The sequence below is a fragment of the Panthera uncia genome, chromosome A2 (genome assembly GCF_023721935.1).
Source record: "Panthera uncia isolate 11264 chromosome A2, Puncia_PCG_1.0, whole genome shotgun sequence".
Classification (NCBI taxonomy): domain Eukaryota; kingdom Metazoa; phylum Chordata; class Mammalia; order Carnivora; family Felidae; genus Panthera; species Panthera uncia.
In genome coordinates, this window is record NC_064816.1 from 32,560,111 (window position 1) to 32,704,289 (window position 144,179).

General features: G+C 43.7%; 1 long non-coding RNA gene across 1 annotated transcript; it reads right to left on the reverse strand.

Annotated features, from left to right (window-relative positions):
• Positions 1 to 34,656: 34,656 nt before the first annotated feature.
• On the reverse strand, positions 34,657 to 115,263 carry LOC125929548 (uncharacterized). Its single transcript, XR_007459902.1, has 3 exons — positions 115,104 to 115,263; positions 72,646 to 72,760; positions 34,657 to 34,965 (listed from the first exon to the last, which is right to left on the reverse strand). It is a non-coding gene; the product is annotated as an uncharacterized LOC125929548 (long non-coding RNA).
• Positions 115,264 to 144,179: the final 28,916 nt, after the last annotated feature.

Sequence of the window (144,179 nt, forward strand, 5' to 3'; positions counted from 1 at the left end):
TGGGAGAACTAGAAGAATGTGTCCAGAACGGGATCCACTCTAGAGGAGTTTACTCCCTCACAATATTCGTAGAAATCTGCTCTTTTCTGTGACTGGTCTGTCAGCCTTAAAACACGAGGTGTGGGTGGGAAGCTGGTATTTGACCTGACTGCCCTTCCTGACAGCCCCGGGGCAGGGGGGGGTGGTGGGGGGGGTGGGGGGGGGTGGGATGGCTGAGGTGGTAATTCACATGGCTGAGGTGGTAATTCACAGTTCTTATTCTCTTAAGGGGCCTTGCAAATCACCTGCCATTTAAACGTGGCTTTGGGGTGTCTCAGTCTTGAATTTGTGATGCACCGAGGCTTGCTCTCAGGTTTGGAAGCCAAAAAAGCAAGAACTAGGACTCGGTGATCTCCATTCTTGGAATTCCGCCTGTATGTTTGTAATCCATGTGACATGCTGTCCAGAGGGGTTAATCTCTGCGATAGCAGAAGGTAGAAACAGCCGAAATGTTCATCGATAACGATATACTGTGCACTTAATAGGAAGGATAAGGAGGGGGGAAATAAACTGTGGCAATGCTGTGGGATATATTCTGTTATGTATATCGTGAGTATGGATTATATGCTGAGTGTATTGATACTCAGCGATAAGAAAGAACGGATTGCTGATTCGTGCAATGACATGCATGAAGCTAAAAAACAAGAGTACCTACTGTATGATTGCATTTATAGGAAACTCTAGACAGGCAAGGCTATTTTATGGTCGGAAAAGAATAGTAGCTGCATCTGAGAATAAAAGAGTGGGAACTGTCTGATTAAGAACGTGAGGATAGTTTCTGGGGGCGATGCTCATGTTCCACATCTTGATAGGAGTTTATAGGGTATGCAAACGTATTCATTTTCATAAGTCAGTGCGGTGGACCCAAGAGTTATCGGAATTCAGAATATTCACTAAAGATGTGCACGTTTTCTCATATGTATATCTTACATACAAAGAAAAAACCGTAGGGGCGCCTGGGTGGCTCAGTCGGTTAAGCAGCCGACTTCGGCTCAGGTCATGATCTCACGGTCCGTGAGTTCGAGCCCCGTGTCGGGCTCTGTGCTGACAGCTCAGAGCCTGGAGCCTGTTTCAGATTCTGTGTCTCCCTCTCTCTGACTCTCCCCCGTTCATGCTCTGTCTCTCTCTGTCTCAAAAATAAACAAACGTTAAAAAAAAAAGAAAAAACCGTAAACAAATGTTAAACTGTAGCTAATGATACTGTAGGCTGAAGTACAATGTGAACGTGTATGGAAGTCTGTGATTTAGTTTGAAGTGAATCAAGAAAGAGTATGGGCTGATGGATGGACAGATAGATGGCACAATGGGTGGATATTTGATAGGACAAGCACAGGAAATTAATTGATGCTAAAACCTAGTTCCACGTATTTACAGTCAAACTACTTACTCCTTGCTTTATTTTAAAATGTTCCTGGGGCGCCGGGGTGGGTCAGTTGGTTAAGCGTCCCACTTCGGCTCAGGTCATGATCTCGTGGTTGTGGGCTCGAGCCCCGCGTTGGGCTCTGCACTGACTGCTCGGAGACTGGAGCCTGCTTCGGATTCTGTGTCTCCCCCTCTCTCCCTGCCCTTCCCCCGCTCTCTCTCAAATACATAAACATTAAAAATAAAAAAATAAATAAAAAAATAAAATGTTCATAAAGCCTCAGGAAAAGAAGATTGAGCAAGCTTTTATGCCCCGATAAAGACTTATCTCTGGTTTTATTAAGTGAAAAAAGGAATAGCATTTGTGGAATGCTACCGGCTGTAGAAAAAAAAAAGAATGGATGCGTACAGACCCTAGAAATGAATTGTCACAGAGACGAGTTCCATCAGAGGAGGGGAGGTGGAGATGAGAGGGCACATTTTATACCGCATAAGGTAAATAATTTCATTCCTTTGGTTTTTGTATATGTGACTACAGTACCTGTTTAAAGAAAAAAAAACAGAACAAAAGGATATATGTCTGAGCCATCACAAGTATCTGCAACTGACTTTCTTTGCGTGGCTGACACTTGGAATTTTTTTTTTAATACCCATTTATTTACCCAATATTAGCTAATCTCTGTGCCAGGCATTGTACCAGACCCCGGGGAGGCAGGGTAAGGAACCAAAGCCAGAGGCGGTCCTTGCCCTCATGGAGCCTCCTGACTGGTGGACCTAATTAAAGTCCAGGTAGGCATCCTATGGTGACCGAGCCTAGTCTGGGGGTGGGGATGCACTGTGGGGATTCTGCAGTGGTGTGGGGGTGGGGGGAGAGCACAGTGGTTTAAGTCTCTGAAAGAAGCCCAGGACTGAGGATCCCAGAGGACACAGAGGGCTGAGGTAGGAGACGACAGGATAGCAGTGGGGACCAAATACACAGGATGTGAATCTTGGTCCTGGTTTTTAACATCGTAACTTACTTTCTGACAACCCATCTCTGTTTTTGCACGTTAAAAACAATAATACGTCCTGGGGCACCTGGGTGGTTGGTGTCGTCGGTTAAGCATCTGACGTCGACTCAGGTCACGATGTCGCGGTTTGTGGGCTCGAGCCCCACAGAGGGCTACGCACTGATAGCTGGGAGCCTGGAGCCTGCTTCAGATTCTGTGTCTCCCTCTCTCTCTCTGCCCCCTACACCCCCACCCCGCCCGTGCTCTCTTTCTGTCAAAAATAAATAAACTTAAAAAAAAATCTAAGTTCTAAGAGGACATCAGAGCAGAACTTGTTACAGCCCTTTCCCGGAGAAAGGAAGCACCTCATTAAACCTTCTGCACGTTGGCTTGTCCTTTCCAACTCAGGACACAGTGCCCTGAGCGCCAAGAGCCAGGGCCTGCCCATCTTTGCCTGAGGGCTTTCTCTGGCTGCCAGAGGGTCCTCCTTGCCCATGAGGCAGAGGGTGTCTCCTGGGAAGTCAAACCCCTGACGAGTTGGTATATTCCGGTTCCGGCTTATCCACATTTCACGGGCCTCTCTCCCCTTCCTCAATGGGAACTGTGAACAGAGGGGGTTTTGATGATTTCAGCTGCAGAATCTAGACTTGGTGAAGATCCCAGATCTTTTGACCTCTAAGCCCTGGTGTGATCAGAGGACCATGTATTTATTGCTTGTCATATTTTCTTCTCCAGAACACAACTTGCATTTCTTTGATTTTTTTTTTTTTGTCTTCACTAAAAATAATCAGAGAAGATACATTCATTTGAAAACTGTACTGGATTCCATTTTCTATTAAAATAAATGTCTGACTAACTTTTACTTCTGGTATACCTGTCCATGATTCTCCTAAAGGCACCAAAACCAATATTCTTGAAATTATCAAGAACCAAATAAACAGATGCCGAGTGGTCTGGTTGGAACAAAGATATTACTTTATTTGAGTATTTCTGAGGGGCTTTAACCTTTAAACCTTTCAACTAACATACATGCTTGGGACAGCTAATTCTCTACATCCTGTCTTCTGCATTCTTGACCTGTTAGTTCTGAAAAAGGAGTGGAATATTTTGCAGAGATCAGATGTGAAGAAATTGATGGCAAGGTGAAATTTTCTGCTCCGGATGCTGCCTTTCTATTAAGGTGTCACTTCCCCTCCTTCAGAAGAATGAGGCTGTTTTAGGGTGGGTCTCTATGAATGACTCAAACCAAAACCCTTTTAATTTGGGAAGTCCAAGTACCCAGATAATTTTCACGCTGGGATTAGTTGTCCAGATGGTTTGAGTGCGATTTTCTTGGCACGCTTGCAAGAACACAGGAATTTTCAGGGGGAAACCAGAGAACATAGTAGGGGGAGTGCAAGCTGTGCCTGAGAAGTCAGAGAAAAGTTTTGGATTCCACAAAATGGCACTGGCCAGCTGAACTGGAGTCAGTCCTGGTTACACTTGGCAACGGTCTCTTTCTCCCTTCTCCAAAAGCACAGACTTCCCCTCTTCACAGTGGGAATTACCTGGCTGTCCAAACAGAGACCGGAGGAAGGAAGGACCAAATGGGAATTCACAGAGCTGATGGAGACAGTAACAGAGACGCAGCACGAGGCATCCACACCAGGAAACGCGTGGTCAAGTCCTGTATGCCTGCATGGGGTGCAGAGCTGGGGGACGCGGGGGTAGGAGGCCTACATGTCATGGCAAAGAGCTGTGTTAGACCTGGGAGCACAGCATGGGCAGGGAGCTCTCTCGGACAGCCTCAGCAGCCACCGTTTAAAAACGGGAATAGGTGTGGAAGAATGCTGAGACAGCCCCCAAGACTCCCTTGGTGTCCGTATAACTTTTTCCAGTTATTCAATCAATCCTTGAACTTCCCTGATAAAATCCTGGCTCCATCGCTTACTAGCTGCGTGATTTTTTTTTTTTTTTAAATTTTAATGTTTATTTAGTTCTGACAGAGACAGAGTGTGGACCGGGGGAGGGGCAGAGAGAGAGGAAGACACAGAATCCGAAGCAGGCTCAGCTCAGAGCCTCACGCGGGGCTCAAACTCGCGAGCTGCGAGATCACGACCTGAGCGGGAGTCAGACGCTCAACCGACTGAGCCACCCAGGCGCCCCAGGAGCTGTGTGATTTTGAACAGATTCCCTAATCTCTCACAGTCTCAGTTTCCTCAGGTGTAAAACAAGATGGCAATATTGGATAAGGTGAGAAGAAGCTCATGAAGATTAAGTGGACGAATGTGTATCAAGTTCTAGGCGTGATGCCTCGCGGTCAAAGACTAAGAGCCGCTGCAGCAGCCACGATTCGTGTAACACAGAGCACAAGTTAGTTGCTGTGCAAGCAGCTTTACAGAACTCATCTTCACTGAAACCGTGTGAGGGTGGAATCATGACACCCATTTTACAGATGGGGAAACTGACGCTCGGAGAGGTCCAATAACTTGCTAAGGTTATGCAACCGGTAAGTGGAAGGGGCAGGACTAAATTAACAGCTCTCTGTGACCCTGGATCCCATCGGCCAATCCTCTCAAACTTAAGCTCTCTTCGTGGGGAAGAAGTCCCAACTCTTGATCCTTCCTTGGAGGAGAACCAGGGTGACAGGTCGAGATTCTGGCCTAACAATTCTCTCAAAATGGAGCCCAAATGATCCGCAGTGCTCCAGCCATTGGTTTTTGATCTCTGGATGCTCTCCCCGAGGTCCCCCTTGTTTATAGACCTCGGCTGCAATATCACTTCTGTAAGAAGGCCTTCCCTGACCCCACAGACTGGACCAGACGTACTCAACACATTCTCACAAAGTCCTCTCCTTTGTAATCGCTCTCCCGTTTTACCATTATGTACAGTGGTTCTCATCTGGGGGCAATTTGTCTCCCAGGGAAAATATGTCTGTATCTGGGGACATTCGCGGTTGGTGCAGCTGGACACGGGTGCTAATACCAGGAATCTATCACGGAGGCTGCTGAACATCCTACAACACACAGGGCGGCCCCCACAGCAAAAATTATCTGCCCCTAAATGTCAATTGTACCAAGGTTGAGAAACCCCATCCTGTAACTACTTACGTTTTTAGGATAAAAATGAGATCACATGTGTACGTATGCTTCGTATCACTTGTGTCTTCAAGTCAAGAAATAATTCTGCACTTTATCTAATATTACTAGTTACCTTCTGGTGTGTTGGTACATACAGGGGAGAAAGAATAATTTCATGCCAGCATGTAATTTTCTACAGCAGCATTTTTTATGACTACATGTCATTAATGTCAAATGGCTGCACAAAAATTCGTTCAAACAATACTCTATTGTGGGACATTTACACTGCTCCTTATCCCCTTTTTCCTCCCTTTCCTTTTTGTTCTTTTTCTTTCCTTTCTTTTCCTCCCCTCCCCCCTTCCTCCTTCCTTTCCTTCCTTCCCTCCTTTCCTTCTTCTTCTCTCTCCTTCTCCCTTCCTCCTTCCCTTCCTCCCTCCCTCCCTCCTTCCACTTCCTTCCTTCCTTCCTTCTCTCCTCCCTTCCTCCCTCCTTCCCTTTCTCTCTCTCTCTCTCTTCCTTTCCTTCCATAGACATCACTATCATGAACATCTCTGTGGCTTACTCTTTACACACCTCCCTGATGACTTCTTCAAAATCAATTTGGCCCCAACTGCTTTGGAAATCACTTTGTGTCACTGAATGTAACTGAGATTACATGGCCAATAGCAAACCACAAACACTTCAAGCAAAAAAATGCAAGTGTCTGCTCTCTCCTAATAACCCTGACAGGAGAGCCAAGGTTGTAAGAGAAGCGAGGCAGTACAGCCAATTCTCACTAGAGACATGGTTTTCACATTGTCTAAACCTGCTGGGGCAGGCCAGCCTTTGGCAGGGAGTAACTTTATAATCTCTTTGGCCAGAGACTTCCGAAAATCCTAAACTTCTTTTTGAGTTTCCAGTGAAGATTCTTGACATTCACAGAGAGTTAAAGAAGAAAAAGACGTGCTCGGGGACAAATTAAAAGAGCAAATGCCAACTGTCTGGAAGTCATCTTTTCTGTGTGTGTGGAAGGTGGGGAGCCAGTCAAAGCCCTAAGTAAACAGCCTACAGAGACAAAAGACAAGGTGTTTTCTTTTCGGAGCACTGGAAATTCAGGAACAACTTGCGTCAGATTTTGCAACCTTCGCAAGAGTTTGGGTATCGTAACATAATAACCTTACTCCTGGAACGGATGCAAAACCAATTACCAGGTTTCTTGGACTGAACGCCAAAAATGGCCATGGAATCAGCTCATACCAGGTTAGGTTTGGGGGACTAGAAGGGAGAGAACTAGGGTTGGAATGAACGTTTTGGAGACAACGGGGTATATTTGTAAAGATACCAAAATCATTCCCACTGTCGACTCAGACAAAAGCTTGGCTCTCTGGTGACACGTTGAACTTGAATTATTCTCCAGGTGAGCACAGGACAAAGGCAAAAAGGGAGGAAGGATGTGTTCCGGTGAAATAAGGAATATACCTTGTAAATGTGCAAGGTGATTGCTCGCATCAGGCTTTCAGGACATAAAGGGGAAGAAGCCACCCAACCCAAAGGTAATTAAAGTCGTGTGGTTTTCCTGGCATAAAGCACAGGAAAGAGTCCAGGGGAAGGGAAGAATGTTTTGTTCCTAAAATATAAAGCTAAGCAAACAGTGCAGGTTGGAAAGGAATTGTAGTTTTTTCATATTAGGCAAAAGAATAGATGATAAATCCATTTAGAATTGACAGGAGCGGAGTGTGAATGATCCAAAAAGCATCGCTCCAAGTCCTGGGAAGGAGTAATGTGATGTCTTGTCCCAGCATACTTCTTTCTAAGTGAGTTTTCTGCAAGTGGCCGCTAACATGAATGAGCATCCCGCGAGTGGCTGGGGAAAGGTGAGCTGTGTATCGGGCAGCACGTAGAGAACCTTCCTGGGGTCAAAACGTTCCTGTGGAGAACTCAGGCGAGCCTCAGGGAGCACTGCCTGCGTGCGCTATTGTCTGGGACGTTTTTCGAGTTAAAAAACCCCATGAATCCCGTACTGTCCATCGATGCTTTTGCTGTGGTTATTCTATGCCGTGTGCTGTGCTAACTACTGGGGTGACATTCTCTGACCTACAGTACCTGCACTGTCCCTTGTCACCTGGTTTATTTTCTTATTTTATTCCCTTTAGCTGGAATTGTATTATTTAATTTTAATTTGTAAACACTTAAAGCGGCACATAAGCTGTGAGGCTCAGGGCTCCTGTGTTCTGTTCACTGGAGAATTCTCTAGGCCTATGCAGGCGTATCTCCTTTTACTGTGGCTGGCTTTATTGCACCCTGCGGATACTGCATTTTTTTGTTTTGTCTCACAAATTAAAGGTGGGTGGCAACCCCGCGTGGGGCAAATCTACCAGCACCATTTTTTTTTTTTTTTTCTTCCCCAGTTTCCTTGGACGGAAAGCCAAAACCGGCCATGGCCAACATCATTTGCTCACTTCGTGCCTCTGTGTCTCGGAGTATTTCAGACCTTTTCATTATCATCACCTTTGTTATGAAGATCCATGCTCAGTGATGAGTACTCCCCGAAAACTCAGATGATGGCTGGCAACTTTCAGCCATGAACTAGTTTGGAATCAAGGCCTTTACAGTGGTGTTTCAGACCGAATGCTACTGCACGCTTAACAGACCGGTACTGTCAACACAACTTTTATAGGCACCGGGACACCAAATAACTCCTCGGACTCTCCTTACTGCAATATCCACTCCAGCGTCATAGCTAGTCACTTGCCTCTGGTGGTGGGAACCAAGCCCTGCAATCTCTGTGAGGTAGGTCTACGGTATTGGGCACGTCGTAGGAGCTCAGAAAAACCTCTGCTGACTCGACATCGGCTGCATGTGACACTTTCTAAGGAAGAGTTCAGGCTTCTCTGAAGACTCAAGGCTAGCTGAGGTCCTCCGACTGATCTGCCTGCCTCCCTCCCCTCCTCTTTCTTTTTTGCCTTGTTAAAAAATGAAGATATCGGTTACAAGCAGTCAAATCCACCTAAGTATACAGCTGTGCAAGTTTTGACAAACGCCTACGGTCGTGGAACCACCACGATCAAGGTATGGAAAAGTTCCACCACCCCCCAAATGCCCTGGGCTACTGAGTAATTAACCCCTCCCTGCCACCAGGCCTCAAGCAACTATGGATCTGATTTTTGCCCCTAGAGTCGCAAGCCTTTGACTCCGGCCTCTTTGACTTAGCATCATGCATTTGAGAGTCATACTGTTGGATCATTAATTCCTTCCTTCCAAGTGCTGAGTAGTGCTCCGCTGTATGGACGTACCACAGTCCGTTACTCAATCCCTCCTCGGGGGACATTCCCTCACCTCTTCTCACACAGGACAGTCGTGCTCTCATAGTGGCTAAGAGCACAGGCTTTGGGGCAGCTGGACATGGGAGTGAATTCTAGCCGTGACGCTCCTAGTGGTGTGACCTTTGAGCAAGTTAGTGAAATACTATGACTCGTTTTCCTTAGGAAGAGTAGCGGACATCATTTAGATAACCTATGTAGCACAAGGGCTGGCAAATAATAAATGCACAATAAACGATAGCTCTAGTCTCCAGGGGAGTGGGGAGGGGTCCCGCTCATATTTCCCTTCCTCTGATACCTCACCAATTTTGACTCTGTCAATCAGTATTGAACTGGTCTGAACCTCAGTTTCTTGAACTGAAAAATGGGGGTAATAACACTAACTTCCTAGAGGTGCTCTGCGGACTAAGCGGGATAATCTATGTTACTCTCCCTGCAGGCCGGTGCCTGGCCCAGAGGAGGTACTCGAGAAATGGCGGTTAGGGCACAAATCTGAGAGGACTAGGCTAATGTGAATCTCTCACCATCTTCAGGGCCGGCACGAATCAGAAGGAAGCGCCCAGCGCTCTTCAGGGGGGAGGGGAGCGGAGGGCATGCTCTGGAGTCAGACTGCCTGCGTTTGATTCACTGCTCTGCTCCCTCCTGGCTGAGTGACCCTGGACAAGTTACTTAACCTCTCTGTGTCAGTTTCCTAATATGAAGCAAGGGGCTAGTAATACCTACCTGTAGGGTTGTTTGGGGGATTACATGAGATAACCGTGTCTAAAGCTTAGAACAGAGCCCAGGGCATAGAGTTCAAGAAACGTCAGCTGTGAAAATGCACGTTTCTGACTCTGCGAGATCACCTGAGCTCTAGGCATCTCTCTGCTACCATGGAACAGCCCGGCTCGAGGCACCGTGTGGGAGTTGAGTGCATGCTTGTTGACCTGAATTAACGTGGATCTCCCTTTGGGTCACACTGCGATCTCAAATATTATTATATATTGAGATGCAATGCAAAGTTATCTCTCAAAGGACATGTTCTGCAAAAGTCATCGGAGAGAAAATTCGGAAAAGCAGTTAAGGATACATACTTCCCTTATAAGAGGCCTTTCGTTATGATGATCACGTAAAAAATTTTACGTGGGCATTTCTTTCGAAGAATTTCATCTTTGATTCTTCTGAAAGAGCCTTCGACCGTACACTTGTATTTTCCTCCACAGAAGAACACATTGAGTTTTTGCAAAGGCTGGGTAGGCTTTGCAGATCAGATGTTCTCCGTTTTCTGATTCCCGGACTAGCCTGCTGTGTGACTCCAGGTAAAGTGATTGCCTTCTCTGGGTCATAGGTGCTGCCTCAGCCACCCCTGTGTGTTGCAGAGTTAAATCTATAGTTCTTGCAGAGTTGCTTGATATCTGTAAACGTGGTAGGTGTGTGTTGGGGGTAGGGGTAAGCACTGTAAAAGTCACTGCCATTTATTACAAAGAAGTAAGGAGTTTCAGACATTATGTGGTAAGAAGATAGCCTTGTATTGACAATACCCCTCATGTACACCGAGTTACTAAGCCCTATTGAATTCTGTTTATTCGTTTATTTTATACTCATCAGGCACCTACTCCATTGCTTAGTTATCAGTCGGACAGTCTGCCTCCTGGGTGGGGTGTAAGACAGGTTTCACATCACGTTCTGCTGGCCCCTGTGAATAGTCAGGGGATGCTTAGCATCAAAACTGGTCCAGTCGGAGCGAATTTCTAGCCTCTGGTGGAAACTACCAGAAAAGGGGCTCCATGTTTCCTCCTGGGCCCGAAATTGGAAGCAGTTGCTTCTGGCCATCCTGCCACCCCAAGAGAGACTGTCCAAGGATGGGACCGATACAGAGGAAGATCCCTTAGGAACAGGGAGAGAGAAAGGAGAGCCAGTGACAGAGCCCCAGGGCCTCACTCCAAGCATATCTGAAAGCCACACTTTCTGTCAATGTGTCTTTCTACTGATGTGTCTGTTGATGATCTTTTCAATTTTGTAAGCCATTTAGTCTCCCTCTCCTACCTTTTCTTGGTGTGGCGAGGTTTGGGTTTTAATTTAATTTAATTTAATTTAATTTAATTTAATTTAATTTAATTTTTGTCTTACATATTAGAGAGAGAGCATGAGAGCAGGGGAGAGGGCCAGAGGGAGAGAGAGAGAGAAAGAAGCCCAAGCAGGCTCCACACTCAGTGTGGTGGAGCCCGACATAGGGCTCGATCCCATGACCCTGGGATCACGAGCTGAGCCGAAATCAAGAGTTGGACACTCACCCGACTGAGCCACCCAGGCGCCCTTGGGGTGGATTTTCTAAGGCTTGTAATAGGAAAAGCCCTATTGAATATTATAACCATTTGCTTGTCATGAGACCTTGGAGTTACTTGACCACTTGGAGCTTCAATTTCTCCATTTGTAAAATGGGGATTATAATTTATAATGTGTGGTTTGTTGTGAGAATTAGAAATAATATGAGTATATAGCTCTACCTGAAGAGACAAGTCTTTCGGTCCAATGTTATCCTCCCTGGGAAGACTGCTGGATCCTCCTGTGAGAAACGCCCAGGCCTTAGCACTCCCCATCTCGCTAGGCCTGCCTCATTTCTGTAGTTGTCTTTTCTGTCAATGACAAAATGATTTATGCAATTGTCCCACCCAATGGCCTCTTTGTATCTGCATCTTTTGTTCTGCAGTTTTGTAGCTCCCTGTCACTCTGAGTTTAGACTCTGTCTTATAACTTTCTTTATCAATGGGATGTTAATAGCTATGATGTAAACAGACCCTTGAATCGCAGGTGCACATTGCCATTTTCCCTCCTGCGGGACGGGGCTGTTCACTTTTGCATGTCTGCCTGGCCAGGAGAACATGCCTGTGCCAGCCTGTTGGACGGATGTGAAAGCCACATGAGCCAGAACGGCCTGGTTTGCTCCAGCTGACCTTGGATGACCAAGTTCTCAGCTGCGAGCCAGCCAGCTGCCTCCCAGAACTGTGAGTGGCCCCGGCTGAGATGAGAAGAGCCACTTGGCCTGAATAGCTGATCCACAGAATCAGGAGATAAAGATATGGTTATAGTTTTAAGCCGTTGAGATTGGGGGTGGTTTGTTATGCAGCAAAAGCTACCTGATACATTGACATGACTTACTTAATTGCTATGTGTACTCTCCCTCTTCCCCGACTAGTCTTTTTTTTTTTTTTTTTTTTTTTTTGAGGGCCATGTCCTATGTCTAGAACAGAGCCTGGTGGACAGTAGGTACTTGACAAATGTTTGTCGAAATGAAATAACATACTAAGTACTCTGTGTAGTGGCACTTGAATTGATGTTTAACAAATGGTAGCTATTACAGTGATAACGTTAAATATTTTTAGGCTAGAGTCAACATGGTTTTCTCCCTCAAGGTCTTCTGTTATTTTTCCCACAGATGTTGTTCAAAATCTAGAAGAGCAGAGATGAGTCCCCTTTGGGGATATGACGGGGGAGGAGGGCTGGCAATAATGCAATAATGACACGTAACAAGCTTAATTTCTTTTCTTTCCAAAATGACTCGGGGTCGTGGGTGTGATGGAGACATGGCCTCAGGCATTTCATGTGTTAGCTTTGTGTGCCCCACGCTAGCAGCCCTTGGGAGGGGTTGGTGTTATGTGTGTAAGTGGAGCAAAAGAGGGTTTTGCGGCCAGAAGTCCAGAAAGTAGACCTACGGCATAGATCATTTTCTTTCAAAGTCATCACCACATCTGAAGTAATTCAGTAGCTACCGGACCGTCTGTTTAATTGATCTCTTCTCTCCCAGGCTGTGAGCTCTGTGAAAGAAGGGGCCCCTTTCTACTTTGTTCACCATTATACCTGCACCCACAATCCGGGCGCAGGAGTTCAAGTCTATCCGCTGAGGGAACGAATCATGGACCTTGTTCATTGGAAGAGCATCGGCTTCTCGAACCAAAGGACTTCATCCTTCCACAAATACGGGGCGAGCATGATACTAGGGTAGCTCTTTGGAAGGCTGCGGTCACTTTCATCATGGGGCAAATAGTAACAAGTACATTTTATTGAGACATTACTATGTGCCAGGCACTGTCGTAAGCGTGTGATACGTGGATTCACCGTGGAAGGAGGTGCTAGGATAAGCCCCATTTTCCTGACGAGGAATGAGAACCACGGGGAGCATCTTTGGGAATACTGAGACCCACCTTGAGCAGGTCACAGTTCCTCCGAATCTCTGCCCCTCACTGGTAACTTCTGGCATTCAGTTTAGAGCAAAGTTTCCTATGCCCTCCATGGAGAGCTATAAATCAGATGTTCTAGGAGAAAAAGACAGACTTTTGTGGTAAGCAAACTTGTGTGCCACACCACATCCCCCTGGCCCACCTCACTCCAGTGTAGCTGTGTGGAAACTTCCACGCGCGTTGCCAAGGTTCGTGTCAAGTGTTTCCCTCCGCGTCTCTTCCCTTTGCTGCCTCGGAGCATTGCCGAGAGCCATGGGGGGCTGCTCTGCCAGCTTGCAGGTGCAACCCCGGGATGTGCGGGAGACCTAACCCCCCAGGCGCAACCTTCAACCAGGGGGAAACGGAGCTCAGGTAGCTTTGACCTTTAGGGGGATGATTTTGAGGCATGTTTTTTACGGTTCCTCAGAGGTTCTCCGGCAACACCGAGTTCCAGTCGATCACGCTTCTAATCGGCTTGTTAACACAGCTTTATTGCTTTTGGTTCTTTCTCTGGCTTATGTGACTCACTACTTCATTATGACCGCTGGCATCAACGCCTAATCAAGCTGTACTTGAACCCAAGCCTTCATCTCTGCTTTTGGGAGAATTCAAACTAAGACACACGGCCCAATAATTTGAGAAAACACTGTATGCTATGTTCCTCACTCAGACACTTAAAATGCACATTAGCATATTCAAGGTTCTGACAAGTCCTGCTGCAAAGAGAGCCATGCAAATTTCTCTGCCTCAAGGTTTCCCAACTCAGTGCTACAGAACTTTTTACTCTTAAGATCTTTTAAGGCTCCCCAGAATAAGTGTTCCATGGAATATGCTTTTGAGAAATGCTGGTCTGTAGAATCTCCAGGATGTTCTTCCTCACTGGTATTTGTTAAGTTCATGGGTGTATCTAGTGGCCTCAGCTGCCATTCCCGGGCACGGGGCCAACAGCCAAATAGAACTCCCAGGACGGGAGATTTCTCTCGATGCCAGGGAGCAGAACCTTCAGACAGGCCTCCCCAGAAACTGCCTCTTCCCTCTTTTTCCTTATAAATGAGAGAGTCAGCCTGCGGGTGAGGCCAGGAATGTTTGGCTGACGGGGCTGGGAATGCAGCTGTGGGCACCCTGAGAAAAAGCTTCACTTGCTGATGAAGCAGGAGCCCAGATGAGATGAACAGGAAATGGATGCCAACAAGCCCGCCTCCCCACACTCTTCCCTAACAAGCAGCCATGGGAGAATGTAATTGGCACGACGCCAGAGGGGATAATTATTTCCTATGGGGGTGCACAGAAGGGCACTCAGGAGACCCAGCGATTGCGGGGTCAGGAGGACGTGAGCAGCCTCCCGGGGGGGGCTGGGTGGTGGGAGTCGAGGGGGTGACCAACAGCACATCCATGTTCCTTCACCCCTCAAAGGCTGGCATTCAAGGAGCAACGTGTGGGTTCGCGGATGAGGTCAGATGCCGCGGATCAGGTTATGGCTATTTGAGAGAAAAGTCTGAAAGTGTGTATCATTCTCTTGTCTCATAAAAATGAAACCAGTGAAAATAATAACAACAGTAACAATTTCGGAATTCTCTGTTGAAGGATGTATACATCCAGCCTTTTAGCAGATCCTTTTATGCTCAATGACTAGTCGTTGAGCCTTTCAGCCTCAGACTATTGGCATCTGGGGCTGGGCGTTCTCTGCTGGGGAGGCTGTCCTGTGCACTGCAGGATGTTCACCGGCATCCCTGGTCTCTACTCACGAGAGGCCAGCAGCACCTTCCTTCCCCCAAACTGTGACAACCACACATATTTCCAGACATCGCCAAAGGTTCCCGCAGGGGCAAAATCAGTCACAGGTTTCCAGCCACGATGTCTTGGTCCCAATTCTAGATCTATCATTTATTAGTTTTCTGACTTCGGGCACATTATTTAACCTCTCGGCGCCTCGGTTTCCTCTTCTGTACAATGGGGATAATAATAACACCTACCTGATACGGTTATTGTAAAGATTAAATAGTAAGTATATATACACGTATGTAAGTATTTATAAAGTGTTCAGGATACACTGGCACAAAGAATCTCTCAATAAATGCAAGCTGTTATTACTACAATCATTATTATTATTATTATTTTTTGCCTTTCCTCCCTAGACTGTAAACCTTTTGAGCACAGAGACAAGCTTTTTTATTTTTAAATTCATGATGTCTACCACAGGTGCACAATAAGGACAGAGGAAGAAAGGAGGGAAGGAGGGGAGGAAGGAAAGGAGAAACCGAGCGGTGGAACATCCAACCTGAAGCCAGGAGAGGGGAAGATCTAGAACCTTCCCCACATAGCTGTCCTGTCCCCCGGAGCCTGGGGCTGGAGCTCTTGGTCTCAGAACAGACCCTCTGGTGGGAGAGGGGGCAAATGAGAGAGTCCACACAGAGCACCAGGAAGTGTGTAAGAGGATCTAAATGTACAGCTTAAGTGGCTAAACAGATGTATGCGGGCTGGCTTGAAACTTCCTGGGGCTCTGCGCTAAGTAGAAGCGATCACTACAGCCCGGAAGAAGAAAAGTAGGATGTATGTTGTCTGCGTCTGCCTCAAGAAGGACTGAAGTATGGCTAACCACGTAGTATTTACTTGTCTATCCACAAGCCTCGTGAAGTTCATTCCTGGTAGACATCTGACACGGAGGGTTGAAACACTACAACAGAAAGGGACAAGGCTTCCACTGGCCGCCCAGAACACTGTCCACATCTAAGCGCCAGGATGAGGTTGGGCAAGAGAACCACAATGTACAGCTGAACTTTCTGTAGTCACAGAAGCGTTCGGTGTCTGTTGTCCAATATGGTAGCCACTAGCCACATGTAGCTATGGAGCCTTGAATTATGGCTAGCGTGACTGAGGAACTGAAATTTAAGTTAAATATAATTTAGATTTAAATAGCCACAAGTGGCTAGGCCTACCATATTGGAGAGTACATGTCTGGAAGAAACCACACGTCTCCGGGCACCTGGGTGGCTCAGTCAGTTAAGAGTCAGACTTTGGCTCAGGTCATGATTTCCTAGTTCGTGGGTTCGAGTCCCACATCAGGCTCTGTGCTGACAGTGTGGAGCCTGCTTGGGATGTTCTCCTCTGTCTCTGTCTCTGTCTCCATCCCTGCCCTACTCGTGCTTTCTCTCTCTCAACAAACAAACAAACAAACAAACTTAAAAAAAAAAAAGAGAAACCACATGTCTCTGGATATTCCAAGCTCTCCGAGGACACACTCAAAGAGGGCGGGCTCACTGATTTCAAAGGAGAAGGATGAGGCATAAATCCCTATGACTCCCCATCCGTATCCACCTGCTAGACACGAGAAATACTGTCCTGTTCTGGACCATTCTACATTCCTGGGCCACAAGTAACCTGGTGTGTGTGAGGGAAGAGAAAGAGAGACAGAGGCCACAGCAACAATAAAGACAACTACCATACTCCTATTACTGCTACGACCATGAACAACACTCATGGAGTACTCAGTATGTTCTGAACACCTTCCTAGCATCTCACATGGACCATCTCTCATTGGGTAGATCTACTCCGTACCCCGGTTTTACAGACACAGAAACTGGGGTACCAAGAGGTTACCCATCAGTAGACGGTGGTTAGACTTTGGGGCTAGGCAAAGTTAATCCGAAACTAACTCAGATTCTTTTTGGGGGCAGGATCTATAAGAGGGTTAATGTTGGCTACTTTTGCAAAGAAGGTCTGGGGTTGAGGAGGTTTTTTTTTTTTCCTTTTTCTGTATTTATGCCTTTACGGATCACATGAAAAAAATTTACTTGTACATGCATGGCTTTCCGTTAAGTAAAAATATGTCCGCAGGGCTGATATTGGCATTATGGATATTTTGATTTTTGTATTTTCTGCCCTAAAGCAGTCAAATTATTTTAAGATGGAGAGAAATCGTTTTGCACATGAGGGCAATGGTGGGTAAAGCCCAGGGCTCCTCATTGCTTTGTGGGTTTGCGTTTCTCTCTCTGAAGATGGGGCTTGACGGGGAACCTATGGCTGACAATCCCAGTGATGCCACAGCAGGTGCCTGGGTTGTTGACTTTGGAAGTGGGGTGGCAAAGTCTCCTAGTCTGCACAGGACTGAGGGCTTCCTGAGATGTGGGACGTTCAGGGCTCACTGGAGAAGTCCCAGGCAAACCAGGACAGGTTGATGACTATACTTGCAAGAGGGAGAAAGATGAGCCTCCTAGGAGACTTTGATCCACACAGCTCCTGCAGGGAGAAAACAGCTTCCCAGCAGGCCACTATTCAGTGGAAGAAGGGATTGCCAAACCAAAGATATGACTTATGTCCCTGGCATTGCTTGTTTTACACTTAGAAGTTCAAAGACACAGCCTCTTGAGGAAGCCATCGATTCCAGGAAGGTCTGCATTTTGATTCCCATGGGCACTGGGTATTTTTGCCTTTCTGGGTCCCTTCCACCTCGAACAGACGTTAACAATTATATTTAAGATTGCATTTGTATAAGGATAAATATAATCTGGGTGGAATTCATTATTATATATCTATTATTATTACATTCTTTGTTTTCTACGGATTTTATTTTTATTTATTAAGAAATTTGTTTTAATGTTTATTTATATTTGAGACAGAGTTGGGGGGGTGGTAGTAGAATGCAAGCAGGGGAGGGGGAGAGAGAGACACACACACAGAATCCTAAGCAGGCTCCAGGCTCTGAGCTGTCAGCATAGAGCCCGATGAGGGGCTCAAACTCATGGACCGTGAGATCATGACCTGAGCCAAAGTCAGACGCTTAACCAACTGGGCCACCCAGGTGCCCCTGTTTTCCACTAATTTTAAAAGAAATTAAAATTAAAAACATTTTAATGAACCCTTGTAAGTATCGTGGGCCCTCGGCTTTGTGTCTACTGTGCCTAATGGGCAAGGTGGCCCTGGTTCTAGAGCTTGAAAGAGAAGATGGGGAAAGAGGGAGGTTTGGAGGCATCTTGGCCAGGGCTTCCCAACTTAGATAAACCTGGATGGGAAAAAACCGCATGTCAGTTTTCAACCACCTCTAGCTGAAATTTAACATTTCCTTGTGTTAAGACATAGACAATAAACCATACCCTCAGCATGGCAGTACATGGTTCTCTCCTACCTGTAAAAATCACAGGAATTTCCAGATCATATTCCAGTTGTGGTGAGTGCACTGAAATAGCATTTTCTCTCATTTCTTCTTCAAAATCCTGGAGGTTATGAGACTGGCTTCTAGATCACGTGATTTAATGTGTTGCTAAAGAAGCTCATGGGGGCGCCTGGGTGGCTCAGTCGGTTAAGCGGCCGACTTCAGCTCAGGTCACCATCTCGCGGTCCGTGAGTTCGAGCCCCGCGTCAGGCTCTGAGCTGTCAGCACAGAGCCCGACGTGGGGCTCGAACTCATGGACTGGGAGATCATGACCTGAGCGGAAATCAAGAGGAGGACACTCAACTGTCCAAGCCACCCAGGTGCCCCCGAGTGTGAAAACCTTATTCTGAGAAGGCGTCCTTGGGCTTCACCAGGTTGCCAAAAGGTCCATGTCAAAGAGCAGATGAAGAGCTCTACGCTAAGTGTACCGTAGTTCACGAATTTAGCCCTTTCCGTGGCTTTCTCTCTCTGGGGAAGACACTCTTACTCAGCTGTGCCTTCTCATAGAAAAATCCAGGACAGGGTTAAAGACTGGCTGGCAGAAGATAAAGTCACACCCCAGGTGTGCAGCCTAATAAGGTGTTAATTGGGAACCAACCGAGCTGGAAGAGGAAGCCCGGACAGGTTGCATGGGGTGTTTTGTTCTTGTGGTTTGCTTGTTGACAGAAGTCACCAGCCCCTCCTGGGTGGAAACAGGTTGAATGCCTCCCTTTGGAAGGCTTCCTTTGCCGAAAATTCTACTGTTGTGGTCTTGGGGTAGGCCCCGAATTTTCTTCACTTAAGATGCCTCATTGATTTATTTGTTTTAAACCTCCATCGAGCACTTCCTGTGTGCCATGCAATTTGCTAAGAGCTTTACATGCATTATCTCATCCGGGTCTCACAACAGCTCCATGGGGAAGGCACTCTTATTATTTCTATTTTTACATATGAGGCAATAGGGGAAGGCTCAAAGGAGCGGGGCAACTTGCCTGAATCCACACAGGCCACACGTGGTAGGCTGGGGTCTGAACTCAGACAAGCTCCTCTGAAAGTCTCTTCCCTTTGAAGTTTTGGATTATTTGCTTTTTTGTTTTGACTCCATGGAACTTTCCGAGAGAGACAGAGAGACACAGAGAGCGAGCGAGCTGGGAAGAGGCGCAGACAGAGAGAGAGTCCCAAGCAGCACAGAGACCGATGATGCGTAGCTCAATCCCACCACCCCGGGATCATGCCTTGAGCCCAAATCAAGAGTTGGAGGCTCAGCCGACCGAGACACCCAGGTGTCCCAGCGCTTCCCTTAATTTTAAGGACACAGCACACCTCAGACGTATCAGTGGATAGGCAGTGAGCCCAGAAGCAGTGGGAGAGGCCAACAATAAGGTAGGATGTGGTCACCTTCACTGGGGACCTTCTTGGAGCTCCGAGCCCCCTGGAGTGAAGCACAATTTGTGTCACACCCACACCTTACTGCTCTGTGATAATCACAGAGGCTGAAAGCAGACGGGTCTTGTGCGTGCATGTGTGTGCTGAGGCTCAGAGAAAGCTATCCTCTTTTTTCTCTGAAACTTTTTTTTTCATGTTTATTTATTTTTGAGAGAGAGGGAGAGAGAGAGGGAGAGAGCAAGCAAGGGAGGGGCACAGAGGGAGACACAGAATCTGAAGCAGGCTCCATGCTGTCCGCATAGAACCCGACGTGCGGCTGGAACTCACGAACCTCAAGCTCGTGACCTGAGCTGAAGTCGGACACTTAACGGGCTGAGTCACCCAGGCGCCCCATAAAAAGCTATCCTCTTATGTTGACATAAAGGTCATACGACGCTTTGATTTTTTTTTTTTTTTAAATTTTTAAAGTAGGCCTCAGGCCTAGAGTGGAGCCCCACAAGGGGCTTGAACTCGTGATCCTGAGATCAAGACCTGAGCCGAGATTGAGAGCCGGACGCTCACCTGACTGAGCCAGCCAGGTGCCCCCATATCCTTGATTTTTCATTAAAAAGTCAAGGGGAGTCAAAAGGTACAAACCTCCAGATATAAGATAGATAGGTCACAGGCGTGTCATGTACAGCCTGGTGACGATAGTTAATAATACCGTTTGCATTTCTGGAAGCTGCCAAGAGAGTGGATCTTCAAAGTTCTCATCCAAGCAAAGACCTTCTGTAACTATGTATAATGACAGATTGCAAGCAGACTTGCTGTGGTGATCACTTTGCGGTACGTACGAACATTGAATCCCTGTGTTGTACCCCTAAAATGAATAGAATGTGGTGTGTCCGTTACACCTCAAGGAAAAAAAAAACAAACCTTAACGAAAAAAAAGCCACCTCGCTGTTCCTCCGTTCCCTTTACCCAGTCAGGTTCAAGTCTTCCACTGCTGGGACTTTGAGAGAGGTGGTCGGTTTTCTCTGGCCGCGGTAGGATGGGTGGGTTTGCCATCGGAGTTGCTTTATCCTGGCTCTGGGGGCAGCTTTTGTCGGCCTTCAAGTGCCCAGCAATGCTGGTACTCAGATGCAATGACTCCACAAGTCACCTATCCTTTGTCACTGTCTGTTTACATCCCAAAGAAAGATGTGATGTTGCAAAACACTAAAACTTGGAGTTAAGCGGAGTGGGGAACAATCCATTCCTTTTTAATCAAGTTGCCATAATCCAAAGGCAAGCTCCAACTTTAATAACAAACACCCAGTGTTATGACATTTTACCTTTTCCAAATATTTACGTAGGCACAAATATTGTGTTTAAATTTTAAACTACACGGTTAACATAAAACAGTCCACTTACTTAAATACAGTAAAAATAAAACGAGTTAGGCCAATTTTGCCTCTCATTTAGCCCTCATTCTTTGCAGCTGTCCACTGGGCGCCCAGTGTCAGAGACCGTGCTTGGCACAACATTTCCTATAACGAACCAGAAACAGTCCTCGCAATCTGCGCAGGGAAGCAGTAAGAACGGGATGGGGTTCCTTTTACACAGATGTGTGCTTTTCCATCTCTAACATCTCGAAAAAGAGATACCAGAAATGATTTGCTTTCCCTTTTCATTCTCTACCAAGCTCTGTCCCCTGAAACCAAGCTGTATGGGGGTTCAAACGCTTGGGGTGCAGGTTTTCAGTGGTTTCACGAAGTTCATCGGTGAAACACGGGCGTAAAAGTGATGGAGAAAGCAGTATTTCACGGTCGCCCAAAGAAAGATAAAATGTGTGATGCTTAGGAATTGACATCCTGACTCTTCATCCCACACTCAGATGGCAATTGGATTTTAACAAGGAGTGGGGTTTGTGGTTTGGGAAATACGGCATTTTTACTGCCTTGGGTCATATTTGAAATATTTGCAGGCGTTTAAAATAGCGTAATGTTATTTTTTCCCTTGTCTTCAAAACAAACCCAGAAAGCTTTTATAAGTCATAACAACAAGCATAAAATTGGGACATTGGAAAACCCACGGGCAGGGCTTTGGAAAATCCGTTCTCCCTCAGGAGAAGTATTTGGATTGGGGTGCAGAGGACCATGAGCTTCCTGGGGACCCATGTGACCTTGAATGACCTTGAGATCCTGAAGGAAGGGGGAAGGGCTCCAGGGGCAATACAGCTGGGAGGTCCCACCCATTCTTCAGTGCAACGATAGAAGTATGCAACGGGGGCTTTGGGACTTTCCTTCCAGCCAACATGTCCTGTTTTTTACTCTGGAAATTTCTTTGAAAGAAAAAATAAAAATAATCCAGAGACTCCTATTTATTTAAGCGACCAATTCCCCAAACCCTACAGTTCTGTCCTGGGAGCCACACCGTCTGGGGCCTTAGGTGGGCGGTAAATGTTAAAACCAAGAAGCGACTTGGCCTCGAATGCAAGGGCACCCAGCTTTCTGTTTTAGAACAATGAAGGGTAACCAGTTTTTGCCCAGAAGGAAATATGTACGTTAATACATACATACATATACATATATATATATATATTTTTTTTTTTTTTAATTTTTATTTTTGAGACAGAGAGAAACAGAGCATGAACGGGGGAGGGGCAGAGAGAGAGGGAGACACAGAACCGGAAGCAGGCTCCAGGCTCTGAGCCATCAGCCCAGGGCCCGACGCGGGGCTCGAACTCACGGACCGCGAGATGGTGACCTGAGCCGAAGTCGGACGCTCAACCGACTGAGCCACCCAGGCGCCCCAATACATACTTATATATTAATGTAGACTAAATGCATAGTTATATAGTAAACATGTAAGTTAACGTGTTCCAATTAATCATCATAACAATTCTATAAAAACGTGTGCTATTTTGGGGGGCAGGCACCTGGGTGGCTGAGTTAATCCTCCAACCCTTGATTTCAGCTCCGGTCCCCATCTCACCAAGTGAGTTTGAGCCCCACATCGGGCTCTGTGCGGACAGTGTGGAGCCTGCTTGGAATTCTCTTTTTCTCCCTCTCTGTCTCCCTCTCTCTCTGTCCCTCCCACTCTCTCACAGCCTCTCTCTCTCTCTCAAAATAAATAAAACTTAAAAAAAAATGTGTGCTATTCTTACCTTAATTTTATTCATACAGAAAGCTGATGTACAGTGAGTACATCAAGTAACCTGCTCAAGGTCACACAGTTAGGAGGCGGTAGAATTGGGACTTGGGTCTAGGCATCTGGCTGCAGGGACCAGACTGAGCACTACTCAATCCATGTTGCCATTACTCCCCCGGGGCTTGTCTGTCGAGGCCAAATTTAAACAAATCCCTATCAGGGCACCCGGGTGGCTCAGTCGGTTAAGTGTCCAACCCTTGGTTTCTGCTCCTGTCATGATCTCACAGTTCATGAGTTCGAGCCCCGCACTGGGCTCTGGGCTGACAGGGCAGAGCCTGCCTGGGATTCTCTCTTTTCCTCTCTCTCTCAAAATAAAGAAATAAACTTAAATAAATAAACAAACATCAATCAATCAATCAATCAATCCCCACCTCAGGTGTCTGACACTTTGAAAACCTGGTGGCAAAGGAAAGCGTTTGGTGGTTTTCCTTTTGATTTTAAGTATTTAAAAAAGATAAGCACGATTCTCAGGTTATGTGGAAGATGTAAGGCGAGCAAACAAATCAAGAGTGAATTCAAACAGGGTTCCCCCCTCTCAACCCTAACCATTATCCTCTCCCAAAGAGCAATCGCTACTTTTGGGGATTATCTTTTCAAAGTGTTGAATTCCTGGTCTTGGGAATGGAAGAGGAGGAGGAGGAGGAGGAAGACGAGGAAGACGAGGAGGACGAGGACACAGCATAAAACCGCTTTCGAAGCTGAGTAGGTAGCAGCAGCCTGCAGCCAGCAGTGAAAGGCTGGGGCCGGCTGCTGGAGGCCTCGGGGCTGTGGGAGAGTCCTCTCTGGAAGGAGGACACGGGAATGCTTTCAGCATCCTGGGATAAAAGCCTTGAGAAGAAAGGCAACCCTCAATGAATGGTGCTCAAAACAGGGGAATGGCTGGACAACAGGAGAAACGGCCCCCGCAATAAAAAGCCGCAAAAGTGCCCTTTTTGTTGATCCCCTCACTGTGAAGTGCGGCTCCCCCTTCCTCCTTGACCCCTTCCCCAGCTCATCTCTTTGGGCGCAGAGAAAAGGCTTCTTGTTGTAATCCCATCTGCCTGCTGCTCATCGACATTCTTTTATCTCTGCCCAGGGCCTGGCAGACGGGCCGGGGTTTCAGCTGCCAGAAATTTTGGGTTTCACATTGATTATTCCCAAGATGGGCATCTGAGAAATGTCAGTTTACATCAAAATTGCCTTCACTAACGAACAGCCAGAAAGTTTTCTTTCCCGAGCAAGGTCAGGAAATAATTCTCTTTTCAAGACCATGCCAATACAAACTCCAATCCACATTTGGGATATTTGACTTAAAGGGACAGGGACCACTTTGGTTTTACGCTAAAAAAAAGAAAAAAGAAGTTAATTTGAAAATGGAATTAGAGATGGAAAATCGGCAATGTTTCCTCAACAGTGTTTGCGGGGACACAATGAAGAGTGCGTTGTAACAAATTCTTAAGAACAGGGTTGGTGTCTACGGTTAGAGAGAGGAATTTGCAGGGATGTTAAAAAATCACCAATAGATAACAGCTTGCGTGGTTGGCACATAAAAGATCAGGGGAGTAAGGGTGGAGCTAAGAGGATAAAGGAGAGAGAGAAGAGCCTCGTACAGAAATTACAGTGACCTAACTTCGTGGTAGAACGCGCAAAAGAAATTGGGAGAGACCTTGATTTGTTAACCCTGCAGGACATCTCTGTTCGAAACGGTGATGAAGCACGGGTGCGTTTATCCCAAAGATACCACAGGATTCGTGCTTTCTTGCAGGGGAAAATTCAGGCATAGGGCTGGGGCCGAACCTTCTGGACTCTGCAGTAAGGGTGTCCACAATGAACGCTGCTGCTCATTAGTTCCGGGCCGGAATCCCGAGCGAGGCATGGAAGGCAATAAAGGACCCGGCCCTGCCCCCTTCCATGGTGTCCTTTGTTAGCGGCATTTTTATCTAGGGGTGGGTCTGGGAGGCAGAGGGGGAAAGGGGGAGGAGGACGGTTGAGAGGGCTGGGGGTTGGAGGGTGTGTGTGTGTGTGTGTGTGTGTGTGTGTGTGTGTAAACAACGGAATGAGGGCTGGCTGTGGCTGGGTGCGGCCATCCCAAGTGTGATGGGAGGGTGATGGCTTGGAGTTTACCACAAAGACTCTGTTCGGTTTTGAAGTCCTTGGCAGCCTTCTCTCCACTCCCATTTTTTTTCCTCCCTTTTGTGGAGAATAAGCAAATACCTTCAGGTCAGCTTATTTTCCCTTTCAACAAGAGCTCTAATCTAGAATAAACATGAGACGCTAAGGGTCCAGCTAAAAACCCTGCAAAGGATCACCCGTTGTCCTCAGGAGAAGGTGCTGTCCTCTCCACGGCTCAGATGTAGGGGGACTATTTAAGGGATCATCCGAACAAGGACATTTCTGGACGTGACGGTGAGTGCCTTGAAAATGCCAGGACACAGGCTCTATGCAGACGCCGTCCCAGACACAGAAGGACATGTCGTCGCTCACTCGGTCCGGCCCCTGCCTGCCTCCTCAGCCTTCTCTCTCCCCCGCTGTGACACCGTGCTGGATTCCTGGATGTTCCAGGTGCCCTGTGTCACTCCAGGGCCTCGCTGCCTCCTGCCTGGCACATCCTTTCGTGTCCATTTCACTGCCTGGTGTCTGTTCATCTCTCCCTCAGAGCCTATCTCTGCCCAGGGAGGCTCTCTGAGGCTACCCTGACCATACTGAGGCTCGCTCACGGATCCTCAAAGACCAAGGGGTACAACCAAAATGTGTAATCACTGCTGGGTACCATGAACGGATGGATAAATTAATAATAATCTCTTTGCCTTTTCTAAGGCTGCCGTACCAAAATAGCATACTAGGTGGCTTGGGCAACAGAAATTTATTTTCTCACAGTTCTGGAGGCTGGACATCCGAGAGGTCAGGGTGTCAGAATGGGTTCTGGTGAAAAGGTCCTCTTCCTGGCTTATAGATCACTGCCTTCTCGCTGTGTCCCCATATGCTGAGAAAGTTCTCAAGTGTCTCCTCATAAAGGCACTAATCCTGTCATGGAGGCCCATTCTCATGACCGCACCTAAACCTTAATCCCTTCCAAAGGTCCCATTTCCAAAGACCTTACACTGGGGGTAGGGCTTCAACATGTGAATTTTGAGGGGGACACAATTCATTCCATAGCTTTTTTTTTTTTTTTTTTTTTGAGAGAGAAAAAGAGAGAGAGTGTGAGCAAGGCAGGGGGAGAGAGAGAGGGAGACAGAATCTGAGGGAGGCTCCAGGTTCCGAGCTGTCGGCACAGAACCCGACGCGGGGCTCAAACCCACAAATGGTGAGATCATGACCTTGGCAAAAGTCAGACGCTTAACTGACTGAGCCACCCAGGCACCTGTTGTTTTTTTTTTTTTTAAGTTTTGAGAAAGACAGAGACAGTGCAAGTGGGGGAGAGGCAGAGAGAGAGGGAGACAGAATCCCAAGCAGGATCCAGACTCTGAGCTGTCAGTGCAGAGCCTGATGTGGGGCTCGAACCCACAAACCGTGAGATCACGATCCGAGCCGACTGAGCCAACCAGGCGTCCCAAGTGAGAATCTTTTTTTTTTTGTGGATAGCTTATTAAATCCAAACTGACTTCTCTTAGGAAATTATTCATTTATTTCCCAAAAGAGGCTTTCCTCTCCAATTCTGCTAGAATTTTTTTTTTAAATCAAGAAAGAAGGGAACGTGTCAGCACTCACTAGTCTGAATGGCTCAGTTACGGTGTCCACAGTATCTCCTCTTTACTATTTAGAAATAAGCACGGGATGCAGCTACGTGGATGGAACTGGAGGGTATCATGCTAAGCAAAACTAGTCCGTCAGAGAAAGACAAATATCATATGACTTCACTCATATGAGGACTTTGAGACACAGAACAGATGAACATAAGGGAAGGGAAGCAAAAATAATATAAAAACAGGGAGGGGGACAAAACAGAAGAGACTCATAAATATGGAGAACAAACAGAGGGTTGCTGGAGGGGTTGCGGGAGGGGGAATGGGCTAAATGGGTAAGGGGCAGGAAGGAATCTACTCCTGAAATAATTGTTGCACTAAATGCTAACTAACTTGGATATAAACTAAAAAAAAAAAAAAATTAATAAAAAATTAAAAGAAAAAAAGGAAGAAGCCCAGGAAATTACGTAAATTGGCAGTAGGAGTCCAATAGTTGGGACCGGGAGGTATGCCTATCTGTTCCCCCACCTAGTGAACACACAGCGCTTTGACCCTCTGTGTGTTTTCAACGCATGTCAGAGATAAGTGTTCTAACAAGCTGGAAGTAACAGGTTGAGTGTGTTTCCCCTTTATTTCATCTGAAGTGGCTTCAAGCAGGCTGCGGACCCAAGGGAGAGACAACACAAACCCCCACAGCACTAGACCTTCTCAGAAAGTTGGGGACTCCTGCCCTCTCTAAAAGTCATTTGTTCTAGAAATCTTCACTGAGTTGCGGGGCTGGATTAGGTGAACCTCCTCGCCCCCAGCATCCTGAGTTGACCTTCTCATGGCAGTGACCACACTCTACTGGAAGTGAGTGTTTTCTGGTCTGTCACCCACATCAGACCATAAGCCTGAAAGAGGCTAGAGCCGTATATGTTTTCTTCCCTACCTTGTCCCAGCATCTGGCTTCATATCTGACCCAGGACAGGGGCTCAGTAGTTATTTGTGAGATGAATGAACGCAGGAGAAGGGAAAGAAGAGCGTTAACTTAACCACACTTCTGTGATAGTCGCGAGTCATGTGGACATTTGACACCTATGTTTGCTCTGGATCTGATTGCAACAATCACCAGAGACCATTGTTGTGATTCCTACAACTCAGTGGTTCTCCACTTCATTGGCGTTAGAATCACCCGGAAGGATTTGTTAAAGTACGGATGGATGGGCCCTCTGCCCACAGTTTCTGACTCAGTTTGTCAGAGTTACTGCCTGAGAGCTGCATTTCTAGCACATTTCCAGGGGAGGCTGATGTCGCTGTGCCATGACCCGTTTGAGAACCACTTTGACAACGAATACAGGAATTGCATTATGAGGGGATTTCTCTTAACTCTGGGATTTACTGGCAGCTTTAAAAAATGGCAGCGTTACTGTTAACTTTTTGTTGATGTCACTGTTGATGTAAACAGCTGTTTACCGTTGATGTAAATAACTGTTACTGTTGATGTAAAATCAGCATTATTATTTCTTAAAGTTCATTTATTTTGAGAGAGGGAGAGAGTGCGTGTGTGTGAGAGTGGGGGAAGGGCAGAGAAAGAGGGAGAGAGAATCCCAGGCACTGACGGGACAGAGCGGGCTCAAACTCACAACTGCTGAGCTGAAATCAAGGGGAGGACACTTAATCGACCGAGCCACCCAGGTGCTCCCAAATCATCGTTATTAATTAAAGTGTGACTTAAGGAACTTAGGAATCTGTAGCATTGACTTTGTGGGAGAAAAATAGAGGGGCTTTTCATCAGTGTGAATGCCATATGTGAAAGGCACATGGAAGAAAGATCATGGGCTCTGGAACCATGACATTTGACTCTGTATTTCACTTCACTGTTGAGGAGCAAGGGAGCCTTGGGTAAGTTACTCGCTCTCTTAGGTTCTCAGACAGGCGACAGTAAAAGACTTCACAGTGGCTAGCAGAAACGGTAAAACATCAAAAATATCCCTTCCTCGTCAAAGATGAATTGGTTTATGAGACCAAAAGCAGTGAATTTCCATAGCAAGGAATATAGTGTTTTCTGAAACCGTTCGGCACCCGAATTTTAGGTAACAAAGATTTTAGAGGAAAATTCATTTCCGTGTATTTTGTGACTGAGCTTAGCTAGTAAGAGTTTGGATAGAGGGGGAAATTTGTACCAGTAAAGTGACTTGTTACGGACTAGAAGCTCAGTAAGTGATGGTGCAATAGAAAAACTGAATGCAAGAGAACAATGTGTGCGTAAGAAAGGTGGATACATCGTACGGGGGAGGCCATCACTACCTGAGTATTTGTTACTTGAGTACCTGCAGGTGGCAGCTGTGAAGAGAGGCTGAGATCACGGCAACATGGAAAATACCCAGCAACGACAAGACTATCTCAAAGTTCTTACTCAAATCTTTCCTCAGTTAGCACCTGCTTTGCACATCAGTTCACACTCTATTTGGGTTCCCCCCCCCCCACTCCCCCGTCTTACTGTCCATTGGATGCCTACTCAGCAAACACACAATCCCCATGAAACCGACTTGAACGTGAACAGCAAATTTGACAAATGCCACAGGATTTCATACAGTTGATGGAAAGATGGAGAACTGTTTTAGTTACGTGGAAACAGGGATCTAGCAGGGTTAGATAAGTTTACACCTGAAGAAGAGAAAATCCAGAAGGATGATGTGTTAAGAGTTTCAAAAGAAAACTACTTGGCTCTCAAGGGAGAGTGGGAGACCCTGAGACAAGCGATGGGGCCTAGTGTTGCATTGACTCTCTTTGATAAAACTGCTAACACCACACAGGGAGGGGTGGTATCGTATTGTGTTAGCACACATTTTGTCAGAAACACTATGTTCAAAACCCACACGATTCTTGCTTTTTCTAAGAATTAGTATCCCTTACAGTTATGACCCAATTAAGGGTGGCCAACTACAGCCTAATGGCCAAAGCTAGCCAGCCACCCGATTTTGTAAATAAATCTGTACTGGAACCAGCTACACTCACTCATTTCCTTCCTGTCCATGGCGGCTTCTATACCACCTCTCGAGGCTTCTGTAGTTACAGGAGAGATTTTATTGTCCACAAAGCCAAAAATATTTACCATCTGGCCCTTTACAGAAAAAAAAAAAAAAAAAAAAACTGGTTGATTCCTGACCTAACTTTAAAAAAAATAAACTTTTCTGCTTTATTAAAATATTTTGTAGGAAGACTTCGTTCTAACAAAAGCGTTTTTTCCTTCATTATTTACATTTGTATTTAAAAAAAAAATTTTTTTTTAACGTTTATTTATTTTTGAGACAGAGAGAGACAGAGCATGAATGGGGAGGGTCAGAGAGAGGGAGACACAGAATCTGAAACAGGCTCCAGGCTCTGAGCTGTCAGCACAGAGCCTGATGCGGGGCTCGAACTCACAGACCGCGAGATCATGACCTGAGCCAAAGTCAGACGCTTAACCGACTGAGCCACCCAGGCGCCCCTACATTTGTATTTTGATTTCCATTTTAAGTTTGATATATTCTAGGTGACGCCTGTCTCCCTCTTCTTCCTCCCCAAATTATCCTCAGCTGATGGGGCCTTCCTGTACTTCAGGACAAAACACGACTGTTCCTAATGATGAATTCTTGCTGGTTCCCACTTTAAGGGATACTGACAGTGTTTGTATCCTGGCATTGCTACTTCCTAGCTATGACTGCCGGCCAACCGCTTAACCTCTCTGGGTCTCAGTTTCCCCTTCTGTCAAATGGGGATAACAGCATTGACCTTGCCCAGTTAGTGAACTAAATCGAGATAATGAAGGTCAGGTCCTGACCTCGGTCACTGGTGCACCGTACACACAGACAGTGGTAGTGGTCATAATTTCTCTTTCCTTATTTCTATTTGGTTTGGAATGGTAGCTTACACTGCCCGGATTCTGGCCCCTAAGCTCCCCTGGGCTTTCCCTGAGTTGCCCACTCTCAGGCTCTTTTCTACCAGGATGGTTTATAAAGCCCTACTTAACCCAACTAACCAGCCCACTCTGTTTGAAAAGTCAGGGATGCTTTAAGAATTGGTCTTCACTGTTAAAGGCGTTTCCTTTAGTGAGTTGATGTCCTAAGTATCTGCAGCAGCAGCAATGAGGAAACTCAACAACCGTCGGACTCCAGCAGGGAGATGGAGCCCAACCCAGCTTGCATATAAATGTTCCCAGATGCTCCAACTTCCAAAGGGGCGGTGTGTTGTCATCAGAACCAGTGGACAAACGCGACGGGCTACGGGCGGCCGGGCGGTGATTGTAACAAGGGTGGTAATCAGCAGGCCAGGGGAGAGCGCGATGATTTCCTGACTCGATCGTGGACGAGGAACAATACTGGCTTTCTCCCCCCAGACCTTGTCCTGGTTCCCAACACTTACAGGAACAATTCTCATTAAGCTCCCCTGATAGGCGGTTTCTAAATGGGCCCCAAAGATCCCGCCTCTTTGAATTCATGCCTTGTGTAATCCCCCACCCTCGATCGAGTATGGACTGGACCTAGTGACTTAACTTCTAATCAACAGAAATGGCAGAGGTGATGGAATGTCACTTCTGAGACTAGGTTACAAACATGTCGAACTTGCCAGCAGATTCCGTTACTGCTTTCTTGACTTGCTAGTTTTCACGAAACGGGCTGCCACTGGGAGAGACCCAGATGTCAAGGGGCTAAGCCCCAACAATCCTTAGTGAACCTGCCAACAACATGACCGACTGCCCTCCCCCAGGCAAGATTGCAGATGAACGTGTTGCCCCGACTGATGTCTTCATTCTAGCTGGTGAGTGACCTTGAAGAGAGGACCCAAGTGACTCATGCTCAGATTCCTGACCCATACCAACCGTGAGATAATTAATGTGTGTTGTGTTAAGCCACTAAGTTTTGGGCTAATTGGTTATGCAGCAACAGGTAACTAATACAGATTTCTTCCTTAAAGTTAAAAAGCAGAGGAAAGGCCTGTATTTCTGCTGGGAGCGGTGTTCCGTTAGAGAGTCACTTATTTGGTTTTCTGTCAGTTCTTCCTCATCTGATACTGTGCTACATTTAACGACAACACACTGCTGACAGACCTGCCTAACACAACTTCTGATATCTCCAGACCCTATTTAAAAACCTTTCCTGGGGGCGCCTGGGTGGCTCAGTCGGTTGGGCGTCCGACTTCGGCTCAGGTCATGATCTTGTGGTTCATGAGTTCGAGCCCCGCGTCGGGCTCTGTGCTGACAGCTCAGAGCCTGCAGCCTGTTTCAGATTCTGTGTCTCCCTCTCTTTCTGACCTTCCCCCATTCATGCTCTGTCTCTGTCTCAAAAATGAATAAACGTTAAAAAAAAAAAAAACCTTTCCTGGCTCACATTGGCTGAAGGAAAGAAGCTCAACTTTTCCGTTTGGTGAGTAAGGCTCTCGTAGATGTCGATGTTCTCCCAGCTGCTAGAACGATCTTCCTAAAACACCCATTAGCACATGACACAGTTGTACTTGGAAGTCTTGGTTGGAGTCCGGCTACCAACTAAACTAAATCTGTGCCCTGCAGCAGGGCAATCAGATTCTGCCACCATCTGGCTCCTCTGCCTTTCTGCCTCACACTTAATGTGTCTGCAACACAGAAGAGCTTGTCCTACGCTCCTAACCTGTGTCGTTAAGATGTATGCTTTCTCTCGGCCTCCACTGCCTTCTTCTTCCCGTCATTGTCCAAATCCCCTTCTCTGGAAATCCATACTTCAAAGATTCAGCTCAGATCGTCGTGTAATAAAAAGGAAAAACAAAGAACCCCAAACACACTCATGTATTTGGATCAGCATAGACCATCTCTGGAAGGATCCAGAAGAAACCAATGACATCGGTTATCTCTAGGGAATGATACTGGATAGTGGGCACAAGGGACAGACGTTGGGAGAGGAGATTTTCACCGTGAATCCTTTTTGACTTTTATAATTTTCCAACATATGAATGTATTTACCTATTTAAACACTAAATGAAACAATTACAGGGGCACCTGGGTGGCTCGGTCGGTTGAGTATCTGACTTCAGCTCAGGTCATGATCTTGTGGTTCGTGAGTTTGAGCCCCGCGTCGGGCTCTGTGCTGACAGCTCGGAACCTGGAGCCTGCTTCGGATTCCGTGTCTCCCTCTCTCTCTGCCCCTCCCCCACCCGTGCTTTGTCTCTCTCGCTCTCTCAAAAATAAATAAAAGAGAAGAAAAGAAACAATTACAATGAAGGGAAAAAAGTTAATTTTTTGACTCACCTTTGCTAGGAAGACTTCTCTGACTCTCACACACTGAGTGGACCGTGTAATGACTTAGGTGTATGTATCTGTCAGACCCTCTGGTGTCTGAGGTCACAGAGATCAGGGCTCAACCCTTATTCGCCCCTCATTCCGTCCCCCGCTGTTCAGCACAGCACCTGCTACTACACGGGCCCTCAAAATCTCTGAGGCATAAAAAGCTACAGTTCCTCAGCCCTCCTCAGCCAGACTGGCTCCCCCACTTATTTTCCAGGTCCTTATTGACACAGGGTATTCCCTGACCTCCTAACCCGGTTAGGTACCACCGTTGGCCTCTGTTGCAACACTGTGCGTTCCTGCATGGCACATACTGTAAGCTATCATTACGGCGATTTGTCCAATGGTCTCTCTCTCTCCTCCTGGAGCATGAGCTCCTTGAGGGCAGGGGCTGTACAATCTAGTTTTCCGCCGTTTCTGCAATGTCTTGAGCAAGGTCTATCCCACGCGGGGTAAATACTGGAGGAAATACGATTCACTGGCCGACGAAACAGATGAATGAATGGCTACCACTGCGTCTCCACCAGAGTGACTATCTGAGTGTCTAACAGGCACTCAAAACTGTTTGTTGAATGAATGAATAATGTAAGAGAGGCCGTTTAATCGTGATAATACCGGTAAATGAAAGTAACTCGTTACATGGTTCTCTCAACCCTTCAGTATCAGCTCATGGAAAAGAGCTTCCTTCAGCTCCGTTTAAATTATTCAGAATAAAGGCAAGGAAGGAGGCTCTCGAGGGAGGTGCTAGAATATCCTTCTCCAATTGTATATGTGTGTGTGAGAGAGAGAGAGAGAGAGAGAGAGAGAGAGGTGCCTCAGCTGCTGTCCATAGACTTGGGGGACAGAGGAATGGACTAGTTCTGTGGTCCTTGGTGCAAATATGCTGCCCGTGGACCATGAAGTCTGTTTTTGTTTTTTGTTTTTTGTTTTTTTCTCAAAACCAGCAGTTTAGAGGTTGGAATCCTTACTTAACATGCTTTTTAGAGCAATACTGTTTTGGATGACAAAACTGATGCATGCATTGCAAAGAATTTCAAAGCTAAAGAAAATGTACATAAGAAAATAAAAGTTACCCTTAATCTCACCATTATGGCTGCTTCTTTTTTTTTTCTTACCTATATGTGCTTTAGATTCATTCTTTCTCTCTCACCCCCTTCCTCCCTCCCTCCTCCCTTCCCTCTGTTTAACACATTTGTAATCCCTTTATGTTCTGTCCCGAACACTGTCCCGTAACATTAAATGTGTTTTGACAATCACATTTTCAAGAACTGTATATTATTCCAGTGAATCTGCCCCAATCCCTTATATCAGTTCTTTTCTGTCTATTGCTACTATCGTTCTACCATTAACTAATATACAGTTAAAGAGTGAACAAATTTGACTTTAACTTTGCATTTCCTTTAACTAGAATTATAGAGAGGGCATTATTGGCTAAAAGAGTACGGAATTTTAAATTACGTTTACAGGAATGGCCAAATTGCGTGGGTAGGATATAGATTCCATGGACCTATATATATGATATAGAGTGCTATAGTTCCATGGTCCTCATCCATAGTTTTTGTTTGATATTACCCTCCCCATAGATTTTCATCGATACTCTTACATGGTTCTCATGTAATACTGTTATATTTAATTAGAAAGGCTCAATTAGAATATGTTCATCATTTATATCTCTTCTTCTGCAAATTGACTTTCCTTATTCACGTATCTCTCTTTTTAAAATTTTTTCTTAACATTTATTTATTATTGAGAGACAGAGAGAGACAGAGAGTGAGCGGGGGAGAGGCAGAGAGAGAGGGAGACACAGAATCGGAAGCAGGCTCCAGGCTCTGAGCTGTCAGCACAGGGCCCGACTCAGCGCTCAAACTCACAAACCGCAAGATCATGACCTGAGACAAAGTCTGATGCTTAACCAACTGAGCCACCCAGGCGCCCCTCGTGCATCTCTTCTGGAGCCTAAATATTTAAAAATTCAGGGGCGCCTGGGTGGTTCAGTGTCTGACTTCAGCTCAGGTCATGATCTCATGGTTTATGAGCTGGAGTCTCATGACATGGGCTCTGCGATGACCATGTGGAGCCCGCCTGGGATTCTTTCTTTCTCTTTCTCTCTGCCCTTCCCCAACTCTCCTCTCTCTCTCAATCTCTCTCTCTCTCAAGATAAATAAACTTAAAGAAAAAACAAAGAATAAAAATTCAATTAAACTTACATATTAATGTTGTCTTTGTGCTTGATTCGACTACCAATTAAAATCGATATTGTAAGTATAATGTATAGAGTCATTTGATGTAAATAATCAGCCTGGAATAAACTACAAACATAAAAATGTTGCACATTGACAGCTCACTTACCTTCAGCTGACTTGTGATTCCATGTGAACCCTTTGGAATTTCGAGTACCTGAACAGAAACAAAAGAACGGATTTGAGCAGCTCAGATCGGGATGCAAGATCACACTCTGAGGCAGTGACACTCAAAGTAAGGCCCCAGGACAAAACTCAACACAGTCACCTGGCGGGGACCGAAGCGGGTGTGCTGGGCTTTCTCCCACACTCACCAAATTAGATTATCCTGTGGGCCAGGGCTGGGAATTTGCACGTTACCAAGGATCCTGCAGTTTAGGGATGGCTATGGACTTCCTTCTGGCCGTGGACTCTACTGTGCTTTACTCACAATGCAGCCGGCCTGATAGGGTGCCCATGCCCTGAGGGAGACGGCCCTCGTTCAAACAGAACCGTGACCAGGGGGCACCTGCCACAGGGCGAGTTTCTCCTCTTTGGATATGAGATCTTGAGGACACTCAGACAGGGGCCATGTGTTCTAGGGATCTACGCATAATAAGTGCAATACTCAGGAGACGATCTTGAATTTGAGTATCTACGGAGATGATCTGGGAGCCTTTCCCGCCAAGGGGTGAGCTGGTCTTTGACTTTGGGGGTGAGCCGACAGAGGGACAAGGGTAGGGCGAATGTGATGGGTGAGTGGGGCTCCCAAAGCAAGGTGGGGAGGGACCCCGGACAGGAAGCAAAAGGTTTGCCCTAGAAAACAGGAGGCAAAGCCTCAGAGAAATACTGTGAGTAATACCTGTGAGGGAGCGTCTTCCTTGGCAGTGTTCTTCCAACGTCCATTGTTCTTGCGGCTCCCACAAAGTTTTTGAAAACCTATTTATTCCTCACATTTTAAAATGGAAGGCTAACCTATTTTATCATAAGGTTATATCGTTAGGTAATTTCTAGCACACTTTCATGTTGACGCTGTAAAATAAAATCAGTGTTATTCGCTCTTTTAAATTCATACAGGAGAAGCTAAATATTATGGAGACGTGACACATTGCTCTTTTTTCTGTTTCCATTCCAGTCCCTGCACAGAATTTACTACAACGTAACGTATTTTAACGCTTGAGAGGCTTTTTTATTGATCCCTCTGTTACAATTTTCTGGATCAGGTTTCTGTACAAAGTTAAGCTTTGAAACCTTTAATATCTTCTGTGAATTTGATGCTATAAATGTTAAACAGTTTCCTCTGTGTTGAATTATCATTACAACTATTTTTATTTGTACTTCATTGCTCAAAACAACAAATACATTATACATTTTTATAAATAATTATGAAACATGGGAAGCACAATTTTAATGGAAGCATATATCTGAAATGAGAAGGGGACTTTTCCCTTCTATTAACTCCTGAATATTTCTTATTGTCCAAAAGAGATAGAGTCCAGGATCAGTTTTATTCCTTTTTTTCCCCCGTTAGTCATACTTGCAAACACTGAAAAACTTTGTTCACATAAGTAGTGGGAAAGGACAGAGTTTCCTTATAGCAACATCACTCAATTCTTTAAACTCTTCTGGGGTATTTGCCAAAAAATCATATGGCGATCTATCATCAAAAATTATTTTTAATGATCTACTAACTGACAACTCCATCAGATCCTTCTTCAATTTTGTTGAAAGCAAAGAGTTGAAAAGGATTTGTAACCCAATCATTAGAATCATTCACTTTCTCAACACTAACAGCTAGATTCTGAATCACCCCTTTGTTTGGAGTCCCGGATTGTCTGTAGCCTGGGGGACTGCACCACAGTAAGATTCAGGGACTGGGTGAGAGGTAGGCCTTTCTTTTGTAAAAGGGGACAAGAAGCAGCTCTCAAAGGGAGGTTGGAGAGGGGACCAGCTGGGGCATCCGTCCCTTTGTGTTTGTGGAGTCCTGCAGGAAGGACACCCTGAAGTTATGCCCCCCTCCCCCCACCAAAGGAGAACCAGCCTGGTCTCAGACAGCAGTTTTAGAATCATCTAGAGGGGAGCCGACAATCTGGAAATTATTCCTTTAAAACCATTCATGCCAAAGTCACCCTTAACAGAATTTCGTGGCAAAGCTATGAGAGTAATAACAGATTCAGACGAGAATCGTCAGCAGAGGCCAGAAGTGCTGGGGCATAGTCCGATGAGGAACGGGGCAGCTACAGGATCTCAAAACGTTTCTCCGTAAAACACGGATTAATTACTCATTAATTTCCAAATACAAAATACTTGTAAATAAATTAACTTTACCATGGAGACGCTAGCAGATGCTCCGTATGGACAGACACTATATATGGGTGGGTACCGACCGAGAGGATGCACTGAGAAAAACATACTAGCGTTTTCTGCTGGTTCTGCCTAAAAAAGCAAAGCCTGCATCTAATCGTGGGGAAACACGTTGAGATAGATACACCCAAACTGAGGAATGTTCTGCAAAGTAACTGGCCTGTATTCTTCAAAAATGCCCAGCCACGGAAAGTGAGAGAATTTGACAGCTAAATGCCACATGTGGCTGGGGTTGGAGCTGGCCTGTAAAGGACCTTATTGGGATAATTTGTGAAATGCTACGGAAATCTGCAGATCAGAAGCTATTGTTTCATGGCTGTATCTGGCTATGTAAGGAAACATAAGCTAGAATATTAAGGGGTAATGGGGTATCATCTCTGCAAGTTACTTTAACATTTTTTCTTTTAATGTTTATTTATTTTTGAGAGAGAGAGAGAGACGGAGCGCAAGCAGGGTACGGGCAGAGAGGGAGGGAGACACAGAATCCCAAGTAGGCGCCAGCCTCCGAGCTGTCAGCACAGAGCCCCACACGGGGCTCAAAGTCAGGAACCGTGAGATCATGACCTGAGCCAAAGTTGGACACGCAACCGACAGAGCCACTCAGGCGCCCCTGCAAGGTACTTTTAAATGGCTCAGGAAAACAAATATAAGTATACATATTAAGAGGGTAATAAGGGAGAGGCACCTGGGTGGCTCTGTCGGTTGAGGGTCAGACTTCGGCTCAGGTCACGATCTCACAGTTTGTGGGTTTGAGCCCTTGAAGCAGGAGCCTGCTTCACATTCTGCGTCTCCCTCTCTCTCTGCCCCTCCCCTGCTCACGCTCTGTCTCTCTCTCAAAAATAAACATTTAAAAACATTTAAAAAGAGGATAATAAGGGAAATATGAAGAGTCTGAGTGAAGAGTACACAGGAACTCGTGCTATTACTGAAGTTTTTCTGAATGTGGCTCAGTCAGTTAAGCACTTGACTCTTGATTTCCGCTCAGGTCATAATCTCGTGGTTCTGTGCTGACATTACAGAGCCTGTTTGGGATTCTCTCTCTCTCTCTCTCTCTCTCTCTCTCTCTCTATGCCTCTCCCCCCTGTTGCGCTCGACCTCTTTCTCCCCTAAATAAATAAATAAACATTAAATAAAAAAGAATGAGAAGGTCCTCACTTTGTAATACTAATAAAAACATGGAGAGATATGTGAGTGACTGTCGAAGAAGGGAATGGAGAAGTTCCTTGGCAGCCAGATAATGAGCTTTTTTTTTTTATGTTTATGCAAAGGGAGGGTGGATGAAGGAAGGTTGAGTAACACTACCACAGACAAGAGAGGGAAACCCCCAAATCTGAGACAGGCATAAGAAGACATATAAGGATAGGCCATGACATCTGATGTTCAAATTTGGTATTTTTCATTGAGAAAAATGATGATGACTCTTGTTCAGTGTAGCCAAGGGGATAACCCCTGTACCGGGCAAGACTGGATTCTTCTCGCCTTCGTCCAACCATATATGATCCCATCTCGTTTGGGCTCTTGCACGTTGGGATACGTATCTCTCAATTCAAGGTCCTTACTGTGAAATATTTGCCTTCAAGTCTCGATCAGTTGATTTCTGCTACAGGCTTTGCTTCCTTCCCCCTGACTTGGCAAATGATGGCTATTGTTGTGTCATGTTGTAGATCTGCTTCCAGCTGGCGCCCCCATCTCTGTCCAGATTCTTGACCTAAGTATTTTCCCCCCAACAAGTACTTGGAATGGTCATTGTGTAAGGAGGAGAAGGCAAACTGGCCTTACCTCACCAACTGGTTGGTAATGGGCCTCTTGGAGTCCTCCATTAAGCAGGATCTGGAAGCCATTTTGGGGCTCAGTGGAAGCCATTTTGGGGCTCAGCGGTTGAGAGTGCCATGACGGATTAGTGAGGTTTGTTACGGCCCTGGGAACAATGATGATAAAATGCTTGGTATACGGGGGCAAGCAGCCTCTGTGGTGGCCCTTAGGCATCCCCTTCTTGGTATTCTTCCCGTCGAGCGTAGGCAAGACTTAGTGACTTGCTTGGAATCAACAGAATACAGAAAAAGTGAAAGAATGTCACCTCTGTGATTAGGTTTCAAAAGACTGTGACTTCCATCTTGCTAGCAGATTCTCTCTCTCTTTCTCTCTCTCCATGGCTTTCATGAAGCAAGCTGCCTTTTTGGAGAGGCTCACGTAACAAGGAACGGAGAGTGGCCTCCAGACAAGAGCTGGCAAGAAACTGATGTTCTCTGTCCAACATTCCTTGAGGAACGGAGTCCTGCCTTCAGATGAGACCCCAGCCTGGCTGGATGCCTCGAGGGTATACGGCCATGCCAGACAGCCTGAAGTAGAGGGTCCAGCTAAGCGTGCTCGATTCCTGACCCCCATGCACTGTACGATAATTTGTTACGCAGTAATAGATAATGAACATACCACGTATTTGCCTTCCTCAGTTTCACCACTTCATATGCACCTTACTGCGGTACAAAAAATAGTAGGAGCGGCACGACACATTTAGCAAGCAGCAAGAAACTATAGGCAAATTTAAAGAAGATAAAGTTACCAGGATCAATCACAAGAACTCAAGCCACAGAAATCAGATGCCAGTTAGTGGCAAACAGTCCTGGAGAACTTAGCCAACTTTGAGTTCAACTGGTTTTGATGCTCGGTCCAGTGTAGTTCTTGAGTTTTTATTTTATTTTATTTTTATTTATTTTTATTTTTATTTATTCTTGGGGGGAAGAGGGCAAGCCGGGGAAGGGCACAGAGAGGGGGACAGAGGATCTGAAGCGGGCTCTGCACTAACAGGCTGACAGCAGCGAGCCTGATGCGGGGCTTGAACTCACGAACCGTGAGATGGTGACCTGAGCCAAAGTCGAATGCGCAACCGACTGAGCTGCCCACGTGGGCCCTTAAGTCTTTGCTGCTCCTATCCGAGCACTCCAGCACGATTCCTTGTTTCTCTCTCTTCTCCCCCCAAACATAGGTTTCATAAGGACAGGGACTCTGTCCATTCATGTTATATTGCCCACGTCTGGCATAGTACCTGATACATACTAGGCTTCACTAAGTATTTATTGAATGAATAAATACGTTTCAGAGAATGTCAACAGGCCACAAAAGTTTGCCACACGTTTAAAAAACAAAAGAACCAGAAATGGTTACAAAAAAGATTTGTGTGTGTGTGTGCAAAAAGGGGGCAAGTCTTCCTATCTGGCCAATTCACTCATTTAGGGCATCTAATTCCCTGATAATGTCAGTTAAGTGGGGCATCACTGTAGTAAGTACCATTAATTATTCATTGCTAACACAGTGTTCAAGGTCAAATGAAATCTGATGGAAAATCTCTTCACTGTGGGAAAAAAAAAAATCACTTGCTGATTGTTATCACAACTTTTGCTGCTGCTGTATAGAACTTATCTCCTTCCAGCATGTTCAGGAGGGACAGGAGCCACTAAATTCATTTTATGGAAAATAAGTCAATTTCATTTACCTGATTGCACATTTCTCTGCTGTTAGGAATTACCTTAATTTGTAAATAATATTATTTTTGTTTTGAACTATTAATTTTTTAAAGGAATTTTCTTTTTTAAGTTTTGTTTTATTTACTTTGAGGGAGAGAGAGAGAGAGAGCATGAGCAGGGGGGAGAGGGGAGAGAGAGAGAGAGGATCCCAAGCAGGTTCTGTGGTGGCAGCGAAGAACCCAACAGAGGACTTGAACCCACAACCCATGATCTCATGCGAGATCATGACCTGAGCTGAAATCAAGAGTCAGATGCTTAACTGACTGAGCCACCCAGGCACTCCTAGAACTGGGAGTTCTAGGACTGGGTTCTGAACTACTAGAAAGAGACAGAAGGAAATAAGCTATGGTAGGATAGAGGCAGAATAAAAGAAAAACAAAAAAGATGATTTATGTGAAAGAGAAACATGGAGAACAAGTATCACCAAGCTTTGGAGATCAACCCCTCAACTGCCAAGTATTAAGTTACCCGGGAACAAATCCACAACTTACACTAAAGCGATTAATTTAGCATTTGCTTAGCTGGCAAAATGGCAAATGGGTGTTGATGCTTTTACTCAGGAAGAACCAGAAATGCCACTGAGGTTTGTCTGGTTGTTCTGTGTTAAGAAGGATTCTGAGGCCTATGTAGGAGCACCATAACTGACTAACGAGGGCACAGAGCCTAGAGTGAATGTATTAATTAGTGAGTTTATGAGCCTTAGGTTTCTCTAAGGTAATACAGTTAGTCAATTTCAGGGTCATATGTAACTCAATGGAATCCAATTATGATTTATTTTCTGTATTGCAAGAGTATGACCAGACATGTCTCTAGATTTAAGGAACTTTCAGAAAAAAAAAAAAATTCTCTGCTCTTCTAGCCTAGACTTGGTTTACACTTACCTTCAACAGGTTATTTTAGCTTAGGGAAGGATTTCAGGCTCTGAAATGCTATCAGGTTACCCATGAGTGAAAAACAAAGCCCATAAAAAAAAATAAATCATTTTTCAAAGATGACAGAATCCACTGATGCCTCTGGCTTACGTGTTTGTATTTCACCATAAAGCAATAACTATATGTCCACTGGTGATGTGCTTTAATCTTAAAATAAGTAAGACCTGTTGGCGCAGAAACTGGGAGTAGGGTGGTCAGAGGGTAAACAGTACGGCCAGTACTTTCTTATCACGTTGTACATGATTTCCTTGGGGGCTCCAGCCCCTTTGCTAACCTCGATTAGCACACCAAGCCTTTAAAAAAACGTATATTAAGACCCAAGGAGGGGCACCTGGGTGGCTCAGTTGGTTGAGCCTCTGATTTCAGCTCAGGTCACAGTCTCACGGTTTGTGACTTGGAGCCCAGTGTCTGGCTCGTTTCTGTCAGCGCAGAGCCCTCTTCGGATCCTCTCTCCCCCTCTCTCTGCCCTCCCTCACTTGCGCTCTCTCAAAAATAAACATTAAAAAAAAAAAAGACAAAGGAGCTGAAAACACTTTACAACACGGTCATCGAAGTTGGAATATGTAGATCGCATAAAGACAGTGAGTATTTTTAGACACCCTCAGCCAGTAAAACCCTTTTTTTCGCACTCACTATGACACCTGCCACCCTGATGGCAGGACCACAGATTCCTCCCATTTGGCGGCTGGATACTCGGCCTGCATGTAGCTTTCTGCACAGCGTCCACTAGATTCACCAGCTGCATGCAGCTGCCTTCTCACTCCCCTCAAATGTAAGGTGTGGAGCAAGTACCTTCTCCAAGGACCCACCGTCTCTTTATCACCGGATACTAGCTCCCCATCACGCTGGTCTTGCGTCCATCTATTCATTCGCTTACAGGTAAGTTTAATAAGAATGTACTGAGAGCCTCGTCATGCCAGCTGGGTGCTAAAGTTACAAAGCTAAAGAGGAGACCAGGGTGGGCTGCCACTGTCATGCATGATACACTGTAGTGAGAAAGACCGAACGTAAACAGGTAAACACATAACGATAAATTGTGCGTTACAAAGGAAATAAATAAGAGACTGAGAAACAGAAAAATCAGGGAGGGATTTCTGGTTTTTGTTAAAAAATAGTAAGACACTAAAAAACAAACAAAAAACATGGTTGCCTGGACAGGAGGGGATGAGAATTCTGTGGAGGCCAGAAATGACCAGAAAGCAAAATGATCAGGGGAGAGCTAACTCTGGAGTTAGCATTTGGTGTAGGGTAAATCTTGCCTCCAGCAGCCTAAATCCTGGGTTTTAATCAGCCACATTTCGGGGACAAGAGGCGGGACATAAGATTGGATTGATGAACCTTTACATAAATCCAGAAACAAAAGGTCAACAGTCCTGGTGAGTGAACTATAAAAACAAAACAAAACAAAACAAAACAAAACAAAAAACACCAAACCCTCACCATGGGGGACACTGGGGGTATAATGTCTGACTCAACCTTTGGGTGAAGAAAAAAGAGAATTCCTTGAGAATTCCTTATCATAAACCCATGGTAAAGGCAATTGGCAGGTTTGGGATTGGATCCACACTATTAACAGAGGACCTCATACTAAAAATGGAACTTTAGGGGTAAGGTGGCGGGTAGAACGAAAATCTCAAACCTGTGCAGAAACACAACCTGGTTTCAACCCAATTTTCAGAAAATATCCGGAAATAACATTCACAATCAAAACCACTACAACATTAGGAAACAAAGTTACCATAAATGAGAGGAGAAACAAAATAAAATTCCCAAGCTGGTGGAGAGGGCAAGATGTGATTAAGAAAGTTCCCCCCCACCCCCGCCCCCATTTGAAGTGGAATGTGTTCAACTGAAAGCTTAAAAGATCATAGGAATAAGCCCAAATACATCAGTAGTCACAATCAAATAAAAAAGAAACTGAACATTTCAGGAAGAAATCAGACTTTATTAGGTGACATCAAAACAGTCCAGCAATACAAAAAGATTGAAAATGAAAGGGGGACTAACCTAAAGAAATATGGGAGCCCGTACTTGTAGAAATAACGCTTCCAGGGATAAAGAGGGTCACTATATTTTGACAAAAGTTTCAATTCATAAGAAAGAAACAAGAATTCTAAACTTACGTTTCCAATAATATAACTTCAAAATATCTAAAGCAAGAGGTTCAAGACCACAAAGATAAATGAATAAGTCCCCTACTACAGTGAGTAAAAACTTAAAAAAAAAAATTCTTTTAAGTTCATTCATTTTGAAAGAGACAGAGACAGTGCAATGGGGTAGGAGCAGAGACAGAGGGAGAGAGAGAGAGAGAGAGCGCACGCGCGCGCATGGTGCACGAGTGGGGGAGGGGCAGAGAGCGAGGGGGAGACACAGAATCCTAAACGGGCTCCAGCCTCCGAGCTGTCAGCACAGAGCCTGATACGGGGCTGGAACTCACGAGCCGTGAGATCATGACCGGAGCTGAAGTCAGACGCTCAACCAACTGAGCCATCCAGGCACCCCAAAACTTCTTAATCAATAATTGATAAAGGTAGATAGTAGAAATAAAAAATATAATAAAGGAATTTCAAACATGCATATAGAATAGCGGAGACTACTTTGGTGAACGCGCAGAGTATTATTACTAGCGACTAGAAGAAGCCTTTCTTTGTGCGCATACAGGCAACATATGTAACATTTGGCTGTGTGCTGGGGCCCAGAGCAAGTATCAACACATTCCAAGCTGTTGGTATCATACAGACAATAGCATGCTGGTAAACTACCGCTGTGGGGGGGGGGGGGGGGGGGAGGGGCCCTGCTTTGTAATGTTTCCAGATTTCTGTCGTATAGATATTCCTACTACAGCTGATTTCAGGCTATCAATGTGTTAACAATAGGTTTGAAAAATTCCTGAATCTCTAACAATCACATCTTGTGTGTCACTGCAAGTTGGATGCAGCACTGTCTACGAAAAGTAAAGCCACAGGGCATCCGGGTGGCTCCGTTAGTTAAGTGTCCCAACGCTTGATCTCAGTTCAGGTCTTGATCTCAGGGTCGTGAGTTTGTTCCCGGCATTGGGCTCCACACCGGGCATGGAGTCTACTTATATTAAAAAAAAAAAAAAAAAAAAGCTGGGACGCCTGGGTGACTCAGTGGGTTAAGCGTCTGATTTCGGCTTGGGTCATGATGCCATGGTCTGCGAGATAGAGCCCTGCATCAGGCTCTACACTGACAGTGCAGAGCCTGCTTGGGATTTTCTCTCTCTCTTCCTCTCTCTGCCCCTCCCTGACTTGCACTTTCTCTCTCTCTCAAAATAAATAAATAAACTTAAAAAAAAAAGTAAAGTTAGCGGTTAATAACAAAAGTGTAACCCTTCATTCATTTAGATATTAAAAGCCCACTTCTCAATGGTGCATATGTCAAAGAAGAAAAGACAAGGGGCATTATCAGCGACTGATAATGACTGATAATGAAAGTTTCACTGCATGTGAAACTTGTACGATGCAGCTGAAGTGTTCTTTGTAGCTCTTTATGACATGTTTGCAGCCTTCGATGATTCTATTTAAAAATAGGAAAGGCTGCAAACAGATGAACTAACACACACTTTAGAAAAAACAACACGGACAAACAAAAACAGAAAAAAGCCAGAGAAAGTTGAGTGAGGGACATAATAACAAAAAGACAGACACTAATGAATGGTAACACAGATATACAATAGAGAGGATCGCCACACACAGATATTGGTTGACTTATTAAAGTGATATAACTGAGAGTCTCTTACGAGATGGATAAAATAAAAAGAAGACCCAAACAAAACAATCATAAGGGGGGAAATGATGAATGCAAGAAAAAATGAAACTAGGAGACTTGTGTGAATAATTTCATGTCAATAAATTGTAACAGTTCAGGTGAGATGGATGTGTTCTTAGAAAAGTATAAATTACCCAAATGGACTCAAGAAACAAAAAAATGTGACTGGTGCCACGCATGAGTAATCTACAAACCGCCCTACCACTCCGTGACTTAAATAAGTATGTGTTATTGCTCAGAAGTCCATGGGTTAGCTGAGTTGTTCCTGTGGTCTTGGCTAGGCTTACTCATACGTCTTTGGCCAGCTGCAGATTGGGTAGGTACGGCTACCAATTGAGGTTGAACTCTCTCTCACACATGTTTTAAGGGCAGCTGGCTGCAGGATGGTATGGTGTGGCCTCCATTGAGACATCGGAACTGCCCTCCACATGGCCCCTCATCCTCTGACAGGCTTGGCTGAGCTTGTTCATGGGGTTGGGCAGGGTTCTGAGAGAGCGAGCAGACGTGCAAAAGGCCTCTACCACCTGTGTTTGAAAACAGTACGGTAGAAGAACTGTATTCTGTTGGCCAAGAAGCTCACAAAGGCCAGCCCAGATTCTAAAGGTGAGGATATAGGTACTTTCTGTTTGGTGACAGGTCATAGATATAGAGAAGAATGAAGGATTGTGGCCATTTTTGTAATCTATCGTATCCTAACATCATCAAAGAGGTTGATTCAGTTAAAAAGTCTTCTCCCCTGGGCACTTGGGTGGCTCAGTCGGGTAAACGTCTGATTGTTGACTTTGGCTCAGGTAATGATATCATGGTCATGGAATCGAGCCCCACGTCAGGCTCTGTGCCGAACGTGAAACCTGCTTACGATTCTCTCTCAATCTCCCTCTGCCCCTCCCTCGCTTGCGTGTGCATGTGCGTGGGCAACTTCTTTCTCTCTCTCTCTCAAAAAAAAAAGGTCTTTTCCCCCAACACATCCACTCATACGGGATCTCTTCAAAAACAGGGAAAGAGAGACCACCCCACAACTCATTTTTATGAGGCTTGTAAAACCCAGACACCAAAATTAGACAAAAACAGTGTGAGAGAAGAAAAGTAATAGCCCAAATGCACTGAGGATCATAAACACAATTCTAAGTGCAATCTTAAGGAAACAAAATCTGTCAACATATGAAAAGAAATAACGTATCTCAATCAAGAAGGAGAGCAAGTTTGGTTCACCCTTGGAAAGTGTACTAAATCACTAAGTCAACAAAATATAGGAAATAAATTAACCTGGTTAAAAAGCATTAAATAAAATTCAGCAAACATTTACCGTAAAACATACCATAAAAATTCACGGTAAATTTTAAGACTAGAAGGCAACTTTCTTAATTATAAATTTTTTTTTAACGTTTTTATTTATTTTTGAGACAGAGAGAGACAGAGCATGAATGGGGGAGGGGCAGAGAGACAGGGAGACACAGAATCGGAAACAGGCTCCAGGCTCTGAGCCATCAGCCCAGAGCCCGACGCGGGGCTCAAACTCATGGACCGTGAGATTGTGACCTGAGCTGAAGTCGGATGCTTAACTGACTGAGCCACCCAGGCGCCCCAACAACTTTCTTAATTAAAAAGAAACACACACACACACAACAAAGCCCCCACAATATCTGCATAAACCTTTAACTGAACATCAGACTCAAAGTTGAAATGTTAAAAAACATTTCTTTTAGGGATACCAGGGTGGCTCAGTTGGTTGAGCGTCCGACTCTTGATTGTGGCTCAGGTCATGATCCCAGGGTTGTGGGACTGAGCCCTGTGTCAGGCTCTGTGCTAAGCGTGGAGCCTGCTAAGATATTCTCTCTCTCTCTCTCTCTCTCTCTCTCTCTCTCTCTCCCCTTCTCTCTCTGCCCCTCTCCCCTGCTTGCGCATGCTCTCTCTCCCAAAACAAAACAAAACAAAACAAAACAAAACAAGAGAAAACACAAAGCATTTCTCTTGGAACCAAAATCAAGAAAAGAAAGTTATTTTTTTCAACAATGTTTTGGAGGTTCTAGCTTATGAAATAACGTAAGAAAAGTAAATGAATGTCTAAATACTAGAAAGGAAGAAACCAAACTCACATCATCTACTGATGACAAAAAAAGTATGTATAGAAAGAAAACACATAAAATAGTCCACAAGTAGCTTAATATGAGAATTGAACAAGAGTGTGGAATATATCTCTATAAAATTAATGACATCTCTCTGCACTAGCAAAAAACAGGAAATACAACTAAGATTCTATGTGTAATAGCAACATTATCTGTCTCAGGAACAAATGTAATGAAAAATGTTTAAGATCTGGCAGAGATATATAAAAAGCATTTAACTGAATGACCCAAATAAAAGCAGTGAATGAGTTAAGTAAATGCAGAGTTAACTCCCATTTATGGACAGAAAGACTCAATAGTTAAAAAATATCAATTTTTCTCAAATTAATGTGTAGATATAAAGTAATTCCAATGAAAATCTCAGAACAAGCTCTGTTTTTTAAGTTGCACTCGACAGGCTGTTTCAAAAATTTATATAGAAAAGCAAAAATTGGCAAGACACTCCTTAAGAAATAAGTTAGTAAAGGCAACTTGCCATAACACATGTTAAGACTACACGAAATAGGGAGCCTGGGTGGCTCAGTCACCTGAGCGTCCAACTCTTTGCTTTAGCTCAGGTCATGGTCTCATGTTTTGTGAGATCGAGCCCCAAGTGGGGCTCCACGCTGACAGTATGGAGGATGCTTGGTGTTCTCTCTCTCTCTCTCTCTCTCTCTCTCTCTCTTTCTCTCTCTCTCCCTCTCTTTCTACCCTTTCCCTGTTTGGGCTCTCTTTCTCTTAAAAAAAAAAGCAACTATACAAAATAAAGCAGGGCAGTTACTGGCCCAGGGATTGGCTAACAGACCACAGAAACAAGAGTTTCACCTGGGATTAGTGGGAGAAAACTGGACAGTTCGATAATTAATGTTAGAACACCTAGCTATCCATACAGAAAAAGATAATCGAGTCCCTTTTCCACAACTTTCAAAGTCAATTCCAGATGCATCAAGGGCTTAAATGTGAGACACAAAACTTTAAAACTTTTAGGAAGAAATACACAAGTTTAACTCCATGCCCTTGGACGTAGAGAATGATTTATTAAACAAGAAACAAAAAGCACAAACTATCAAGGAATAGATTGATCAATCTGACTCATTAAAATGAAGAATTTTTGCTCACTCAATGATTCTGTAAAGCAGGTGAAAAGATAAACCAAAAACTGAGAGAAGATATTTGCAATACCCAGAACAGCGAAAAGGATCGACATGTAAAATACTAAGGAAAAACAGAACTCACTTTGATACGTTTGCTACGTTAATCACAGAAGGCATCTGTGAGGTGGTGACCAGGAAGCAGAGATCACAGGATGAGAGGGAAGATAAGGGAGGAGGAGCATTCCAGCCAGAGGAAAGGCTAAGTTCACAGGCTGGGAAGTGTAGGAAGGAGACCAGTGTGGCTGGAAAGCAGAGGAGAGAGGGGGAGGAGACGGGCTCAGAAGGGTAGGCACAGGCCAGAGCAAACAGGTTGGTAAAGGAGAGGGCGGGAAAGATTTCACTGAACACACCTGGCTGCTTTGTGAAGCGTGGGCGCAGGTCTACCTTGCTTGTGGGGAGAACATGGGGCCTCCGGAATCTCACAGAGGATCTGACACAGAGCCCCAGAGAGGCAGCTATGAGGTCTGGGTGAAGACCATACATTTGGAGCCATATTACCTGGGTTCCTGTCCTCGATCTGCTCCTTACATGCCCCTTGACCTTGGGTAAATTAGGATTTCCGTGCCTCAGTCTCCCAGTCTGGGAAAATGGGTTATACCCGTGCTCCTTAGGCTTTCTTAATCTCTTCCATACCTTGAACCCCGTGGCGGTCTGGCGTGGTCTGTGGATCCCTTCTTGGAAAAAAAATCTTTCTAAAAGCATAGAATAAAATACACAGGATTCCAAAGGAAACCAAATATGCCAAAATATTGTTATCAAAATATTTAAGCAGATATTTTTAAAATTTTAAAAATTAAATCCCATTCATCCAAGCAGAAAGACGGAGAATTCTAACCACTAAGCCTTTGGACATGTGTGGATCCTTGCATTAGTCTGTTTAGGCTGCTAGAACGGAATACTAGGGACCAGTTGGCTTCTCAACAACGGTGTCTTTCTCACAGTTCTGGAGACGGGAAGTCCAAGACTGAGGTGCCAGCAGATGTGGTGTCTGGTGAGGACCTGCTTCCTGGAACACAGAGAGCTGTCTTCTCAACGTCCTTACTGGGAGGTAGGAGTGTAGGGTCTCTGTGGGGTCTCTTTCATAAGGATGCTAATCCCATTCAGGAAGGCTCCACCATCTTGACGACCTCCTCTCCTAAAGCCCTCACCTCCTACTGCCATCAAATTGGGGATTAGGTTACAACACCTGAATTTTGCGGGGGGGGGGGGCACAAATATTGAGTCTCTAGCACCACGGTTCTCGAAAAAGCACTTCCACTAACACGTGGCCCAGAGCAACTCTAGTTATTGTTGTTGCGGTCACTGCCATTATTTCGAGAGGTGGGATGGGTGACAGTGAGGATTTTCTATGACACCAGGGCAGACAGCTCTACCACATTCTAGCTCTGTGACCCGGCCCCCCGCCCCGAGCCTTGAACTGCCATGGCGTCTCTTCTAGAAACGTTGACGGGAGGGCTATGGGAGGGAAGGGAAGCAGAGCAAGAAACTGGCTTCAGGACAGGTTCTGCCAGTCAGTGCTTCAGCCCAACGACAATCACTATTTGTCAACTATAACTGCTCGTTCTCTGGGTTTTATTGTTTGTGGAGGGCTGAGTGTGACATCCTTAATTAGAGTCAGGGGTTGGACGCCCAAGGAAGAGGCATGGAGAACATGTGAAATTCTGAACCTAAAATAAAACTCTTCAAACAGATTATTTTTGTAAGAATAAAGCTTTATGTGCTCGTTGGGGGGAAAAAAAATCTTCTCTTTAAAAAAAATTTTGAGCCCGTGAAGTTTCTTTTGAACCCAATGGTCCCATAATCCACAGGTTTCCTGCGGCCTTGCAAAAAGCAGGCTTCTTGGGTTCTACTGGCTATTTGCACTTATACTGTGAAATACCGTATAATTATAATACGAAATATTTTCCTACCTGCTATCTCATTACTTTGCTTCGTCCCATAGGGCTTTGGAGCACGTATGGTCACCTTTTGCCCGAGTTAGCCAGCGGAGGGTAATTTTGCAAGCGATCTACATTTCTTTGCTGTGAGACTTCTCAGAGCTTCTACACATGAATGTGCCCTGGGAACCCCAGGCAGGGGAGGTCAGCTCATCTCCAACTTGTGTGTCCCACTTTCCAGCAGTATCATGAAAGTCGGGGTGATACGACAGGGCTGAATCTACAGCGGGGACTGAGTTGCCTTAGAAAGACCCCACGGCTTTTAAAAAGACCATCTTGTTTGCCTTACTCATCTTGCGATTGTTCTGAAGACTGAAACGTCATTCCCAGGCGGCATGTGCGGGCTTTGGATCCATCTGCCAGGTCCTGGGTCTTCTCAAACAGCTCAGGACAGATTTCCCTCTTCCAAGGTCTGCCTCCGTGGCTGTGCCCAGGGGCCAGCTCTCAGCTCTTTCTGCTTTCTTCCCGGTTCGTCTTTGACCCCACTCGGCCCCCCTCCCACAGAGGTGCTGTTTGCTGGGATCGTCTGCCTAAACCAGGTGGTCTGAAGGAAAAGCTGACCGGCCAGCCCTGTGGAACAAGGCATGTGGGTGTTAACGTGACTCACGAGGGGCTGCAGAACATCTGGGCTGTCAGCAACCCAAGGCTCTATCTCTGCGGAACATGAAAGGAAGCGGCCGCAGAACACTTCCCAGATGGGGGAGTTGGCCGGGTGGATCAGGCAGCAGATGAAGAGAATTCTTGGTTTCCCTGCCGAGTGGGTGTCAGCCTGCTTCCCGCTTGCTCAAAGCAAGAAGTCAGGATTTGGAGAACCATCTCTTCATCCATCTGGCCAGCTTTAACTGAGCATCTAGAGCAGTGGGTCTCAAGCAGGGATGGGGGTGTCCCCAGGGGACACGTGGCAATGTCTGGAGACATTTCCGGTTGTGGCAACGGCGGGCGTGGGGGAGTGGGTGGCGAGCGGGTAACACTTCTGGCGTCTAGCAGGTAGAGGCCAGCAAAGCTGCTAAACATCTTACAATGCGCAGGGCAGTTCCCACAACGAGGGACGATCTGACCTCAAAGAGTCAGGAGCGGCACCAGGGCCGAAGTTGAGGAGTCCCGCTCCAGAGCACCGTGAGTAACCACACGGGTGCTGGGGTCGGAAATGCCAGGGTTCAAATCCTGACTTCTTCACCTAATGCCTGTGTCGCCTCGGCAGATCACTTAGTTCTTTCCTTTGGGAAAGGAAGCTACTAATACCTACCCGGTAAAGCGCTGGCACTTGAGACGCTAAGATTTTACCATTATGACCCTGCAAAAGGTACTAAAAGACAGGAAGTTGACAGACACAGAGAGAACCTGACGTGCCGGGCACTGTCGCATGTGGAAGAGATGGTGAGGCGAGTTTGCAGAAGAGACAGAGTACAGAGACGTGGTCCTAAGTCCCACAGCATCTAGAGCCTTGTTGTCCAATAGGACTTGCTGCAATGATGCAAATGCTCCATGTCTGTTCTCTCTGATATGCTAGTTGCTAGCCATGTGTGGCTTAAGCACCTGAAATTGTGCTACTACAATCAGGGAACTGAAATTTCTTTTTTCTTAATGTTTATTTTTGAGAGAGACAGAGACATAGAGAGAGAGAGAGAGAGAGAGAGAGCGCCTGTGTGCAAGCAGGGGAGGGGCAGAGAGAGGGGGAGACAGAGGATCTGAAGCGGGCTCCCACTGACTGCAAAGAGCCCAGCGCAGGGCTCCAACTCACAAACTGTGAGATCATGGCCTGAGCTGAAGTCGGATGCTTAACCGACTGAGCCACCCAGGAGCCCCTGATTTTTTAAATTTTATTTAACCTTAATTACTTAGAATTAAGATGCTACACATGGTAAGTAGCTCCCATATTGGACAGAGTGGGTTAGAGACAAAGATGAGATTCACATAGGCCAAATACTGACATTCACGATACAGTGTGTGTGCGGGTGCACAGTTGTGCAGCGGGAACTAAGGGGCCGAAGGTATGAATTGTGACCAGGCCCTTCTTGGAAGGGACTCATGAAAGGTGGTCCTGCAGGATGGACAGCTTCTTGACAGCAAGAATGGGGGCCACTGAGGGGGAGCAAATTCCAGGCAGAGGAAGCATGTGTGCAAAGACTAGGTAGGGAGGTGAACTCAGTATGTGAGTATGGACGGAGGTCAGGCTGTAAGACAGGAATACAGCATCTTCTAAATGCAAAGGATGTGACTTTCGAATGTACAGCACCCTAAACAGACCACATCAAAGAGAGTTAATTTGACAACATATCTTGCATGAAGCCCAGGACACTCAAACACAGAATGGGAAGGGAATGACTTGGAACAAAGAAATGCCATGGTGTGTGTGGACAAATCCTTACTGAATCTAACAGCATGTGGTAAATGCAGGTCTTGAACTCAGGTCTGGGTGACTTGCAATACAATGTCTTCCACTCTACCCCAAGGAGAGCACCGGGTCTGCGTGTGGGCACAGAAGTCAGAGGACTAACACGAGAAGCCAGAAGACTGCCAAGGGCAAATTTTGACAATTTGACGATTTGCCCCAGGCTGTTCCGGTTTCTGGAACCCAGGAGACGATGGGATGACACGGATGGGCAGAGGATAATTGGTACTCCACAACTGTGTCTCAATCCAATTTTCCTGCAGACATCCAGACACTGCCTAAAACATTTCCTAGAAATCCATTAAGTATCATGACTCTACCAAGTGGTACTTATTTAATAGCTAGTGGGGTGGGACTGAGATCTGCAATTGCTTTGGGGATTTCACTACCAGTCAGGAGACAAGTATCTCATCACATGGGAACTAAGGTTTGCAATTGCGCCGGCTGCTGGAGTAGGCACATCGATCTGTTAACAAAAGGGATACACGCAAAATATGCCGAAGGGTAACGTTCACTCAAGAGAAATAAAGAACCGTCAATAAGGCAAAAGTTTCTTATGACAAGAGAAAAATCATCTTGTGCAAACCAAAACTTTACCGGTTTTGGACATTGGTTAGAAACAAGGATTCTTGGGGCACCTGGGTGGCTTAGCCAGTTAAATGTCTGACTTTTGATTTAGGTTCGGGTCATGATCTCATGGATAGTGAGGTCAAGCCCTGCATGGGGCTTTGCACTGTCGTTGCTTGGGATTCTCTCTCTTCTCTCTGCCCCTCCCCTGCTCAGGCACACTCTCTGTCTCTGTCTCTGTCTCTGTCTCTCTCTCAAAACAAACAAACACACAAATAAATAAATAAACAAACATTAAAAAAAACAGGGGTGCCTGGGTGGCTCCGTTGGCTGAGCATCTGACTTCGGCTTAGGTCACGATCTCACGGTTTGTGGGTTCGCGCCCCGCGTCGGGCTCTGCGCTGACAGCTCAGAGCCTAGAGCCTGCTTCGGATTCTCTGTCTCCTTCTCTCTCTGCCCCTCCCCAACTCGCGCGCTCTCTCTCTCTCTCAAAAATAAATAAATGTTAAAACAAATTAAAAAAATTAAAAAATTTTAAAAAACAACAAAAAAGAAACAAGGATTCTTATATAACCAACAAACAACTATGGCTTCTCAAAGCAGGTGGATTTTTAAAGTTGCATGTCTTAAAATATCTAGCTCGGTGAACAATAAAAAATATTGACAAATAAAATGGAAATAAAAATTTCATAGTCTATGGACTGCCCATTAATGTTGGAAGGAAAAAAATAACAGAGATAGCTCCAAATAAATATTTGGATGTTGAGAAAAGAAAGACCGAGGAAGAGATATAAATCTCAAAAAACATCTTTGAAAACTGGGCATGCTGCTCCGAAAAGCGGTCCCACAGAAGAGTTAAAATGTTGGAAAAACAGAAGCTTGATGACATTATCAATCTGTGGCTAGCTTAATTCATGATTTTAGTCATCTGGTATTAATACCATAGTTTCATAACTTAAAGGGAAATTTCAAAATCACTTTCAGGTCTCCTCTTGTGTAGGAGTTTAAGTCTGCAGAGTTTTATTCCATGTAGAGCCCAGGACAAGAAATCCAGGTGACAAGATTGTCATTTTTCACCTCCCTGATTTACAAAGCCCTAGGCCCTTTCTGTGCTCAGACACTTTGGATTAAGTCAGATGTGTTTTCAAACTACTTCGCCTCTTAATTTTTAAACCCTTGTTTATTTTAAATAAAATTTAATCCATATGTTTCTGATTCATTTACACTTAACTCATCAAAATGCTGTTTCATGAAAAGCTCTTTGATGTTCAAATTGCCTTTGGAGCTATTTTTAATAAGTTTTTTTTTTTTTTTTTTTTAAGCTTCCCTACTTAGAAACAGAAAGTTCCATTTCATTGCTGTTTAACAACTAGGGGTCCAAATGGTCGGGTTCAGTTCATTATTTAAATGAAATAATGTATGTAAAATGCTTCATAAATTCTAAAGCAATCCATGCCTGTTAGTCATTACGGTTGCTATTGTGGTTATTACGACCACGCAGAGGACATAAGGTTTGAGGTTTCTCCTTCCTACAGTTGGCTGGACTAGATCATCTCGTAGCTCCCTCTTATTTATAACATTTTCTCATTCTATGAATTTCTCATTCTTAGCAACACGTACAATAAACACGTCAAATGACTGGCGAAGTAATAAGGAAGTGTGTGAGACGGAGAGCCACCCACACAAATTGGACCCCTTTTAGTTGAGGTTTTGCTTGGACCTACTGTGTGGAACATAATTTTCACTGGGGGTCAGGGTCTAGTTGGTGCATTATACGTATGAACTGATACTCTCTGACAGAAAAACAGTTCACCGAGAAGGAAGTTTTGTGAGCAGGCACCTGGGGGCAGGAGGGGAATAACTAATGAGAGGCAGGGTCTGTTCCCCAATCCCTTGAATGTACTGTAAGCCTTAAGGGGAGTTCCACGAAAAGCTGCAGTTGTTTTCAAGGGGGGCTCTGGAAATATGGGCACATCCAGTGTTGCTTAGGGTCATGTGGCAAAATGTGGAGCGGAGCATTCTCCCACTTCCGGGTGGAACCCAGCTCTGTCTTGGGCTCACGGGATTCTTCGACACTGATGATAGTGTCTCTGGGAACAGTGGGACAATGGTGGCTGAGATTCTACTGCCTGGTAGGAGATGGCAGAGAAGTTTTAGCAATACACGGCAGTTGCCTGTAACAGCACCATCCAGTTGAAGTTGGCTTAAGAGCAAACGGGTCCCTCCTGGGGTTTCTAGAAACACTCTGATGTATGTGTGTGGGGGTGTCCCAGGGGGGTCTCTATGACGTCATTCGTAGCATCTGACGAGGCCCGGGGCCATTCGGCTTCCATGTGAAAAGAGCACAACGGCCATTTTGCTTCCCCGGTCTTGACAAATGCGTAGAATGTCTGGACCACTCTAACAAAAGTGAACAGGAAACCTTTGTCTCCTGGAAGTTGACCCCGTCTTGTGTGTGAAGCATATACTTTCAGCTTTCGCATGCTCTCCCTATGGCTTGGTCCATTGCGCACCAGGCTGCCTTTAGGAATTTGGAACCAAACATGAAACTCTTTATCACACAATGGAGAGAACATTGCTCTGCCCTTTCACACATCAGTCTTTCCCGGTGAATGGCTTCCTAGCCTTCTGATTCTTGCCGTATGGAACAATTGGCCCCTTCAGTTAACTTGCCAGCAGTAATCAGTTATTTCTCCTAGCCATAAATTTTAACCATTCTTTTTTGAGGGGGAAGAAATTAAAGCAACAAAGGGAGGTGGCTATAAAGAACAGAACTGTCAAAACAGCAAATGCTTGAGTAATTTGTTGGGTCCTTGGTTTAGGGTTGACTGATGTTAGCACTGATTTTTGGTTTGGAGTACTTCTTGGGACACATAATCCTTATTTTAATCCACATCTCCAGCAAAGACTGTGACTGCAAGTGTGGAAAAGCTGGTAAGATAATTTTTTTTTTTTTTTTAGGGGAGAACTCTGGTATCTGCTTGGCTATCTCCTTTTTCATGAAACAAACCAGATTTTTGACAACACCGACTGAACGTGGTCCATTACAGACATTGCCCGAGAAACCACCTGGCCCAGCTAAATTGTAATAACCGCTCTGAGCATCTAATTCCACCAGGTCTTGTTTGAAAAAGAGAAATTCCCCAAATGACTAATGCTTTTAGGTCCGGCGGCAGTTTTTCATTGTCCTCAAAGCACCTGGTGTAACCTACTTGCTTTCAATTCTTCTGAGAGCCTGTGGATTGGAAATGAAAAAAGAAAATAGGATCCCCTAAGTCCACAGGGCAAGGCAATCTGCTTTCATTAAAGAAATCTCCGAATGTTTCCGAACATGTGGCCCACTAAGCTCCCCCGTCAGGCTCAGATTTATGTATTTGCTCTGGAACCAAGATTTTTGTACACTAGGCACAATACTTGGAGTATTTACAGCGTAAGCTAGTTTCCTCAAGCAAACAGCTGCACCCCCGGGCTCGGTAAACCCCTCTGTCCCCAGACACAGGAGCCAGAACCTTCTTGGGGAGCAGGTATGCCTTAACTGGGAGGAGGCCTTCCTTGGGCCCGATTCCCTGAATGTCTGAACATTTCACCCCTTCCAGAGATGCAATCTGATGACTTCTGAGGGCCTATGAATGGCACTTTTTTCCCCCCTTATTTCCCCCCTGATAAGAAAAACTTAAAAAAGGGTCCAGTTGTTATAGTCTAAAGGGAAGGGCTGGGTAGAGATAGGTGGGGATAAAGTTTGGGCTGTTACAAAGGAACTTTATTTTCTTTTTTCTCTTCCTCTTCCTCCCCCTCCTCCTCCGCCTTCTCCGCCTCCTCCTCCTTCTCCTCTCCTCCTTCTTCTCCTTCTCCTTCTTCTTCTTCTTTTTTAAAAAAGATTTCCCTCCCTCTTTTCTGGCAGGGAGGGTGGAGGCCTCGATCAAGAGCAGGAATTTGAAAGGGAAACAAAAGGGAAAACATGAAGCCACTGTCTGGAATCTCAGTGGTTCTTTTCACTTGGGAGAGCCTCCTAGCTGGCCTCCATAGGTGGAGGTGCAAAACCATCCACATTCCTTCAAACAAGGCTTTAAGAAACCACACAGAGGTGGAGTGAGGGGAGGGAGTGATTCATTTACTGACACATCCCATAAATATTTAGTAAGTACCCACTTGGCATTGGGGACTAAGGTTGCTGTCACAATGCAGTTGGATATCACGCCTGCAAGGGATCAAGCAAAGATGTCTCCTTCATTAGCTGACCCAAACCCTGGAAAATCTCCACCCTTCTGGAGAACAGACATGATGGGCAGCTGTGAAAGTAGAGATGCTATGTGGGGATGGTTGCTATTATTCTATTATATTTAATAATCTTGGTTTGAATTATGGGGTCCAATGTAACATGCTGTCTGGGGGGAATCACACCTGAACAGCCAGGAGCGTGGAGATCTTTTTCTGGCTCTGTTAATAACTAGCTGTGTTACCTGATCGTGTGCCAGGGCCTTTCCTTCCCCGGGCCTCAGTTTTTCCAAAGGCCCAATGAGGGGGAAAGGTTTTTGAACTGTCTTCCAGCTTGGTGATTCTACAACTCTTTAAAGGTTTAAAGCAGTTATCTAGACAAAACGTGATGGGTGGGCTCGGCAGGTGGTCTAATCTAGAAGAAAGAGAGGCAGAAAAGAGGGAGTCCTATGCACAGAGGTGAATGAGGCCCACTAATAACCAATCAAGATAACTGGGGGGCAGTGGAACATGGGAGAACCATCATGGGATGTGGAGTCAGGCTTCCTGGGTTTGAATTTTGGTTCTACCAAGATGTAGCCTGAGACCAGTTATTTACATTGTCCAAATCTCATCTCTGTAATGGGTTAATATTAGCATCTACCATATTGAATTGTTGTGGGGACACACAGTTCTCTGCATCGGGGATCCTCCCGTTGTGGTCTGGAGACCCTGGGGAATCTGTCAGGGGGTCTGTGAGGTCAAAATGGTTCTCATGATAATACGAAGATATTTGCCCTTTTCACTCATTAGTTTTCCAGAGGCTTCCGTACATGTGACAGACATCATGACAGATGGAATGTAGAAGCAGTTATTAGAATCCAAATGTCTTCTATTAAGCTAACTGTTAAAAAAATGAGTAAAAATATAGACTAATAGTACTCTTCCTTTTTTGTTTTGGAAAATACAGCTATTTCTTACAAAGTATGCATTTTTTTTGGTTAACATGTAGTGAGCTTAGTGTTGCTATTTTAAATACATTAATTACTTAATACATTCTTAGTTTGAATTTCTAATATGGCAAACAGCAGCAGCTCTAACTCATATACACAAAAGCTATTTGGAGTTGTTTACGAGCGTGGTTTTAAAAATAAAGAAAAAATACATTCTGCATTAGTTTCCAATTGCTGTGTAATTGCTGTAGCAAAACACCATGAACTTAGTGGCTTAGAACAAACATAGATTTATTACCTGAATGTGTGGGAGGTTAGAAGTCTCAAATAGGTCCCCAGGACTAGGTCCCTTCTGGAGGCTCTAGGGGGGAATCTGCTTCCTTGTCCTTTCCAGCTCCCAAGTCTGCCTACATCCATCCCCTGGCCTGTGGCAGCCTTTCTCCACCTTCAAAGCCAGCAGTGGAGTCTCTTCAAACCTTTCCCAGCTTTTGGGCTCATACTATCTATTGTCTCTCTGATCTACTGCCTCTTTCTAATAAGAACCCTTGCTAACTACTGGGCTCACCTGAATAATCCAGCACATTCTCCCCCCCCCCCCCCCCGTCAAAATCCTTAACTTAATCACACCTGCAAAGTCCCTTTTGTCGTATAACATAAATTATTCACAGGTTCTGGGAAGTAGGACAAGGCCATCTTGGGGACCATCATTTAGCCTACCACAAGTCCAGTTTTGAGTTATTTACAAATTGGATCCTTAACATACAAACAAAACGACATTGTTAAAATTTATAATGATAGTACCTATAAAGTTGAATGCAGATACATCTTTTGAACTCATTTCGTCAACAAATATTCTTCAAGATCTATATATAAGTCTTTGCCACTCTTTCAACTGCCAGCTTCAGAGTCTCCTCTTTTTGAAAAATTTATTTTTTTTTGAGAGAGAGAGAGAGAACAAGCAGGGGTGGGCAGAAAGAGAAGGGGACAGAGGATCTGAAGGAGGCTCTGTGCTGACAGCAGAGAGCCCTATGTGGGGCTTGAACTCATGAACCGTGACATCATGAGCTGAGCCGGAGTCGAGCGCTTAACTGACTGAGCCCCCCAGGTCCCCCAAGAGTCCCCTCCTTGATGACGTCTTCTTTATTGCCCTCAGGAAGCTTTCTTTTTCTCAACATCTATGCAGAGCCAGCCAGAGTAAGAACTCCGTAATTGTTAGCTGGCATTACTATAATTACTTCTCCATGTTTCTCTCCTCTGTTGGCCTCTAACCTACCATTTCTTAAAGCATGTGCCATAAAACACTTGTCCCATGAGATTGTACCACATAAAACAGCTTTATGGTCAAAACATTTCAGGAAACACTGTATATCTTATTTTTCTTCTTGGAGATTCATGGTGCACATCGACATCTTAAAGGCTCTGAGAAGTCCTACAGTGTTGATGGGTGGAGATGAGGTTAATTTAACACAACATTTTTCAAGGAATCTCTTTCTCCTATAAAACTGATGCACATCCCATTGTCAGAAACACTGCTCTACATTCTTTGGGGTAAGGACCAAATTGTGTCCTTCTTTGTATTTTCTGGGCGGGCCTGTTCCTGGGCTATTATTGTAAGTACTTGATAAATATATGTTGTGTGAACGCAAGGCCAAGGGGAAATCAAAATTGATAAGACAAGATTTCTTCCGTCAAGTTGCTAAATATGAGTAAGACAGATGCATAATTATTTATATAGTAGTAGGTAAATGAAATATGGTCTAACCTAGGATTGTCAATAAGAAGGAGAAAATCAAATCCAAATGCTGAAGACCAACCTAAGAGTTAAACAGAACTGAAGCAGGTAATTCAAGTAGCCCTTTGAACTTTGTGGACTGCCCTTTCTCAAAAAGGAAACAAGAATATTAGATCTGTGTGGCACAGAGCAGAAGAGAAAGAAGTAGCTGTCTTCGGATAAAGAATGAAAATTATTATAGAAAAGATTAAGCTAGGAATAAAACGCCCAAGTCATGGCTCTATTGCATCCCGTATGATGGCTGGGAACCCAGTACTCACATCCAATTGTGCCTATGAATGTGCAGGCGGTCAGTTTGAGGGCAAGAGCCCGGAGCTCGTTGCCAAAGGTTGTGCATGAGTTTTCCAATCCTAGCTGCCATCATTTATCAGAAACAAAGGTCCTTCTGACATGGACAGCAGTGATGGCTCCACTCAGAATGGCAGCAAAGGCCAGGGCAATCTCTGGTTGAACCAGTCATACCAACAGCTGCTCTGCCGCCATGCTGGGTTCCTCGGCTGGTTGACTCTGAGAGCTAATTCAACCAAGGTCACAAAGGGGCAGGAGCAGTCTTTTCTAAAAAACAAACAAAACTAGGTCATGCAAGGAGAGAAGGAAGTTGGTATGGCTCAGTGGAAAGGGGCGAATGGTTTTGGGGCCACCAGAACGATCTGGGTTTTAATTCTGACACCCTTGGCCATGAGCAAGTTACTTAACCTCTATGAGCTTGTGTCTTCAGTTGATGAATTTGCATACAACTTCTGTGTTGGGTTGTTCCAAGTCCCAGACATAGGTGTTATAATGTGCACAAAGTAGGCATGCAGTAAATAATAGCAGAATAGGATTATATAATAAATAATGTTTACTAATATATAATAATATTTATATTAATGTAATAAGATATACTATAGTAAAATATAATAAATTATATATTTATAATAAGCCATAAATAATTTATTAATAAATGATGATGGGATAACCTCTGTGAATTTCTAATTTTTGTTCCCTCCATCCCTCTTCCAAAATTTCTTTTTATCCCATAACCATGTTGCTCATTTGGGAAGCTGTACATTCTGGGTTCACTGTCTCAGGAAACAGAGGAAGTAGCCGAAAAGCAGATAAAAAGGAGACTCTTCTGGATTTTGCATTAAAAAAATTAGGCAATGCAGGAACAGAAAGGAAGACTCATGGCATACACTTGTGCTGACCGATATGGTAGCCACTAGCCATGTGTGGCTACTGACTGCCTGAAATGCGGTTGCGCTGGTGTTCTAAGTATACAACACAAACAGGGTTTCAAAGACTTAATACAAAAAGGAATGTCAAATGCTTCATTACTTATTTAAAAAATTGATTATATGTTGAAATGATAGCATCTTATTGGGTTTAGTGAAATACCTGATTACAATCAATTTCACCAGTTTCCTTTTTTAAAAATAATGGGACTACTAGAAAGTGACGTATGTGGCTCACCATTTATGGCCCACATCCCATTTCTATTAGACAACATTGATCAAGACAATAAAGGAGAGAAAGGACTCATGATGTGGTCAATAGATTGGGGAGAAACATCTATTCAGTCAGAGCAAGTTTGTTTGTTTGTTTTTTGTGGGTTTTTTTTTTTTTTGCCCCTGGGATTAGAAAAGAATCCCTGGCCTGGGTAAGGAGGGTCAAAGGCTTGCCATGAGAGCTAAGATACAAGTTTATTCCTTTGTTCGGCATGACCTGTAAGTCTCTAGCCTAAGACTTGAAGAGGGGGTGTCGCTGTCCCCAGATAGGGTTTCGGGATCAAGGATCAAGGATTCCAAACTTTGCCAGGAAGAATTCTGATGTGGCAGCAGGATTCTAGACAAGAGATGACCATAGGTGGTCTCAGCTAACAGGGTCTTGGTGGCCTCATTAGGTTTACCCTACTCCAGGATAAGAATTCCCATGCACCCCAGTGTGTGTCCCCAGGCACAATAAAGCAACTGTTGGATCTGAAAAGGCTTAATGGTAGGAATGGGGCTAATGCAGCAGTGAGCTGACAGATGGTTAGCCTACTAGACTTGATGTGCTCAGCACAGATTCTTCTACATGGCTGATCATCTGGACTCCTGGCTGCTAAAGGTGTTTATTGTGGACACCTCACACTTATACCCCTCTAAAGGGGATTGCCCTGCGCTGACTGGACCATTCCTCCCAGAGACGCCCAGACAGTCATGGAGGGCACACTTCCTTTCATAGCTTTGGCACAGTATGATTCTCAACCTTAGAGCTTAGCAGCAACCTTGGGAAAGGAAGACAGATCCTAAATTGGTGGGGAGTAAGTTTCTCCTATCTTTGCTGAAAAAGGATTTGAAATAGTAATTAAGACAGAGTGTAGTAAAATTGAGTTTTATTCCTTGTATACTTGAATCATGAATCGAGATTCACTCTTTGTTGTCAGATTACTAAGGCACAGCAAGCTAATAAAAAGGTGGGACAAAGTGCATGTGAGAGAAAAAGTACATCTGGTGACAAATACATACAACTTTCTTATAAAGAAGAGAAAAGAGTTATATGGTATTAGTCCAGTATGAGCTATTTGTAATGTTGATGAGAAATATTTATATATTCCAGTGGTTACAGGATTCAACGTCCAGGTGGATGTTAAATGTCCTGTGACGAATCTGGAACGATCGTAGCAACACAATAAATATCTCATTAACACAGTGCCACAACCCATAAAAAGAAAGCGCTTACTGACTTTATTCATGTGGCCACCATATTTTCTCAAGAATTGTACAAACATTTAGATTTGTTTAATTCAAGGGAAAAACAATTTGGTTTTATTGTATTAATCAATTTTTTTTTTTCAAGTAAGCCCTATGCCCGAAGTGGGGCTCAACCTCACAACCCTGGGATCAAGAGTCATATGCTCTACTGACTGAGCCAGCCAGGAACCCCAAGGGGAAAAACAATCTGGACCAGAGGAAGGTGCCAGTAGCTCCTGGAACTTTGACTTCTTCATGGATATCATTTAATGCGACAGGTTTCTCTGCTTGTATTTGTTTGCCAGATTAATTAAACCAGCTCCAGTTTACATGTTTAGCCCATCCAAATTTATAAAGGAGCAAATAAGAACTTAAAAACCCCAAATTCAGAAACAAAAAAAGGGTCAAACTCCCAAGGTTGTGGAAAAAGGACTCATTGTTCCGCCAAGTATTTGTCAGTGTCAAATGTGCTAGTCGACTCTTCCTTCTCTTTCACCCGCCTTCAACAATTCCTCTGTGTTCCCTACGCGACTTTCCCCTTAATTTGATTTGGAACTCGCATGCAGTCTCCACTATGTTGTCCTTAACCATTTTCTGTACAGTTTATCTTATTCTTTTGGGTCACTTATTCATGGAATTCAAGAAATGTTTCCAGAGTTCCTGTCATGTGCCAAGCGCTGTGCTGGGCACCAAGGGTCCAATGGTGACCAAAATAGGTCTTGCTCTCTGCCTTCTTGAAGCTCACAACAAGCAAACTGCCATCCACTGGGCTAAGAGACAACATCAGACCTACGGGTTTTTTTTTTTTTGTTTGTTTTTTAACATTTATTTATTTTTGAGAGAGAGAGGCAGAGCATGAGCAGGGGAGGGGCAGAGACAGAGGGAGACATGGAATCCGAAGCAGGCTCCAGGCTCCGAGCTGTCACCACAGACCCCGATGTGGGGCTCAAACTCGCAAACCGTGAGGCCATGACCTGAGCTGAAGTCGGACACTTAACTGACTGAGCCACCCAGGTGCTCCTCCAGACCTGCATTTTGAATCTGGTTTCTTTCCAGCAGCTTTTACTCCACCTAATATTTGTAGTTGGTCATAGAAGCAGTGATTAATGTCTGTTAACCCAACAGGGCAGGGTACATGTGGCTTTAAAACATGCTAATTCTTTCCTTATCACAACAACCCAGTTATTCCCATCTCATAGGAGGAAAACTGACTCCGAGTTCACACAGGAGACCACGACTGGTTCTAACTTCTGTTTTATTGTTCGCCCCCACCCCTGAAATTATTAAGTGGACCATATCAATTATTATGTGATAGCTCATTCCTTCTGGTTTTAGAACCCCTCTGTTCCGGTGGTGTTAACCTCCCTCCTTTATGTTGATGGCACACTGGAAGGGAAGTGATGAATCAATGCCTGTTGAAGAATCATGAGGGTACCTAACAAAGAGAGTTGGCGGTCACTGAAAATCTTTCAGACTAAAGGTATGCATCTCCAACAAAAGGATTTGCAGGTGCTGCAACAAAGTTTGATAGTTTTTCCATAGCTGAATTTGCCCCTTCTGCCTTGATAATGGAACACCCATTCTTTGGCTGAGACCATGACCATCCAAAAGAAAGACTACATTTCCCAGCCTCTCTTGCAGCTATGGTGACCAGGCCATTGAATTTTGGCCAATGGTATACAAAGGGACTGGTCTGTGCAGCTTCCAAGAAGTGTCCTTAATGGAAAGAAGTGTGATATTTTATGCCAATTCCTATTGACTGAACACAGATTTGAAGGCTGGGGCTCAAGCAGTCAGGTTGGTACATGAGGTTAAAGTAGCGTATTGAGGCTAATGGAACAGGAAGCTGAAAGATTAGGGAGCACCCCAGCAGACCTGGGCAGCTTACCTTTGGACTTTGCTTATGTAAGAGAGAATAAAACTGCCATGGGTTTTATGTCACTAGCAACCTAATTTAATCTTATTGAGCAGCCACTATGGCAGGCTAGCAGGGAAATGAAAATACAGGCAGCAACTTTCCTGGTATCCTTGAGTCAGGTGGTTACAGAGACTCCCTCCTTAGGGGTTTGTTCATATACCGTACTTAAACCAGAATGCAACTTGGTAAGACAACAGTTTGTTAATGATCAGAATGCATTCTGGTAACCATATTTCAGGTGACAAAACCCCTGTTCCTGGAAGATCCTGGGGGGAGTCACCCACCCCTGAGTCTGGTCTTTGTACAGCCGTCCCTTGGGAAGCCTGTTTGTGACAGGAGCCATCACGTCTATCACCTCAGCCCGGGGAGTCACAAACTACCCTGACCGCCTCATACTCAAGATGACTTTGTGAAAAGAAGCCCAGAGGACAGAGAACACAGAACAACAGGATCAAATGTACCACCTGGAAATAGTGGTACAGACTGGATTGGAGAGGGAGGGATGTCACATCGGGAACAAGGAGAAAAATTGGGGGGGGGGGGGATACTGAAATCATCCAGAGGAGAAGTGACAAGAGGTGGAGCTAAGGCACCGCCCATAAGAATGTAAAGGAAGCAACAGTTTAATTATAATTGCTGTGGGCATGGATTTCATAGTGAGTATTCATGGAGGTAAAAGAGGGGAATATTACCAATGAAGTCCTGCTTAAAAGTGGGCAGAAGAGTGAGAGCCAGCAATGTAAATGGGGAAAATATAACCACCAAGATAGGGAGAAGACCAAGAGAGACAGGCATCACCAAACAGTGTGTGTGTGTGTGTGTTTTCTAATGTTTATTTATTTGTGAGAGAGTGCAGGTTGGGGAGGGGCACAGAGAGTGGAACAGAGGATCCAAAGCAGGCTCTGCACTGACAGCAGTGAGCCCAGTATGGGGATCAAATTCATGAACCGAAAGATCATGACCTGGGCGGAAGGTGGACGCTCAACCGACCGAGCCACCCAGGTGCCCCGAGAGTGTGTTTTTAAAGAGATGGTGGTAAACAGAGTAAAGAGGACTAAAGAGAGGAAGCAGGATAAGGGGGGAAATGTATCCCTTGGCCTCGGCAACATGGTGTGGCCATTGGGAACTCTATCCTAGGTAGATCTGGTAGACTGATGGACGTGGAAGACAGACTGCAGTTGACTGAGGAGCTAAGCTTCTCCTCCATCCTCCAGTAATGGAAGACATGGGGTGAAGTGCTGTTTCTAAATGGTTTCTAAATACAGAAAGTGTTGGAACACAGACATCAGATGAAGGTAATTCTTACAAGAAGCTTGATTTGATAACATGGAACATTCCAAGGCATACTTATGTTATCTTTGGCACACTGGCGACAGTACGAACACAAAAGCCTCAGCATCGTGACTGCCCTCGACTGTTTTGCTCATCTTGACTACTGCCCAGTTGGTCCAAAATCAATGAAGAAATTATGCACATGGGTGTGATAACAATATACCAAATGTTTGTGGCCCACACCAAGAGAGAGTAATGAAAAGTTCTGCTAATTAGGTCCTGTTTATATTTCCATTATCATGGCTAATTACCTGTTTTATTTAATGATATGCCTTATTAAGTATCACTAGGGCACTTGTTTCTCAGCATATTTTAAACATCCGACAATGCTTTCTCTATCTGTTGGGTGTCCTTACCAGCCAAGGTTTTGCTTGTATTAGGAAGCAACAGGTAAATGGAACATGGCGTGCCAATTATTGAAGGAACTCCCTCCCTTTGTTCTTTCGCTGCGAACTATGGCCATAGGCTGGTCAAATTTTAGCATCAGAAGCAAAGAAAAAATTATAAATGTTATTTAGGTTAACAGTTTTCACCCCAGGAGTGGGGAGAAGATCTCTTGATGGAATGTGGGAATTTTATTCCAGTTATAAGACAAAACTGAATGTCACCATCTAATGCATTTCCGTAAAACTGCTACAACTTTGTTCCTTAAAAGTGTTCACACGTGGCAACTATGACAACAGAATGCGTATAGAATTGTGTTTCTCAGGAAAAAAAAAGTAGACATTTGGCGTCTATCATGGTAAGCTCCAGGTGTTTGAAACAATGATTGGTGGTCTGTAAGATAATGGAGGCAATATCTGCATTTTATGAATGCGAGAGAATGAAGCCCATAGGGGACAAGGGACTGTCACGGAATTGCCAAGTGTGGAAACGGCAAAGTTAGAACTAGAATTCTCATCTCTTGCTTCTTCCTACAGGCATCCACCCCACATAGTTCATGCTGGAAAGGTAGGTGATAGTTCCTTTAAAAAAATTTTTTTTTAACATTTATTTATTTTTGAGAGACAGAGAGAGACAGAGCTTGAGTGGGGGAGGGACAGACAGAGAGGGAGACACAGAATCTGAAGCAGGCTCCAGGCCATCCAGGCTATAAGCACAGACAGAGCCCGATACGGGGCTCGAACTCACAGACTGTGAAATCATGACCTGAGCTGAAGTCAGATGCTTAACTGACTGAGCCACCCAGGCACCTCAGTGATGTTACCTTTATGTGTGAAATTGAGGGGGCTAAGGGATGCCCAGAGAGCTGGTCCAACATTACTCCTGGATGTGTCTGTGTGGGTGTCTCAGGAAGAGATCAGCATTTAAATCCGTAGATGGAGTAAAGAAGATTGCCCTCACCAATGTGGGTGAGCAGTATCAAATCCGCTGAGGGCCTGAATTGAACAAAAAATCAGAAGGAGGGTGGATGTGCTCTCTTTTTATGGGAGCTGGGACATTAATCTGCTGCCCTTCGACAGAGGCGTTCCTAGTTCTCAGTCAGGTCTTGGGACTGAGACAGGAACTTCTATCATTAGCATCTCTGGTTCTTGAACCTTTGAATTCGACTGAATTACTCCTCTGGCTTTCCTGGGTCTCCAGCTTGTAGACGGTAGAGTGTGGAAATTCTCAGCTTCCATAATTGTGTGAACCAACCCCTATAATAAGTCTCCTCTATATATGTGTCTATATAATCTTATTTGTTCTATTTCTCTGGAGAACACTGACCAATACAGCAGCTCAGCTCTGGGGTCACACAGACCTCACTCTGAAGGATTCACCCACTGTCTCATTTGCCTCATCAGGAGAATGGAATCACAGAAGTCACTCCTGTGTGATTGTGTTGATGGTGAAACGAAAAAAATACACAGGATGTTCCCACCCAGGACTTGGCACATGGTGATTATCCAGAAAGCATCAGCTACCTTTACTAACACAGACCTAGCTGGCTGGGGCTTTGCTGGGCATATCCCAATCTTAGGAATATAAGTCTAGAATCCCTATAAATATACTGAAATGCGGTCAGTGTTCACCAGATTCCAATCTGTCTGGTCTTCAGACACTTGGCTGGTGGTCAGTTTCAACTTAGACCCATCCATCCCATATTCAAACACCAAAGGTATGTGAGAAAAAACATACATAGTAGTTGTTTTCTACCTATGTGTATCTAAGTGAATTGATCAGCGGACAAACACTATACGGGATCTTGTGACTTAATTGAGGCCACACCTCTGAAGCTGAGCAGAGAAACGAACAATACTGCATTGGGTTTCTGTCCCGTTACCTGAATGCTTTGGGCAAATTACTCAGCCTCTGTGTGCCTCTGTTTACTCATCTACAAAATGGGAATAAAAGAGGACCTACCTCTTAGGTTGTGAGGATAAAATGAGAGGCTGCAAGGGCACCTGGGTGGTCCAGCTGGTTGAGTGCCCGACTCTTGATTTCAGCTCAGGTCATGATCTCACGGTTCGTGGGTTCGAGCCCTGTGTCAGCTCTGCGCTGACATCACGGAGTTTGCTTGGGAGTCTCTCTCTCCCTTTCTCTGCCCCTCCTCCCTTGTTCTCTCCCTCTCTCTCAAAATAAAAATTAAAAAAAAAAATAGACACACAAAGTGCTCAGCCAGAGAGAGTTCATCGTAAGTCCTCAACTATTGGGCCACTGGCATTATTTCTATCTCCCCTGTTGTCCCCATCATCTCATTGTGGAGCTTGGTTCAAACGGGAAACAGGATATACAAACACCACCTGTATTTTAAAGAGCTGTGAATGTGTATTAACAGCATCAGGCAGGCTGAAAGAGGCCCAGCCTTGATCCTCTGCTGCAGCCTATCCCTCTTGCGGCCAAGCAGGTGGGGTGAAACGGGGAGGAGAAACCCTGCATCCAGGATTTCCTGGGCCACTGAGTTCATAGGCTTAGATTACTCACATAAGAGAAGCCTCACGGGATTAGAGCATGACCTGGTCTCTCCTCGCCGTAATTCCCCACCCTCTCTGCTCTCAACCTTTCCTTGACTGTTGATAAGAGCTTTCCTTGCTGTCTGATGGTGTGTAAAGATCTCCATTCCGGTTCTGCGTGCCTGTGCTAAAGATGTTGAGGATGATGGGAAGTCATATGCGTGAAGCACCAGTCCAACCTGTACTGTGCACACGGATCACAAGGTGAACTTGGGGGGTACGAACCCCCAATCTCTGGACTCAGCCAGTTCAGCATAGTAATCTGCTCCTTTCTAAGCACCAGTCCAGACGGTCCAACGTAGGGTCATCCCTGAACCGCACAGTGAGAAAAATGGTTGTAACGCATGCTCACATCAATACTCTCTTGCTTTGAAACTTGTTGCTTAAGTAAGAAAATATTGGCTCTGGCACGCAGGGACTGCTTGTGCTCAATCCATGTTAGTGCACCACCCGTCCTCCACCGCCAAGTCATTTCCTGAGATAGGCTTTAATATCAAGAAGCACTTTTAAAGTCCACTTGAAAAAATCACATTAACTTTTTAGCCAAAGGAAGAAACAGAATCAAGCACAGCATTGGAGAAAAAGGATACAATTAAAACAATTATTATTTTTTTTTTTAAATCACGATCTTAAGATGCCAAACTTACTCATTTGGTTAACGGAAGAAAAGAGGGTATTTATTCAAAACCCACTGGCCAATTGACGAGGACCTGGATTTAGAATGGATTTCTGCCATGTGGACCAAACTCCCGAAGGAGAGAGGTAGCATGGTGTAACAGAGAGAGCACAGATATTTCTATCGGAAGACTTGTGTCTGAATCCTGGTTCTATCAATCCAGTCACGTGACCTTAACCTCTTGGCTTCCCAAGGGGAATAAGGGTGTGGTAAACATTAGTGATAATGTGTATCACTTGCTTAGCCCAGCTATTTGTAGTATTCATGATCATTGCTATTGTCATTTATCTTCTCTTCCCTTTGATCAGTAAGGTGGGAAACATAATGGTACTATTTTATAACTCTGCTATGAGGATTATCAAACTAGATTATTACTAGGCTACACCTTTAGTGCTTATGATGCGCCAGGTACTATTCTAAGCACTTTACATACAGCAACTCACTTAATACTCACAACAACCCTATGAAGTTCTCCCCATTTTACAGATGAGGAAACTGAGGCTCAGAGCTATTGAGTTCATTACTCAAGATCACACAGCCAAAAGGGGTAAAGCTAGACCATTATATGTGAAGAGGTCCATTCAGTACCTGGCTCATGGCAGAGTCTCAATAAAAAACAATATTCATGGTGTTGTGTGGAGACAGTACCTTTCCTAAGGGGCTGCCTTAGGAATATGAGAATCATGGCTGGGTAGAAAGTCCACATTGGTCAGCAAGTTAGTACCGATGGAAGTTCATTCTTTGATGGATGATGGGTTTGGTGTTGCCCTCACTGACAAAAAGAGATACCTCTAAGCTATGAGCTACAAACAAGGATGCACATGTATTTAAAAAGGGATTGGGTCAAATTCATCCCATGTGGTACCCAAATTAATAATACCTGTCTACAAAGAAACTCCTACACCGAAACTGTGATACCGAAATTTCCCTGTTTAGTGCTGAGAATATGACCATGTTGCAAAGGAGCAGTTCTTTAGATGGGCTGGGAAAAAAAAATCCTCTCTTGTAAGTTATATTTTGATGGGCCAGCATTAGACACAATAAAGGCAGTGATATTTAAGTACATCAGGGACAGATGTTTAACATATTTTACGTAAGAACTGTAGACACAGTTAACTGCCAAAACAGACTGTTTCCTGAAACATTGGACAGATGGAACCAGGAAGATGTACTCCTGAGGAGTCTGAACTCCTCAAAGTGACCCTAATGTGAAAAAAAAATTAGTTTTGATCAAAGTATTTCCGTTATTTTGATTCTTTTGTTTCTGTACTTTGTTCACTTTTTCATGGCTACAAAGGCATGTGGGATGTAAAATTTCTCTTTCTCCCTCTGTGTGTGTGCGCGTGTGTGCGTGTGTGCATGTGTGTGTGTGTGTGTGTGTGTGTTACACATGTGTGAGTATCCCTGGTTTCAAAAGCGTACTTTGTTTTCTTTTCTTTCTATCATTCACTGTGGGAAAACCCAATGTGCAGTACACATTGTTGGCTCCCTCCCCAGCATCTGCTCTCCTATACTCTTGCCAACAGCCCCTGATTTCCATTCGGGGATCTGGGGTCCCAGGGATGTTGACTCCATACCTTGTCACTGCCTGCCTTGTTCCTCCTTAAATATGGCAGGCATGGTCCCACTCCCGTGCCTTCTCTACCTCTCTGATCTGGTGGAGTACATCTCAGTGAACAAGACAAGCGAAGACCTTGACTGAGTTTAATAGTCTTCCCCCCAATTTCTCTTTTTTGCTCAAAGAAGAAAATTTGCCAGTAAAATCAGATGAATGTTAAGCATTCACCGTTCAATGTTGTACGAGGAGTTTGCACCAACATTCTGCCCTGGTAAGAATTTAAGAGGATGTGTAGGAAGTCCTTCTTGTGTGCATAAAGAACAATGTGCCATTCAGTTGTGGAGAGAAGGCTTTGTTGAAAACAACTGAAAGAGTTATTTTCTGGGTGGGGTTTCGATCTTGCTGCATTTACATAGCACTGGCTAGCCTGCTGATACTTAATGAAACTTAAAAATAAAAACATCTGGAAAGTGTGCCAACCAATGCCGGCCTCACCGGTTCAGCTTTCTGGCTTGCCTCAAGTCATTTTAATAAAGTATGTTAACTCTACCAGGGTCTTGAAGGAATTCTCGTTCTATAATCTGGCCCTCTGTACTGCTACAAGACTTTTGGAAATCAGCCCGTGAATTTAATGAAATAGTTAAAATAATACTCTAGGAGACTTAAATCTTGATAATTATGCAAGGAGTTGTACTTCAGGTATATTATATGATCCTAAAATGGCACATTGTGCCTAGAATTCTGATCGTTGCACCTTAAAGGAGCTGCGGTTACCAGGATCAAATTTAAATAGAGTCTTCAATTCACAGATGACCCAAAATGAAATTCATGCAACTAACAGCAGGGAGACACGGTGCTACCACTCTCTTGAGTTTGCCTTCTAATGACTCTGTTTAATTTCCTGTTTTAAAGAAAAAACTTGAATGGAATTTCTTCTTAAGGGATTGTTTGGTTTAAATCTGATCCTCCCAAATGCTAAATCCCTCCTAAATCCCTCCTTTGAGGATTTGGACTCCAGACTCACCTGAAGGTATCATTTCAGTTCTTGGACGAGAGACACCCTCTTCATCATTCCAGAGCAATCCGAGAAAGTCCTCTGCCACAAACGGCACCAGCAAATGTACAAAGCTCACTTTGTTCTGTGGGAAATAAAATGGACTTTTAACAGCGCATCCTCGGACGGAACGAGGAAGAGCCTTCACCTGGACCCCACCGCAAGTCAGAATCATTGCTGTTCACAACAACAGCCGTGACTGCCACTCACGCACGTGGTGTTCAGTGTCTCTCTGTCTTGTTTCATTCGAGTATCACAATATCTGCGTTTTGCTGGCAACTCCAATCTGGACTTTTTGCTATTAAACTTGGCTAGGAACAGGAGTAGTTAGACCAGAGAGCCTAAGAGCGAGGCCTCCATACTTCTCTGGCCACGGGCAGTTAGTGGAGCGAAAGTCCTCTCAGTCCACCCATCCACGCTCGCCCACTTCCCAGGGGAAAGAAAGTTCACTGATAATATGAAGGGTCAGCGTCTAAGAAAACTATGCTGGAATTATGCATACCCTGGCTTGAGCAATTGCCAGGAGGACGACCCGTTTTGAACCACGTCACGAAAGGTACGTGCAAGGTGAACGCATGGGAAGTCATACGCTGGACATACTGCCCACACAAATAGGAATTTCTACACATTGTCAAGTTCGGCAAACAAGTCCACAAACTCAGTCACTGGGAGCTTTAACCAAGAGCAATTTAAGATTAAAAAAGACACACCATGAGGAGAATTTGAAAATTACCGTCAAGTAACGTAACACACCACAATGTATTCTAACCCGCAAGGCTCAGGGATTCCAGTGCTCAGCTGGGGGCTATACACACAGTAAGGGCTTCAGAGTTTTTTGAAACCTTCAGCAGGAAGATTTCTAAGCAGAACTCAGAAATGAAAGCCAGAGTCATCTTCTAGTTCTAATGAATGAATAACAGGTTTTTGAAAACCGAATAATTCACTTTTTGGGTTACTAGGAAGTAGCCCTTAATTATGCATGAAAATAAAAGTCCATGGAATCACCCAGAAGCCCCCAAAGAAATAACACACATTTAAAACATTTTGGCTTTGGGGGATAATTTTAGCTTTCCATTCAGTCGTGAGAAATTATACAGAGAGATCCAGTGTGCCCTTTACCTGGCTTACCGCAATGGTAGTATCTTGTAAGCTACAGTCAATATCACAACCACAACACGGACACCAGTATGATCTAGATACAGAACATTTCCATCAACACGAGAACCTCTCATGTTTTCTTTCTATAGACAGACTCCACTCATCGCCCATGGTCACCCTCTTTTGAACCCCAGGCAACCATAACCTGGTATCCATTTCTATAATTTTTTCATTTCGAGAACGTTTGTATCAATGGGATGATTCACTATGTGACCTTTTGGGAAGCTGCCACCCTGCTTTCCAGAATGATGGTACCATTTTGTTTTCTCTCCAGAAGTGCACGAGTGATCCAGTTTGGTTACATCATCTCCGGCATTTGGTGTGGTCTCTATTTTTTATTTTAGCCATTCTGATAGGTGTGGAGTGATATTGCGGTTTCAATTTGCATTTCCCTCATGGCTGATGATGTTGAATCTGTTATGTGTTTACTTCCCATCAGTACATCCTCTTCAGGGAAATATCTTTTTATGGCTTTTGCTCATTTTCTAGTTGCCCTATCTTTTTTTTACAGGCGAGCTTGAGAATTCTTTTGTAGTCTAGATACTAGTCCTTTGTTGGATACGTGTTTTTCTCAGTCTATGCTTATCTTTTCATCCCCTTGCAAGATATTTTGCTGAGCACAAGTTTTCAATTTGGATGAAATCCAACTTATAATTTTTCTTCTTTTACGGAACATACTTTTTGATGTCAAGTCTAAGGATGCTTTGTCTATTCCCAGATCCCAAATATGTTCTACTATGTTTTTTTTTTAATTGTTTTATGTTTCTACATTTAATTCTGTGGTCCATCTTGCATTTGTTTTTGTATAAGGTGTGAGGTTTATTTGGAAGTTCAGGGTTTTTGCCTATGAATGCCCACTTCCTTCAGCACCATTTGTTGAAAAGCCTCTCTTTTCTCCATTGAATTATTATTCTCCTTTAAATGGTTATTTATTTTGTGTGTGAGAGAAAGAGCTTGAACAGGGTAGGGGTGGAGAGAGAGCCACACAAAGAGTATCCCAAGCAGGCTTTGTACTGCCAGCATGGAGCCCGATGCGGGTCTTGAAACCCACGAACCATGAGATCGTGACCTGAACCAAAACCAAGAGTTGGAAGCTTAACCAATGGAGCTACCCAGATCCCCTCCATTGAATTATTTGTAGACCTTTGTCAAAATCAGAGGGGTGTATTTGTATGGATCTATTTCTGGGTTCTATGTTTGGTGCCACTGATCTATGTGTCTATCCCTCTGCCAATAGCACACAGTCTTGATTACTGTAGATACATAACATGTTCTGAAAATGAGTAGACTGATTGCTCCCACCTCTTCTTTTTCAAAATTATTTTGGACACTTTTAGTTCCTGTACCTTTCCATATAAATTTTAGAATAACCTTGCCTATACCTACGAACAATGTTCTGAGATTTTTATAGAAATTGCATGAAACCTGTATAAAATTGGCGGAAGGGGAGCTCCTGGGTGGCTCAATCAGTTGAGCGTCCGACTTTGGCTCAGGTCATGATCTCACGGTTCTTGGGTTCGAGCCCCACTTTGGGCTCTGTGCTGACAACTTGGAGCCTGGAGCCTGCTTCAGATTCTGTGTCTTCGTCTCTCTGCCCCTCCCCTGCTCATGCTCTGTCTCTCAAAAATAAATAAAAATGTTAAAAAAATAAATAAATAAATAAAATTGGGGAAAGAAATGACAACTTGACTGTTGAGTCTTCCGATCCAGAACACACTATGTCTTTCCATTGATTCCGATCCTCTTTGATTTCCTTCACCAGCATTGTGTGCTTATCAGCATAGGCTTTCTGTACATACTTTATACAATATTTCTATTTTTTTGAGGGATTTTAATGGCATCATATCTTATTTTTTAAAAATGTTTATTATTTTGAGAGAGAGAGAGAGAGAGAGAGAACGTGAGCAGAGGAGGGGTAGAGACAGAGAGGGAGAGAGAGATTCCCAAGCAGGCTCCACACTGTCAGCGCAGAGCATGATGCAGGCCTTGAACTCATGAACCATGAGCTCCTGACCAGAGGTGAAATCAAGAGTCAGCCACCCAGGCGCTCTGGCATTACATTTTAAAATTCAGTGTCTGTGTGTCATTGTTACTACATCAAAATAGAATTAATTTTTATATGTTTATTTTGTACACTGTGACCTTGCTGAACTCACTTATTAGTGCTAGAAGTTTTTTTGTAGATTCCTTGAGATTTTCTGTGAGACAATCATGTCACCAAAGAGAAACAGTTGTACTTCCTCTTTCTGATTTGCATTCCTTTTCTTTCATTACTGCACTGGCTGGAACTTACAGCACTATGTTAACTAAGAGTGGCAAGAATGAGAATCCTTCCCTTGTTCCTGCTCTTAGGGACAAAGTACTCAGTCTTTTGCTATTAAATATAATGCCAGCTGTAGGTTTTTTGTACATTTTCTTTGCTGAGTTGGAGAAGTTTCATTTCTATTTCTCTGAGAGTTTTTCTCATGGTAGGTATTGAATTTTGTCAATGTCTTTTCTGCATCAATTGATGTGATCATGATTTTCTTCTTTAGGTTGTTAATATCTTGGATTACAGTGAGTGGTTTTTGAAAACTGAACCAACCTTGCATCCTGGAAATAAGCTCCACTTGGTCATGTTGTATGGTTTTGGAAGTTCTTACATTACAAATGTGATTAACAATTGTTTTTTTTTACAGCCCTTCAAATGATCCTTTTTATACTGAGTTGTAGTTTGTGCCTTTTGAAGAACTGGTCCATTTCATCCAAGTTGTTATATTTGTGTGTAGAGTTGTTTACACTGTTCACTTGTTATTGTTTTGAGGTCTGCAGAGTCTGTAGTGATGGCCTTATTTCATTCCTGATATTGATAATTCATGTCTTCTTTTTCTTTGTCACTATTGCTTAAGGTTTGTCAATTTTATCGATCTTTTAAGAAAAAAAATAGTTCTTTTTTCATACATTTTTCTCCAAGAATTGTTTTTCTGTTTTCAATTTCATTGAGCCCTGATCCTTTATTATTTCTTTCCTTCTTCTTCCTTTAGGCTTATTTTTTTCTTTTTTTGGATCTTCAGGTGGTAATTTAGATTCTTTATATAAGATTTTCCCTCTTCATACATATTTACTACTATAAATTTGCCTCTCAGCACTGCCTTAGCTGTGTCTAACAAATTTTGATATGTTATGTTTTTATTTTCATTCACTGCTATGTTTTTTCAAATTTCTCTTGAAACTTCCTCTTTGACCCATGGATTATTGAAAAGTATGTTCTGTGGTTTCCAAGTTTTGGTGATTTTCCTGTTAACTTTCTTTTATTGATTTCTAGGTTGATTCCATTGTGGTCATAGGTCATGCTTTGCATGATTTCAATTCTTTTAAATTTCTTGGTATTCGGTGTATGGTCTAAGAGATACGACTTCTTGGTACATGTTCTGTGGGCCCTTGAAAAGAATGTGTATCTGCTGTTATTGGGTAGAATGTTCTATAAAATGTTAATTAGATGCTGCTGGTTGATGGCACTGTTGAGTTTTTCCATGTCCCTAGTGATTTTCTGCCTAGTTGTCCCATTAAATGTTGAGAGAGGGATGCTTAAGTCTTGAAATTTAGTTTTATATTTGTCTATTTCTCCTTCAATTCTATCAGTTTCTGGCTTTCCATATTTTGTAGCTCTGTTGTTTGGTGCATAACAAACCTAGTATTACTCTGTCTTCATGGTGGTTTGACCCTTTTTTCTTGGACTCCAGTAATTTTCTTTGCTCTGAAGTCCACATTATTCATTGTTTTTGTCTCTGCCAAGCTCAGTCTTGTGTATTTTTTTATTTAATTGTATACAATACACTATATATAATTTTTATAACTAATATAGATATAATTTATATTTAATGTAATTATTTATATATTAGGGCTTAAGCCTGTCATTAAAATTTTTCTTTTCTGCTTTTTCTATTTTTCATTGCTCCATTTTCTATTTCTTAGCTTTTATAAGTTATTCTTAACATTTTTTTACATTTTCCTTTTATTTTAATAGCTATTTTAATTTGTTGCTCTAGATATTACATTGTATACACACGTAACTCCTCCATCTACTGGTGCCATCAATATACCAGTTTAAATGAAGTGTGGAACATTTATCTCCCTTTATATCCATTAGCCTTCCTTGTTTTTAATCATCTTAAAATAGTTCCTCTCTAATACTTAGAACTACAGTAGACAGTATTATAATTTTTTGCTTCCATTATCAAACATAACTTAAGAAACTCAAAAGGAGAAGAGAAATCTAATGTTTTTACCCATATTTTTTAGTCTTCTTTCTTCTTTTCTGATATTCTGAGTTTTTTTTATTTATCATTTTCTTTCTGTTGGGAGAACTTTTTTTAGACATTCTTTTAGGGAAAATCCTCCTTGTTTTCCTAAGAGAATTGTCTTGATGTCCCTTTATTACTGAAATATAAAATTCTGGGTTGACAATTTTTTTCTTTTAGTACTTGAAAAATGTTGTTCCACTTCCTTCTTGCCTCCATGGATCCTGATGAGAAGAAATACACTGTCAGCTGGATGGGTTTTCCCCCAGAGGTGTCATTTCTCTCTTGCTGGTACCATGATTATTTTTTTTATGTTTGTTTGCAGAAGTTTGACCATGACATGTCTCATAGATGTTGAGTTTATCTCATTTGGAATTTGCTTTGGTTCTTGAGTCTGAAGGTTTATTTGCCAATCTGGGAAACTTTCAACCATTAATTCTTCAAGTACTTCTTAGTCCTGCCTTTTTCTCCTTCCATCTAGAATTTCAAGAGCACAAATGTTACAGTAACATAGGTTCCTGAGGCTCTGTTCATGTTTTTTCAGTCCATTGTTTTCTTTGTTGCTTAGATTGGGTAATATTATTCTATCTTTCAGTTCAACGATTCTTTCCTATGTTCACTCTCTTCTGCTATTTAACTCATTCACTAAGTTTTATAATTTTGATTATTGTATTTTTCAGTTCTAAACTTTTCATTTGGTTCTTCTTTTACTTCTTAGCTGAGATGTTCTATTTTTTATTTATTTTGATTCTGTTCATGATTGTCTGCTGAACCAGTTTTATGATGGACGCTTTAAGTTATTTTCCTTTAAGTTTTTTAAATGTTTATTTTGAGAGAGGGAGAGAGAGAAAGAGAGAGCACATGAGTGGGGAGGGGGAGAGAGAGAGGAAGAGGGAATCCCAAGCAGGCTCCAGGCTCAGTGTCGAACCCAAAGTGGGGCTTGATCCCATGCCTGCAAGATTATGATCTGATATCAAGAGTCCAATGCTTAACCAACTGAGCCACCCAGGTGCCCCATGTTTTTAATTTTAATTCTAGTAGAGTTAACATACAGTGCTATATTAGTTTCAGGTGTACAATATAGTGACTCACCAATTCTCCACATTACTCAGTGATCATCCTGATGAGAGTACTCTTTAATCCCTTTCATCTATTTCACCTATCCCTCACCCACCTCTCCTCTGGTAACCGTCAGTTTGTTCTCAACAGTTAAGAGTCTGTTTCTTGGTTTGTCTCTCTTTCTCTTTTTCTTTTACTCATTTGTTTTGATTCTTAAATTCCACATATGAGATGAATGAAATCATTTGGTATCTGTCTTTCTCTGACTTATTTCACTTACCATTATACTCTGTAGCTCCATCCATATTGTTGCACATGGAAAGATTTCATTCTTTTTCATGGCTGAATAATATTCTACTGTGTACATAATCCACATCTTTATCCATTTAGCAGTGAACAGTTGGGCTGCTTCCATCATTTGGCTATCATAAATAGTGCTGCAATAAACAGAGGTGCATGTATCCTTTTGAATTGGGGATTTTACATTTTTTGGGTAAATATCCAGTAGTGTGATTGCTGGCTGGATGATAGAGTAGTTCTATTTTTAACTTTCTGAGGAACCTCCATACTGTTTTCCACAGTGGTTGCATCAGTTTGCATTCCCACCAACAGTACGTGAGGGTTTCTTTTTATCCACACCCTTGCCAACATTATTGTTTCCTGTGTTTTTGATTTTAGCCATTCTGGAGTGATATCTCATTACAGTTTTGATTTGCATTTCCTTGATGATGATGATGTTGAAGATCTTTTCATGTGTCTGTTGGCCATCTGTATATCCTTTTTTGTAGAAATGACTAGTCAAGTATTCTGCTCATTTTTTAATTGGATTATTTGTTTGCTTTAAATTCTTTATCAGATAATTTTAACATTACTGCCATCTTGGTTTTCAGATTATATTGTCCTTTTTCACTGTTTGACATGTTTCTGGTTCTTGGTATGATGAACAGTTTATGATTAAAGGTGGATAACTGGTTATTATGAGACTCTGGAACTTAGTTAGATTTTCTGTTTTAGTTGACTTCCTCTGACACTACAGCACCTCCCTTCTCCTTACACAAAGCCTTTGAGATTCATCCATACTATTGTGTGTATCAATAGTTCATTCTTTTTTTTTTAAGTTTATTTATTTATTTTGAGGGGGACAGGACAGCGTGAGTTGGGGAGAGGCAGAGAGAGGGGGACACAGAATCCCATGCAGTCTCCATACTGTCATCATGTCAGCTTGAACCCACAAAACTGTGAGGTCATGAGTTGAGAAGAAACCAAGAGTCAGACGCTTAACTGACTGAGCCACCTAGGTGCCCCAGTTCATTTTTTTTAAATTATGGAATAATATTCCATTATATGTATATGCCATAGTTTATCTACTCACTGTTGAAGGACACCTAAGTTGCTTCAAGATTTTGGTGATCATGAACAGAGCTGCTATAAACATTCATATTCAGATTTTTGTGTGAATATGTTTTCATTTCTCTTAGGAGTTAGTAAATATTTTCTATAGAGGGGCAGATAAGAAATATTTTAGGCTTTGTGGGCTATATACAACCTGATGTTTTTTTCTCCCTCTGTTTCATATTCACTTTTTAAAGAATCTTTAAATATGGAAACATTTTGCATAGCAGTCAAAACAAAAACAGGTTGTAGGATAGAAATGGCCCGTAATTTGTTGACCTCTGCATCAGGGTAAATATCATTTAATTTTTTTATTGTGATTTAGACTATATCTCTTTACAAAGGTTTTAATTGGTTATCCTAATGATTAAAGTATATATATATTTAATGTCACATAATTTATTTACGAGTAATATTTTACCACTTTGAGTGCAATGGAGACAACTTATTACCAGGTAGGTCTCATTATATTCCTCTCTTTACATTCCAGTTGTTATATGTCATATCTTCATACATTAAAAACTCCGTATACAATGTTAAATTTTTACCTTTCAGTCATCAAATATTTTAAAGAATTCAACCGAGAGTTCTTTATGTTTATTCAGATATTCACTATTTCTGTTGCTTTCCCTCCATTGCTGATGTTCCAATTTTTCCTTCTGGAGTCATTTCACTTCTGTTGAAGTATTTCCTTTGGCAAAAAAAAAAAAAAAATTAGAGCAACTCTGCTTTTAGTTGTTCTTTACTAAGAGTATCTTTATTTTACCCTCATTGCTGAAGGATTTCTACACTGGATATAGAGTTCTAGGTTAGCACTTCTTTACTTTCAGGGCTTCAAAAACGTTGTGTCACTCTCTTCAAGCATCTGTGGTATTCTGATGAGTAATGTGCAGTCACTTGGTTCATTGATTGCCTGTAGGTGATGCATTGTTTTCCTCTGGTGGCTTTCAGTAAATTTCCATTGAAAATTCATTCTCTCTAATGTAGTAGTTTGGTAATGTTTGGTCTTGAATTTCTTTGGACTTAGTCAGTTTGGGGCTGGCCACACTTCTGGAATCTGGAGATAAAGGTCTTTTTTTTTAATAGACACATATTTTTTAATTTTTTAATTTACATCCAGGTTAATTAGCATATAGTGCAATAATGATTTCAGGAGTAGATTCCAGTGATTCATCCCCTATGTATAACACCCAGAGTTTATCCCAACGATTGTTTTCCTTAATGCCCCTTACCCATTTAGCCCATCTGCCCACCCACTTCCCCTCCAGCAACCTTCAGATTGTCCTCTACATTTAAGGGTTTCGTCCCCCTCCCTGTATTTATATTATTTTTGCTTCCCTTCCCTTATGTTCATCTGTTTTGTATCTTAAATTCCACATGAGTGAAATCCTATGATATTTGTCTTTCTCTGACTGACTTATTTTGCTCAGCATAATGCACCCTAGCTCCATCCACATTGTTGCAAATGGCAAGATTTCATTCTTTTTGATCACCAAGTAATATTCCGTTAATATATATACCACATCTTCTTTATCCATTTATCAGTCAATGGACATTTGGTCTCTTTCCATACTTTGGCTATTGTTGATAGCACTATAATGCTATAAACAATGCTATAAACATTGGGGTGCATGTGCCCCTTCGAATCAGCATTTTTGTACCCTTTGGATAAACACCTAGTAGTGCAATTGCTGGGTTGTAGGGTAGTTCTACTTTTAATTTCTTGAGGAACCTCACCTCTATACTATTTTCCAGAGTGGCTGCACCACTTTGCATTCCCACCAGCAGTGCAAAAGTGTTCGCCTTTCTCTGCATCCTTGTTAACACGTGTCGTTACCTGTGTTGTTCATTTCAGCCTTTCTCACAGGTGTGAGGTGATATCTCAATGTGGTTTTGATTTGTGTTTCCCTGATGATGAGTGATGTTGAGCATCTTTTCATGTGTCTATTAGCCATCTGGATGTCTTCTTTGGAAAAGTGTCTATTTATGTCTTTTGCCCATTTTTTCCACTGGATTATTTGTTTTGTGAGTGTTGAGTCTGATAAGTTCCTTAAAGATTTTGGATACTAACCCTTTATCTGATAGGTCATTTGCATATATCTTCTCCCATTCTGTTGGTTGCCTTTTAGTTTTGCTGATTGTCTCCTTCGCTGTGCAGAAACTTTTTACCTTGATGAGGTCCCCATAGTTCATTTTTACTTTTGTTTCCCTTGCCTCTGGGGACATGTCAAGTAAGAAGTTGCTGTTGCTGAGGTCATAGAGGCTGTTGCCTGCTTTTACCTCTAGGATTTTGATGGATTCCTGTCTTACATTTAGGGCTCTTAGCCATTTTGAGTTTATTTTTGTGTATGGTGTAAGAAAGTGGTCCAGGTTCATATTTCTGCATGTCGCTGTCCAGTTTTCCCAGCACCACTTGCTGAAGAGACTGTCGTTATTCCATTGTATATTCTTTCCTGCTTTGTCAAAGATTAGTTGGCCATACATTTGTGGGTCCATTTCTGGGTTCTCTGTTCTGTTACATTGATCTATGTGTCTATTTCTGTGCCAGTACCATACTGTCTTGATGATTACAGCTTTGTAATACAGCTTGAAGTCCGGAAATGTGATGCCTCCAGCTTTGGTTTTCTTTTTCAGGATTGCTTTGGCTATTTGGGGTCTTTTCTGGTGCCATACAAATTTTAGGATTGTTTGTTCTAGTGCTGTGAAGAATACTGGTGTTATTTTGATAGGGGTTGGGTTGAATACGTAGATTGCTTTGGGTAGTTGTAGATAAAGGTCTTTTGCCAAACTTGGGGTTTTCAGCCATTGATTCTTCAAGTACTTATTCAGCATATTATTCCTTCTCCTTCTCTCCTTGGACTCTGATGCCATGAATGTTAGACCTCTTGTTAGTGGTTCACATGTCCCTGGGGCTTTATTAGCTTAGAAAAATATTTTTCTATTGTTCAAATTAGACAATTTCTACTGACCTATTTTCAAGTACACCAACTCTTTCCTGTTATCTCCAATCTGCTTTTGATCCCATACAATGAGTTTTTAATTTTGGTTATTGAGTTTTTTTAGTTCTAAAATTTCATTTGGTTCTTAGTAGTTTCTATTTCTTTGCTGAGACTTTCTGTTTTTCATTTATTTCAAGTGTGTTTGTGATTACTTGTTGGAACATTTATATAATAGCTGCTGTTAAGTCTTTGTCAGATAATTCCTATATATATGTCATTGTCATGTTGATGTCTGCTGATTGCCTTTTCCATGCAGTTTGAGGTTTTTCTCATTCTTTGTATACTCAGTAATTTGGAGTGTATTCTGAACATTTTGAATATTATATTATAAAAATCTGTGTCTTGTTTAAATCTGATGAAAATTGTTGATATTTTTATTTTAGCAGGCAATCAAACTGGTGAGGTTAAGACCATAAATTCCAAAATATGGGCACTGTTTCCAGTGTCATTTCAATTTTCAAGGTCTTGATAGTCCTATTAGGATCTGTCCTACTTGTGTGTCACTCAGTGATTCGTTTGGGACCTTGGCCATGGGCTGTTAGCTCAATTCTCATAGTTGCTGGCTGGCTGATTAGGATCAGACTCCAGCAGAGACAGCTCAGAGGGAGCAACTTTAAGAGTTGTTTTCTCAGTTTCCCTGCTGGATGCGTTTGGTACTTTTCACTTCCCTTGGGCTCCTTTTTTGGCCCTGTGGCCTGATAGCTGGGGCTTCATTTACTTTTTCTGTCTTGCATATCTGTGACTGTACCCATGTCTGGGCCCAAGTGGCAAGAAGATAGAGAAGGCACCAAATTCAATGGAGGGCTTGCCCTACTCTCTTGGGATCACATCTCCAACTATAGGAGAGGAAGATGTCCTTCCCTCAGGGTTCTGGCTCCTGCCAGCTTCTGTCACTACCACCGTGGGATTGCTGAGGTGAAAGGGTGAGAGAGAGACAAGAGAAGGAAAAAAAAAGAAGGCAAAATGGAGGATTCGCACACGGTCTCTCAGGGTTAGAAGTTTCCTGTCCCCTCTTCTCAAGCCAGGACTAGAGTTCTCCTGGAGCTCTGTGTGCACCTCTGTGCTCTCTTTGGGGTTTTAGGCTGCACTGTGTTCGGGCTGGGGCATGCTAGAAGAGAAAAAATGATAAACGCACAACCATTCTGGTAATACTTTAAATTCTAATCTTCGCCAATTCACCTGCTACTAATCATGTTTCAGAGTCCTCCAACAACTGCTCTATGCCTTCTGTCCAGATTTTATAGTTACATTTGGTGGGAGATACAGTCTAGAGTGTGTTTATTCCACGTTACCTGGAACAAGAACTTTAAAACATGTGTTTTTTTTTTTTTCCAACTCGTTAACACTTATAAAAAGCCTCAGGCCACGCTTTGAGAAGAACCGGTCAAAAGCAAGGTATATCAATCTCCTATTTTTTCTAAGGAAAGAACAAATTTATATTTATCACTCTTTTCATCATGACACAGGCACCATTAATTAAAAACGTGTGACTTATTGCCTTCGATTCTCTAGGCATCTTTGAAAAACTACATACCTTGAGGCTATGACTTTAGCTCTTGGTGGAAATGTGCTCAAGATGGTGATGAAAAACAGACTTTGGTTTTTATCCAAAGTGGAGAAAAGGAAAAGTAATCTAAAATTTGCTTTGTTATCTTTTGCAATTCTACTTTGGAAGACACGGTCCATTTTGTTCAACAATGTTTAAAGAAAACATTCCTCTTTGAATTTCATGTAAAGAAAAGGTTCATCACTTCTTATGAACTCACATACTTCTTATATGACTTAGGTGTTCTCTTTGTCCTGCTTGTAGGAATATCAGAACCTCATATATATTGTTTAATGACACTGGCTCTTCTTAGCTAGGTTTCTTGGAACAACAGTTTTTTCCCTAACATCTTACGATTTTATACTCATTTTGTTGGTAGAGACTAAGTCATACTGAGTAAGCCGCAGTGTGGGAAGGTTATTAGTCTCTGCTCTCCTTTTTCTTTGCCATTTCTTTTGGGCTTTGCTACCGTGCTCTTTTAAAAAAAAATATAGCACCGAACCTGGATGATGAGTACATAGGATTTTGTAATTTAATCATGTCTATTTTGCATATTCCTGAAATTCTCCACAGTAAAAGATTACAAGTTAAAAAAAATAAGTGAAATGATTGTAACAGTATGGCATTGCTATAGGAATAAAAATGTAATCACTGAAATAGAATGGGTAGCGTGAAGCAGACCAAGCACATTGAATTCTGACCTATATGTTGAAGACATTATCACAAATCAGTGGGGAAGCTTTTTAACAAGTAGATAATATGATGGCAGTGAATTAGCTATTAAAAAAAAGTTTACCGGATACAAAACTTCCATCTGAATTCTGGGCATACTTAAGAGTTGAAGAGGGGGAAAAAAACCCTTAAACCACAAATATCTAAAAAATAAGTGATTACTGACTGTTCATTTGGGGAAGAGCTTTTAACAGTAAAAACAAAAGACAACAATCCCAAAGGTTAAAGATTATATCATATACACATTTCATACTTTGTATTTTGCTATAAAAATCACAAATAATAATCCAACAACACATGAGGGATAATATTTTTCTCAAATAACTCTGGCAAAAGGTAAGTATTCTCTATCAGTCTTAAACTAGATAAATGAATAAGATGCATAGTAAAATTGAAGCAGGGAAACAGCCAAATATCTTGATAATTTACAAAATACAAAATAGCTAATAAATATGTAAAAGAAATACATTCTTCATTGATAAGCTATGTAAGAGAAATCATAAGTATTAGATATAATTCTTATTGATCTACTAAATGTGATAAACGGTTTAGAGAGAATTTGGTGAAAGTCTTTTTTAATAATAAATATAAAGATTTTTTAAGCTTATTTATTTATTTTGAGAGAAAGAGTGCAAGAGCATGAGTGGAGGAGGGGCAGAAAGAGAGGGAAAGAGAGAGAACCCGAAGCAGGTTCTGCTTTGTCAGCAAAGAGCCCCACGTGGGGCTTGAACCCACCAACCTTGAGAGCATGATCTGAGCCAAAGTTGGGCACTTAATGGACTGAGTCACCCAGGCACCCCAATAATAAAGATTTAACAAAGCTATTTTTTGTCAGGAACTTTAAAGCCTTAAAATACTTCACATTTGCCCAGTAAATTCACTTCCAGGAGTTTATTTCAAGGATATAGTAATACGTATATAAATTATATGTTATATAATCACATATCACGTACGTGAATTATGTATGTGAATATATGTAAAAGTATGTGATACCGACTTTACACCATGTATTGTACAAATGCTCCAACAAGCAACTGCAAACACAGTTGACACAAATGAAAATCTAGAATATCACAGCAGAGAAATACCAGATACAAAGGAGAACCAAACAGAAGCATGCACGCATATAGGTGCTTGCTGCTGCCTTGGAAGAGAAATGTGGAAACAACATAATTGTCCACAGTTCTAATAATGGTTCAATAAACAATAGAATATCCATATAAGAAATATTTTGTAGTCAATATGAAATGATGTTTAGAAAATATTTTTCTCCAGGGACCGTGGGCATGGGAGGGATGGGTATAGCGGTTCTGTTGGGCATGACGAGAAAGATTTGGAAAGAGGTAGTGGTGATGATTATATACCATCATGAACGTGTTTAATGCCACTGAACAGTATATTTAAAAATGGTTAAAAGGGTAAATTAATAAAGAAGGAATTATTTCGTGATGGAGGAAAATGCAGTAAAAGTTAGTGCTATGTTAAAAATGAGGATGTTTGTGTCAAACAAAATGTGTCAAAGGAAAAAAAAAAACCGACTCCAAAGCTAAACACACATAGAGATTTCTTGAAAAGTTATTCAGCAGAAATCTCTGTAAGATGGAATAAAAGATGGTTGACAGTTCATTATATATTCACTTTTGTATGCGTGTTACTTCGAGAATCTTGCATGAGTGTTAGATGTACAATCCACAGAAAACTTTATGAAAATTAGTAAGGAAATTCGTCAATGAATTACTTATGAAGAAGAGAGATTTCCCATTTTACAACTTGAAATTACCCCAAATCCCAACTTCTATTACACGGAGTATCCTTGTTAGTGCAGCCAAATGTGTTCTGTGTCCAGAGTTGGTTGAAAAGTGAAAAAGTTTATCTACCTTTCTTGGGGTTATAAGATGACAGGTGATCAATTTCTTCTCTTTTCCTGTTCCTCTTCTGCTCTAGCCCACTGCAACCACTGGAATACAAATTTATTCAGGCCCAGAGGGGCTAGGTGGGGTTCAGTCTCATACTCTGTGTGGTCAGGGATGGAGCTGTGTAGGTCTTTAGGGCTGCTTTTGTGGGACACAGAATCCAAAGCAGGTTCCAGGTTCTGAGCTGTCAGCACAGAGCCAGATGCGGGGCTGGAAGTCACAAAGTGCGAGATGGTGACCTGAGCCAAAGTCGAACTCTTACCTGACTGAACCACCCAGGCGCTCCAACTGCCTTATTTTGATTTAACCTCTTGCTTACCTTAAGGGCTTGAAATAAATCAGACACAGCCTTAATAAAATCAGGTCCAGGGACTAAGACATTTTGGCCAATATTTCAGTTTGTGTCAAATACAGTCTCTCTCTCTTGCTCTATATGAAATACCATGCCCATCTCCATCAGATTTCCATCAAATCCTTTTTCGTGGTGTAAATCACTTCTTTCAGATGAGTGCTAACCATTTCCCAAACTTCTAACCCGAAGCCCAACCCCATTTTCCAGTATAATGTTATCATTGTAACATTTATGTTTGCAGTTGAAGTGGTGAGCTTCAAACACGTTTTCTCCTTTTCCTATTAGATGATAGAATCCTCGAGGGCACAGATTGAGGGGTAACCTGTGTTAACCACCGAGCACAGTGGCTGGTCTATCAAAGGACTCAGTCAGCCTTGGTTCTCTTGCAGTGGTTTATTTATTTATTTAAAAAATTTTTTTTAATGTTTCTGTATTTTTATAAGAGAGAGAGAGACAGAGTGCAAGCAGGGGAGGGGCAGAGAGAGAGAGAGAGGGAGACACAGAATCCGAAGCAGGCTCCAGGCTCCAAGCTGTCCGCACAGAGCCCGACGCGGGGCTCGAACCCACAGACCGTGAGATCATGACCTGAGCCGAAGTCGGACGCCCAACCAACTGAGCCACCCAGGCGCTCCTCTTGGCAGTGGTTTCTTAAGTCACACACCGAACATGCTTTTCTAGAGCTGCTATAGTGTGCGTGTTGGAAAAATGCCGCTCAGAAAGAAAGATGGCGGGGAGGAAGAGAACTCATGCTCAAGTCAGTGACCATGTTAGAGCATACGACGGTAGAATTTGAAGAGTAATATGTGGGTTGTGCTCTCTTCCAAAACACCTCCCAGATTTGGGGGCTGGAGAATCGGCCAAGGAGGAAAAGTTCCAAGATCCAAACCAAATGAGAACTTTGTGCTGCACAGTGTCCATCTGTCCCTCCCGTACCATTCGCTTCTTTACCAAGCTCTGTGCTCCAGAGGGCTGATCTTTATGGACTCCCCCAACGGGCTCCCTTTCCCTCTGACTTTCTGTTGAATGCAGGCCCATCAGGGGCACTGGCATGAGATCTGAGAGTAAGGCCACCACGCTTACTTCCCTTCCTCCTTCCTCGTTCCTCCCTTTTCCTTCCTCCACAGCGTGGCTGCATCTTCCTACTGAGGGCCATGCTTCCGGTCAGCCAAGTTTGGTTAGAGCTCCCTCTCCAGTTGCGGTGAAATTCTGGCTCTGTCTCCTCTCGCCTTCAAGCCTGAGCAGACGCAGCTCCTCTGCAGCTAAGCACAAGGCTCTACCCCACCGCTCGCTGGTTTCCCTTAACCATACCCACACTTTTATAAACAGCTCTTTACTTTTATTAAAGTCTCCACAACTGTCCCATGGGAGGCGGCCATGTGTGTCCCTGCTAAGACTCGGAGCCACACTTCTCTTGATGTGGGGTAATTTTTTTCCCCATTATGCTTTCCCTGAAGAGCTGAGCACGGTGTCTGCTAGCCGGACGGCAGTGATGGTTTCAAGATGAGGCCTCTTCAGGGTATCTTGCAGGGTGAGGAAGGCTTCACAGAAAAAAAAGCATGTGAAGCCAGATGGGCACCCTGAAGTCAATCAACAGGCAGGAAAGGCAGGACGCCAGCGCTCACTCCCAACCCTCAGTGATTTTTTTCTCGTCTAAACAAGTGGTGTCTTATGAGCCCTGGTCCCTGACAGTTTCTGCCCAAAGTGTAGAGTAATATCCAACCAACTCAACATCCAACTTGCAAGTCCGGTAGGGGTTCCGATTTAGGAAACCAATGCAGACTGTATGGTGACTATTTGCAGAGTGCTCTGCTACTCAGTCGACGAACCCACTGCATTTAACCTTCCCACAGCCCCACGCGCAAAATATTACCAAGTTACAGATGAGAAAAGCCAGCTCAGAAAGGTCAGGCGACTTGCCCAGCATACACGGTGAGCGGCAGAACCCACATTCAGATGCAGACCTGAGGTTCCGAATGGCTGGAGTTCTCTTAGAAAAATGGCTCTGGGGATAAAAGCGCTGTAGTTAAGTCCTGACTATCCTGCTCTGGTTGGGTAACTTTAAGCACCTTACCTAACTTCTCTGGGTTTCACTTTCCTCATCCCTAAAGAGGATAAAACATTTTCCACATTACAGGCTAACTGTGACTCTGGAACAGTAGCACAAGGGAAAGAATCTTTTAAAGACTTAGGGGCTATAAAGCATGATTCATTCCTTTGATTGCCTTTTTCCTAAATCCCCTTGACCTTGGAGGTGGTGAATCTGATTCTGGTTTCCATTTTCCACGAGAAACCCAAAGACAGACTTGTGAGGTTTGATTTCTCAATAGTCACGGTAAGAGTTATGATACCAGTAAAAAGAATAATACTGATGCTTCTAGAAACAACTCACATTTATTGACCGCTTACCACATGTCAGGCACTTTAGTCAGAGTATGTCGCTTAATCCTCCCGCCTACTCTGTGAGTAGACATCACTGTCATTTTCTTGGATGAGAAAACCAATCTCACGAATAACTGGATGTGGATTATGTATTTTGGATATACTGGTTTAAAATATATTATTAAAATGAATTTCAATTATTGTTATTATTATTATTATTTTTTTTTTGCTTTTGAAGATATGTCTACTACAGAACTTAAAATTGCACCTGTGGTTTGCATCATCTCTCCACAGGGCAATGTTGGAACAGAGTGATCTTCCAGGTACAGTAAAACCTTGAATTGTGAGGAACTGGTTTTACGAGCGTTCTGCAAGATGACAAAACATTTCTGATAAATTTTAAGGTGATAAACGAGCCATGTCTTACAATACCCGTAGTATGTGATGCCAAAAGTCACATCACAACTGAGCCAATGGTTCTTGAAATTCGCTTGAAATTCCAAAGTACAAGTGCTTTGGATTACCAGCATGTTTCCGGAGCAAATTATGCTCGCAAACCAAGGTTTTATCGTATTTCATAAGCCTTGGTTGGGCCTATTTCTAAAACTGTACCACCTGTAGCCGTAACAAAGGAAGAAGACCTTTGCTTTTGATGACATTTATAGGGAGCAGGGGTGGGGGATGGAACCAGACTCCTATTGCTGTGGCTTCGAGAAAACCACAGCTTTGCAGGTTTGTCTTCACCAAGAGAGGGATCTGCTCTGTGGGCTTTGGCATATGTGCTTCTCTAAATATTCTGATGGTTGAATCCAGCCTGAAAGCAAACATTTCAAAGCCTTTGGCAGAGGCAGTTTAAAGAGAGGCATCCAAGCCATCAGGCCAGCAGATGATGTTTACTTCTTGTGACATAAGAGTCAAGTCAAATTTTATTTCATAGCACTTACTTTCATGTCCTGAGAATAGAAAAATGCCTTCAGATGACCAAAACATCCCTGCACAACCCAAATTCCATTAGCTAAATCTCTGTTTGTAGAAAACAGTGATTCTTTTTTTCCAGTCAAGACAGGTCCTTTGACTTCCTGAGGTGCTTCTTACCTTAGCAGAAGGAGTGTGTGTGTGTGTGTGTGTGTGTGTGTGTGTGTGTGTGTGTGTTTCTTTAAACAGACTGATATGGCCAGGTTCAAAGGGATGCCACCAAGTTCAGTAGGGAGATTTGGAAAGCTCAAGGCCCTCCTGCAAATACTTGGCACGGGACAAAGACTGTTACAAACAATAAGAAACGCTGCCGTGCACAAAGGCCTTTATATTTTCCTAAGTTCTTTTGCGTTGGTGATTTCATTGCACCCCTCTGCCACCACCCCCAATGTCGATGAGGGAGCCGAGGAAACAGAAGCCAGGTAGAATTCCAGCTCAGCACTGGGGAGGAGGATAAGATTTAGGATCAGTGGGCTTGTTCTCAAATTTCTGCTCTGCTTTTCTGGCTGTGTGACCCTGGACAAGATGCTAAACGTCTCTGAACTTCCTTTGACTTACTTGTACAACGTGGCTGGTACAGACTCCAGAGGCTATATGCTATATGATTTCACTTATATGACATTTTAAAAAGACAGAACTGTAGGGACAGAGAAGCAGTAGTTTCCAGGGGATAGGGCTGGGTTGGGGGAGGATGTGACCACAAAGGTTTAGCACAAGGGGAAGTTTTTTTTTTTTTTTTCGTTTTATTTATTCTTGGGACAGAGAGAGACAGAGCATGAACTGGGGAGGGGCAGAGAGAGAGGGAGACACAGAATCCGAAGCAGGCTCCAGGCTCTGAGCCGTCAGCCCAGAGCCCGACGCGGGGCTCGAACTCACGGACCGCGAGATCGTGACCTGAGCTGAAGTCGGACGCTTAACCGACTGAGCCACCCAGGCGCCCCATCACAAGGGGAAGTTTTGAGGCAAAAGAAGCGCTTTGTATTTTCACTGTGGAGATTACACAACTGGCTGCATTTACAAAAACTCCTAGAACTAGCCGTACAGGAAAAAAAAAGTGAATTTTAAAGAAAGTAAATTTTAAAATATTTAGACAGTCAAAAGATGGGCTAGTAAAATGTGTCTCTCAGTGTTGTTGTGGCATCTGAGTTTACACAGCAAACAGTGGGGTGACCACCGAAATTGCTCCTTTATCGTCCTAACTTGATATTTCCAAGCTTGCAGCTGCTGAATAGAAGTAGAAGAGATGGAACCCAGCAAATTTAATTTCAACTCTTAAAACTGGTGAGAAAGACACAGGACAAAGTCCAGGGCTCTCCATGGTTCAGTGACGTGGTGACAGTTGAAAATGGGCGGGAGATGGTAAGGAGGGAGGGAATCCATATGTGCGTCTATGCAGTGAGTCCACCAGTAAGAGAACTCGACAGTCTTCTTTGTCCTCTCTGCTGGCCCGTTTTATCTTCCACCGGCGGCCCCTTCCCTGCCCGACCGACTCAAAACTTTCTCACCAAGTTTCACACAGATCTAGTTGTTTCTTGGTTGTTTGTTTCAGGCACACTGCCAGCTGGCTGGATCCGCCTCCTGCTACAGAAAACAAATCTCTCCTCCGTTTCTCACGTGTTACCAGCCTAACAAATAAACTACTGTCTGCGTTTTACACTGATTCCTACAAATGCCCCAGTCCTTCTCATGCGGAGTGCGTTCTGCAGGCTGGGAGTTTTGAAAAGATGAAATAATAACGAACTGGCGACGGTGTGGTCCTCAGAGCTGGCGGCGGGTATTTTTAGCTGCTAGGTTTTCCTTAATGACGCTGGCTGCCGTGGGCCATCGCCATTGGGTTCTTCTGTCTTGCCAAGGGGAGCGTGCAGCTCCGAAAGACAATTCAGACAATTCAGTCTGTCTACAGGGTCCCAGCCCTGGTTCTCAGGGAGTTCATAGGCACGTCTTCATTTTTAGGATGCTCTGAATTTTAGAGGCGTTTGCGCTGGGGTGCAAGGAGAGAAGTGATTTCCCTGCCCTCTTGGTAAGATAGGCTCCCTTGTGCCTTTGCCTGGGAGATCAGATCAAGCTTTACAGCTTCTCACCCCAGACGAAGATGTGTTCTAAAGCTCAGACATCCTTCCTTGGGAAAAGGAGCTGGGGGCTTAAACTTGTGACGACCTCAGAGGACAAAACTAGAAAAAGGGAGCTGGGCTATGGAGGCTGCTCACTACAAGTGCCCTCAAATGCTTTGACGTGGAGTGATCTTCCTATCAATAGAAGCATTCAAGAGGGGGATGGACTGCCAGTTGCTGGGGATACTTGAGAGACATTTTCTGCATCCCAGAGGGATTGGTGCTTTCAAAGCTCGGCTAAGCTCAAGAGTCTGTGCGTCCACATACCTGCCTAACTTGAAACGTAAGATGCTGATCCAGGGAGGGAGTGGAATCAAACTCTCCTGGAAATTAGATTTGACACAGTCCTGGGCTGGATAACTTCTGTCTGTCCCTCCAGCTCTACTTTCCATCCTTCTAGATTTTTCTGTGTTCGGGGAGGCTGACAGGTATGAGTTACATTCACAGGCTCTGTGCCCTCAGGCTTCCAGGTGAGTCTGGCCACAGGGGACCCCAGGAAGGTGACCGGAGGGAGGGAGGAGCATGAGGCTGGGGTTCTGTTCCGCCAGGTCTCCTGCTATTATGGATGAGACACATAGTGGGTGTGTTCCTTGGATAAAGATGGCTGACTGTTGGTCTCTCCGTTCCACGTCCCCCCATCATGCCCCTTCGGGCCTAGCCAGAGTTCTGTTACTACCCGGAGTTGCTGCCCTATCTCCCACCATTTCTGTACACCTGCCTCCACCTTTGCAAATTGTCCCTGTGCCACGTTCTCCTCACGTGATTCCGTTTGGGTAAGGTCATTTCTTTCCTGGAGGGGCCTTGACTGGCATGCATATTAATACACACCTACTCTGTGCGACGGAGAAGATGACACAGTTCTTGCCCTCAACTGCTTTCCGCGGTGGTTATGGAGATAAGAAGAAGATCTTGGGGCTGGGGGGAATGGACACATTTTTGTTGTGGTGGCTGTTGACTACGTGAGCTCTTGTAACCCTAGGAGACGAGAACTTTGCCTAGATACGCGAGCCAACAAGACTAAATTCAGCTAAAAATAAAACAGACCAACTCCTCCATGAATTCAATCGAACACATGTCTTATTTTTTGGCTTTCTGACAAACCAGATTGACCGAAGGTTCCTTCTGGGCTAGTTGTTTTGGCACGGAGTTCAGACGTGGCCCCCGACAGCACCTGTGTCATGTACAAGGTCGACTCTGGGGGAACGACGCACAACGGGGACGCGTGGTTTCTGGCAGCCACGGGGTGACCTGGGAGGGTCAGAATGAGAACACACATGTGGGGGCTGGATCCCGGGATAAGGTAAGAACACCGCCCTGTGGGACCCCCACAGCTGCCTGGTCGTGAAGCGGAACGAGGCCGAATTCCCTCGTTGGGGGAGCACCTGCAGAATCATTAACAGGAACAGGAAGTCAGTGCCCCTTCAGGGAGGAGTGCCTCACGGTGGAAGAATGGACTCACGTCTTCGTGAAGAGACGCGTGGAGCGGCCCAAGAGCCTCCACAACCGCACCCCAGTTTACGGAATCGGGAGAGCATGAACCCTCGTGCATGGACAGCTTTGAGTTTTCTGTCGAGCACTCTGTTTCCCTGGAGGCTAACAGCTAGCAAGTCAGGGGTGCACCGCACCTGTTACTTTATCTCCAGGTCTCCCTCTCTCTCTTTTCAACGTTTATTTATTTTTGAGAGGGACAGAGCGTGGGCGGGGAAGTGAGAGGGAGCCACAGAATCCAGAGCAGGCTCCAGGCTCTGAGCTGTCAGCACAGAGCCCGATGCAGGGCTCGAACCCACGGACCGCGAGATCATGACCGGAGCCAAAGTTGGAGGCTTAACCGACGGAGCCACCCAGGCCCCGCTTTATCTCCAGGTTTTAACACAGTAGCTGACCCATAGAAAGCGCTGATGAAATGATTGTGAAATGAAGGTGGAACTGATACGCCTTTCTTTACCTGTGAGCCCACTTCTTCTTCCTACTCAAACTGCGTAACTCTGAGGCCTGAGTTTCATCACTGTAATCCTTTTTTAAAAATGTTTATTTATTTTGAGAGAGTGGGCGGGGGAGGGGCAGAGAGAGGGAGGGAGCCAAGCAGGCTCCATGTTGTCAGTGCAGAGCCTGATGGAGGGCTCGAACCTGTGAACTGTGAGATCATAACCTCAGCTGGAATTTAGAGTCGGATGCTTAACTGACACAGCCACCCAGGTGCCTCCCTCCTTAGTGTGTTTTTAAGGAGATGTACCTCCTGGGGTAAGTATGAGAATCCCAGGGGTAGTCACTGGCAAAAGGGGTCATTCTTGATTACCGTCCTCTACAGAGAAAACCCTGGAAAATATCATGAGCCTGTGCAGGAAGCTCATTTTGGGCTGTTTTTGTCACCATGGTTGCGTAGTGTGGCTCTTGAAAGCAAGAGGTCCAGAAACTTGCAGTAGTCTTGGGCCAATGCAGAAAAGTGTTTGGTTATCAGTACTTTTTGGCATAGCATCAATCTTGTTGGGTCTTAGAAATGGAGAAATGAAGCCTTTCTCTCTCTTGGTGACATTTGCTATTTCCTGCCCTATCCAACCTAAAACAGTGCTAGACCCTTCTCTCCTAGTCACTTTTTATCCGTTAATGTTGCAACCAAGCTCCATTTTATTCGTTGTGCTTAAGATTACTTGAAATCATATTTATTTGTTATGGAGGGCGTGAAGGCAGGGACACCTGTACCCCACCACTTAGAATGCGCTGAGCATACAATAGGTACTCAATAAATGAGTTTTTTTAATAATAGATTATTATTTTATATTAAATGGTATTATATTGGGGTATAGGCTTTCAAAAATACATGCAATTCTTTTTTTTTATTTTTTTATTTTTAACATTGATTTATTTTTGAGACAGAGAGAGACAGAGCACGAACGGGGGAGGGGCAGAGAGAGAGGGAAACACAGAAGCAGAAGCAGAAGCAGGCTACAGGCTCTGAGCCATCAGCCCAGAGCCTGATGCGGGGCTCGAACTCACGGACCGTGAAATCGTGACCTGAGCTGAAGTCAGACGCTTAACCGACTGAGCCACCCAGGCGCCCTGAAAATATATGCAATTCTTTAGTACATAGCTCTTCTAATATATAAATACCCATTTGGATAAGGAGGGATTTCTAATTTCACCCACTTATCATATGTGGAACAAATTTTCATTCGTAAAAAACATGACCTTGGCTTTAAGGTAAAGCAACAGGCAAGTCTATCATATCTCTTATGGTGAATTCCCTTCTAGGTACGCCATCGTTCTCTGCACTATCCTGTTTCATCGGAAGTACTACATAAGGTTGAGCCTGAGAAGGTTCAGAAGATGGAGGGCTATCAACACTTTCTTCTCAAGATTCCCCTTGGTCCCTAAGTCAGAGATGTCAATTTGTCTTTCAAAATCATTTGGTTATCTTTCTGGTCATACAGGTGGACTACATTTTTCACCCTCATCTGCAGGTAAGTACGGCCACATGACTGAGTCCTGCCCAGTGTAATGTGGGCAGAAGTGAGGTCCATGGAAAAGTCTTCTCTCTCTCTCCCTCTGTTTGTCTACTGGACTCAGAAGAGGCTGGGGAGGATGGAACCACAAGAGAGACCCGCAAGAAGGACACACAAGCCTGGGTTTTTAATGTGGTCCCCCTAAAAGTCAATTTCTATATTGAGAGAGAAATAAAACACTGAGTTGAGCCATTGAGACGTTCAGGTTCATCTGTTATGGTAGGTAATTAGTTACGCTGACTAATACAGTTTCTACACAAATGCATCATCTAGCCTGAAGTATTCTGTGAGATGTGCAGACCAGGAGACATGGGGGGGTTGCTAGCCTTTCTCAAACCACAGCATAGAGGCTTTGTTGCCCTGTGTCTGTTAACTCCAAAGGGCTACTCTGAGCTCTTCTCCAGAAAAGAAAGTGTGACTGGATGTCTTCACCACTACAAAGCTTTTGGCAATGACTACATGGAAAATTTTGTTTTTTAATTTCATCAAACTGGGACCTCACTGCAAGTGAATAAATGTACAAGCTCATAGCCATGGAAGCACTTGCTATGGGATAAAACGGTATGATACAGTGACAAATATTTTTGGATGAACAGAGATACAACATGGTTCTAGCCCTATGGCTCCGCCCTAACCAGCTGTGAGAAGCTTGGACTCTCTCTACACTTTGTGGGGCTAGTGAAAGGATCAAAGAAGACAAACTACTTTAAAATAGGTCCAGGTTCTGGGCGCCTGGGTGGTTCAGCCGGTTAAGCGTCCGACTTTGGCTCAGGTCATGATCTCACGGTTTGTGAGTTCGAGCTTCACATCAGGCTCTGTGCTGACAGCTGGAGCCTGGAGCCTGCTTTGGATTCTGTGTCTCCCTTTCTCTCTGCCCCTCCCCTACTTGCACTCTGGCGCTCTCTCTCTCTCTCTCTCTCTCTCTCTCTCAAAAATGAATAAACATTAAAAAAAATAGGTCTAGGTTCTGTAACTTCTAATGAGATAGGCAATTTGAATCAACAAACCTTGATTAGGTTTTGTTGGCGGGGGTTGATATAAATGAGATAAGACATAGTTTCTGCCCTCCAGGAGACACATTTTCCCTGATGCTTCTTTTGAAGGGAGAAGATAGCTTTTCCAGATGCTTTCTAGCAGATTTTTCTTTATTTTCCATTAGGCAGAACTGGGTTCCATGCTCATCCATAAACCAGTCACTGGTATGGATAATGGGATGATCATTATTGAATTAAACTGGAGGAAACAAATACTTGAATAACAAACTACAACCCTTAAATTATCAGCAATGTGATCAGAGTGTGTAAAAGAAGTGATTAATTTTGACCTTGATAATGAGAAAGATTTCAGAAGGGTTTGTAATATCCCTAGGAAAAAAGGCAAAATTTATTAACATGTCTTAAAGGTTATGTATGATTTGTCCTCCCTCCTTTACTTATTTGGCCTTATCTCTTGCCACTTCATAAATAATATTTTATGCTGCAGCCATAGCCACTGCTTTTGCATTTTTAAACTTGCCGTATTCTCTCCTCCACATCTCTGGACCCTTCTTTATAACCTCTCCTCCTATTACATCATGTGTACATATCTTTCATGCTTTAGTTTATGAGTCACTTCCTCCAGGAATCCTTCTTAGATTCTCCAGTCCAGGTTAGATACCCTTGCTACCATTTATCATGCTGCTGGCTATAAGTAACATGTACTAAAATACAGTTGTAACGTCACATAAGAAATCTGGAGATACACAGATATAGGGCTGATTCTATGATATGATAATGTCTACACTTAGATTTGTTTGCTGCAATTCTCTTGGCTTTTACCTCATGGTCACAAGATGGCTGCTGTAGCTCTGAATCATGCCCTCCCACGAAACAACCAAGAGCAGAAAGGGAAGAAAACATTTCTGTGGGATGATCTTACTCTTCGAGGAAAATCCTTCTTAGATATCTTTTGAAGGCTTTCCTTTATGTCTCGCTGGCCAGAAGGGGCTCCTATGTACATGTCCTAGCCACAACGGAGGCTGGAGAGTGAGTGTCTGACATTTACAGGGGAGGAGGCTCTGCAAGCCTGGAAGAAATGTGAAGGTAGTGTCTGTCGGGTAAGCCAATGACAGACCCTCCCTCTGGACCTCCAGAGCCCCCAGTTCCCTCTCTGGTCCATCATCACACAGTAAATAATTCCTTATGTGGTTGTATCCACTAGCCTACAGTCTTTGTTAGGGGAGGACAACTGCACCGAATAAATGAAAAATAAACACAGCGTTATCACTACCAACACTTCCAATAACAAAGCCACAGGCTGGGATCACTTCAGTCTGCGAGGAGCTGGTTTTAGAACTACTTTACCGGCCAGTGGCTCCCTGGTGAAATTCTAACAGGTAAGATCGCAACCTCAAGGATTATCAGTTATGAAAAGAAAATAAAACAAAGCACAATTACTAAGTCGCTATTGGGCGCTAAGATGAGGTGGGGATAGTGAAAGCAGAGAGCTTGAGAGCTGGTGGGAGCAAAGAGACCTGAACTGGCCTGGGGAAGACCAAACAGCAATGGGTATCATTCGGGACTGTTTTGATTGCAAGAGACAGAAAATTCAAGTCAGTTTCCATAATAAGGAACACTTACATCCTCAAAAACAGGAAGTCAAGGCAGGGGCAGGGTTTATGCTGCTTTATTATCCGCAGCTTAGCATCCCCCAGCGTTAAAGATGGACCCACAGTTCCATGCTCTACATGCACAATGCCAAGAGAAGGACACATGTTCGCCTATGCCTCTTTTTAAGGGAGAAGATAGCTTTTCCTGAAGCCTCCCCACAGATTTTTCTTGATTTTTCACTTGTTAGCACTGGATCACATGCATCTCCATAAACTCACGGCTATGGTTAATGGGACGATCATCCCTGAACGAAACCAACGAAGATTTATCTTTGTGACATGTGGAACCCCAACAAAATTAGCACCTCTTCTTCGAGGGAAAAAAAAAAGCAGGCATCGGAACGGCTGTTGGACAAGCAAGCAATGACATTTGTTACAAATGGCTCCCTTGGCACGAAGCAAATTCCAACTTTGGAATGAATAAGTCATACGAGGCTGAGTCTCAAACCACACCTGGCACTGCAAAAACTCTTCAAATGGAAGAACAGCCCAGGTCACAAATGCTTGTCAACCGGGTTCTTCTGCTGTAGTCTCATAAGGGATTCATATTATTACTTTAGCATTCCTAGGGCAAGGATAAAGAATAATTTATGACATTCATACCCTCTGGGTTATCTCTTTGCAGAGGGGCCAGTTCAGCTGTCTATAAGCACCAGGAGTTACATAACCTGAACTATTCTAGAAAAGGAAGATGCTGGCATTCACTCTCTACTCTTATGATTTAAGGCTGGGCCTTGGCCTCCTACTTCATTGGTGTCTGAGCCCTTCTGTCTCATCACTTACAGGAAGACTTCCTTGTTTTAGATTTGGAATGTGATGTAGTTGGTCCCAAACTGTGAGACAACACCTTCAATAAAAGTTGTTAAAGTGAGAAAAGGTGTTTTCCCACCAGGTGGGAGCAAAACAGTTTCAGAGTGGGTTTTGGTTCAGTTGGTCTGGAGGAACATTCATGTTATCTTTCATTACCCAAGGCCTGGCTCAGTTGAGGCCAGGAACTCCTAAGCCATAACTTTACCTGTGGACACAGAATTATTCTTCTGCCTGGTCATCTGGGTTCTTTCTATGAGATGTTTTGAGATTCTGAGTCAGAGGTCAGCAAACTAGAGCTCGTGGAACAAATCTGGCCCACAATCTGTTGTTGTAAATAAAGTTTTATTGGGATACAGCCACTTTTAGCTGGTTACGCCTTGTCTACGGCTGCCTTTGAGTTACAATCGTGGACTCGAGTAGTTGCGACAGAGACCCTATGGCCCACAAAGCCTGAAACATTTACCCTCTGGCCTTTTACAAACAAGTGCGCTGACCTTTGTCTGAGAGGGAAAGAGCAAGTGAGAAGCAAGGAAGCTGTAAGCAAGACAGATGCCCAAACTCCTATAAATGAATACTAAACAGAAGTTGCTGAGAAGTTAGAATGGATTCAGGTGGTTTGGAACAGGCCACTGTGGGTCAAGCCAGGCCTTACCAGGACTTTATTCAGCCCCTGATATATATGGGCATGTCACAGCTCGCCGTGATGGTGTCATATCTCCCTGGGAAGAAGCACGTCACTTCATTAGTGTTTGTATTCCCAAATGTGACACCTGGAGGTGGTTTTCTAAATCTTCTGGTTGAAGTGCTCCAGTCAAGATTGTTTTGCAATCTGACACACACATCCATCAGAGCTGTTCTATGGAGCCTCTGGACTGGCCGTAAAACACTCAGCCACAGGCCTCCTTCGTTTTCAAACAGGAGCCAAAGGAAGACCACAACAGAAACCTGTTTATACAATTCAGGTTTTCTTAGTGACATAAGGCAAATGTCAGACATCTAACTGTAAGAATCAATTTCTGCTGAAGCCTGAGGCAGACAGAGTCGTCTGCTTCGGGTCCTGGTTTCTCACTTTTCTAAACCAAAAATAAGTAAAAAAAAAAAAAAAAAAGTTATTAACGATAGTAATTATCTGGGGCGCCTGGGTGGCTCAGTCGGTTGAGCGTCTGACTTCAGCTCAGGTCATGATCTCACAGTCTGTGGGTTCGAGCCCCGCATCCTGCTCTGTGCTGACAGCTCAGAGCCTGGAGCCTGCTTCCGATTCTGTGTCTCCCTCTCTCTCTGCCCCTCCCCTGCTCATGCTCTGTCTCTCTCTGTCGCAAAAATAAATTAAAACATTAAAAAAAAAGATAGTAATTATCAAATACTCTTTTTTTAAAGTTTATTTTTAATTCTGAGAGAGAGAGACAGCAAGCCAGGGAGGGGCAAACAGAGAAGGGGGCAGAGGATCTGAAGTGGGCGCTGAGCTGGCAGCAGATGGCCACATACGGGGCTCAAACTCACCAACCATGTGATCATGACTTGAGCCACAGTTGGATGCTTAAATGACTGAATCACCCAGATGCCCTGGTTATCAAATACTCTTACTTTATTTTATCTTATTTTTTAAAAAAATATTTTATTTTTAAGTAATCTCTGCATCCAACATGGGGCTTGAACTCTCAACCCCAATATCGAGAGTCCCCCCACGTTCCCCCGACTGAGCCAGCCCTCAAATACTCTTACTTTAGACATTGTGTTAAGCAATGTCCTTACCTACATCATCTTACTTAACCTTCGCAAGATACTGTGAAAAGAATAGTATTCCTGTGTTATCTCCTTTTTATCGATGAGGAAGCTAAGGTCGGGCACAGGGCTCCCAGATCTGGAAAGCTCGTTAAAACACGGATTCCTGGTCCCTGTCCCTAGAGCTTTCCATTCAGCCTTCAGAGTGGGGCCTGAGTTTCTGCATCCCACTGAGTTCCTGGGTGATGTGGACTCTGCTTGCCTGGGGCCACAATGTAAGCGCAATGGCTGGGCATTTAAGTCAACAACACAGACGTATGGCCACTGCGGCAGGGTCATGTCTCAAACCCAGGTATGTAGGTGGAACTAGATCCATTCTTTTAATCATTTTCGATCTGATTAAATGCCTCCCATGAACTCAAAAAAGACCGAGTAAAAGATACTCAAACACACACTCTAGAAATCTTATCAATAACTCAAATGTGTGCAATTTCCCAGATGACCCAAGTCCTTCTCAGCTGGGGACTTGGCATTTTTAAGCCATCTTGGGAAGGGATGCTTGCACACCACAGAGCCACGTGGCCCGATAAACAATCGAATTGGCACTTTGGCCTAGCATAGGAGATCCCACAAAATTATCAATTTTAAGAAGTCTCACCCAAATAACCACACCCCAAGCCTTTTTATGTACTTCTAGGATTTGAGGAAGAGGCGATTGCTATATGATCTTGCTTCAATAGTTTCAGATCTATATATCATACCTTCTCTTCCCCTACAGAAGGGAAATTTATGCATAAAGGGATTATTTTTCTTGTTCTAATATCCTATGTTGTTTTGTACCTGAGTATACAATAGCCAAGGTTCTACAGTATGTAGAGTATCTGGATAGTTTGGCATAGTGTTAAGAATGTGGGTTGTGTTTCCAACTTTGTGTTCATGTACAACATCACCACCTACTATGTGACTTTGGTCAAGTTCCTAAACTGTTTCCTTATCAATAAAATGGAGATCAAATACCACCTTGAGGTTGCTGAGTATTAAATATAAAATACTTAGTCATAGATATGAAGAGGCTTAAAGGTGCTAATTATATATTATTCTACATAAAACCATACCATATAATGGTATCATCATATCTAACCATATCATATAATTACATATTAATATTAGCTAAGGCATTATTAATATTAATTGTATTACTAAAATATTAATTACACACTATAACTTAATTATGAACCATAATATGATATTAATATATTAATTACATAATTATATACAACAGACACTATCCAATTATATGTAATTATGTAATTATAGATTATTACTGAAGCTGTAGAAAATGTGTTAACTAAATGCACCTTTTAATATGGTGTTTTAGTGGGAGAAACACACAGGCGCCCCAGATGTATTAGTTCATATACGCCAGCTCCCGGCAAAAGTGCCGTGAACAAGGTTCCAGGCTTATTAGCCCATTCCCCTTTGCTCAGGTTGTTTTCCTTCTGGAATAGTCTCTCCACTCTTTGCTCACGTCTTCAAGTCTTTCCTCTGCTGTAAGACCTTCCCAGACCACGGCCATACTCTCACTTCCCCAGAACATTACCTTTTGGACACCTTGGACAGAGGAGTTTAGACTTTTCCCAATTTTTTTCCTATGTATAATTTTCTCCAAAATATACTCTCCTTTGACAATCTTTATTTCATTTTATTTATGTGCTCATTTATTGGCTCCTCTGCCAGAAAGAACTGTCTCGGGGAACACAGACTGTCTTCACTGCTGAGATCCCAACATCTCCCACACTGGCACACAGACCTCAACCTGTTGAAAGAAGGGATTAACTTTTTGGAACTGCAATGTGCCAGTATTTACAGATGAAGTACCCCAACCAAACCCAGAGAGGGGAAGTGGCCTGCCGGTGTCACCTGCATGCCAGGTGGGGGGAGGACACGTGCTCCTTGAACAACCACCCAGCGCTGGGTGCCTGAGATGTGTCATTTGATCAGTGACCCCCCCCCCCCCCAGCCCCAGAGTTTCTGTATCCAGGTTCTTTGCAAGATCTCCACTCTGCCTATACCCCTTGCCTGCAGCAGCCGTGGGGGCCCATTACCCCAGAATGTACTCTCCTCGGGGGCAATTATTCATGTCTGATTTGTTTTGTACTGGCCACATCATGTGATAAATACTTAAAGATGAGCGTGGAGAAAGAGAATGAATTTAAATGTATTCTTTGAAAAGAAGCAGGGTCTAAATGGTAAAGCAAAACACGGCAAGCCCTTGCCAAATAATCACCAGTCCTATGTTATAAAATACCACTGAATTCAAACCAGTGCAAGGGCAATGCTTACTCGGGGTTGTATAGGGCTCTAAGCAGGTTAGAGAGAAAAATAAGGAGGCTATTCTATGCTATGCCCACAGCAACAACATGATTTGGCCCATGCTAGAGACTGGTAGCATAAACATTTCTTAACGTCGATCTTAAAAAGGGGCTGTAATCCTAAACTCACCTCTTCTTGAACAAAGTTACGATGTTTTGACGTTGGGCTAGATTAAAATGTCACATGGATTTAGCAGCTGAACTTTGGATACTATGAAGATGGGCATCAGGGACATATTGTAGAAAGCACGGTGAATTTTCAAATTCTCCTTCGACAAACTTTTATATTTTAATCCCAACACATGACTCTATATCCAGAGAATTTTCAACTAACTTGAAATATTGATCTTGATACAGGAGACTGGAACAGCTGGTGCTAAGGATTATGTGTTCATGGGAGAGAATCAGCACTACCCCCTGGACTGATGTGGTGATGTCGCTCTCTTCACTGGAATGAATTTGCTGACCCGTCTTGACTTCTTTACCAATAGTCACAGGAGAGAGAAGTCCCATGTCCCGTGACAACTGATAAGTAGCACAGTTCTTCTCAAACTGTAATGCGCACACAAATCATGTAGCGATATTGTTCAAATGTAGATTCTGACTCAGTAAGTTGAGGTGACCTACAAGTCTGCTTTTCTAATACCCCAGGTGATGCTGATTCTTCTGGTCCAAGAACCCCACTTACAGTAGCAAGAAGGTAGAGGATGGTGAACGAGTTAACCATGGCTGCATAGGCCAATGAGCCTGGGTACAACAAGAGGCATATGGAAACAAGAGCCTTCTAGAAATGAAGACTTTACAACAAGCCTCCTATCCAGTGTCTCTTATCAGAGATGTCTGTTTTACTAGCCCAAGGACATGCTTTCCTTTCAAAATTTGCAAAGCAGGGTAGCTTGGTGGCTCAGTAGGTTAAGTGTCTCACTCGGTTTCGGCTCAGGTCACGATCTCACGTTTTGTGAGATCGACCCCTACATTGGGCTCTGGGCTGACAGCACAGAGCCTGATTGAGATTCTCTCTCTCTCCACCTCTGTCTGCCTCTCTCTCTCTCAAAATAAATAAACTTAAAAAAGAAAAAAAAAAGATCTGCAGAGCAATGACTCCTGAGAAGTTGCTAGTTAAAAGGACGGAAAATGAGTGGGATCATAGGACGTCCCAGGCTCTGGGATCAGGCAACCCAGGTCTAACTCCCAGCTATGCCACTCATCCACCAGCTGTGACTTTGGGCAAGTTGCCTTCTCTTGCTATGCCTCAGTTTCCAGAGCTGGAAAGCAGAGACGATACTCCCGGGGCTGTTGTAAGGACTAAAGAAAGAACATAGGTAAAGCACCTCATTCATATAGGGCACATGCTAGTCAATAAATGGTAGCTTCTATTTTTTTCTATGAGGAAATCAACCAGTCGAGGATGACTGAGTACTTGCTCAGTGAACACTACTGAGGTGTTCCCAGGCAAGAGTAGATGAGGAAGAAAGGAGGAGGAGGAGGAGGACAAGAAGATACAGTCACAGTTCTCAAGTAAATTCTAAAATATACCTGGAGAGGCAAACACAGGCACATATGGAATGATTTAATATTTCCACAGTAACATGCCAAGATGCCTCACAAGTGGAGTTATACAGAACGCATAAGCGATTTGGAGAAAGCAAATGTTTAAAGCGATATTACTGGAGACAGGAAAACTGAAGGAGTCCCTAGACAAAGTCAGGACTGTATAAACTTAAAAAAAAAAATTAGTCTCATTCTTTAGCAGGATATTGACAGGAGCTGCCGTCATATGGAAACTTTTTTTTTTTTTTTTTTCTGAAACACCTGGCGGGACTAATTTGGGGGATTAATTTCTTTTTTTCACACAGATTCAACACACAACAAACTACAAGGTGTGTCTGAGATGCAAGCCTGGTCAGAGATTAGATCACGGGAGATAAATTATGACAATTCCCCTATTATTCTTGATTATGGTTTGAATAGAACTTTTTGGTCACAAACCACCCTTCGCAAAGAACCCGAAGAAATTTCTGTAAAGTCCACAACGGTCTGAAGGCTGTTTTGATACTTTTTCTCATAAAGGCAACCCTTCAAAAATATCGTAATGAAATGTTATTCCTTTCATAAAATGCCTCCATTAGCTTATTTAAAATTGGGTGGCAGAGCAGAGAGTAGGGGCAGGAAGCGGATCAGACCCAGGGCCAATCTGAACTCAGAGCCTTTCACCCTCAGAAGGGCCTCCACTCGTGATCTCCCCATCCTATTAACGGTGCCACTGTTCTCCCATTGATCCAATGGCAGAGCCACCAGTGATATAAATTATATCACACAGGTGATATCAAGGTTTATTGATACATTAGCTTCCTTTGTGATTAAATGTGACTATTTTCCTGGTTCCACGGACCAGCCTGCCTGTATGCAACAATGGGACAGACTCGTGGCTCCTGAGAAGATGGAAATAGGCGTGTTCAGGGAATGAGAACAGAGCAGGGCATGAATCACACTTACGGCTGCGTCTTGATCTGATTCCACCTACTAGACGGGGCTATGCAGAGCTATTTCGAGTAAGTTTTCTGGACTTGTGGTGTAGAGTCATTGTTTTAGTTCCATTAAGGAAAATGCTAAATTTCCTCTAAAAATAAAGCTGTTCTCTTCATTATCTTTTCTTTGTCTTTCTGTCTAAGGTCCTATCTTCTGCTTCCATATTCTCCCTTACTGGACAATGCCTCGGGCTTCCCCTAGATAGTTGGCAGGCCCTGCTAACTTAGGTAAGCTCTCCTGGGACACACTGACTAAGACTCCATTGGGCGGTGAACCGGCACGGATCACTGAGGCTTGGTCCCTGCCCTCAAAGAACGGAGTTGTAAAAGGCGGACACAAAAAGAGGTCATTTCACAACAAGATGGTAACTACCAAGTCAGAAGTATCCCCAGGGTGTGATGGCAAGCATGGAGGAAGGAAGCTGTGCTTAGAAGGGTGAGTTTGGGTGGTGGAGATAGCGTCTGAACTTAGTCCTGAACCAGGAATACTTATAATTGCATATATCTTTACAGTTCCTACTCTATAAGCCTTAGTTTCCTCATTTGTACAATGGTGATAGCAATGATCATCTACCTTTAGGCCAACGTGGGGATTTAAAGGTTAATATATGCACACAGTGAATGTGACCAATGCCCAGCAGAGAATTTATATAATGGGCCAGGTCGTACACTGAGTGGTGGAGCTGGGGGATGAACCACACGGTCAAAGCCTAGAGGCTGTGCTCTGTATCACAGTGCTGTCCTGCGAAGGTTGGGAGAGAGGAGGAAGGGCCAGAGACTAGGGCAGAGACTCGTACCCATGCTAAGGAACTTGATCTACATCATCTGAGCAAGGGGTTCCAAGCAGGGGGTGCAGGGGGTATGTGTATATGGGGGATAGGCAGATCTTGTTTTGAGACATCACTCTTGCAGTGAGTGTTAAGAAGGATGGGGCTGTGGGCAGAAAAGCTGAAGACAGCGTGCCCTATTAGACTATGGAATGAGTAGGAGATAAACACACTGCACTGGAGCAGGGGGAGGGAGATGGAGAAGAGGGGACTGGTTTGAGAAAAATGGAGGCTGACTGGCTGGGCTTTGCTGCTGTTGTGGCAGTCTTGGAGATGGCCCCTGGTGATGCCTGCCCGGACATTCATGCTCTTGTGTAGATTCCTCTCACCCCGGGCCAGAAGGGGGGCACTGTGACCAATGGCATACGGTAGAAATGGTGATAGGTCACTCTTGAGATTAGGTTACAAAAGACTATGCCCTACACCTTGGGTCCTTTCTCTTGGGTTACTTGCTGTCAGAAGGACCAGCGGCCATGTGTGAGCTGCCCTATGGAGAGGCTCCCATGGTGAGGAACTGAGGCCTGCCGACAACACGAGTGAGCTGGGGAGTGGATCCCCCAGTTCCAGTTGAATCTTGGGATGCCTGCACCCCTGGCTGACAGCTTGACTTCTGCGTCGTGAAAGATCCTGAGACAGAATCACTCTGCTAAGTCACAACTGCATGCCCGGCCCTCAGAAACTGTGTGAGATAATAGACGGTTGTGCTTTTTTTAATGCTGCTTAAATTTTGGGGTGATTCATCACGCAGCAATAGCTGACCAATACAGTAACTTAAAGAATGGCAGAAAGCGGAAGACATCAGTGATGGCATCCAGGCTTGGGTGGCAGAGCAGACAGTAGGGGCAGGAAGTGGATCAGACCCACGGCCAGTCTGAACTCAGAGCCTTTCACCCTCAGAAGGGCCTCCACTTGTGATCTCCCCGTCCTATTAACGGTGCCACTGTTCTCCCACTGATCCAATGGCAGAGCCACCAGTGTCTCTTACACATATGGCATCAAGGTCTATTGATAACTGTTTTCAGGTGGTTTCCACTTCAGTCTCATTTTCCACTGCTCCAACCACTCCTTGGCGGTAAAACTGCAAAAGCTTCTTTACGTAATCCCCTTGCCCATGGTTTCTCCCTCCTTTACACTGATATAAGTTAATCTTCGTAAAATACCATCTACTGCCGTCTTTTCAAACGTAGTCCACGCTCCTGAAGCTTTGTGTTCCAATCTCCCCATTCTTTCCCTAACCTACCAGCTCACCTCCTTCCCTTCATCATCCCAGCCTTATTCCACCTGCAACAACTGACCAGACCTCTGTTCCTACTGTTTCTGCCTCTTGCAAAGCTCTCTCTTTCGGGTCAGGCTTTCAGATCTCTGTCATAGCCCCGTTTGACACTTACCGCTTTCCCGAAAACTTTTTGTATCTAAATAGTAAATATGACTTGAGGTCCTCACAGGACTTTTGTATCTCTTTGGTGGCACTTGGATTACTTGTGTATCAATGCTCTTGCCTTTTCTCTTCTTACACCTCAAACTTTTCTAGGCTGGGATTATGTCTTACTCGTGTTTGCCTGGCATGTGGAAGAGGGCTCAAAAAATGGTTGTTGAGCAAACGAATTTGCTTTCCTGGCCAAGCCTCCCTAAACTGGTCAATTTACCATGATTCGCTATGCTCTTTCTTATCCTCTCTCCGGCCAAAATTTTATCATACAACTACATAAATAAACTATAAGAATAAAACAACCCAGTGAATGCAATTCACTGTATTTGCATCAGACTTGGTATCACAGTGGTCTGTATCAAATAGGAAGAAAAATAAAACCAATTTAACACTGAGTGGTCTGGAAAAATCAAATCTGTTGCCGCACGTGGGTGAAAAAGCTTTCCGCGACCAAAAGCTACCGTTCACAGACCGCTTCCTACGCCCTTGGCCTATGTGGATGCTGCACAATTGTCGCCAATGCTGTACTTAATTCTCACAAGAAATCTAAGATCCTCGGACGATTATCCTGTTCATTTTATGGAGAACTTGCAGCGTGAAGAAGTTGAGCTCTTGCCTAATGTCGCACTGCTAGGAGAAGTGCAGCTGGACCTTGAACTAGGGTCGATGCTCTTAAATGCTCTCTCTGAACTACCATTGCCTTGGGTGGCCTTAGTTCTGTAAATGTGTTCTTGGGGAGGGTTGAGCGCTTGTGATTTATTTTTCAAGAGTATGTGTCCCCCCCCCCCCCGAAAAGACAAGGATCCATGCAAGAAAAGCTGGGTTTCTATCTTCTTGGGCTTGCTGGATATGCAAGAGCACTGCTCCCGACAGGTGGGTACACGTCCATCCTGAGGGGCCTCTCCCAACACAAACTCTCTCCTCCTTTTCACTTCCATCTTTCACACACCCTTTCTCAAAGAACACCCGGGTTTATCGCAAGCCCAGTACAAACACACCTAGAAAGACCCAGTCCTGGGACACTAGGAGTCATCGTGTTCTCCTTTCTTTCTTTTTTTTTTTTTTTTAAAGATTTTTTTTAATGCTTATTTATTTATTTTAACGTTTATTTATTTTTGAGATAGAGAGAGACAGAGCATGAACGGGGGAGGATCAGAGAGAGGGAGACACAGAATCTGAAACAGGCTCCAGGCTCCAAGCTGTCAGCACAGAGCCGGACGCGGGGCTCGAACTCACGGACCGCGAGATCATGACCCGAGCCGAAGTTGGCTGCTTAACCGACTGAGCCACCCAGGCGCCCCATCGTGTTCTCCTTTCTGTTAAGAGACCAGAATGTCAACGTGGCGGAGGAGACAGAGGTGAGCAGCATTCTGGCCCCTGTCTGTACCAACAGCAAGTTGTTTAATCCATCACAGCCTCCAAGATTTGTAACCTTCCCAACAAAGCCTTTTTCATCACTATACTTTCTATGGTGCTCAGAAACTTGAACTGAGCCTCAGAGTTCTGGGCCACGGCTGTTGGTCAGAACATTCTGCAGAGATGAAATATTCATAATTTGTGCTGTCACAGGTGGCTTGTGAGCCCTTGAAAGTTAGCCAGTGCGACTAAGGAAACGATTTTAAATTTTATTTAATTCGAATTAATTTAAATTCAAGTAGCCACACATGGCTGGTGGCTATGTATTAGCACATTTCTTGGCTACAAAATCAGGAAAATAATTTGCAATCTGTTTACCTTAGAGGGGTGCGGTGAGGAATAAATGAAACGATAGAAATAAAAGGCAGCATCATGGGATGACATCAGACGTCCTGGTTTAATACCAGTTATCCCCTGTGATTTCTTTTTTCTTTTAATTTTTTTTAATGTTTATTTACTTTTGAGATATATATATATACATATATATATATATATATATATATAGAGAGAGAGAGAGAGAGAGCGCGCGCACAAGCAGGGGAGGGGCACAGAGAGAGAGAGAGAGGGACACACAGAATTCCAAGCAGGTTCCAGGCTCTGAGCTATCAGCACAGAGCCCAATGGGGGGCTGGAACTCACGAACCATGAGATCATGACCTGAGCCGAAGTCGGATGCTTAACCAACGGAGCCACCCAGGTGCCCCATCCCCTGTAATTTCTGTGACCTTTAGTAAGTTTACTTAGCCTCCTCAAGCCTCAGTATTTTCATCTGAAAAATGGGCTTAATGCTAACTCTCTTTTACAGAGGGGTCAGGTGGATTAGGTAACAGATACAAACCGCTTAGCATATTCACTCGGCATATAGTAAACACTCAACAAATAATATTTTTTTTTTAATTAAGAGTGTTCTGGAAAGCATAGATAGGATTCTTAGCAGGTGGTGATGTAGCCCGCGATTTCTCCCCTGAGCTATGCCTTCTCTGGAGAGGATATGGCTTTCTTAGCCTCTTTCTCTTGGACAGTCCTCTTTTGTGGTCAGGTATTAGCTCACAAAAATATGAGGCTCCAGATACATCCCTGAAAGCTTTCTCGGTTTATGGAACCAGCCTGGCTTCTTGAGGATGAACAGCACACTGTCCCTGCTGGTGTGTGTGTGTGTGTGTGTGTGTGTGTGTGTGTGTGTGTGTGTATGTTGCGGGGGGTGGGGGGGTGGGGAGGGTGTTGTACTGAGGCCTGCTCCTTAGGTATCCTCGCGCCTGCCTCCGACCCTGGTTACTTTTCGTTGGAGACTTTGCTGCAGAGATGGGCTTTGTCTGGACAAGCAGAGGCCGGTCTGGCTGCCACAGCAGCAAACATCCTCGATTGTTTCTCTCAGAGCTGGCTGCCAATCCCCTTTTCTGTTTATCCCCTCGGGAGCCGAGGCTCTAGGTGTGGACCATGGGGCTTTGAAAGAGAAAAAGCAGACTTTCCTCAGATGTCACGGCCACGGCACCAGCCATGTTTGCGGTGTTATTTAGATGGCTCGAGCTTCAAGTGGTCAAGGACAGCACACTGGCTCTAGTTACTGAAGCTGCCACCAACATTTTACAGCTTCCTGCCAGCCACTAGCCTGGGAAAGTTCAAGTCACTTCAAGGAAGCGCCTTCTCCCCGCTGAGCGTGATGCTGAAGCAAGTGAGCTATTCACAACGCCAGGGAACACAGACCAGTTCTCACTGCTCTATTGTCCCAACTTTACCCTGCGACCAGTTTGCAGATCTATCTAGCAGGGGGGAAGCTGAGGAAGGGAGGGACTGGTTTACAGACCTGGAATACTTTTTTAGCAAACGATTGCTGAGGGTAAGGCAACGGTGAGAGCTGATCATTGCAGAGAGAGCCTGTGGACCTCATTTATGGACTTGATTGTTTACTGTCCGCTCCCTCCAACAGAATGTAAGCGTCACGGGGGCAGGAACTGTGCCTAGTATGTTCATCAACATGTCCCCAAATCATGGCACAGTGACACTCCTTAATAAATATGAGCCTGGGTGGCTCACTTGGTTGAGTGTCCAACTTTGGCTCAGGTCAGAATCTCCTCATGGTCTGTGGGTTCAAGCCCCATGTTGGGCTCTGTGCTGATGGCTCAGAGCCTGGAGCCTGCTTCAGATTCTGTGTCTCCCTCTCTGTCGCTCCCACTGATGCTCTGTCTCTCTCAAAAATAAATAAAACATATAAAAAATTTTAAATATGTGTTGAGTAAAGGACTGAAGGGTTCTTTCCTGATTGTTGAGTTGTTCACACAAAACTTGTATCCTGAAAGCCCTTATGTACAAATCTGCCTGAAAAGAAAAAGAAATAGGGGCCCCTGGGTGGCTCAGTCAGTTAAGCGTCTGACTTCGCCTCAAGTCACGATCTCCCAGTTTGTGGGTTCGAGCCCTGCATCAGGCTCTGTGCTGATCGCTCGGAACCTGGAGCCTGCTTCACATATTGTGTTTCTCTTTCTCTGCCTCTCCCCTGCTCACACTCTGTCTTTCTCACTCTCAAAAATAATAAAATAAAACATTAAAAAAACTAAAAAGAAACAAATATTGATGTGGGAAACACATTCATTCATTGAATCAATGATGCTTGCTAACTCCCTCACCTCCTACTCTCCTTCTCCTTCTCTCATTTTCCCTGCCTTCCCCCCCTCTCCTCCCTTCACGCGCTTACTTTTTCGTTCATCTAATATTCAAGGGCACGTGAGCAGCAAGGTGCTCTGTAGTGTGCATTGATAAGACATGGCCTTAAAGACATTTGTCTTTGCTCATCCAGTGTGTTTGAAAGCAACGGGGGCCCCCTCTACTGTGTGAAGAATGAAGGTTTATTGGTGCTTGAAGAATTTGTTGAAAGATGGGATTGAAACTAGAGATACAAGTTGAACGAGGCGGTTTACAGCCATGTCCTGAAAATCACCCAAGGGAAAAAAATGTAAGACGGGAAGATATAATCTTACTGTGATATTTTTATGGTAGGAATATTTCCTGGACTAAGTCACAGATTCAGAATACACAACACAAATCCATTCCACGGAAAGGCCAAACTAAATTCTTCTTGAACACAAAGAATATGATGTCAGCAGGTAATATTAGCATTTGGGGGCCTGGGGTGTCCAAAACAGCGTAGATTGGTCTAAAGCAAGGGTCAGCAAATTATGGCCCACAGACCAAGTACATGGCTCACTATCAGTTTTTATAAATAAGTTTCACTAGAAGGCAGTAATAAATTTCATCGTTTAACAAAGGACTTCTGGTTGTGCTCACGCTGCAATCGCAGAGTTGAGTAGTTGTGACGGACACCATATGACCTGCAAAGCCAAAAACATTTACGATCTGGCCTTATGGAAAAAGTTTGCTAACCCCGGTCTAAAGGAAAGACGTTCCAATGCCAAATGAGATCCTTTAAAAAAGAAAACACTCCTCACATTCAGTTTGGTACATTTATGTTTAGACACCTGCTTTCGCTATCAGTGAAAGAAAGCCAACAGTTCATATCATTACATCATCAGTCCCCAATATGTTATTGTTCCCTGTTACTCCTTCGGCAATATGACCACTAAATTAACGACCTGAGATAATTTTCTAAAAACTGAACTGTTGAACGATCAAAGTACTTTCACCCTGGGCTTCATACTGCACTGCCCTTTTGCTCAGTCATGCCAGAGCTGGATCAAACAATCGTATCACCTTCCTGTTTATCCCGAGGCTTGACTTGGCATACAGCAGCCTTATAACTGACGATTTCTTCACCTGTGCTTGTTTTGTGGTTACTGGTCTCAAAATGCCCATAAACTTGATTAAACTTGTCCCCTCTATGCCTTCTCATTTTGCATGTGGATTGTTGATGATTTTGAGTTATGTAATTCTCGGTTTCTCAATAAAGAAATCAGCAGGTGGTATGCCTCTTTGTTTGGAAAGTTACCTCCCTGTGTAAAAATCTGGAGCCAGGTGTCTCTCGCAGAGTTCATCAGACCCAGGGGTCCAGACCTCCTAGGCCTTCCTTATAACCCAGCCCTGCTCTTTAAAAATGGAAAACAAATATTTCCAAAGAAGGAGTGAGGATTTTGGCCATTCTCTCTTCTCTTACCATGATGCAGAAACTGAAAAATGAATTCCTCCTGCACTGTTTTGGTGATAAAGCCTTGTTAGAAAGGTAATCATTTAAACAGATGTTTCCAGATTACACATTTAACAGGAACCTCACAATCCAAGAGAGCTCTTTTCACCCTACTACAAATAAAGGAACTGACCGTTCCAGCAACTCACCCAAAGGCACGTAGCTTTTGAGATGCAAAGGTAAGAATGAACTCCATGCCACTTGGTGTTCTTCTTCCCAGCAAAAGCATGAGAATGAGGATGACAGAGTTCTCCGTGACCAATACCTAAAGAAAGAATCGATAGGCTGTAGTCAGAGGTTTAGAGACTCCTCCTAGAAATGGAAGTTGGTTTATACAATTTTAACCAGTGTGCTATGAGCAGTTATTTTTGTTGTCATTTCAAATGAAGATGGAGATGGTGAGCATTTGGAGGGTAGTGGTGGAGGAAGGAGGAAAGAGTAAATTAAATGTGATTTTTATTGGAGAAGCCAAATCTGGATGACCAGGGGAGGTGTGGTCAAAGTCAGCTTTAAGAACTCAAATGTTCTGTAGTTCATGGAGACTTTGGTAAAGTGTAACGGATCTCACCAGGAATTCAGCGATAACTGCTCTATGATATCAAGTCTCTTCTGTTCATTAGCCCTCCCTTGTCTTTCCCCCTTTCTTCTCCCTCTTTCTTCTCTCATTTATTCACCCATTGAGTGAGTGCTGCCTAAAAATCAGGTTTTTAAGTGAGATCTTGGGGATGTAAGGACAATATGACATAAATCTTGCTCTCTAGAATCTGTAGTTTAGGACCTTCATATTGAAGTCATTGTCCCCATTTCCCACTGTGGGGATGGAGAATGTGGGGGATACCACTGAACTACAACCCTATTTCCAGGGTCCAAAACATCCTGGCATTATGCCAAGAAACTTGACCTTCTGATTTGAAGTTCTGACCTAGGAAATTACCTACTCAGGCATCTCTTTCTGCCTCATCACTGCTTTTTCTTATCTTCCCAGCCTCTAGCTCCACAACTCCAAGTTGAGTTTCTTTTGATCCATGGGGATGAAGGCCAAAGGAGAAGTGGGGAGGAGTTGGCTTACTGCAGCTTCCCAAGCAACCCAAAGGCAGGGGGAAGGTGTACAAATAAAATATTGCTATGGTGAGTTCAACCCACACCCTCCCTTCTATGATTCATCTGCATTTTGAGATCCCAAGAAGACTGGGTAAGTGGAAATGAGAGATCATAAACATCCTAGTTCCTTTTTTTTTTTACATTAAGCACAATACAGCAATTTATTTAGATGCTTAAAATGAATACAAAGGGAAACAAAGATCACAAAATTAGACATACTACAACGGCGTGTCATATATTAGATGGTATAAATGAAGACACCAGGGTGGTGTTTAGCTAAAGATAAAACTAAATATCCACAACGCAGCACTCATTGGTTTGCTGCTTCAACACAACACACTTTCATACAGACCTAAAAGGTGTCAAAATTAGTAGCTGCAAAGTCAATTCCTGCAGGTGATTTTTAGCTTAAAAGATTTCAGAAAACAGATCTGAAATACCAGTTTTTGTTTCTGCCGGCTGTAATGTCAAGGATCTTCAGAACAAGAAAAATTCTATAATACGAGAGAGTCCAGATAGATATCCAACATGGTTGGCCTCTGTTGCAAGACTGTACAAGGTTGTGTGCAAAAACTAAGTCTGTCCAAAGGTCCATACTAGCGCAGTTTCAAGCTTTTGCTAGGTAAACTAGATACAGCGTTTATTACACAGCAAGAGCAACACTAAAAAAAAAAAAGAAATCTCTGATGGATACACAATATCATAGGCGTCACTTGCATAGGTCTCAAAGACTGTACAAATATACATTTCAACTATTCAGAATGAATACATGAAAAAAAATTGATTTTCCCCAAAGTCTACTATACACGCTGGACTGGCATCTTGTCTGTTGGCCCTGCACCACCACGTGAATCAGGAGAATGCTGCCCAAGGTCATCCAACCAAACATTTTACAGAGGGAAAGCAATGTTGAGAAGGCAGATAAAATAAATCTCTGCTTTTCCTCGTGTGCGTCCGTGGGCCACCAGCTTATTGGTTTTCCACATTTATTTACCGTGTCTGTCACAGCAAGTTCTGAAGCCAGATCAGCCAATCGTGTGTCAGAGACTTAGAAACCACCACTGGGTTGCAGTGGCCATGCATCCCCACAGCCCGATGACCCAGAGCTCAGAAGGCAGTACCAGTTAGAGCACAGCTGTGCAGTCCTACCACCAGGAGAGCAGAGTTCCAGGCTGCAGCATGTCCCCGATGCCTGAGAGCCTGGCACTTATGCCTGTTGGCTGCTCCGTCTAGGATGCCATGAGTCGGCTCAGCAACCCCATCAGTCATGTTGTCAAACTGCTCCCTGTCCTCACTGTCACCTGTGCTATTCTGACACTCAGTCTGTGGGTTACATAAGCGCTCATCATTTTCAGATGCATTCTTCCACTGTGGCTGGTCCTTGGATGAAAACCCTTAAACTCTTCCATAGGAACTATTCTTCCATTTCAACTGCTCTCTGTCACCTTGCACGGTAGCCTTTTCTTTTTTTTTTTCTTCTTTTCTTGGCAGCTGGCTCACTGCTTCTTGTATCTTCATTCTGGGAAGACTCATCAGACCAGGTTCCTGGTTTCATTTCACATGCGTTGTCCTCAAAGTCTGGCACTTGTTGGGAACCAGGACCACTCTCCGATGAAGAAGCACCGTCTTTCCACTCAACAACATCACCCTGGTCAACCTCACTGTCGGAAGCATCATGCATTAGTGTGGTCGGTTCCTCAGTCAAATGAATAGTTCCATACTTTGAACCATCCTCCTCCTTTTGGTCTAGCTTCTCTGATTCTAAAGCATCCTCAGAAACATCCTAGTTCCTATTCATAACTCAGAATAGTTCATTAATCCACTTTTTAAGAATAACTTCAAGGGGCACCTGGGTGGCTCAGTCGGTTAAGCGTCCGACTTCAGCTCAGGTCATGATCTCACGGTCCGTAAGTTCGAGCCCCGCGTCGGGCTCTGTGCTGACAGCTCAGAGCCTGGAGCCTGTTTCAGATTCTGTGTCTCCCTCTCTCTCTGACCTTCCCCCGTTCATACTCTGTCTCAAAAATAAATAAACATTAAAAAAATTTTTTTTGAATAAAAAAAAGAATAACTTCAAAATACATTTACTGCTTTAAAAAATGGCAGAGGCCCACAGAACGTGCAAGACCAAGAATGAACGCAACGTAAACTATAAACTTTGGATGATAATCATGGGTCAGGATGCATTCATTGATCCCATTGTAGTAACAAATGTATTATTCTCTAGCAGGAGGTCCTTTGTGGGGGAAACTAAGCATGCACGTGTGTGTGTGTGTGTGTGTGTGTGTGTGTGTGTGTGTGCGCGTGTGCAGGGGAGTAGGGGGTATACAGGAATGCTTAGCTCAATTTGCTATGAACCTCAAACTGCCCTAAAAAATAAAGTTTATTTAAAAAAGCATGCATATTCACAGGCTCATTGGAAAAACCTGTCAAAACCAGAGGAAAACACAAAGAGGAAGGTAAAAATCACCCAGCATGTCCTTCTGTCTTCAGTGTGACAGGCGTAGCGTTAATGATTTGGTGACCATCCTTCAACGCATTTGTCTGGCCGTACTTATATGCACACAAAGTTCCATAAATAGGGATGGATATATGTGTGTGTGTGTGTGTGCGTGTGTGTGTGTGTGTGTGTGTGTGTGTGTGTGTAATTAGTGTTTCATCCAATGTGTTTTCAGGTCAATGTTCATGAACATAATTTTTTTTCATTTACTTTATGTGAACATAACTTTTTAAATAGCTACGTGGTTTTGCAGATAGGAACATGCTACCATTTACCCAGCCAATCTCTTATTTGATAATTATTTAGCAGCATGCTAAATAAGTTTTTTTTTTTTTTTTTGCTCATATAAATAACGCTGCGGTGAACACTTCTGATGGTACATCTTCTGCCTCTTACACTATTCTTTGAATCTGTGAATCCTTCCAGTCCATATCACACCTTGGGGGAGATTACGGGTTAGCTATACTTAGTACACCACTGTGTGAATTAGTATACACAGTGCGTACTTCTAGGCAGAAAACCCTGAATAATTCTAGGCCTAACATTTCTATTAAAGAGAAAATGGGAGTGGGTATGACTATGAGATCCCATACATAGTGCTGGTAGCTGAGAACTTGTGTTCAGTGAATAAAGCTGCTATAATAGTATCTTTGCTGTTTTTTTGCTTTGGCCCACGTCTCTTTGCTGAGTATGGCACAGAATGGCCTGAGCCACAGAAGATACAAAATGTCACATTTTTATTCTTTAAAAGTGTCGGGCTCTGGCTGTAAATAGTTGTGAGTTTTAGACACAAATGGTCAACTGTAGAATACAGTTCACTCAACCATCCTCTTCAGATACACAGTGAAATGGCTGTAAAACAGCAACATGTAGACCACATATCCAGTGGCCACCATAATAATGGTGGACACGTTTTCTTATTTGTTGGACTTCCGTAAATATTATTCCCTGTCAGATTCTGAGGGCTATGACTCTGTCTTGAAGCTCAAGATCAACACCAGATTAGTCCCAGAGTCTTTAACAAAAGCCTCTGGCATTGTGTGGCCTTATGCTTTTTAGTTATCACACAGTTGTAAAAACTAAAAAAAAAAAAAAAAAAACACCACACCAAAAACCCAAAAAACGCCAACCCACAACAAAACCAAAACCAAAAGCAAACCCTAAAACAAAAACACCTAACACCCATATGCTTCTGCCGTATCTGCAAAACTTTTTATGAGACCATGTGAGGCTCCCGTTCATGCTATGACTTGAACATCAACTTTAGGGGGAAAAAATCTTGCAACTGGTCCAGGCTCCGATTTATGGCTCTGTTCTCTGCCCCGAAGTGAGATGGAAGCAGCGAGATTAGAAGTAAATAACATGCCCCAATGTTCAGTGAATAAAAAGAAGAGAGAGAAATCGAGAGTGCATTTGTGCCTGCCATTGCGTCCGTGATAGAACTCATTTAAAAATTATAAGATACCATGTTTTACGCTGGAGGAAGCAGAGTAGGGAGCATTAAATTTGATACTAGGATTAGAAATAACAGAAAAAAGTTTTTCCCTGCTGCCTCCCTGACCCTTATTCAGTAACTAGTCTCACCAGTCATGGCTTCTCCCACATGAAGTCTGTGTCATCTCAGAAGACTGACACTTTCTGAATTGAAATATTGTTTCAGCTCAAAGAAACTTAACTAGAAATAATAATTATGGCTTCCATTTATTGAGCACCTACTGAGCATCTGGTCTGAACTTGGTCCTTGGTACATAGGAATCACTCAGTATTTATTAAAAGCCTACTGTGTGCCCACTACGTGCCCACTAGGGGCTGAAGATACAGCAGTAAACAAGATACTCAGAGTCCCTGCTTAAAGCTTCCATTCCAATAAGAGGGGACAACCACAAGTGCATAAGCAAACAGTCAATGCTATGCAGAGAATTAAAATATAGTAATAGGAGAGAGAGTGATTGGATCAACAAGCAAAGTCCCTCTGATGGGGGTATATTCAGTCTGAAACTTTAATGAAAGGAAGATGGACCTCACTGGGGATGAGGGGCAGAATTTAATCCTTATGATAACATGATCAACTTTATTTCAAAGAGGAGGAGAATGAAGCTCCGAAAGGCTAGGTAACTTCTCCATAGTCGGATTGGGATTCAAATACTGTTCCCATGTCCACTAAGCCCTACCATCTTGGGAATAATGATGGCATGGCCTGGTCACAAATGTCTCTCAAGATAAGAGACCAGAGATCTCAAATGAGATCTCTATGGTGGCCACAGAGTGGGAGGGAAATAGAGAAGGCAGGTGATTTGGGACATGCAATCTCAGAGTTTGTTACTGCAGGTATAACCAGCCTGAGTAAAGTATATCTGCAAAGAGAAAATGAGCTGACTTTCTGGTGAGCGTCCAAAGGGTTTGTCCACTTGGAGAACATGGGATGGCCAAAGTCCACACAGGGCCAGGCCAGCACCCAAATGGCCAGTATTTGAACCTGGCTCTCTGTGGGTATGGCACCTTCTATTTGCGTTACTGGAGGTAACTACTTTGCACTCCTGACCCTCACATTTAATATCAATCTCTTTAAGGGGAATGATCCCTAAGGAGATATGCTGCCTTTTGAGAGTATCATAACCTGTGTTCTTTACTTTAGCTCATTAGCTTACTGTCCCAAAGAAGAAAATATGAGAAAAAAAATCTCATTAGGCTCAAAGTCTCACATATTCTGGCCATCTCTATTTGCCTTTGGGGGCTATTTTTCTCTATTTTGCAAGCCTGTGACCAGGGATTTATGATAAACTCAGACAACTCCTGAGAGCAGGGGCCTGTTTCATTGGTTTCTGTATCATCCATATGTTTGTATAAACATAGGCAAGTTTGAGAATCTCTGGTTTAGGACAGTGGTTCTCAACCTTGGAAACATATTAGAGTCACCCACTGAGACTTAAAAAATCTTGCTGCACAGGCCGTATCCAAGTCCCATCAAATTAGACTCTCTGGGTAGTGAAACTCACACATCTATAGTTGGTTTTTTTTTTTAAGTGTTTTTATTTATTTTTGAGATAGAGAGAGACAGAGTATGAGCTAGGGAGGGGCAGGAGAAAGGGAGACAGAAAGAAAGGACTCTGAAGCAGGCTCCAGGCTCCGAGCTGTCAGCACAGAGCTCGACACAGGGCTCGAACTCACACACTGTGAGATCATGACCTGAGCCGAAGTCGGACGCTTAACCGACCGAGCCACCCAGGCGCCCCACACATCTATAGTTTTTAAAGCTCCTCGGGTGATTCTAACATGCAGTCAAGGTGGAGCTGCATTGGTCTGGAGCCTTTCTCTGGCACAACTTGACACAGGGCAAAACTCAAGCCAGAAAAGTCAGCCCTGAACTTCCTCCATTGAAATATGTGATTTCAAGTCCTGAGAAGCCATCCTTAAGCATTAGTCACATTTTGTCCTTTGATCAGAAAGGCAGCTTTACCAAACAAAGTAGAACGCATGCCCGCAGTTGTCTTTACAGCTGTGTGACCATAAAGATTCCTCAGGGAACTTGCTAAAAGGCAGACTCCAGGGCCTTACTTCTAGGTAGTCACTGACTCCACAGGGTCAGGGTGAGGCCTGGGAAACTATTTTGTTAATACACACTTGGGTAATTCTGATGTCATTTTCCCTCAGTCCAGCTTTGGGAAACACTATTTTACACTAGAACTTTTCAAGTAGGAGCAATTCTTTCTTCACTTTCAGGGCACCTGTGGCAATGTCTTGACCACCACAACTCGTGTGCGTGTGCGCGTGTGTGGGCGCGTGCACACACGCATGATGGGAACCTAGTAAACAGAGGCCACAGATACCGCTCGGCATTTTACAAAGCAGAGAGCACGACTCTCAACAGAATTATCTGGTCCAAATGTCAATACTGCCAAAGCTGAGAGACCCTGCCTTGCATTAAGATCTCTTCTAAATCCAATTCTTTCCCTGATGGCCTGAAAGAGAAGACATCACCCTCTTTGGAACTTCCATAGCTTTTTTCACATTAACAATCATCTTCATGAATGTGCTTCATTTCCTTGATAGCAGAAAACTTCTTTTAGGCCAAGAGCCTTGCTTCATTCATTTTTGAGTCTCCTTCAGCATACAGTCCTCACGCCATGAATGTTTATGCCATTTCAAATAAAATTCATTTAAAATACTCTTTGGGCCTAACCACGAAATGGCTTTGTGACTGGTAACCATAACTAGTGTCTACAGGGAGAAGGAAAACCCAGGGACCTAATTTTCAGTGTGAAAGTTTAGTACAAACCCCTCTAGTCTCCATTTAAGAAAATGGCTCCTTGTATTTTTTTCTTCAACATTCACCGAATATTACAGTAACTTCTGGAACAGCCTGGAGGGTCTGCAGGTGAGTCAGTTGTGTGAACATGTGGGCCACCCAGGGAGCTCCATCATTACCTGAGGAACCTCATTGGCTGTGTCTGTTGTAAGAAACTGGCTACCAGCTGGCACCTTAGAGCAAACTCATTTAGTCCCTAAGCCAACCCTGAATTCCAGGAAATCAAAATTCAGCAAATAGTTCTACACAGATCTGTGAGGGCACTGGCCAAGGAAACAGGGCCCTCAATGCCTCTAAAAATAGCCAGGTAATTACCTTTGAAGATCTTTTAAGAAGATGCACTTAACGGCATCGAGTACAGCAGCAAAGGACTCATTTGTTTGTTGATAGGAGCTGTCTCTATGTAGTCAGTAGACTCTGGAGTGTTGGAAACCCAATCAATATTTGGGTACTATGGAGTTACTATGCTACCGGGCTGACCATAGTCAAAAACAAGAAACTGCCCTTAGGAAGGCTGACCTGACCACATTTTTTTACTAAACTGATCATGGCAGTTTTCCGGACTTTGATTTTTTTTGTTCCCATTTTAACACTTGGCATGGCACGAATACTGTGGTGAAATGCGTTCACTCCTTTTTCACTTTACATGTGGGAGCCATCTATCAGCAGCATCAACTCTGTCAGTGCTACTTTAAAGATATTCTACTTCCAGCAAGATCGTCGAATCCAGAAATTAAATATATCATAGCCTGGTTGTTAAGTTCAACTAATTTAGCAATTTTCCTCCTGTGGTTAATCACCCACAGAATACTTGGTTTGCTTTTTTTTCTTCTTCGTGTTTTAATTTTCAGTCTTGGCAATATGTGCTAAAATGCCTTGGAATTATGAAAAGTATGAAAATGTGTTTGTTTCAAATAGTTGGCTGCGTTCTTCATCTGCCGGAGGCCCAACACAGGTGTGAATATTTGTTTATAATCCAAACACAGCCAAGTAAACAGTCCCGTTTTGCACCCCCTTTTCTTTCCACACGATGCTTTGAATATTTTCTTTGTGATGGTCAGTGACTTTGTTTAACTTTAAAAAAAGCTGAATGGAAAGGAAGGGCCTGGAGACTCGTAACTGTTTGTACAAGGCCCTGAAGTGACTGACAGCTGAACTAAGCTGGGCATAGAGCCCTGACATTTTGTCAGCTCCCTGAGGAGTCAGATGTGATGTCCACCACTCACCTGTCAAGTGCTGATAGAAAAACAACTCTGTCATACATAGCCTTCGAGGCTACGCACATGACCCCTAACCCTGGAACCCCGTCCGGAGTTTTCCACTGGGTATCAAAATCCTTTCAAATATTTCCAGCTGGACATCTCCTTGAGTTATAACAGCAGTTCAGCCTTTTACAATTGGTGGTCATTGTTGAGGGAATTTTTCCTTTTTACTCCCCGCTGGCAAGGACAGATTTTGGAATCTCATTGGTAGCAAGAGAGAGGGGCTGCCCTTACTGTCCAAAACACAGCCTTTGTCTCCCAGTTGAATCCAAGAGTCCCCCTGAATGTAGAATACTTTTTGAGGCCACCCAGATGCCAGCCCTCAGGTCAAATTTCTGAAACCCTGAAGGATCCTGCAAGATGATGAACTTTTCCTTGCTGTAAGGTTTAGTCTTCCAAGGCCTTGTTTTGGTTTCACTTCTGTAGAAGAGGCAACAACAAAGAGAAAGCAACTCAGAGGCCTCTGGCAGCAAGGTTTGGTGTTAAAAACCTAGTACTGAATTTAGGACAATTTTCAAGACTTTTGATCTTTATTTTCTGCTACTGTGCTAAACACCACCAAAGATTATGGATGGATGGGTGGATGGATGGATAGATGGATGGAAGGAAGGAAAGAAGAATGAAAGAAAGAAAGAAAGAAAGAAAGAAAGAAAGAAAGAAAGGAAAGAAAGAAAGAAAGAAAGAAAGAAAGGAAGAAAGGAAGGAAGGAGAGAGAGAGAAACATGATGGAAGAAAAGAAAAGAAAGAAAATGGGAAAAACCCAACATAAGATATATCCAGCAGAAAAGAATTCATGCCTAAAGCAATCAACATCCCACAAAGAGAAACATGCATCTTCAGTCAGCATGCCAAGAAAATAATTGAGTCGATTGAGTCCATTCAGAGTATTAATTAATAAACTTCATGCAGAAAAACAAAATCATCTTAAAACTATGTCAGTTGAGCTCTAAGAGGGTTTAGGAGTCCCTGGGTCGGTTGCAGCGTTTCTCAAGATAAACTGAGATGGCCTTGGACAGAGTGTCCCCAAACCAACAGATCCACAACAGGCTAGCTGAAGCCAGAATATTTCCACTGCTCATTCCAGAGATGGTTCCTTTTTTCTCTGGTTTCCCAGCTTTTCAGACGAAAGGACCCAAGCATTTGCTGAGCACACGGAAGCTCATACTCTCCGTTCCTCTACAGAACTTTCCATTGAAACAACCTAAAAATAACCACACGAAAGGAAAACCACGGACTGTATCTTTAGACAGTATGAGCGCCATTTCTACAGACAAAGAAATGGGGGTCCAGAGAAGTGAAGTGGCTTTGTCTCCAGGTTACAGAACTGGTAAAGGGCAAGCTGTGGATGAGGACTTGAATTTCCTTCGTTTCTTTAAAGCCTAGTGCTTAAAACTCAATGCTGATTTCTAAAGCAAAATTCATACATTCATACACTCTGATACCAGGAATGCCTTATTTGTCTGACTCTCCTAGGACAACTCCCCATACAATAAGCTTCGGGGTTTGTCCAACATTCCTTGGCAAACCAGGTTAGCTCTGGGAGGTGAGCTCAGTTCTCATTCCTGCCCCAGGTACTGCTAGGGCTGGTAAGTCAACTTAGCTCTTCAACATCAGAACAGGGGTCTCTGAACTTGTTATTCAAGTGCTTGAGGCTCACCATCTGGGACACTGGTGGTGGTCCTGATGGTGGTGGTGGGGTAAGGATCCATCTCTGGAAGGAACAATAGAAATGTTCTGGGTCAAACAAAAGTTTTTGTAGATTTGTTGGTTTGTGAATATTCTTTCTGAGACCATTTAGTTTGTCTTGAGAAATACTGTGAAGGTTTTATTTTTGTTAAATTTTTTTTTAATGTGTATTTATTCTTTTTTGAGAGACAGAGTGTGAATGGGGGAGGGACAGAGAGGCAGAGAGAGGGAGAGAGAGAGAGACAGAGAGAGAGACAGAGAGAGAGACAGAGAGAGACAGAGGGAGACACAGAATTGGAAGCAGGCTCTGGGCTCTGAGCTGTCAGCACAGAGCTCGATGTGGGGCTTGAACCCATGAACCATGAGATCATGACCTGAGCCAAAGTCAGATGCTTCACTGACTGAGCCACCAAGGCGACTGCCCGCTCCCCCTTTTTTTTTTGAGAGAGAGAGAGAGAGACAGAGAGCAGGGAAGGGGCAGAAGAGAGGGAGAGAGAGAGAATCCAAAGCAGGCTCCACGCTATCAGAGCAGAGCCTGATGCAGGGCTCCAACTTACAAACCATGAGATCATGATCTGAGCCAAAGTCAGATTCTTAACCCACTGAGCCACCCAGGTGCCCCGACACTGTTAAGGTTTTAAATGCGAAGGACAGTGTGTTATCTTGTTGCTCTGTGTACCCATAGCATCACTAACACTTTGAACAAGGTCCTCAGGTGATTCATGTGCACATTAAAATCTGAGAAGAGTCTTGAGGTTGAAGAGACCCACATGGGTCCTTCTTCAGCTTTGCCTCTCTTATTCACGGCTAAGTGGGTAAGCTCTTTCCAACCAGTTCTTTTTCTTCTCCATCGCTACCTTGTTCATCACTTCCCTTCTCTTTCAGTTTCTTTGTCCTGCCTATCCACCACTGGCCCCCTTCTCTTTAATTCCTTAAAATTCTATTTATATGACATGAAATATTGCTATATATTCTGGTCTGCTTCCTAGAGAAGTTTTATTTGTGAGATGTTTCTCATAGAAACCTCTATGAAATTCTATTCCTTCATAGAAGTCCCTTTTCAAGTAGACGCCACTCACTCTTCCTTACTTTGTAGAACTCGGGACAAAAGGTAAGAGTCAGATTTGCTTTCACTTATCTTGGTTGCTTCCAAGATCCCATTCATTCTAAAATAGTTTCTTTGAGGATTTTATTTAAAAAACTTTTTTGGTGTTTATTTTTGAGAGAGAGAGAGACAGACACAGCGTGAGTGCGGTGGGGGGTGGGCACAGAGATGGAGACACAGAATCCAAAGCAGGCTCCAGGCTCTGAGCTGTCTGCACAGAGTCTGACACAGGGCTTGTACTCATAACTGTGAGACCAGGACCTGAGCCAAAGTTGGACGCTTGACTGACTGAGCCACCCAAGTGCCCTTAAAAACCCTTTTTTTTTAATGTTTATATTTTGAGACAGAGAGAGAGAGAGAGAGAGCAAGCTAGCTCATGTACATGTGCGTGCTTGAGAGAGGGACAGAGAGAAGGCGAGAGAGAGAGAATCCCAAGCAGGCTCCAGGCCGTCAGCACAGAGCCCAATGCAGGGCTCGATCTTATGAACTGTGAGATCATGACCTGAGCTGAAACTGAGAGTCGGAGGCTTAACTAAGCCACCCAAGCACCCCTCTTTGAGGCCTTTTAAAATACTGCAGACAAAAGCTTGATACATTTGTGTATATTAAAATTAAGAACGTAGGTTCAACAGAAAACCAGCAAAAGCAAAATGAAAGAACCGAGTTTTCTAAATGCAGATACAATTCAGGATTGTATCTAGAATACATAATAAAATCCTAGATCTCAATAAAAATAATTTAAAGAAAATGGGAAAAACATTTGAAGCAATCCACAGACTAGGAAGCATGAATATCACACAGAAAAATGAGGAGATGCTCAATTATGCTACCAGTTAGGGAAACACATGCCCAAACCTTAGTAAATACCATTTCACATCCAGTTAAGAAGCTGGACGACATCAAGTAGGACGACGATACTGAGTATTGGAAACTTAGCCTCCTGGATACAGTATCAATGTTAATGACCACACTGGAGAGCAATCGGTGTATCTAGTCAAGCTGAAGAAGCCCTTGCTCTGTGACCCATCAGTGTCATTGTTGGGTGAGGCCAAAGCAACTGTGACCCAGATGCAGGAGAAATATGTACAAAATGTGCACTGGAGCAACGTCTGAGATGACACAAGTTGTAAACAACTTAATGTTCACCAAGAAGGCTACGCTGTATACTCATACGATGAAAAACTGTGCAACACTTGTATGGGAAGGCAAGTGAAGTAAGTATGCGGGTATGTGCATACATTTATATTTGTGTATCTCAAGTTGGATGAATTTCACCATTTAATGTTCAATTAATAGGAAACTGTAGAAAAGTATAAAGTATATCATTTATATAAAATTTAGAAATACAGAAAACAGGCTCTGTTTAAGGATGCATGGGTATGTAGTGAAAACATAAAGCAAGGCTTGGCAACGATAAGTATCACATCTAGGACAGGAGTTATTTTCCTGGAAGGAGGAAGGGGGACAAATCTATGAGGATTTATAAGTTAAGACAAAAAAACCTTTTTCCTTCAAGACTGCATAACTCAGGAAGAGAGTTCATGAACTCTCACCCGTACCCAGCCTCCGATTTTCCTTTCCGTGCTTCCATCACCTGGGTGATTTCGGCAGCCCTGTTGCTCAAATAGCCAATGACCCCATAGGTCCTGGTCCATCTATGCTCCAGCAACCTTGAACATCACTTGCCTTAGGAACTCAACAGGTTGCATTTTGGATCTTGTCACCCAGAACATGTCCCCCTGACTCTCTTCTTCTATTTCTTTCATGCTCTTGACCACCTGATGTGATTTTGACACTGGTGAGCTCGAATACCTTGACCTAGTTTATTCCCTCAATCCTCTCCTGAGTTATTTTCTCCTTCTTAACCAATCTGGATCCATAAGCCAATACCTTAGCACTTTGGTCACACCCACGTTGCCTAACTCTGATCATACATTCTCTCGAATCCTGGACTAGGAGATGGAATAATGCTCACAGACACCACATAACAGTCTCAACCTGCATCATTGCAAATCCATTTTCTCCAGAGCAGCTAGGTTCCAGGCTCTGACGCTAGCCATTTTTGCTCACTCCTTGTTGAAATCATTCCCGGCCTGCAAAATCAATGGGTAATGGTCCCCTTTGGTCTAGAATGTCCTGCAGAGCTAAGGTTTTGGGGGCTTGCCTCGGGAGTGGCTCAAGAAGACAAGGCTTCTCAGGCTGGCTTTGGGAGCCCCCCCTCACTTCAAAGAAGGTCTCCTTTAATCATTTAAAATATTGGTCTTCCAAATAAGAGTACAATCAATCAATCAATCGTCAATCGGTCAGGGTGTGGGGAGAGTAGTTCCTGGTTTTTAAACCAGTCGGAGGCTTTCTGTTGCATTTGGTACAGAACACAATCCATCAGCATGGCGTGTGTGGACCCGGTCCTGCCTCCTCTCTGACCTCATCTTGTGCTATTCACCTCTGGTGGGATCTCTGCCTCCCAGTGCCCTTTGTTCCCACCTCTAGGCCATGTGCTGTTCCACATACCTGTCGACATATCTGTACTTTTGTTCTGTGTCTGACTCCTCGCTTTCAAAATTCTCCTTATATGTCACCTTCCCCGGTCTTCCTCATTATTTTCCATCACACTATTTTATTCCTTTTCCTTCACAGTACTTCTTGCCATCATCTTTATCAAATTTTTTGTTTGCTTCCTCATTTAACATCGGTTTCTCCCACCACTAGATCGCAATTCTCTTGCAGGGAGGCACCATGTTTGTTTTGTTTAACATTCAGTGGCAGAACAAAAGGGTGGCTTCAGCCCCTCTTCAGGTCCTCAGAGTAGGACCATCACCCCAATCCCACCCCCCAAATAAATAACTGAAGGAGAAACAATACCCCTGCTGTACACATGTGGCTTCATGGAAAGTTCCGCGGCCTTCCCCTTTCCAGCCAGATGCTGCCCCTGGACTGTTGCCACAGAGAAATTTGGGAGCTACCCTAGGATCACTGTATCTTTAGTGGATCCTATTCCCGTGCATAGAAGGCATTCGGGAAATACTATTTTGAATGAATCAATCTTTAAAAGTTTGAAAAGCAGCAGCCTCGGAAATAAAGTTCAGCTTCCCTTAGATCAATATGAGCAAGAAAAAGCGGTAGGAAGTCAGCCTTCCCTCCCCTCTTCATCATCTCTTACCTGCCCTACTCTAGTCTATTCCAGGACAAAGGACAAGACAGAACAAATAAACAACTCTGCCTCCCAACTGTGTGCTACACAGAGTCTCCCGAGATGATGCGTTGGGACACCTGCAGAGGCACTCGGTGAAAGAGTTAACTGATTTCAGAATAAGTTGGCTCATCATTTAAGTTGTTTCAAGACACAAGCCAAGCGTCCTCAGTCCATCTTGAAACAACACGGCAAGCCTTTCAGGAGGTTGGGATGGCTGCAGTTCTATGGTGTGACGCTATGTTACCAACTCACCACAGGACAGAGAACAGTAGTTCTGACTTCAAGCATAGGAGGCAGATTAGATATGATCAGGAGTTAAGAAAGCCAAACCCCAAACAGAAAAATATCAATTATACCCTGTGTGTACCTGGGGTGTCATGGCCACACCCCCCCTTCGCAAGTGCGTCCAAGTACATTTTCTCCCTGAGCTGCCTTTCCTCTAGCCTGCTGTGATTGTCCTCAAGTCTTAGAATGAAACATGGTGAGATAGCAAACATGTGGTTTGTGTGGGTGTATTTGTTTTTCTGTGCAAACAAGATTGAGTCCTTTAGAAGAAATACATAGGCAGGAGTTGGCTTCAGGCAAAAAGGAGGGTGAAGCAATGGTGACGGTGGTGGGGGGGGGGCGCGCGGGGAGCTCAGGCATGTGAGCTGGGCGTCTGGGTTAGCACAGGGACTGGAACGAAACAGGAAAGGGGGTGGAGGTTAGTTTAGTAGGGTGAAGGAGTATCATGATTTTCTAGCTACTTCTTTAGGGGGAAACAGATATCACAAACCAGGTGCTATGTTCTTTACTTAGGATTGCTTATTTAACCCTTTCAGAAAGACTATGAAATGGGTACTCTTATTATCCCCATTTTACCTGTGAAGATAGGCTCAGAGAGGTTAAGTCATTTGCATACGGGGACACAGTGAGTACTAGAGCCCGAATGTCAACCTAGGATTGCCCACCTCCAAAGTCTGGGCTCATCACTCTGCTTCCAGTTGGGAGGTGAGTCGGATCTCAAGAGAGAGGTTAAGCTTACAAACTGCAATTACAGAGGGAAATTTCCTAGTAGATAACAAAGATAACATAAGCCAACCTCTGGCAGTGACACTAAGATTTATCATAAAGGAGAGGCACGAGGAGTCCCAAAGGTTTGTGTGGGAGAAATTATGTTTTGCTGCTGTTCCTTAGTTTGGGGATAGAATAAAAGGAAAAAAAAAAAAAAAAACGTAAATCTATGCCCAAAGTGAAAAAAAGAAGAGTTAAACAGGAAAACAAAAAAAGCAATAACCACCAAAATATACACATCAGTTTTCCAAATGCTTATAATTGCTGGTGTTGTGTTTGGGGTTGACTTGCCTTTTACATGGGCAACGCCACGGCATGCTTAAGGGATTTACTGATTTAATGGCGGTTAATGATGTTTCTGAGCAGAAAAAAGGAGGTCACCTGGCTCTCCATAAAAGAGAAATCAATAAATATCAACATAATAGGTAATTCATTCCTCACTATAGGTGGAACAGAAACCTGGTCTGATGTATCATAACCAATGCCTCTAGAGCTTTTGCTACACAAAGCATGACCCATGAATCATCAGCATTACCTGGGAGCATCACCCAAGATTCAGTGAAACAGAACTTGCATTTTAACAGGATCCTCAAGCGATTCCTATGTGCAATAAAGCCTGAGAGGTCCTGCCTTAGAATTTGCGTTGTGCCATCGTGGAAACTCGATCAACTCCTATTCATCCTTCAAAGCCCAGCTCACATATCACCTTTTTTAAAAAGTTCCAGTATAGTTGTCATACAGTGTTATATCATTCTCAGGTGTACAATAAAGTGATTCAACAATTCTATATGCTACTCAGTGCTCATCATGATGACTGGACTCTTGGTCCTCTCCACCTGTTTCACCCGCTTCCCCACCCAACTCCTCTCTGATAACCAAGAGCTTGTTCTCTGGAGTTAAGAGTTTGCTGTTTGGTCCGTCTCTTTTTTTCTTTGTGCAGTTGTTTCTTAAATTCCACATGTGAGTGAAATTATATGGTATTTGTCTCTCTCTTATTTCACAGCGTTATACCTTTAGATCCAGCCAGGTTAGGCAAGTGGCAAGATTTCATTCTTTTTTTATGGCCAAGTAATATTCCATCACTCACACACACACACACACACACACACACACACACACACAACACATCTTTATCCAGTCATCTATCAATGGACACTTGGGCTGCTTTTGTAATTTGGTTATTATAAATAATGCTACAATAAACACAGGGGATATTACTTCCTCTTTAAATCCTCCTCTGGTAATGACTGACAGAGTCAATCATCCACTACTCCCTGCTATTTTTTCTGGACCTCCTACTCTTCTCCTACAAAGAGGGACATCTTTGTATTCTAGTGTCAGCCCACTGTATCATCTTGACAAGGTAGATTCTAAAAAGTATTCAATTATTTAATTTAGTTATTGTTATTCAATTTAAGTCTCTCTTGGACAATAGTTTTTAAAATTTTCTATGCACAAAACTCACCTGGTAAGCTTGTTAACCTGGAGGACTGTGGACCCCACACCCAGAGATTCTGATTCTGCATATTTGGTTGGGTCCCAAATTTGCATTTTTTCTAATTGTATTATTTATTGTTTTTTTTTTAAAGTTTATTTTTGAGAGAGAGAGACAGAGACAGAGACAAGGCACGAGTGGGAGCGGGGCAGAGAGAGGGAGACACAGAATCCGAATCAAACTCGACTCTGAGCTGTCAGCAGAGACCCCGACGTGGGGCTTGAATTAACCAACCATGAGATCAGGGCCTGAACCGAGGTCAGACACTTAACTGACTGAGCCATCCAGGCAGCCCTATTTATTTATTTAAAAAAATTCATTTTTTAAATCATCTCTATACCCAGTGTGGGGCTCAAACTCACAGCCCTGACATCAGGAGTTGTACGTCCCACTGACTGAGCCAGCCAGGTGCCACAGGAATTTTTAACTAGCAGCCCTCAGTACTTCTGATGCATATGGTCCATGCAAAACTCTCGTTTAGAAATATTTCTGAATTTGAATCTGGGATTTTGAGCTTCTGGTCGAGGGGACTGCTATTATCCTGCTTTTTGCCCTGGTCTCTACATCCTGCAGACGCCAAAAGTGACCAAATCTGTCAGTGAGGGAACCACCCAAGTATGTGTGAACGATGTTTTAGTAAGGACGTGTTTCTCTTCATAAAGAAATAAAAGAGGGCTCAATCTTAGGCCGTAACCGTCTGGTACTGTTATTATTCGACACTGACGGGCAACTCGACGGTTGTAGAAGTCTTCCTCCCGACGTGGACCCAGTGGCGGGTAGGACCCTTTCCAATATTCTGGAAACACATGAATATTTTCCACATGTACAGCCCTGATTGTGCAAGTGCTGCTACGTGCCAGGCAATGTGTGATATTTCATTTAATTCACACAACAAGGCTAGGACGCAAGGGACACGACCACCCTTTTAATGACAAGGAAACCGAGCTTCGGAAACATTTCATAACTTACTTGGAGTCATACAGTTAGAAAGGGGCTGACCCCGGTTTGTCTGTTTCCAAAGCTGTTGCTTCCTTCTTGTTTGTCTCTGTTTCCTCAGCTACACTTTCTGCCCAGAATCCCCCAGGGATGGGCACAGCTGGGGATGGTTAGAACCTTCCACAACATCCATTCACGGCACTTCTGAGCTGCATCCATAACCACTCTTCTCCAGCTGTAGAGCGTATCTGTACTAACACAGTTCTCTTCCTAAGAGAATTTTTAACTGGTTTGACTTTTCCCTTTGCTGATGCTCTGAGTCCCCCCATATCTTCACGGCTGGGGGAACAGACACATGGACACATATTTCTGAGTTGCTGTAACAACTGAATCAAGTCTCAAGAGTGTAGGCCATCAATTTTTGCAGTTGATGGGTGGACAATGAAGAAACTGGGTTGGCAGGGTGCAGCTACTTTAATTAGCTATCCAAAGTTCTCAGGGAACTTTAAGCGAAGTTGTTTTTTCTTGGGAGAGGATATTTGTTATTTTAGGGGGTAGGAGGAAAGAATGGGTTAAATATATTATGGTATATCCATAACATGAGACACCGTACTGCTGAAACTTCTTCCCATGTCTACTATATGTCAGTCACAAAGATGAACCAGCAGGCCTAATTTCTATCTTCACAGAATTGACTATATTTTGGCTGAAGCAGAATGATATAGATCTATATATTCTAGCAATGAAAGTCACCTTAGGCATGTTATAAAAATGCAAGGTGCAATTTGCAGGAGAGTATAGAAAAAGGGAAAAATGTTTAGATAAAAAGTTTGAATGTTTGTATACAGAAACATTTGCCAGATGGTCAGAAACAATTTCATTAATGGTAATTGTCTCCAAGGACTAGGGATGGGTTTGGATTGGGGATAGAGGAACGGATGAAAATGATGGACTTCATATATTTTTGTGGCAGGGACTGACAATCGTCCTCCCTCAAATCCCTTCTTCCTTAAAAAAAATAAGGCAGAACATTTCCTAGACTCCTTGGGGCTGAGTGTAGCTATGTGATTAAGTTCTGGACAAGATGGAAGTTAAAAGTGTTGTGTAGGACAGGTAGCAAGGCTCCTTAAAAGGGAAGGGACTAGTCCTTTTACCCCCGTTCCTTTCTGCTGCTTGGAACGTGGATTCATGGTGTGGCTCCAGCAGCCATCTTGGACCCAGAGGATATCTTGAGGGGGGGAGAATACAGGATGAAGGAGCCTGGGTCTTCTCCATACCCACCCACAACTGCTCTGTGTCTACCGTGGGAGCCATGAGCCACATGGAGATGTTTTAATTTAAATTAATTACAATTACATAAAATAAACAAGTTCAGTTCCTCACCCCCCCCCCCCAGTACATCTCAAGTGTTCACTAGCTACCTATGGTGGCTACTGACTACTGCATTGGACCACACAGATAACGGAACATGCCCATCATCACAGTAAGTTCTGTTGTATAGTGCTGCTCTGCTACTTGCTTCCAGACTCGACAAGAGAATAAATCTCTAAATATTTATGTCTTGGTTACTTGTAGCTGAATTAAACACACACCATTCAAATTCTTTTTTTTACAAGAACACAGATCAGCTTTATAATATAAAACTAGTATAGTTTTAAATACTCGACTACACATCAAACACGGATTAAAGAAATAAAGATGGGGACGCTGGGGTGGCTCAGTTGGTTAAGCGTCCGACTTCGGCTCCAGTCATGATCTCATGGTTGGTGGGTACGAGCCCTTCATCACGCTCCACACTGACAGTGCAGAGCCTGCTTGGGATTCTCTCTCTCCCTCTCTCTCTGCCCCTCCCCTGCTTGCACGCACACGCTCGGTCTCGCTCTCTCAAAAATAGATAAATAAACTTTAAAAGAGACAAAACTTTAATGTAAATAATCTGGTAATAAAACGATAGAGGAATATTGTGTCAAGAACGATTTTTTTAAAGTCTAAAATATATAAGAGATCTGGAAAATTATAAGACTTTAGATTTGTCTTCTTGTTCAAAAGGAGAAGGTTGGGCACCAAAGTTTATATAACCTCCACTTTGAATTGACATAGACCACACACCAGGTAGGCATATACATTTCTATAGAGTTGTTGTCTACATATTCAGCTATGGAGCATATTAAGAATGTTCTGAGAGATACAGTTAACATTCACGGGAGACACTTTTATAAGGATAAGATATGGTCTAGTGCTCTTTAGCTATTCATCAAACTCTCTGCTGTTTGCATTCTGAAAATATACAATGACCTTACATTTTAAATACACTGAGTTATACTGTGCTCTCTTTGAACCTGCAGCAAAATTATGATACCATTGTGTATTTTTAAAGATTAAATATTTCTCATATTTTTGTGCTACACCAAGCAAACGAAAGGCTTTTAGCATTCCAGGTCATGTAGGCGATTTCAACAAGGTTGTTTATTCTTCGTTCAATGTGTGCGGGATTCAGGGAAATCATTTCCATCCTTCTAAGAAGGTGCCACCCAGATCATCTCTGGCAAATGAATGTCAATACATATTCTCATCTGGCTGGAAAATGCAGCATACAAAACCCATTTATGGGGGCTAAGGGAGCCAAGGGCAGATAGATGAAGACTCTCTGGTAGGTGCTTCTAACAAAAAAAGAAAAGCCTTCCACTCAGTTTCAACAAGGCACCAGATGTAGTAAGCCACCAAACCCTCCATCTAGTATTCCGCCAGCCCAAACCAAGGTCATGTGTCTTCTCCCCTCCTCCATGTCTGTGTGTGTGTGTGTGTGTGTGTGTGTGTGTGTGTGTGTGCGTATGCGTTTTATTTTTCAGGTCACAATGATCTGACATATATGCTATTTCTGTACATGTTTAGTTTTAATTCCACTGAAGGTCTTAGAGCCTCAGTGAGGTGAGAATCAAAAGCCAAGCAAGTGTGTTCTCAGTCAGCCACAGGCGCCATTATGAAATCCCTTTTTCATCACGCTGGGAAAGGCAATGGTTTCAGTTGTGGGCTGCTCTTTACGGCCACCACTTCCTTTTCGCCTTTGCCAGAGAAACAAAGGAAGGATAGCAAAGACTAAAGATGGCAGAGGGGCACAATCTGGACTAAAGATGGCTGAGGGCTCTGGGTCCCACCCTAATACTGACTTTGAGAGGGCTGAGTATCTCCTTCCATTTCCATCAGCAATCGTGATGCTCTTGTGCAAACTTTCGGATCTTGCACTATGGGCCACGACTGTCCGTGCGACACAACATCAAGTCTGCCATCCAGAAAATACCAAAGAGCAATTTAAATTTTCCTGAAGTCTCTCAAAATACTGTGCAAAGAGGGGATCACATTCCCAGCCCTTGTAACCTTAGGAAGTCTTCTTTCTCCCTCTTCGGCCGTTGTCTCTGGAACGCAACCGCCTCTTGCTACACACCCCCCACAGCACCCCACTATTTCCAAACTCCCTCTGATATAAAGATTTCTAGATTTTTCAGGCCGTCTTTCAATTCTCCTTTTGCTATTACCAGCACTAACACGAAGGCCCTGGGGGATGAGCAGGCACATCCAGGAGATCCCTGGGAAGCTTGGGAATTGGGAAAGCATGAGCAACTGGCCTGCTGAATTTTTATCTTTGTGGACTTCTGCTGCAAAACCTCCAATGCCTTTCTAACTCATCGCCCCACCTTCTGACGTCCATGCCCTTCTAATCTTACCTGACCTGCAACTTGGCCAGTTTCTTTCCAACTACTTATCCCCAACCCACTGCTAGCCACTCACCCCTTCCTCTGTCCCACCTGCCTCTGCTATGTGACTCTGAGCTAGTCACCTCCCATCCCAAACTCTTGGTTCCCTTAGCTGGAGACAAGGCATGCTCTAGAAGGCATCTTAGCATGCTCCTATTGTGCGGTTTTAAGATTCAGGTCAGATCGGCTCAAGAAAAATACAGTAACTTGGTTACAAGTGAATACTGGGCATCATTACTCTTTCTACTCTGAAGTATGTTTAATGGCATGAGTCACATGTAAGTATTTCTTCCTACGCAAGATGAAAACCCTGCAGGTAAGAGTCAGATTGTTCTTTCCCCTGATCCCGACCTGCACCACCTCCTTCTTTTCAAGTTCAAAGAAACACAGGACCCTCCAAACGTCATCTACTTCACTTCTTTAGGAAGTCCTTTTTCTGACAGTTTTCTGTTTTTGTCCACATATGCATATCCAAAGAAACCACGTAATATTGTTTTGTGAGGTTTTCAAGCCTATATGCGTGGAGTTGCTGTACATTGCTGTTTTCTAGTTGCTCTGACTGGCTGAGAGGCTCATCCAAAAGAGTTGGAAGTCGGGCAAGTGTGTTGGTGGTAGGTCCCTGATGCAGTTAGGAATTCAAAATATAAATGTAAATGGCATATACTGGTCTTGTCGTTTTGCTTCTCCCGCCCCCCACCCCCTTGCTATCAGTTGCTACAAGAAAACATAGGCCACTCTCTCTCTCTCTCTCTTTTTTTAAGATTTATTTATTTTGAGAGAGACAGAGCATGAGCAAGGAAGGGGCAGAGAGCGACAGGGAGAGAGAGTCCCCAGCAGGCTCCGCCCTCAGCGCAGAGCCCCACACGGGGCTCCATCTCACAGCCGTGAGGTCATGATGTGCGCGGAAATCAAGAGTGGGACGCTTAAGTGACAGAGCCACTCAGGCGCCCCCATAGGTCACTCTTTTTGACAGCTTGCTACTGTTCCATGTCGCAATAATAACAGCTATGATTTATGGTCTGCTGATTATTTGCCAAGAACGTTTTCTTACCGAATCTTCGTGAACTCCCTGAAATAAGAAGCCGATGTTGACCCCGTGTGACCAAGGAGAAATCTCAGAACCAATATTTCATTTTTCACCACGCCTTATTTCATCTCCTTCGGGCCACTGAAGGTGTTCCCAACTGCTTGCCACGACAAACGTGCTACCATATCTCCTCGTCCAGGTGTCTGTCTGAGAATGGTGCACGTATGCGCGTAGGCAGGGGTTCGCGAAGGTGAAGGGCTGAGGCTGACGTGTGTGCATCTTGAGGTTTAAGAGATGCTTCCAAACTGCTGCGAAGATCTTGTCAAGTGAGTCCGTGAACTCTGAGAAGGAAGAGGGTGTGCTATGCAATAGGGAGGGACTGGCAGGATGGCCAGAGAGGGGACAGTGAAGGGTCACCCCAAACTCCAACTTGATCCGGTTTTTCGACTGTTCCCAAGAACAATCCCGGGTAAAAGCAGGAGTTTCCCACCATTTCTCTCCCGTGTCTCCTAAACTTCAAGGCGTCTTCTCGTTTCTGCTTTGCCTCCCCAGCCCTAGGACCCTCCACCCACTCGGCACTGCATCTGGGCACCAGCTGGGCCAGCTTTGTTAGGCTTAGGAAAGACGTCAAGCCCTTCAGTATTTACTTTATCCCAAGAACATTAAGGAAGGTAGACAGGCCTCCATCCCCATGCACCATTTGCACAGATGTCAGGCTGTGGATGTAGGTTCATTTTTCACTCGGTAATCTGCAGGTATGAATTAAACCATAACCTGCCTTGCTGACACCGTGGCATCGATATTTTCTCAGACTAGAACATGGTCTCCCTGTTCTTACCCACCACTTAAAAATAAACCTAACATATGGCGTTTGTCTTATGGCAAAGGAATGCAGTGTGTTTTTCTTGACATCTGATTCAATTCAAACACCAGGCCAAACTTTGATATTTCAGAGACGTTTGCTGCTGGAGGGAATATGTTTGCTACCTTCCCCGTTAAATGGGCTAACTCCCTGAGGCAAATTTCCAGAATAAAATCCGGAGCTGAGATGTTCCAAGTTTCTCAGATAATTGAGTTCCTTAAATCCCAGTCTGCGTGGTACAGACCCAGGGGTGGTACTGGGTACTCAAGGAGTCACCTCAAAACAGTCAGACTAATCTACAAAATGGGTACAAGGTGGGGATATCTACGATGAAATGTATACAGTTTTCCCAAAGACCCTACAATGCTTGACCAATCATTTAAACACACCTCAATGTCACCACACAAATGGAGGCAAACCAAAGAGGACCGTAGACATATAGCAAAAGCTTGCAAGTAGAGGGTGTCTGGCTGGCTCAGTTGGTAAAGCATATGACTCTTGTTCTCGGGGTCATGAGTTCAAGCCCCATGTTCAGGGGGTAGAGTTTACTTAAGAAATAAAAAATTTGCAAGCGGGGAAAACATTCACATACAAGCAGGCCAGTAATCATAGTAATAAAATAACTGCCACTCAGCTTAGAATTCTTGATACTCACATTTGTATTCAATACTCGCAATAGCCCCTGAAGCTGGTAATGTTATTATGTCTCCATTTTACATATAAGGAAATTGAGATTTAGAAGGTAATGTACTTTGCCCAAATGTACACAGCTATTACAGGATAGAACTAAGGTCCAAACACACTTCTGTCTGATTCGAAACCTGGTCCCACCTGGCTAATACAATAACAAAGGCCTGTTATTATATATCACCAGAGACAGGTGGCTGTAAATCCCAGGCCTCCAAATGCAGCTACAACTCTCATAAATTTTCACCTCTATGTAACTTCTCAACGTCCTAACCTGCCTTCGTTCAGGTCTTCCTATTCTTGCCGGGTACAATGAAATTGCCTCCTAGCCGCTCACTCTATATACTAATTGATTCTCCAAGGCTACTGGGAAAGCCACCTTTCAGGAGGAAACAGGTATCGTGTATCATTTGCTGGCAACTCTTCAGTGGTTCTTATATGCCGCTCCTACCACGGTGTGGAAAGTGTCTTATGGACAATGAGCACCCACTGGACACCAGGTGAATGGCAAAACATTTCTCAGACTATCTGCTTCCTTTTCCTGACACAGTTTCTCAAAGTAAGTATCCAAGGCCACAGGTATCGATCCAGCAATGTTAAATACTAGGAAAATTCCATCCTTAGAGGCTGAAAGGTTTACGCTCTGTCTTTATTAGCTCCATGACCTTGGGAAAGTCGTTTTTTTCCTTGGGAAAGTCATTCTTTTTCCTCGTGTGTCCCCCTTATCTGGTCAGTGTGAAGCTAGAGGTGATGGATGCCTGAGGCGTATGGCATGCTCACATGGACAAACACGGTGAGAACATTCCATCAGCCATTTACACCTTAGTAACTTGATAGATCTGGATGTTTTCCCCAGTGACAGTGAGGCAGGAGCAGGGTATTTAGGGAAGAAAAGTTTTTGTGGGCAGGACAAAGGAGGAGGCCCTTCTGGAATCTGGAGCCCCACCTGGTGACAAGCTGCCCCTGTGGGGGCCCTGGCATCGCGGAGGAGTCTGTGGGAGGACAGAATCTCCTGCAAGAGGAGAGAAGAATACATAACAAGAAGGTAGAAAGGGCCACAGACATACTTTACCGACAGAACCATTTTGCTTAGAGTGAGCCTGGGATCCACACTGAGCTGTTGTGGGCCCAGGAGAAGCAGAAACACAATTGGGGTGGGGGGTGGGGATACAACTACCTTGGCCTCTGTTGCAAGCCACCTTTGCCTAAAGCAATTCAATCCTGGGGACTCAGGGCGAATTTTCAAGTACTTATTTCTCAGAAGCCAATCCCTAAACAGCAATGATTTATTTGTCCCAATTCGGTGGGTTGGCAACCTAGGTGGTTCTTTGGCTGGCTTTGCCTGGGTTTGCTCATGTAGTTACGTGACAGATTTACTGGGGCTGAAAGGTCCAGGGAATTCATTTCCATGGTGGGTGGCTGGTGGCAGCTGCCGATGTGCAAGGTGCCTCATCTCTCCGCTACGTGCCCTCCCAAGCTCCAACCGGCTAGATGGGGCTTCTCCACACCGTGGAGGTCTCGGGGTTCTAAGATGGAGGGAACTGAAGCTACAATGTCTCTTATGGCCCAGGCTCAGAGCTTGTACATCACTTCTGCCACATTTGATTGGTCAAAAGAAGTCACTAGACTAGCACAGATCATAGAGGGTAGGGAGAGGAATGGAGATATCCTATTGTAGAGATGCAGGGACAGGGAGGCATGATTCACCTGGGTCCAGTATTGTAACAGTCTATGACAGGGGATATTCTCTCCCACAGTCACTATTTCCAGAAAGTTCTGTTCCTATGAGCCTATGGATTTTACCTATAAATTATATGGTTATTTGGTTTTCTGGAGTCACCAAGATACTTAATGGTATTTAGTCAGTGTGACTGGTTACTGACTAAACAAGGGACAAAGACAAAGCATAAACTTTCTACTAGAGTTTTCTGGGTCTTTGGGTTGACTTCTGTCAACTTCCTGCTCTTCTTCCTCCTGAAAAGCATGTGGGCTGTATATGGTATATGTATTGGATATTGACCTAGGGCTGCAATAAGGACAAAGCAATATTATTTTGACACCTGAAAATGGTTTTTACCACCTTTATGAAGGGGTTCTAATTCTAAAAAAAATTTTTAATGTTAATTTGTTTTTAGGAGAGAGAGACAGAGCACAAGCAAGGGTGGGGGGAGAGAGAGAGAGAGAGAGAGAGAGAGAGAGAGAGGGAGGGAGAAAGACACCAAATCTGAAGCAGGCTCCAGGCTCCAAGCTGTCAGCACAGAGCCCAACACGGGGCTCAAACCCACAAACTGTGAGATCATGACCTGAGCCAAAGTCAGACACTTAACCATTTGAGCCACCCAGGCACTCCTAAGAAGGGTTCTCATTCTAAGAGCTGTTCGGTAATCACACTGTAAGGCAGGAACCCATGGGCACAGTCTGGGAGAAGCATCAAATATAAAGATACCAAACGCGTAAGGCATTCTAAACTTGCGTCTCCTGAGGAACATTAGAAAAGATTCGGTTCCTAATCCAAAGCACTGTTTCCTCTCAGCTGCTGTCTCACACCCACAGTCTCTTTCTCTCCCACTCCATTTTCTCTTCAGACACTCTTTGCTATACCCAAATGGTAGAACCCACTCTTCTCTCATGCACTCTTTCCTGTTCCACGTGAATTTTTCCTCTCTAGAAGCGCCTCTCAAGACTTTCGGAAACAAATCTCTTCTCTGAGTCCCTCTGCCCTCTGACAAGCTTATGTTACCAATGACATTTGGGGCCACACAATTTTTTGTTGTGGGGTTGTCCTGTGTATTACAGAATATTTAGTAGGCTTCCACCTACTAAATAGTGTGAGGGCCAAACAAGTCTTCAGACATTGCCAAATGCCCCCTGGGTGGCAAAATAACCCCAGGGGAGAACCACTGGATGATTCTAATCTATTAAAGGCCCTAGGAGATTGAAGGGGAGAGGCAGAATGCTTTGCCTGGGCAGTGGCCAATGATAGTTTTCCATAGTGTGAAGGGAAGAGAAATAAACTGAAAATATATTTGCAGTTAATAATTTGTGCCTATTACAGTTCCACGATCCAGCAGTGTGGTTAGGAAAGAAAAATGACTCAACTATGACTTAAATTGTGTGTCCTGGGCTCTAGACCAAGACGAGTATGAGAAGCTAACACAAGGTTACCCCCTGCCATCAGGAAACAATCGGGGATCATTGCATTCAGGTTTGAGATCTGCCACTGGTCATCAAATTCAGCAGGTCTAGAATGGGCCTTGGGCTTGAGCATTTGGACAGGCTCTTTTTTAAATGTTTATTTATTTTTAGACAGAGAGCAAGACAGCGAGAGCGTGACAGTGCTCGGGGGAGGGGCACAGGGAGAGGGAGAGAGAGAGAAACCTCAAGCAGGCTCCACGCTGTCAGCACAGCGCTGATGTAGGGCTCGATCCCACGAACTATGAGATCATGAACTGAGCCGAAATCAGGAGTCTGATGCTTAACCAGCTGAGCCACCTAGGTGCTCCTGGAAAGGCTCTTTAGGTGTTTCTGAGGTGTCCTTCTGGTTAAAAAACTCATACTAAAGGTTCAACTGGAGGGACCTATGATGGAGAGTGTGTTAGAATGATAAGTGAGAGGCTTGAGATCTCTATCAGGTGGGTCACTGTCTACCCATGTGACCCTGACACCAGTGTTTCACTGTCCAAACTCATTTTTCTTGTCTTCCAAACGAAGGAGTTGGGGTTAATCAGTGCCTCTTGAAGTGTGGTTCAGGACCATGTGGGATGTTCGTCAAAATGCAGATTAATGGATTGGAATCTCTCAAGGTGGGAACCCAGAGTTCTACATTTTAAAAATGGACCCTAAATGTTTTCCTACACAAAGGCGGCTATTTAGAGATGATTTCTAGGTATCAGATTCTATTCTTTTTTTTTTTTTTTTTTGATGTCATAAGACCTACCTAACACCTGAGTTTTATTATTGTTATACCCATTAGACAGATGAAGAAACTGAGGCTCACACTGACTTCCCTATGTCTCAGGAGTAGTAAGTGTGGGGAACCAGGCTCCAACTCAAGGCATGTGACTGCAGAACCCCTAACCCTTGTACACTCTGCCTGTCTTCTGAATACTGATTTTTGAGAGCCTCTGGACTATGACGACTTCAAAGGCTCCGGTCACCTTGCAAATTTTAAGTCTAATTAAAGTTCTTCCCAACTATATGCCTCTGTTGTCAGCAGTGATGGCTTCCTGAAGAAGACAGCTTTAGTGGGGACGGGGGAAGGAA